The sequence below is a fragment of the Oncorhynchus kisutch genome, linkage group LG11, assembly GCF_002021735.2.
Source record: "Oncorhynchus kisutch isolate 150728-3 linkage group LG11, Okis_V2, whole genome shotgun sequence".
In the NCBI taxonomy this organism is placed as follows: domain Eukaryota; kingdom Metazoa; phylum Chordata; class Actinopteri; order Salmoniformes; family Salmonidae; genus Oncorhynchus; species Oncorhynchus kisutch.
In genome coordinates this window covers 75,164,316-75,307,220 of record NC_034184.2, presented here as the reverse complement: position 1 = coordinate 75,307,220, position 142,905 = coordinate 75,164,316, and the positions used below count along the sequence as shown (strand labels likewise).

The 142,905-nt window shown below is 43.5% G+C and overlaps 7 protein-coding genes and 1 long non-coding RNA gene across 32 annotated transcripts in view; 3 read left to right on the top strand and 5 right to left on the bottom strand.

The window, feature by feature from the left end:
• Positions 1–25,895, top strand: part of LOC109899230 (diamine acetyltransferase 1-like) — a 48,574-nt gene extending 22,679 nt beyond the window's left edge. For both annotated transcript variants that reach the window (XM_031835143.1, XM_020494285.2), the window contains exons 2-6: positions 17,584–17,635; positions 17,732–17,815; positions 23,659–23,760; positions 23,862–23,902; positions 25,141–25,895. In XM_031835143.1, the coding sequence (XP_031691003.1) occupies positions 17,605–17,635; positions 17,732–17,815; positions 23,659–23,760; positions 23,862–23,902; positions 25,141–25,317 (435 nt within the window). In that variant the 5' untranslated portion in view covers positions 17,584–17,604 and the 3' untranslated portion in view covers positions 25,318–25,895. The remainder of the gene's footprint in view (positions 1–17,583; positions 17,636–17,731; positions 17,816–23,658; positions 23,761–23,861; positions 23,903–25,140) is intronic.
• Positions 25,896–30,683: 4,788 nt separating this feature from the next.
• LOC109899231 (uncharacterized) lies at positions 30,684–36,879 on the bottom strand. Of its 2 annotated transcripts, none has more exons than XR_002256461.2 (7): positions 36,446–36,879; positions 36,004–36,150; positions 35,684–35,862; positions 33,285–33,637; positions 33,004–33,177; positions 32,479–32,528; positions 30,684–32,315 (listed from the first exon to the last, which is right to left on the bottom strand). It is a non-coding gene; the product is annotated as an uncharacterized LOC109899231 (long non-coding RNA). The 2 variants fall into 2 exon arrangements; XR_004211511.1 differs by having other exon boundaries at positions 33,285–33,556; positions 36,446–36,878.
• Positions 36,880–38,298: 1,419 nt separating this feature from the next.
• Positions 38,299–49,007, bottom strand: LOC109899233 (acyl-coenzyme A thioesterase 9, mitochondrial). Of its 3 annotated transcripts, none has more exons than XM_031835113.1 (16): positions 48,828–48,993; positions 47,744–47,838; positions 47,538–47,576; positions 46,359–46,404; positions 46,033–46,203; positions 45,920–45,957; positions 45,763–45,846; positions 45,502–45,605; positions 45,298–45,371; positions 45,069–45,136; positions 44,871–44,982; positions 41,884–41,974; positions 41,720–41,805; positions 41,088–41,175; positions 40,855–41,005; positions 38,299–40,754 (listed from the first exon to the last, which is right to left on the bottom strand). In XM_031835113.1, exons 1-16 carry the CDS (start codon positions 48,839–48,841, stop codon positions 40,696–40,698), a joined length of 1,320 nt encoding a protein of 439 aa, XP_031690973.1. In that variant the 5' UTR covers positions 48,842–48,993; the 3' UTR covers positions 38,299–40,695. The 3 variants fall into 3 exon arrangements, with proteins under 3 accessions (XP_031690973.1, XP_031690974.1, XP_031690975.1); XM_031835114.1 differs by having other exon boundaries at positions 47,550–47,576; XM_031835115.1 differs by lacking the exon at positions 47,538–47,576 and having other exon boundaries at positions 48,828–49,007.
• A 4,294-nt stretch (positions 49,008–53,301) lies between these two features.
• Positions 53,302–56,063, top strand: LOC109899234 (diamine acetyltransferase 1-like). The gene is made up of 6 exons (XM_031835142.1): positions 53,302–53,643; positions 54,032–54,083; positions 54,177–54,260; positions 55,010–55,111; positions 55,209–55,249; positions 55,596–56,063. The coding sequence occupies exons 1-6, from the start codon at positions 53,578–53,580 to the stop codon at positions 55,770–55,772; spliced, it is 522 nt and encodes a 173-aa protein (XP_031691002.1). The 5' UTR covers positions 53,302–53,577; the 3' UTR covers positions 55,773–56,063.
• Positions 56,064–58,978: 2,915 nt separating this feature from the next.
• LOC109899236 (MICOS complex subunit MIC26) lies at positions 58,979–80,411 on the bottom strand. 9 transcript variants are annotated; one of them, XM_031835133.1, is made up of 10 exons: positions 70,281–70,734; positions 66,841–66,944; positions 66,468–66,584; positions 66,134–66,256; positions 65,953–65,985; positions 65,666–65,720; positions 65,486–65,581; positions 61,065–61,156; positions 60,392–60,481; positions 58,979–60,290 (listed from the first exon to the last, which is right to left on the bottom strand). In XM_031835133.1, the coding sequence occupies exons 1-10, from the start codon at positions 70,297–70,299 to the stop codon at positions 60,282–60,284; spliced, it is 738 nt and encodes a 245-aa protein (XP_031690993.1). In that variant the 5' UTR covers positions 70,300–70,734; the 3' UTR covers positions 58,979–60,281. The 9 variants fall into 9 exon arrangements, with proteins under 9 accessions (XP_031690993.1, XP_031690992.1, XP_031690998.1 ...); XM_031835132.1 differs by having other exon boundaries at positions 58,979–60,286; positions 70,281–70,719; XM_031835138.1 differs by lacking the exon at positions 66,841–66,944 and having other exon boundaries at positions 70,281–70,725.
• On the bottom strand, positions 77,748–102,450 carry LOC109899237 (kelch-like protein 15). 7 transcript variants are annotated; one of them, XM_031835074.1, is made up of 10 exons: positions 102,195–102,218; positions 101,633–101,720; positions 94,657–94,759; positions 93,845–93,983; positions 93,544–93,732; positions 91,851–92,075; positions 91,573–91,734; positions 83,734–83,943; positions 81,292–81,482; positions 77,748–81,185 (listed from the first exon to the last, which is right to left on the bottom strand). In XM_031835074.1, the coding sequence occupies exons 3-10, from the start codon at positions 94,674–94,676 to the stop codon at positions 80,345–80,347; spliced, it is 1,977 nt and encodes a 658-aa protein (XP_031690934.1). In that variant the 5' UTR covers positions 94,677–94,759; positions 101,633–101,720; positions 102,195–102,218; the 3' UTR covers positions 77,748–80,344. The 7 variants fall into 7 exon arrangements, with proteins under 7 accessions (XP_031690934.1, XP_031690935.1, XP_031690932.1 ...); XM_031835075.1 differs by lacking the exon at positions 102,195–102,218 and adding an exon at positions 101,878–102,180; XM_031835072.1 differs by lacking the exon at positions 94,657–94,759 and having other exon boundaries at positions 102,195–102,450.
• On the top strand, positions 101,138–118,315 carry LOC109899235 (eukaryotic translation initiation factor 2 subunit 3-like). Its single transcript, XM_020494287.2, has 13 exons — positions 101,138–101,297; positions 104,278–104,423; positions 104,816–104,884; positions 105,566–105,629; positions 110,468–110,595; positions 110,768–110,984; positions 111,113–111,271; positions 114,430–114,564; positions 114,656–114,750; positions 114,946–115,090; positions 115,209–115,378; positions 117,349–117,521; positions 117,611–118,315. Exons 2-13 carry the CDS (start codon positions 104,391–104,393, stop codon positions 117,672–117,674), a joined length of 1,452 nt encoding a protein of 483 aa, XP_020349876.1. The 5' UTR covers positions 101,138–101,297; positions 104,278–104,390; the 3' UTR covers positions 117,675–118,315.
• Positions 118,316–133,063: 14,748 nt separating this feature from the next.
• Positions 133,064–142,905, bottom strand: part of LOC109899238 (myoneurin) — an 11,677-nt gene continuing 1,835 nt past the window's right edge. For 4 of the 7 annotated variants that reach the window (XM_020494295.2, XM_020494294.2, XM_031835097.1 and 1 more), the window contains exons 3-9: positions 141,737–142,026; positions 140,620–141,521; positions 140,099–140,258; positions 136,258–136,436; positions 136,085–136,168; positions 135,330–135,431; positions 133,064–133,909 (exon numbers count right to left, since the gene is read on the bottom strand). In XM_020494295.2, coding sequence (XP_020349884.1) covers positions 133,620–133,909; positions 135,330–135,431; positions 136,085–136,168; positions 136,258–136,436; positions 140,099–140,258; positions 140,620–141,521; positions 141,737–141,999 — 1,980 coding nt within the window. In that variant the 5' untranslated portion in view covers positions 142,000–142,026 and the 3' untranslated portion in view covers positions 133,064–133,619. The remainder of the gene's footprint in view (positions 133,910–135,329; positions 135,432–136,084; positions 136,169–136,257; positions 136,437–140,098; positions 140,259–140,619; positions 141,522–141,736; positions 142,027–142,905) is intronic. The other 3 variants (XM_031835100.1, XM_020494296.2, XM_031835099.1) reach the window with 1 other exon arrangement.

Sequence of the window (142,905 nt, the reverse complement as noted above, 5' to 3'; positions counted from 1 at the left end):
ATACTTTATGGCAGCAGCATAAGTGGTAGGTGGGTGTGTATGTGTGCAAAGTCAGATATACAGTGCCTTCAGAAATGAGTCATACCCCTTGACTTATTCCACACGTTGTTGCGCTACAGCCAGTGGTGTAGTGGTGCCTGGAGAAGTGGGTATACTCCATTCTTTAAAAAAATGTCCCAACCTGGCCCCCGGGCTTTTTCACCCTGTGTGAAAAATTAGATGACAAACAGTGACATGTACTCTGAATGACCTAAATTGATAAATCCCATTTTGCGCCTTCACCGTCAGGCCAAGGCCAACCTAAGATGGAGTTCATTCGGAAAGTATTCAGACCCCTTTTTCCACATTGTTACGTTACAGCCTTGTTCTAAAATGGATTAAATAAAATAAATCTTCAAATCTTCCCACAATACCCCATAATGATGACGTCCTCTGGCAGTCTCTATGGGGGTGCCACAGGGTTCAATTCTCGGGCCGACTCTTTTCTCTGTATATATCAATGATGTTGCTCTTGCTGCGAGCGATTCCCTGATCCACCTCTACGCAGACGACACCATTCTATATACTTTCGGCCCGTCATTGGACACTGTGCTATCTAACCTCCAAACGAGCTTCAATGCCATACAACACTCCTTCCGTGGCCTCCAACTGCTCTTAAACGCTAGTAAAACCAAATGCATGCTTTTCAACCAATCGCTGCCTGCACCCGCATGCCCGACTAGCATCACCACCCTGGATGGTTCCGACCTTGAATATGTGGACATCTATAAGTACCTAGGTGTCTGGCTAGACTGCAAACTCTCCTTCCAGACTCATATCAAACATCTCCAATCGAAAATCAAATCAAGAGTCGGCTTTCTATTCCGCAACAAAGCCTCCTTCACTCACGCCGCCAAGCTTACCCTAGTAAAACTGACTATCCTACCGATCCTAGACTTCGGCGATGTCATCTACAAAATGGCTTCCAACACTCTACTCAGCAAACTGGATGCAGTCTATCACAGTGCCATCCATTTTGTCACTAAAGCACCTTATACCACCCACCACTGCGACTTGTATGCTCTAGTCGGCTGGCCCTCGCTACATATTCGTCGCCAGACCCACTGGCTCCAGGTCATCTACAAGTCCATGCTAGGTAAAGCTCCGCCTTATCTCAGTTCACTGGTCACGATGGCAACACCCATCCGTAGCACGCGCTCCAGCAGGTGTATCTCACTGATCATCCCTAAAGCCAACACCTCATTTGGCCGCCTTTTGTTCCAGTACTCTGCTGCCTGTGACTGAAACGAATTGCAAAAATCGCTGAAGTTGGAGACTTATCTCCCTCACCAACTTCAAACATCAGCTATCTGAGCAGCTAACCGATCGCTGCAGCTGTACATAGTCTATCGGTAAATAGCCCACCCATTTTCACCTACCTCATCCCCATACTGTTTTTATTTATTTACTTTTCTGCTCTTTTGCACACCAATATCTCTACCTGTACATGACCATCTGATCATTTATCACTCCAGTGTTAATCTGCAAAATTGTAATTATTCGCCTACCTCCTCATACCTTTTGCACACATTGTATATAGACTCCCCCTTTTTTTTCTACTGTGTTATTGACTTGTTAATTGTTTACTCCATGTGTAACTCTGTGTTGTCTGCTCACACTGCTATGCTTTATCTTGGCCAGGTCGCAGTTATAAATGAGAACTTGTTCTCAACTAGCCTACCTGGTTAAATAAAGGTGAAATAAAAAAAATAAAAAAACGTGAAAAAAGGTTTTTAGACATTGTTGCACATTTTATAAAAACAGATGCCTTATGTAAATAAGTATTCAGACCCTTTACTATGAGACTCTAAATTGAGCTCCGGTGCATCCTGTTTCCATTGATCATCCTTGAGATGTTTCTACAACTTGATTGGAGTCCACCTGTGGTAAATTCAATTGATTGGACATGATTTGGAAAGGCACACCTGTCTATATAAGGTCCCACAGTTAACAGTGCATGTCAGAACAAAAACCAAGCGATGATGTTGAAGGAATTGTCCGTAGAGCTCCGAGACGGGATTTTGTCGAGGCACAGATCTGGGGAAAGATACCAAAACAATTTTGCAGCATAGAAGGTTCCCAAGAACACAGTGGCCTCCATTTCTTAAATGGAAGAAGTTTAAAACCACGAAGACTCTTCCTAGAGCTAATCGCCTGGCCAAACTGAGCAATTGGGGGAGAAGGGCCTTGGTTACTCTGACAGAGCTCCGGAGTTCCTCTGTGGAAATGGGACAACCATCTCTGCAGCACTCCACCAATCAGGCCTTTATGGTAGAGTGGCCAGATGGAAGCCATTCCTCAGTAAAAGACACATGACCGCATGCTTGGAGTTTGCCAAAAGGCTCCTAAAGGACTCTGACCATGAGAAACCAGATGCTCTGGTCTGATGAAACCGAGATTGAACTCTGGCCTGAATGCCAAGCGTCATGTCTGGAGGAAACCTGGCACCATCCCTACGGTGAAGCATGGCAGTGGCAGCATCATGCTGTGGGGATATTTTTTAGGGACTTGGAAGCTAGTCACGATCGAGGAAAAGATGAACGGATAAAAGTGAAGAGATATTCTTGATGATAACCTGCTCCAGAGCACTTAGGACCTCAGACTGGGGCGAAGGTTCACCTTTCAACCAGACAACGACCCTAAGCACATAGCCAAGACATCGCAGGAGTGGCTTTGAGACAAGTCTCTGAATGTCCTTTTTTTGGCCCAGACAAAGCCCAGAATTTAACCCGATTTGGAATTCTGGAGTGACCTGAAAATAGATGTGCAGCGACGCTCCCCATCCAATCTGACAGAGCTTGAGATGATCTACAGAGATTAATGGGAGAAACTGCCCAAATACAGGGGTGCCAAGCTTGTAGCATCATACTCAAGGTTGTAATAGCTGCCAAAGGTGCTTCAACAAAGTACTGAGTAAAGGGTCTCAAGACTTATGTGATTATTAATTTTTATATTTAATGCATTTGTATAACCTTTTCTAAAAACCTGTTTTTGCTTTGTCATTATAGGGTATTGTGTGTAGATTGATGGAAAAAAATATTTATTCCATTTTAGAATAAGGCTGTAATGTAACCTGTCTCAAAAGTCAAGGGGTCTAAATACTTTCAGAACGCATTATATATGAATTCATTAGGCCCTAATCTATGGATGTTCTTGACTGGGAATACAGATGCATCTGTCACAGATACCTTTAAAAAAATGTAGGGGTGTGGATCATAAAACCAGTCAATATCTGGTGTGACCACCATTTGTCTCAAGTACCGCAACATCTTCTTCGCATAGAGTTCATCAGGCTGTTGATCGTGGCATGTGGAATGTTGTACCACTCCTCTTCAATGGCTGTGTGAAGTGGCTGGATATTGGCGGCAACTGGAGCACACTGTCGTACACGTTGATCCAGAGCATCCCAAACCTGCTCAATAGATGTCTGGTATGCAGGCCATGGCAGAATTGGGACATGTTCAGAATCCAGGAATTCTGTACAGATCCTTGCGACTTTTGTTTCTCCATAAGAATGACCATTCAGTTTCTGAGGTGAGCCATCCTTTTGACGCAACGACAAATCAGACTTACAGATGCTGTCCATGTTCACTTCATGGATCTCTTTTCTTGCCGCAGTCATTGAATTTTTTTTATAAAGGAGTTATTATACGCCCAGTGGATTATGTTTGTGTATGCTTGTGTACTATTTAGGTTGAGTGTGCTTTTTCAGTGTAGGCCTGTTATGAGAGTTAGTGATAAAGGTTGTTGAGCCTACAGAGTATGTTTCCTTCAGTATTATGCCCCACCCATTCCGGTGTCTCAGTTATGTAGTGATGCACTAGTCATTGTGTTACTACTCCCACCTAGTGGTGCTTTAGATTAGGCCCTTTATCTTTTTACCTGTTACAGTGATGACACCACTAACAATAAAGGCAAGTAACGTCATTGTATAATTGCTGTATATTTTTCCTGGTTATTGTTAATGGCAGTCTGCATTCTGCTTCCTCCTATAGGACAACCACACAAATAACTATCCCCTTTCCACAGTTATGGATCAGTGGTACAAGCAGTAGCTTTTCTAGGGTTCAAGCCATAGCCCTGCACATATTGTGGTGTTATTTACTCTGTTCCTTCAGTAAACTACAAGCCAACGGTTCACTGTGTCTTTCCATCATTGCGTTATGACCAACGCCCCGAGGGGAACGCACCCAAACCAGAAACATAAGAATATTACAGTCCTTTAGCCCTCCATTTTACACATCTGTAAACTGACCATCATTTCCTTAACTATACGGCACAAAATGCTTACAATTTGGAGTCTGAAAATGACCTCCCTCAACATTGGTCCTTCTTGACTGTCAGGTACTCATCGCAGCTGGTGATATCACCTAGATAGAAAAAAATAAAGGGAAAGTCAATAAGAACATAGGACCCAATGCCAAGAACACAGAACATTGAGACAGATTTCACCGGATGTATAAATGTGAAGCATCTGTTTCGCGTTTTCCTCTCACTACCAAATATGGTGACGAGAGGAAGCCCTTTGGGCGGGAGTGGGAGAAGATGGCGCGAGATGGATTTTGACATTCTGAACATTCTCATCAATGAAACATTTGATCTCCCTACAGTTTTATGTTTCCAAAACTAGAATCATTCCACTCTGTTTCAAAGTTTGGTAGACTTGACTTACCTAATTGTTTATAGAGAAGACTTTGCTTAGGACAAGTGCACTAGATAGTGGGTGTTTTCCAATGAACGTCATGCATATTCAAATGGTCCTCATCCTCTTCTTGACGATAGCTAGCTAGCTTGCTTCTCCCAAGTAGATATCTAGCTAAATCACAACTCCCAAAGAACAGAAAAAATACGTACTTGGCTTATATAGCTAGAAATCGATGTCTTTGCATGTTTTGCCACTATTAGTACTGCGTCTGTGAATCAACTTTTTATAACGATAAGAAACATGTCATCAATAAATACCTTGTTTAGTGTAAAATGTTATCAGTGATTTTGTTTAGGGCGAGGAGAAGCAATAAATAAAAAATACCTGCCTCCTCTACACTCTAACCACTAGGCTACCTACCTCCTCTACACTCTAACCACTAGAGTTAGATCATTATGCAGGGCTAATTTCCAACTTGATTATTAAATTGTAGAGCTGGAATCTCGTGTTTCTTGTCAAAGATACTGATAACTACTGCAATTTTATGAATATGAGGCTATGTGTAGCAATCGGCTGCAATGCAGTCAAGAAAAAGGGAGAAATCCTTTTTCCAGTTTCCAACAGGTGTTGAAAGGTATGTAATGTTTTTATAATTTACATTTTTTACTTAACCTTTATTAAATGGCCAAACCCGGACGACGCTGGGCCAGTTGTGCGCCTCCTTATAGGACTCCCAATCACGGCCGAATGGGATTCAGCCTGGATTCAAACCAGGGACTGTCGTGTCACCTCTTGCACTGAGATGCTGTGCCTTAGACTGCAATGCCAATTGGGAAGGTAATGTATAGGTGTGTAATAAATAATGAGACAATGTATTTTGAAGTAACTATTGCATGGTGAGGCACACGTCATTGATTGTGCAATCAGTAGTGTGCTGTATCCATGACTACCCATCGAATCAATCACCAAAGCAATTAAAACATCTTTGCCAAGAAGGGTTATGGTTGATTTACCTTAATGTTTCACAAGAGTCAGACGGAGAAACAAAGAGTGAGACAGAGAGAAAGATGAGCAGACAAAGAGCGTGCATGCAAGAAAGAGGCAGGCAAAGAGAAAGACACAAAGCGAGATGGAGAGACAGCCAGAGAGAGACTGAGAAAGAAAAACAGAGAGAGAGCTACAGATCCAGAGAGCCAAAGCAAGAGATTCAGAGAGCGAGAGCCAAAGAGAGAGCTTGACACATTGGAAAGAATACAAAAACCAAGTAAACTAGAATGCTATTTGGCCCTAAAGAGAAAGTACAGTGGCAGAATACCTGACCACTGTGACTGACCCAAAATGAAGGAAAGCTTTGACTATGTACAGACTCAGTGAGCATAGCCTTTCTATTGATAGGCAGACCTGGCTCTCAAGAAAATACACTGTGCACACTGCCCACAAATGAGGTGGAAACTGAGCTTTTATTTTACCAGGTAAGTTAACTGCGAATACATTCTCATTTACAGCAATGACCTGGGGAATAGTTATATGGAGGGGGGATGAATGAGGCAATTTATACATTTGGTGATGATTAGGTGTGAAGGCCAGATTGGGAATTTAGTCAGGACACTGGGGATAACACCCCTACTCTTACGATAAGTGCCATGGGATATTTAGTGACCACAGAGAGTCGGGACACCCGTTTAACATCCCATCCATACACAGGGCAATGTCTCCAATAACTTTCCTGGCAACCAGTGAACCATAATGAGATTTGAAATGTATTTTATTATTTTGCAACTTTTGTGAGTAACGTTTACTGTTCATTTTTATTTCACTTTCATTTTCTGTTTGCCAAAGCAAGTGAATGTAAACATGTTTCCCATGCATATAAATCCATTTGAAATTGAGAGCCAGAGAGAGCAAGCCAGAGAGAGAACTACAGAGCCAGAGAGAACTACAGAGCGAGCAAGCCAGAGAGAGAACTACAGAGCCAGAGAGAGAACTACAGAGCCAGAGAGAGAACAACAGAGCCAGAGAGAGAACAACAGAGCCAGAGAGAGAACAACAGAGCCAGAGAGAGAACAACAGAGCCAGAGAGAGAACAACAGAGCCAGAGAGAGAACAACAGAGCCAGAGAGAGAACAACAGAGCCAGAGAGCGAAAGCCGTAGAGACAGGCAGCCAGCGAGAGAAAGCCCAAGAGGGACAGACAGGAGAGAGAAAGAGACAGACCGACAATGCAGAGCCTCACCTGTTTTGAGCCCCACATTTTTAGCAAAATAATAATAAATAAATAACAGGTTTTGCATGGCAGTAATACGTGTCACATCAGTTTGCAAACAATGTACAAAAACATATATATATAATTGAGTTAATTAAGCCGCATACAAACATGGCCTCTTTTTATTAGATTTTTTTTCTTAAGGCAGCTCAAAAATGCCGGCGTTTCAGCCTTGCTCAGTGCTTTCTGTGGCGGTGGGTCAAGCCAGCAGAAAATACAGAGCTTTGCGCTGTGATTGGCTCTGTGTTCTGTCACTCATGGGGAAGCTACGTCACCGCAAAGCGTAAGGTGATATACCTCGGAAATTCTAGCCCTTTGGCTACTGACATAGCGTTACATTAAAGTGCCCATCCAAGAAGGCTCAAGGTCATTGGCCACAGATAAAATGACGTCAAATCACGTTATATGTACAGTAGCTTTGATTGGACTGATCATGTCAAAATCATACTTTCAAAATCATAGCTAGCAGTCCTCATCATGTATCAAGTCGACAATCTACTGGCAAATCCTTTTCAATCCTTGTCATATGAAGAGAAATTATAGATAAAACGTATTGGTGCTCATCGGTTTAAGGGTCTCTTTTCATAGTTTAAAATGAGAAACATTGGCCATGCTGTCAAAGCACAATTTGTACTGAGCTCAAAACAACTTTAACTATGAACTGCAAAATCTGACTTTAGTGAGTTCAAGACAACTGGGAACTCGGGGAGGAAAAACTAGCTACGACTGGGAAAATATGTTTTGAACTTTCATCCAACTCAGAATTGTAAATGGGGAATCGGGCCTCTTTCCTGAAGATCACTGACGTCGTCATGAGTCTAGATTTTTTTTCTCCCCCTGAGTTCCCAGTTGTCATGAAAGCACCATAAATCCAGAGAATGCCAGACTTTGATAAAGTTTGATAACAAAATCTGCCCACGAAGGACCGCCACACCACCTTCCTGTTCAAGTGAACACAGCACAACAAGGTGAGTCCAAACATGTATTGTATGCTGCTGCATAAATTATGTAATATGCCAGGGAGATATTTATACTGTAGCTAAGAAATTAATACTAAGTGTATGTTGTGTAGTAAGCTGTTAGTAGCCCATGTGCCTCACCCTAACCATTTGGTCTATTTTTCACCTCTTAATTTCGCCTACTGTTCTGATTTGGTGCACAAGTAGCCTATAACCTGTTTTTGAAAAATGTAATCATCGACTATTGTAAGCTTTCATTGTCTGCTTATATGCCCCCTTTATTTATTCCACGGTTCTGACTTGGTGTACAGGAAGAACACTAAGAACGGTCCATGTTCTGAATTCTGTCGCTGTAAATTTCAAAATTGCTGAACAAATTGTCCTATTGACTACGTCCGTCCTAGCTTGATCATTGTCTTAATTGAAATTACAGATTGCCTTTTATCCACTTGTCGTCCCTTTATAACAGTTTGTACATCTCAATTGTCAGTAGAAACCACATTTGTTTAAGCAAGTCAGTCATGTCAGCTTTTTTTTTTTAAAGCCGTAAATGAGGCTGAACTGTTTCGCTGCCAGACAAGGCTCCGCTGATAGCCAGGTGTAGCAGTGGTATAGTGCAATTCATGTGTTGTTGTGCAGTGGCTTTGCTGGCATGCATCCTACTTCATATATTTTTTTTTGTCCCACCAAGATTTGCATGCTAAAATCGCAACTGGTTAAGACTACTGTATCATTGTAGATTTATCTGATGAGCAAGGTGTCTGTGGCAATGAGTCAGATGTCTACAGAACAGTTAGAACAGATCTATACTAATACACACTTTTCTATCTTATATGATTTAGTTTCTTTAACAATCTCAAGCCCAATGCCTAGGCTTAAAGAGGATATTTTAGTACACAAGCATTAGTAAGGTTTACTAAAAAATGCCCTCACACTCTGCAGCAGCACGTCAGCCACACCTGTGTGTTCGTTCTCACAGACATACGTCAGCTCTGTCTCCCGTCGGCTTGGACATTGAGCAAACAGTTCGATGTCGGCCCGGCCTTGATGAGGAAGTCGACCACCTTCAGGGTACCCCATCAGCAGGCCAGTCAGGGCGGTCTCCTGGGCCTCACCTGTCTGACCATTGATGTTGGCACCTGCAGACAACAGAGGGAGGATATAAGAGGGTTCTGCTTGGAACACACTTTAAAGTACCAATCTATTCCCACCGTTGGCTATTTCAATTTGTTTTGGAAAAGCCAAAAAGCCATCAACTCAATAAGTTTGAAACTGTATCTGAATATAACTTTATTTTGTTTCCAAAAGAGGGGTTTGATATTTTGCCTCAACACTGAGCTTTGATAGTAAATATGGTAGGTAAAGTCGTTCAACAAAAGCACTGGTTTATTTCAAACCCACACAGAGAAGCCCATACCTCTTGCCAAAAGCAGGGGGCTACCTAGGATAGGAGTGGGTGACTGGCAGGAGGCTACCTAGGATAGGAGTGGGTGACTGGCAGGAGGCTACCTAGGATAGGAGTGGCAGGAGGCTACCTAGGATAGGAGTGCGTGACTGGCAGGAGGCTACCTAGGATAGGAGTGGGTGACTGGCAGGAGGCTACCTAGGATAGGAGTGGGTGACTGGCAGGAGGCTACCTAGGATAGGAGTGGGTGACTGGCAGGAGGCTACCTAGGATAGGAGTGGGTGACTGGCAGGAGGCTACCTAGGATAGGAGTGGGTGACTGGCAGGAGGCTACCTAGGATAGGAGTGGGTGACTGGCAGGAGGCTACCTAGGATAGGAGTGGGTGACTGGCAGGAGGCTACCTAGGATAGGAGTGGGTGACTGGCAGGAGGCTACCTAGGATAGGAGTGGGTGACTGGCAGGAGGCTACCTAGGATAGGAGTGCGTGACTGGCAGGAGGCTACCTAGGATAGGGGTGGGTGACTGGCAGGAGGCTACCTAGAATAGGAGTGGGTGACTGGCAGGAGGCTACCTAGGATAGGAGTGGGTGACTGGCAGGAGGCTACCTAGGATAGGAGTGGGTGACTGGCAGGAGGCAACCTAGGATAGGAGTGGGTGAGTGCCTGGCAGGAGGCTACCTAGGATAGGAGTGGGTGAGTGCCTGGCAGGAGGCTACCTAGGATAGGAGTGGGTGAGTGCCTGGCAGGAGGCTACCTAGGATAGGAGTGGGTGAGTGCCTGGCAGGGGGCTAGCTAGGATAGGAGTTGGCAACTGCCTGGCAGGGGGCTACCATCTCCTCTTGGCCCTCTCATGCAGCCTCCATGAGTAGAGTGTGTCCCTCATCATTGATCTCCAGGTTTGCGTACCTCTCAATCAGCAGGGCAGCCAGCTATACGCGCGTGTGTGTGTCCCACACAGGCCGCCAAAAGATTCAGCAGGCATGTTGACCTGTGCCCCTTCTGTCCAACAGCAGCCAGTATCTGTGTGTGTACTCAACATACAATCTTCCATGAGTGCTGTGTGCATCTCATCAGCCCCTGCCTCTAACAGGAAACGCCATGTCCAGGTACGTCTGGACAAGAGGAACAATGATAAACAATGCTCTGGGTGCTTCTTCCTTACATTTCCTGTTTTAACATTCCCTCTTTGTCAACAGAAGTGACAATATTAGATCACTAATGCAATGTGTCAGATGTCTCCTGTGTGGATTTGTACAGTGTTACACAGGGAGTGGTGGACACCTTTGCTGATGAGGAACTGAACACACGTGTCCCCCTCTGCAGTCATCAGAGGGATTCTGATTATAAGACAAACAGCAGTGAGTGAAGTGGACACACGGAAACTCATGAGCAGCAATGTATTCAGAGAGAGAGACATGGTAGACAGCATGTGCATGACTGAATAGGTTAAAGTGGCAATATGTAACTTATTGGGAGACACAACCAAATGTTAGTTATAGATCTGTCATTCTCATTGAAAGCAAGTCTAAGACGCGGTAGATCTGTTGTATGCTATTTCTATGCTTCCCGTATTTGCATATTTTACTTTCGGTTTGTACACCAGATTCAAAAAGCTGAAAATACAATATTTTGGAAATATATTTCACAGTGGTTTAAATGGTACAATGCTTCTCTACACTAGATTATTGTCGCAAACTGTAATTAGGCAAACTTTTAGAATTTTAGCAACCAGAAAATGGACAAGCAACTAGCTACAGTTGAAGTCGGAAGTTTACATACACTTAGGTTGGAGTCATTAAACCTCGTTTTTCAACCACTCCACAAATGTCTTGTTAACAAACTATAGTTTTGGAAAGTTGGTTAGGGCATCTACTTTGTGCATGACACAAGTCATTTTTCCAACAATTGTTTACAGACCGATTATTTCACTTTATCACAATTCCAGTGGGTCAGAAGTTTACATGCACTAAGTTGACTGTGCCTTTAAACAGCTTGGAAAATTCCAGAAAATGTCATGGCTTTAGAAGCTTCTGATAAGCTAATTGAGATCATTTGAGTCAATTGGAGGTGTACATGTGGATGTATTTCAAGGCCTACCTTCAAACTCAGTGCCTCTTTACTTGACATCATGGGAAAATCAACATAAATCAGCCAACACCTCAAAAAAATGGCAGACTTCCACAAGTCTGGTTCATCCTTGGGAGCAAATTCCAAACACCTGAAAGTACCACGTTCATCTGTACAAACAATAGTACGCAAGTATAAACACCATGGGACCACACAGCCGTCATACCGCTCAGGAAAGAGACGCGTTATGTCTCCTAGAGATGAACGTACTTTAGTGTGAAAAGTGCAAATCAATCCCAGAATAACAGCAAAGGACCTTGTGAAGTTGCTGGAGGAACCAGGTACAAAAGTATCTATATCCACAGTAAAACGAGTCCTATATCGACATAACCTGAAAGGCCACTCAGCAAGGAAGAAGCCACTACTCCCAAACCACCATTAAAAAAACCAGACTATGGTTTGCAACTGCACATTGGGACAAAGATCGTACTTTTTGGAGAAATGTCCTCTGGTCTGATGAAGAAAAAAAAATAGAACTGTTTGGCTGTAATGACCATCGTTATGTTAGGAGGAAAAAGGGGGAGGCTTGCAAGCCGAAGAACACCATCCCAACCATGAAGCACGGGGGTGGCAGCATCATGTTGTGGGGGTGCTTTGCTGCAGGAGGGACTGGTGCACTTCACGAAATACATGGCATCATGAGGGAGGAGAATTATGTGGATATATTGAAGCAACATCTCAAGACATCAGTCAGGAAGTTAAAGCTTGGTCGCAAATGGGTCTTCCAAATGGATAATGACCCCAAGCATACTTCCAAAGTTGTTGCAAAGTGACTTAAGGACAACAAAGTCAAGGTATTGGAGTGGCCATCGCAAAGCCCTGACCTAAATCCCAGAGAACATTTGTGGGCAGAACTGAAAAAGCAATTGTAAGGAGCCTTACAAGCCTGACTCAGTTACACCAGCTCTGTCAGGAAGAATGGGCCACAATTCACCCAACTTATTGTGGGGAGCTTGTGGAAGGCTACCTGAAACGTTTGACCCAAGTTAAACAATTTAAAGGCAATGCTACCAAATACTAATTGAGTGTATGTGAACTTCTGACCCACTGGGAATGTGATGAAAGAAATAAAAGCTGAAATATATAATCCTCTCATATTATTCGGACATTTCACATTCTTAAAATAAAGTGGTGATCGTGACTGACCTAAGACGGGGCATTTTTACTAGGATAACATCAGCTTTCTTTAGCTTTCTCTTGAAGTCAGACTAGGGTCGCTAATGTTAGCTAGCTAGCTCTGGATGAGGGAAATTGGAGTCGTTGTCCACAAAGCAGCACTACAGCTGTCTAGCTCCCGCCTATCCTTTTTTTTGATTGGTGGATACATCTCATTATTTTAATACTTATTTTGAATATTCAATGAGGGTTGTTGACGTCAACGGCCTATATTCAGTGGAGAGGGATGCTATGCTTCTAGTCTCATGTCATGAATATGCATAGCCATCTCAGGACCACTCCGATGTAAAGTGTCCTACTAAAATCAGTACACTCGTAACAACTTAAGCATTACAAAACTTATATTGGCTCAAATAAACCTAACATATCAAATAAGCAAGTTTTGGGGTGACCAAATTCAACACTCTTAACTCTTCCGCAGTAATCTCGTACACCCAGGTACTTCTCTGCAGCTACCACCTACACTCATTAAAAACTCACATCGCCATTCCACTGGTTGGAATGGCGGTTGGAAGTACTGCCAAATCACCGGTTGGAAGTACATCACCGGTTGGAAGTACTGCCAAATTCTCTAAAATGAAATTGGTAGTGGCTTATGGTGGACATTCCTACGGTCAGCATGCCAATTGCACGCTCCTTCAACTTGAAACATCTGTGGTGTTGTGTGACACAACTGCACATTTTAGAGTGGCCTTTTATTGTCCCCAGCACAATTATTTTTTTTTGTTTTTTTGTTTGTTTTTGTGTATACACACACACTTGATTTTATATATATTTTTTCCCCCCTAACCCTACCACCCCTCCCCTGATTAGAGTAAAATAATGGACACCACTTAGGCTTCTATTTCCAGCTTATACATACTACATACATTTTACAATAGTTATATTTTGTTTGTTTATAGTCCCATCTTTTAGCTACCCTTAACTGGATGGTCTTCAGAAGTTTTGATTTAATATTTGCCGTATAAACTCAGCAGAAAAAGAAATCTTTCAAAGATCATTCGTAAAATTCAAATACCTTCACAGATCTTCATTGTAAAGGATTTAAACACTGTTTCCCATGCTTGTTCAATTAACCATGAACAATTAATGAACATGCACCTGTGGAACGGTCGTTAAGACACTAACAGCTTACAGACAATAGGTAATTAATGTCACGTATGAAAACTTAGGACACTAAAGAGGTCTTTCTGCTGACTCTGAAAAACACCAAAAGAAAGATGCCCAGGGCCCCTGCTCATCTGCGTGAACGTGCCTTAGGCATGCTGCAAGGAGGCTGCAGATGTGGCCAGGGCAATAAATTGCAATGTCCGTACTGTGAGACGCCTAAGACAGTGCTACAGGGAGACAGGATGGACAGCTCATTGTCCTCGCAGTGACAGACCACGTGTAACACCTGCACCGGATCGGTACATCCGAACATCACACCTGCGGGACAGGTACAGGATGGCAACAACAACTGCCCAAGTTACACCAGGAACGCACAATCCCTCCATCGGTGCTCAGACTGTCCGCAATAGGCTGAGAGAGGCTGGACTGAGGGCTTGTAAGGCTGGTCCTCACCAGACATCACCAGAAACAACATCGCTTATAGGTCCGTCGCTAGACTGGACTGGCAAAACGTGCTTTTCACTGACGAGTTGCGGTTTTGTCTCACCAGGGGTGATGGTCGGATTTGCATTTATTGTTGAAGGAATGAGCGTTACGCCGAGGCCTGTGCTCTGGAGTGGGATCGATTTTAGCGGTGGAGGGTCCGTCATGGTCTGGGGCAGCATCATCGGACTGCGCTTGTCATTGCCTGCAATTTCAATGCTGTGCGTTACAGGGAAGACATCCTCCTTCCTCGTGTGGTACCCTTCCTGCAGGCTCCTCCTGACATGACCCTCCAGCATGACAATGCCACCAGCCATACTGCTCGTTCTGTGCATTATTTCCTGCAAGACAGGAATGTCAGCGACGAGCCCGGATTTCAATCCCATTGAGCACGTCTGGGACCTGTTGGATCGGAGGGTGAGGGCTAGGGCCATTCCCCCAGAAATGTCTGGGAACTTGCAGGTGCCTTGGTGGAAGAGTGGGGTAACATCTCACAGCAAGAACTGGCAAATCTGGTGCAGTCCAGGAGGAAATGCACTGCAGTACTTAATGCAGCTTGGTGTCCACACCAGAGATACTGACTGTTTGATTTTGACCGCCCCTTTGTTTCAGGGTCACATTATTACATTTCTGTTAGTCACATGTCTGTGGAACTTGTTCATTTTATGTATCAGTTGTTGAATCTTGTTATGTTCATACAAATATTTACACATGTTAAGTTTGCTGAAAATAAATGCAGTTGACAGTGAGAGAACGTTACTTTTTTTGCTGTGTTTACACTACCGGTCAAAAGTTTTAGAACACCTACTCATTCAAGGGTTTCTTTTATTTTTACTATTTTCTACATTGTAGAATATTAGTGAAGGCAACAAAACTATGAAATAACACATGGAATCATGTAGTAACCAAGAAAAGTGTTAAACAAATCCAAATATATTTGATATTCTTCAAATAGCCACCCTTTGCCTTGATGACAGCTTTGCGCACACTTTGCATTCTCTCAACCAGCTTCATGAAGTAGTCACCTGGAATGTATTTCAATTATCAGGTGTGGCTTCTTAAAAGTTACTGTGTTTGAGCCAATCGGTTGTGTTGTGACAAGGTAAGGGGGGTATACCGATGATAGCCCTATTTGGTAAAAGACCAGGTCCATATTGTGGCAAGAACAGCTCAAATAAGCAAAGAGAAACAAAGTAATGATGGACTGTCAAGACATGAAGGTCAGTCAATAAGGAACATTTCAAGAACTTTTAAAGTTTCTTCATGTGCAATCGCAAAAACCATCAAGTACTATGAAAACTGTCTCTCATGAGGACCTCCACAGGAAAGGAAAACCCAGAGTTACCTCTGCTGCAGAGGATATGTTCATTAGTTACCAGCTTCAGAAATTGCAAACCAAATGATTGCTTCAGAGTTCAGACACATCTCAACATCAACTGTTCAGAGTAGACTGTGAATTAGTGCTTCATGGTCGAATTGCTGCAAAAAAACTAAAGGACACCAATAAGAAGAAGAGACTTGCTTGGGCCAAGAAACACCAGAAATGGACATTAGACCGGTGAAAATGTGTCCGTTGGTCTGTAGTCCAAATTGGAGATTTTTGTTCCAATCGCCGTGTCTTTGTGAGACGCGGTGTGGGTGAACGGATGATCTCTCTGAATGTGTATTTCCCCATTGTAAAGCATGGAGGAGGGGGTGTTATGGTGCTTTGCTGGTGACACTGTCTGATTTATTTAGAATTCAAGGCACACTTAACCAGCAGCATTCTGCAGCAATACACCATCTGGTTTGGGCTTTTTATTTTTTAACTAGGCAAGTCCGTTAAGAACAAATTCTTATTTACAATGACAGCCTACCGGGAACAGTGGGTTAACTGCCTTGTTCAGGGGCAGAACAACAGATATTTACCTTGTCAGCTCGGGGATACAATCCAGCAACCTTTTGGTTACTGGCCCAACGCTCTTCCTACCACCCCAGCACAAAAGTTCTGAACCTTTCCAATGTCATAGTTTCTAAAGATTGTAAAATAAAGAAACATTTTTGCTTAAGTTTTATATTATTGATCGATTGACTAGTACTTCAAATCACCCAATAGTGCTATTTGCAGAGTTAGCTCCAGGTAAATGTTGCAATTCTTCAGCCATTCCTGAACCTGCGACCAAAAACAAGCTAAGCAAATGATCTAATGATTCTCTTCGCAGAAAAATCTGCGGCGCTGGGATTGCTGTGTCCTCCATATACAGAATATAACATTCTATTGTTTGCAAGAATTTTATATAATAGCTTACACTGAAACTGTTTTGAATCTGGTGTCGTTTTGTGTATCAGTTCATAAACCATGTGCTATAGAATCAGTATATCAAAAATCTCTTCAACGATTTTGCAATCTATATGGCACAGCTGTCAATTTTTAGGTCTTTTAAATAAAGAAGTATACCAGTTTAATTTATCACAATTTTCTTAAACCAATTTTGGTCTTTAATGCAGGGCCGACAGACAAGTTCCTTACTTTCCCCCTTCCACTTGCCTCGTCCATTTTTGCGGTTATGCTGCAATTAGTTAGTTGTAAATTTGGGTAGAGCAGACGTTTCCATATATTGTCGTTATAAGCTTTTTGTGCGTATGGAACATTTCTGAATCATGGAACCAACACGTTTTATATTTTTGTTCTGTGTAGTTTAACACCATCTACTCTAATTTGCTCATGAAACATCAATTCAAGAAAATCTAAATGCATATTCCAATTTAAAGTGATTGAGACCAAATGATTGGCATGCAGACGCAGTTTGAATATTTCACTGGTGAAACCTGAATAATTATCATTCACGATTGACAGTGATGATGCCCTGGACTATTTTGAAGTTGGGTAAGCCTAACTTAGTGTTTGCAGATATTAAAAAATATAACGTTTCGAGACAAAAGGCAGATGTTGCAATTGGAGGATGAATTTTATGCATATTCTATAATGATATTCAATATGTCGGTACAAATGGAGAAATGTAATTTATTTGCATTGCCCTACGGGTGGTGGTTACAATGACCAGGGAAAATCCAGCCTGTTGTCCCCCATTTCGGTATTTTAAATGTGCTCGTCCTAACTGCATTCAGAGATCAACTCTGCAAACTTGTCTGTCTTGAAGGTGATAAAAACAGACAATTTTCGCTGGATATCCGTCTGTATCACAGTTAGCTCTGTAATTTTGTACCTTTTTTGTGTTTATTACGTTGGCAACAGGCCCGGTTTCCTCCATTTGATTGTGTTTTATAAAGCTAAATGCTGTTCTCTTCGTTGACTGTCACTTATCTCAGTGAATGATAAACTTTCCCTATTGACTCGCTGTTCTTGGTTTTGAATCTGAAATGTTTCTTCTGGCCAGGAACTGGCTAAATATGAAGAAATGGAAGGCCAAGTGAAACTGACTGAGGAAAGTGAGTCTGAATGAAACTAAAGCATTTCTGTCTTGGTCACCGTGTGATTGACTGCTGTGCATAGATTATAAGGCATTTCTAACGTTGTAAAAACAGATCTGCTCGAGGACGGATTCGGTGACAACCCATTATACCACTGCGTCATGGCAGAAATCCCCAGTGAGCCGCAGAGCAACAACGGTAAGAGATTCTGTATATCAAATGATCTTGTCTATTCCCTGGATCACACCTGTCCATCACAGGATTGGATGGATGTGTTGAGTGTGACAGACCGGTATTGTATTATAGCAAACTATATCTGATGGGCTTGACTGAAACGGTGCCTCTCCTAAGCATAGAAGAACATGTGGTGTGTAGCTACTGACCCTATGCCAAACATAAATCAAACCTGTAATTAGGGCTGTTACGGTGACCATATTACCGCCACACCTGCAGCCATGAGTCATGATGGCAGTCAAATCCATGTGACGATATTTAGGCTTCTCAAAGCTCTGATTCTGCTGATGGTCATTAGAAGCCTACCAAACTTGCTAATTGCCTGGTACTCGGCAGTCTATTGTCACTCTAACCATTCTGACATCAATGCAAATGTGGTGTGGAAAATCTAATCAAAAACTTCATGAGAGCTCATGAGTTCATGTTGCGCAACATTTCTATTGGCTATGCACTTGAGTGAGAAAACAGAGTGATGGCCTCTACTGAAAAGAGGAAGATCAGCTTTCTATTGGCTAGGCCTACTATATTTATTTCTCAACATTCCTAATATCAAGCGCATTGCTTCTCTGTACAACAGGAGTATAGCCTACCTGGCTAGCATGAAAATGAACCATGGGAAAAGCGTCCTCCATTCTCTATTTAAGTGCATAGATGACATGCATCCCCCTGCCCCCGTTTTGAGACAGGTGCATCATAATGGTCCATTCTAAATCAAAACAAATTTCACACATACATTATTTAGTGTATGTAAAGACTAAATTAAATCAAGAACAGTCTGATAGGTGACACTATTAGCCTACCACTTGTGAATGATGCCCAGCTTGTGTGCAGTAAGGCAATAAACTGTGCATCCCTTTTTTTGGGGGCAACTTTTTCAAATCCTACTGTAGTTGCACACCTCATGTAGCCTAGCTCATAGGCCCATATGTTTAAGGTTTGTATCACAACTAATGTGGCCAAATAATAACTTCTTTACAACGGGTGTAGAGCCTAACTGGCATGCATACGCAGCGCTTGAGGAAGAATTTTCACCATAAAAATGCACCTTTTATAATAAAATAAATACATGCATAATTGCATTTTGCGGTTACTTTTGAGAATTGAATTTTGGCACATTTGTGCTTATAGCCTACTGCCATCTGCACATCGCTGCACTTATAATGTAACTAAATAAACTATTAGGTGATGGCATTTTAAGCTAAACATTTTTGATCTGTTGCATCCGCCTCATTGCTTAAAGCTTTTTTGATGCTAGTGGTTGTCTTCATTTGGGATCTATTGCATCACACAACTGTCCCAGGCTATGTTTGGAATATTTTTTTCTCACACAGAATAGGTCAACGTTTGTACTATGGGGGATAGTAGATTGACATAGGCTAGTGCTTTTGTGGATAGTTCTTCCTATATCTTCAATGTGCGCCTCGGAATTGGATAAGGATGCATGTAGTTGTGTGCCTGATGTGTGTCTTCACTTGTAGCCTCTGAGAAAGACCCGATCACGTGATAGGCCGAGAGAGCCATGTAAGTGAGAGGTGCTTCGGAGCACGCAGCCGGGAGAAGGGAATTATAATGATTATATTCAGCCCAAGGGCACAACGGCCTCAGGCCGCAAAAGGCATGGATGTATTTAGGGGGTATTATGGCCACAGAATGTGGAAGCAGCCGGGAAATTCGAGGTATTATCAAGTGTTTGTCAAATTGTCAATGAGAGGCTGATGAAATGTGTGCAGCCTGCACAAATAACAAAGCAGAACTCATGCCTTTTAATGGCACTTTTTTCAAATCATCATTAGTTGCTTCATGCAACCTTGGAATATATCAAAATACAAACGTTGAGTTATATGTTTTCATCACAACTAAAGTTTAATTAAAAAAATATAAATTAAGCATATAGGAATACCTGTTTTTGTTAACAACTCAACACAGAATAGCCGCATGTACGCACTCCCCCAGAAATCTTTTTAATTTTTTTAATTGTACCTTTTATTTTACTAGGCAAGTCAGTTAAGAACAAATTCTTATTTTCAATGACAGCCTAGGAACAGTGGGTTAACTGCCTGTTCAGGGGCAGAATGACAGATTTGTACCTTGTCAGCTCGGGGATTTGAACTTGCAACCTTTCGGTTACTAGTCCAACGCTCTAACCACTAGGCTACCCTGCCTTTGAGAAAACATTTTATATTTTATTCAGCTATGTTCAATTGAATTCTTCAAATTATAAAATAATGCCATGGAATTCTAAGCAAATCTTGTCTGCTAAATGAACTAGTGTAGCCCACAGCCATATGACATACCCAGGTCAGGACCTAACATAAGGACAAGGTGTATGCTAATCTGTTCTTTTGAAATGGACTACATTTTCTTCATATCATGTTTCTTTAGACCAGTCTAAAATACATAGATGTATTGTGATGATGTACACTATATTACATGGATTTGTTAGACTTTTTCAAATGTAGATGTTCTTAAGGTCAGCATCAGTGGCTTGTAGGCTATGTGTGGAAGCCTGGAGATGCTAAATGCGTTTGTTAAATAACGGTCAAGTACCAGTTATTTGCTTGACAATCACCAGCTGACAAGATTTAATGACAGCCACAGTCCTCACTGTTAACCCAGTTTGTACTGCCCTTACTGTTAGCCCAGTGTGTACTTCCCTCACTGTTAGCCCAGTTTGTACTGCCCTTACTGTTAGCCCAGTGTGTACTTCCCTCACTGTTAGCCCAGTTTGTACTGCCCTTACTGTTAGCCCAGTTTGTACTGCCCTCACTGTTAGCCCAGTTTGTACTGCCCTCACTGTTAGCCCAGTTTGTACTTCCCCCACTGTTAGCCCAGTTTGTACAGTCATTACTGTTAGCCCAGTTTGTACAGTCCTTACTGTTAGCCCAGTTTGTACTTCCCTCACTGTTAGCCCAGTTTGTACTTCCCTCACTGTTAGCCCAGTTTGTACTTCCCTCACTGTTAGCCCAGTGTGTACTTCCCTCACTGTTAGCCCAGTGTGTACTTCCCTTACTGTTAGCCCAGTGTGTACTGCCCTTACTGTTAGCCCAGTGTGTACTGCCCTCACTGTTAGCCCAGTGTGTACTGCCCTTACTGTTAGCTTAGTGTCTACTGCCCTTACTGTTAGCCCAGTGTCTACTGTCCTTACTGTTAGCCCAGTTTGTACTGTCCTTACTGTTAGCCCAGTTTGTACTGTCCTTACTGTTAGCCCAGTGTGTACTGCCCTCACTGTTAGCCCAGTGTGTACTGTCCTTACTGTTAGCCCAGTTTGTACTGTCCTTACTGTTAGCCCAGTTTGTACTGTCCTTACTGTTAGCCCAGTTTATACTTCCCTCACTGTTAGCCCAGTGTGTACTGTCCTTACTGTTAGCCCAGTGTGTACTGTCCTTACTGTTAGCCCAGTGTGTACTGTCCTTACTGTTAGCCCAGTGTGTACTGTCCTTACTGTTAGCCCAGTGTGTACTGTCCTTACTGTTAGCCCAGTGTGTACTGTCCTTACTGTTAGCCCAGTGTGTACTGTCCTTACTGTTAGCCCAGTTTATACTTCCCTCACTGTTAGCCCAGTGTGTACTGTCCTTACTGTTAGCCCAGTGTGTACTGTCCTTACTGTTAGCCCAGTGTGTACTGTCCTTACTGTTAGCCCAGTGTGTACTGCCCTCACTGTTAGCCCAGTGTGTACTGCCCTCACTGTTAGCCCAGTGTGTACTGCCCTCACTGTTAGCCCAGTGTGTACTGCCCTCACTGTTAGCCCAGTGTGTACTGCCCTTACTGTTAGCCCAGGGTGTACTGCCCTTACTGTTAGCCCAGGTTGTACAGTCCTTACTGTTAGCCCAGGTTGTACAGTCCTTACTGTTAGCCCAGGTTGTACTGTCCTTACTGTTAGCCCAGGTTGTACTGTCCTTACTGTTAGCCCAGGTTGTACAGTCCTTACTGTTAGCCCAGGTTGTACAGTCCTTACTCGATACAGAGACACCTTTTTCCTTACAACAGTTACAGTGCATTCGGAAAGGACTTTTTCCACTTATTCTAAAATGGATTCAACTATTAAACTAACTTTTTCCCCTCACCAATCTGCACACAATACCCCATAATGACAGTTTCTTGGCAATTTCTCACATGGAATAGCCTTCATTTCTCAGAACAAGAATAGACTGACGAGTTTCAGAAGAAAGTTCTTTGTTTCTGGCCATTTTGAGCCTGCAATCAAACCCACAAATGTTGACGCTCCAGATACTCAACTAGTCTAAAGAAGACCAGTTTTAGTGCTTCTTTAATTAGCACAACAATTTTCAGCTGTGCTAACATAATTGCAAAAGGGTTTTCTAATGATCAATTAGCCTTTTAAAATTATAAACTTGGATTGGCGAACACAACGTGCCATTGGAACACGGAGTGATGGTTGCTGATGATGGGCCTCTGTTCGCCTATGTAGATATTCCATTAAAAATCTGCCATTTCCAGCTACAATCCTCTTTTACAACATTTCTGATCAATTTGATGTTATTATAATGGGCAAAAAATGTGCATTTCTTTCAAAAACAAGGACATTTCTAAGTGACCCTAAACTTTTGAACGGTAGTGTGTATATGTATTTATTTATATAAATGTGCAAAGATGTATATCTTGGTTTTGCTTAGTCATTATGTGTGTGTGTGTGTGTGTGTGTGTGTGTGTGTGTGTGTGTGTGTGTGTGTGTGTGTGTGTGTGTGTGTGTGGATTGAGGAAATTGATTTATTTAATCCATTTTAGAATAAGGCCGTAACGTAACAAAATGTGGAAAAAGGGAAGGGGTCTGAATACATTCCGAATGCACTGTATATTGATGTGATGCACAATGACATGACAGGGTGTCTGGGAGGAGACAAACATTTCAGTTACACTTTGGCACATTCTCTGAGAAGTAACTAGGTGTCTTGTTTGAAATGTTGTTGCTGTACACACAGAAACACATACAAACGCACGTCTCTCTGATCGAAAGGCCAGTGTGTGTATAGTTTCTAGGCCTACTCCTGTTGTGGATGTCACGCCGATGTAGGCCAGAAACACTTGTATGACACACAGTTGGAGGCTTCTCTGAGCCAGAGCAGGAGTATATCCCTGGAGCACCTGTATATCTGAGGATTGGCTGGATATGCTGAGTGTGACATACGAGTATTATAGCAAACTATCAGATGGGTGTGACTGACATGGTGCCTCTCATATACATATGTTTCTGCGCCATGAGAATCCCTAGTATGTACCTTCCCCTATGCCATACATACATCAAACCTGTTAACCCAGTTTGTAGAGGACATACAGTAATGTTCTGTCCTTACTCTATACAGACACACCCATTTCCTTACAATAGTTATGCTGTGATACATAATGATATGACAGTTGTCGTCTTTGAAACATTGTTGCTGTACGCTCACACATTTCTCTCAGCGAAGGCTGGTTTGTGTGTCTAGGCCTACTTCCTGTTATGGTGTGGATGTGACGCCGATGTAGGCCAGACTCGCACCCGCTAACCAACTTCCGTTGGAAGCTTCTCTGAGCCAGAGCAGCCTGTCTCCACGTGTCAGTTCTCACAACACAACCAACATCTCCTCTTTACACAGTCCCCTGGCAACCAGAATGAGTTAACCGCTGAAAGTATAATTGATCTTAACCATGGATTTATGCGCAGCTCTGCCCCCAAGTCCTAACCACCCGTAAACATTTCGGGAAATGCTCAACTGACCATAGATTAGCTACCTGGGTAACTCCGGTACGAGCTCTGTTACATTACATCGGGCTTGTTTTTATGTGTGTGGGTTTACTTCTGTGTCCAGCTCCTGTGGTGATTGGGTTTGCCATGTACTACTTCACCTATGACCCCTGGATCGGCAAGCTGCTTTACCTGGAAGACTTCTTTGTCATGGAAGAGTACAGGGGTAAGCAAAGTAACTATTTTCCTCTCCTACTCTGTCGCTCTCTTTCCTCCCTGACCTGACCAGTAACCATAATCTCTCCTTCTCTGTCATCCTTCCACCAGAGATCGGCATCGGCTCAGAGATCCTCAAGCTCCTCAGTGACGTGAGTAATTTAGGAGTTATGACCCTGTAAACATAGTAAAAACTAGATGGTAGCTGTCAGTCAGTTGTTACATGGCTCTGGCCAGAATCCTGTTGTAGGTCAATGCCTCTAACAGAATCCCATTTTGAGCCCATTTCAGTGAGTTATGATTTTTTTGTTGATTCTGTTCCTCTGTATGTTTTGTTTGGTTATTGCTGTTGAAATAATCAATGAATGTGCGTTGGGAAAAGAGAACATGTACACTATATATAGAAAAGGTATGTGTAAACCCCCTTCAAATTAGTTGATTCGGCTATTTCAGCCACACCTGTTGCTGACAGGTGTTTAAAATCGAGCACACAGCCATGCAATCTCCACAGACAAACATTGGCAGTAGAATGGCCTTACTGAAGAGCTGTGTGACTTTCAATGTGGCAGAGTCATAGGATGCCACCTTTCCAAATGTCTACCCTGCTAGAGCTGCCCTGGTCAACTGTAAGTGCTGTTATTGTAATGTGGAAAGGTCTAGGAGCAACAACGGCTCAACTGCGAAGTGGTAGGCCACAAGCTCACAGAACGGGACTGCCGAATACTGAAATCGTCTGTCCTTGGTTGCAACATTCACTACTGAGTTCCAAACTGCTTCTGGAAGCAACATCCGCACAAGATCTGTTCGTCAGGAGCTTCATGAAATAGATGTCCATGGCCGAGCAGCCGCACACAAGCCTAAGATCACCATGCCCAATGCCAAGCGTCAGCTGGAATGGTGTAAACCTCACCACCATTGGACTCTGGAGCAATGGAATCGTGTTCTCTGGAGTGATGAATCACACTTCACCATCTGCCAGTCCTATGGACAAATTTGGCTTAGACGGATGCCAAGAGGACGCTACCTGCCCCAATGCATAGTGCCAACTGTAAAGTTTGGTGGAGGAGGAATAAGGGTCTGGGGCTGTTTTTCATGGTTCAGGCTAGGCCCCTTAGTTCCAGTGATGGGAAATCAACAACACAGCATACAATGACATTCTAGACGATTCTGTGCTTCCAACTTTGTGGCAACAGTTTGGGGAAGGCCTTCTCTTGTTTAAGCAAGACAATGCCCCCGTGCACAATGCGAGATCCATACAGAAATGGTTGGTCAAGATCGGTGTGGAAGAACTTGACTGGCCTGCACAGAGCCCTGACCTCAACCCCATCAAACACTTGTGGGTTTAATTATGTGTGCTAACACCTGCTCTCCCTTCCTCTCTCCCCCTCAGATGGCATTCGAGACTCGCTGCAACAGCATGCACTTCGTCGTCGCCAAGGACAACCAGGAGTCAATAGAGTTCTACAAGCGTCGTGGGGCGGCCGACATCACTCTGGATGAGGGATGGAGACTCTTCAAGATCAACAAGAGCTCCCTCTTCAAGATGTCCTCCGGCTCCAAAGAGTGAGCTGGCCTCAAGACACATAGAAAGATGGACAAGAGTGACAGACTTGGTCAATTTATATTACTTAATTATTTGCCTGTCTTTCACTTCAGCGGTGGGGGGTGTGACTTCTGACAGTAGATTATTATTAAAAGGGGCATTAAACATGTGTGTGCACCAACTTTCTCAATCTAGTCACTCATTTAGGTCACGTATTTTATCTGAAGCCATCGTTTTAGTAGTTGTAGTTTATAATCAACACACCTTAGGATTCCTAGTGTTCTCTCAGTTCTGCTAATCAACACACCTTAGGATTCCTAGCGTTCTCTCAGTTCTGCTAATCAACACACCTTAGGATTCCTAGTGTTCTCTCAGTTCTGCTAATCAACACACCTTAGGATTCCTAGCGTTCTCTCAGTTCTGCTAATCAACACACCTTAGGATTCCTAGCGTTCTCTCAGTTCTGCTAATCAACACACCTTAGGATTCCTAGCGTTCGCTCAGTTCTGCTAATCAACACACCTGAGGATTCCTAGCATTCTCTGTTTCATTTATTGACCAATATATTTGACTATTCTATAATACAGTGATTTTTAAAATTATTTTTCTCTGTAGTTTGATTGTGTTTATGTTGGTGGTTATTATGTTCTATGGTGACTGATTTCTGTGGGGCTAGGAGGGAAGGGGGGTGAGTTCATTGCTTTACAATGAAATCCCTCCCCGTCATCCTCCGTCTCTCGTGGGAGTAATTTCAGAATGGTGACGTCATCAAGAAACTTAAATAACAGCCTTGTCCTCTTTCTCCTCCATCTCTCTTGTCCCCTCTGTCATACCTTCTCTTTGTGGAAGGGGGATGTGTGGTCTGTTATAACAGTCTATGGAGAGCAGAGGAGTGGAACACTGTTAGTTACTGCACTGACCTTGGAAAGGCGCCAAACTGTCACAGTATCTAATGCTCAGACACACACACATATCTTAGTCAGATCTAGCAGAAACCAGGGACGTAGAAATGCATATCAGTGGGATGTCTGGTGTTCACTGACTGTATTTTGAACATTCACTGCAGCAATGCCTAAACAACAAACACATCCAGAACCCAACCCTGTAGTGGCCCAGTAGAGTTTAGAGAATATTAAAAACACTGTCTCCTGTCCTGTCCTGTCCTCTCCTGCCCTTGCCCAGGCAGAGACAGATCCTCTGTGTGCTAGGAAGTGCGGAGAGTATAGGGGAGAAGAGACAGCATCCTTTATCCCCAGAGCTCTAAACGGTGCCCCGTTACTGACTAACCATTGGCATTTATTTAAAGACACACCAAGGAGATTAACTTTTTTATTTACAGAAGAACCTTGGTAACCTTCTATTCTAGCACACACAGGTGTTCATCACTCTGTTGTACAAATAGACACATAATCATGACCCCAGTGAGTCACAACCCCCACCGCATAAAGGTCAAGGGTCAAGTTACACCCAGAGACACTCCCACCCCCACCTCTGTACCAACTTGCCTATCCCACAGTAAGTGTTGGTCGAGGAGTTGGCTAAAGCACGTCAAGATGTGGGACCAGGCCAAATAGTAACTTTCCATATGTTTTTCTATGGTTAAATGTATTTTTTAAATATATATATATATACACACACACTACCAGTCAAGTTTGGACACACCTACTCATTCTAGGGTTTCTTTATTTTTACTATTTTCTACAATAGTGAAGACATCAAAACTATGAAATAACACATGGAATCATGTCCAACCAAAATATTTTATTTTTGAGATTCTTCAAAGTAGCCCCTTTGCCTTGACAGCTTTGCACGCTATTGGAATTCTCTCAACCAGCTCCGAGGTAGTCACCTGTAATGTATTTCAATTAACAGGTGTGCCTGGTTAAAAGTTAATTTGTGGAATTTCTTTACTTCTTAATGTGTTTGAGCCAATCAGTTGTGTTGTGTCAAGGTAGGGGTGGTATACAGAAGATGGTCTTTTACCAAATAGGACTAAGTCCATATTATGGCAAGAACAGCTCAAATAAGGACAGAGAAATGACAGTCCGTCATTACTTTAAGACATGAAGGTCAGTCAATCTGGAAAATTTCAAGAACTTAATGTTTTTCTTTGAGTAGGTGTGTCAATTTTTGACTGGTACTGTATGTTTCCAATATGTAATTTATAAATAATACAAAACATATGACTACATCATACAAACATTACTCCTGCCCACTAGCCCCCACCCCTATCACCCTTATCATGTTCTGCCACATGGCCTCAAACTACATGATTTTGTTTCTTTGTCGCCTACAAACTTTCAAATTGGAGGTAATAAAGCATTTGAACTTTCCATTGGGTGAACGACAAGAGGATTGGCTGATTTTCAGTTTGAGTATTGGGACCCCTTTTCCCACATTTTGTTACATTACAGCTTTATTCTAAAATCAATTCAATAGTTTTTTCCCCCTCGTCAATCTATACAGAACACCCTATAATAAAAAAGCAAAAACTGGTTTTTAGACATTTTTAAAATAAGAAAGATTGCATTTACAAGTATTCAGACCCTTTACTCAGTACTTTGTTGAAGCAGTGATTACAGCTGAGTATTCTTGTATGATGCTACAAGCTTGGCACACCTGTATTTGGGGAGTTTCTCCCATTTCTTCTCTGCAGATCCACTCGAGCTCTGTCAGGTTGGATGGGGCACGTTGCTGCACAGCTATATTAAGGCCTCTTCAGAGATGTTCAAGTCCGGGCTCTGGCTGGGCCACTCAAGGACACTCCGAGACTTGTCCTGAAGCCACTCCTGCATTGTCTTGGTGGTGTGCTTTGGGTTGTTGTCCTGTTGGAAGGTGTACCTTCGCCCCAGTCTGAGGTCCTGAGCACTCTGGAGGAGGCTTTCATCAAGGATCTCTGTACTTGGCTCTGTTCTTTTTCCCTCGATCCTGACTAGTGTCCCAGTTCCTGCCGCTGAAAAACATCCCCTCAGCATGATGCTGCTACCACCATGCTTCACTATAGGGAGGGTTCTAGGTTTCTTCCAGACGTGATGCTTGGCATTCAACCCATTCAACGAGTTCAAACTTGGTTTCATCACACCATAGATTCTTGTTTCTCATGGTCTGAGTCCTTTAGGTGCCTTTTGACAAACTCCAAGTGGGCTGTCATGAGCATTTTACTGAGAAGTGGCTTCCGTCTGGCCACTCTACCAGAGATGGTTGTCCTTCTGGAAGGTTCTCCCATCTCCACAGAGGAACTCTGTTGGTCTGTCAGTGACCATCGGGTTCTTTGTCACCTCCCTGAGTAAGAGCATTGAGCATCAGTAAGAGCATTGAAGATGGGTCGTGGCTGGGTCTTCCAGCATGACAACGACCCAAAACACACAGCCAGGGCAACTAAGGAGTGGCTCCATAAGAAGCATCTCAAGGTCCTGGAGTGGCCTAGCCAGTCTCCAGACCTGAACCCAATAGAAAATCTTTGGAGGGAGCTGAAAGTCCGTATTGCCCAGCGACAGCCCCGAAACCTGAAGGATCTAGAGATGGTCTGTATGGAGGAGTGTGCCAAAATCCCTGCTGCAGTGTGTGCAAACCTGGTCAAGAACTACAGGAAACATATGATCTCTGTAATTGCAAACAAAGGTTTCTGTACCAAATATTAAGTTCTGCTTTTCTGATGTATCAAATACTTATGTCATGCAATAAAATGCTAATAAATTACTTAAAAATCATACAATGTGATTTTCTGGATTTTTGTTTTAGATTCCGTCTCTCACAGTTGAAGTGTACCTATGATAAAAGATTACAGACCTCTACATGCTTTGTAAGTAGGAAACACGGCCGATTTTGCAGGTTATCAAATACTTGTTCTCCCCACTGTATGTGGTGCCAAACTGGATCAGAACATGTACTGCTTTCTCAGTCAGGCAGGAGGCCACTTCCTGCTGTTGATGATCAACCCAGAACTGTGTGAGTGTTTTCCTCAAAAAGCATCTTGCTTCAATCAGCTTATTCCAGAATAAAATAATTACTTCCATTTTAACAGCAACAGTTCCAACCTTGACTTGTTTTCAACAATAACTTCTACAGTAAGATGTACAGTAGGCCAGATCATTTTTAATCTTCATCTGTACTGTTAGGGTTGCACTAAGTACAGTAGCTCACTTACTCGCTTTGGCTAACGTTAGCTAGCTATTAGCGATAGTACTGTACTCCCTTATTTCTGCTTATCATCACCTGTTAGACAATTACAACAATGCTAGCTGACTTACTTTTCCACTGTCGAAGCACTGTTTCCTGAAGCATTGTGCCCAGACAAAGAAAGTGGAGTGGTATACACATTCAGCGATTGTAAATGGAGCTTTGTAGTATTCTATACCCTGAAGAAAGGTGAAGTATGAACCCACCCACACCCGTGAACACCTACTTATAACCTTGAACCTTATTCCCATCATTCTCCTGATCCTTAAATCAGAGCTCATATGAGGCTGATGTTTCTGTAGATATAGTTGAACTAAAACATTAGATTGTGATTATAAAGACAGGTTAGAGTAGTCTAACAGGCTGACTACAACGCTTGCGTCACGTGCACTGCAAAATAAATGTAGAAATCTATTTTATTCAATTGTTGCACACACAGTGGTCGCTCGCACCAACTAGTGTCTGCGTTGCCAAGGGCTAAAATAGAAGTCAGTTCTATTTGTGACGCAGATCGCGCTGCAAGTCCTGCTTCTCCAATCTCCTCATTGGTTTATGGAAGCAGGTACCCAAGTACCATCTCCTCTGCATATAATTTATGAAAGTTGCCAATCGCAATATAAAGTCATGAGAAGAAAAATCCTGGAAGGAGGAGATGACTAGACACGATTCGTTTGACCGTTTTATGTGTGGATTAATTGGTGGAGTAGAAGACCTTGTGCATTTCAGGTCAAATAACAACTCAATGTTTATATCCCTGGACAAATTAGCTATTTATCCTTTGCTGGCAGTAATTAAAACTTTGGGCAATTTATGTTGTTCCTACCCAGTGTGTAGGTGTTCTGATTTAACTCCCTGGGTTTACCGTCATGCTGTGGAGGTTTGGTCAGGACGTGTCGTTTTAATTTGTTCGTTTTGAGAGAATAATTACTAAGCACATCCCCGCACAAAACACATTGTGGTCGCTCCTCGTTATCTCTCAAAGTTTATATGAAACCAAGAGACCACGATGAGTTTATGAGCTGAATCAGAACTTGTGGTTAGCTTGAGTCCATGTGCTGACAGCGGTGAGTTATGGCGAGTGAGAATGACACGTCAGTGGCTGACAGCGCATCATCTGCTGCTGGCTGCTGAACGACAGCGCTGCAGCGTGTGGGTGTTGATGAATAGGTATATGAGAAACGAGACCAAGTCGAGACGCTGGACAAGGCGGATACGGTATAGTAAAGGCCGTTTATTCAGGAGTAATGATATCTGGCAATTCGTGCGGCACGGCTCCGTTTCGTCAAGTTCTCATGCGAACCATTGGAAAAAAGAGACCGGACACATATCGTACAGTTCATTTTATACATTGAAATGACGTAGGTAGATTCTGGTAGTCCTGGCTTCTGGTAGGTTGTTTGTAGATGATAGACAGTCTCCTCCAGCCTGGTGTCAGTATCCCATTGGTTCTCGACAGAGTTCTTTGTCTTTGGAGCCCATCCAGAAGGGGAGGGGCTGCGTGTGTGTAAGTGTGCGTTCCTGTCTTGGCAAGTCTGTGTGTCTTTTCAGTGAGTGTGTGTGTGAGAGATATCCTGTATGGGCCCTACCATGTTTTACTGTGAAAATACGTTGCTATGTGTTGTCTCAGTTATAGCAATGCAATAGCAGTAAGCTGGTCATTTGCATAGGAAATAGCACTTCATTACAGTGGGTCGCGAGTGATCTTCAATAAAACTGCAGAAAAACGATCCGGTAAACCACGAAGCACACGGGCATCTCTCTCCCACTCACGCAGCTACCATATTGAGCAGTGACACTGCTATGGGGAATGATAAGTGCCATAAAATACCGCCATGAATTAACGTGAACGGTCAATGGAAACAAGTTTTTTTTTCTTTTTTCTAAGGCATCAAACTGCCGACGTGTACACGTCATGTAATGTGGCATCGACCACCTCACGTCAGTTTGCTTCTTATGAAAGATCTTACCATGGATGCCCTTAAAAACGACCACATGTGTTATGAGTCACGTGCTAGTTTGTGTCTGTTTAGTTTATTATTAAATATCTCACCATGAACACCTTACAAACATCTACATGATTTTGTCAAAAATATTTTTAATTGCCAGAGTAATCTAGTCAATTTCATTTGTCGATTTAGCTAAAATAGGCCTATTACCTCGTACAAAAAATATTAGCCTAGTTGATATCGCAGCCATTCACCTTTACTGTGTAGATATGACTATTTCTCACATCAATACAGCCACAAGGACTTCTTTGTAGGAGCTAGCCATATTTGGAGATAAGAAGTACACTCGGTCTCTAGGGGCGCAATCAAAACAACTCGGAACTTGGCAATCTCTGACTTCAGTGCTTTCATGACAACTGGGAACTCAGAACAAAATAAACTCAGACTGGGATTTTTGGTTCTTTAACAGTCGTCCAACTTGGCATTCCAATTCAGAAACTCTGGCATCTTTCTCTGACCTTAAAATCACTGATGCAATGATTTGACTTCATTTACCCCCCCTGAATTCTGGTGTGTGGAATAGACAGGATGTGGGTGCTGTGTGGATGGGAGGTTCTGCCTGTCACTTGTTTTCAACAGGCAGTCCGTCTCGGAAGGGAGACTGCAAAGTCAAGGTGCTGCTGCTCTCTTTGTTCTGAGTGTTTGCAGTGCGAGTGTTTTTAGTTAATCTGTGCATCTCACATTATGTGCCCAGTATGATAGTTTTCTTGCTCTTTCTTAGCAGATAATGACAACATGACAATAACAGTAGCTGATGTAATGAAAAGTTGGAGGGTGGTGGGTAATGGAGGACATCAGGTGGCTCCATGTCTGGGTGTTGGGCAGAACCCCTAGGTCCTGGAGAACAGGAGCAGAGTAAAGGGAACAGGGTAGTAGACAGATGTAAACAAGCAAACACACAGGTTACAGGTATGTCAATACAGTTACCGAATTATTATTTAATTTAAATGTTTGATTAGACATGCAATATTGTTAATGGCAGACAGAAAATAAAGAATACCTGTCTAATTGTTTGTCAGTGGGGTTGATGAGGGAGGTAAGGGATGGTCCCTGGAAAAGAGAGATTAGTTGTGAGAAACTCCAGGTTGGTGTCGTGACCACTGGAGTCATACACCTTAACAGTACCTACCTGGAAGCGTCCATTACTTAACATGACGCAGTGCTTAGCCTTGAGATTGACTATTTGGAGAAACCCCTGGGCCAGTATTGGTACTGCTGACAGCATGTGTAACGGATGTGAAATGGCTAGCTAGTTAGCGGTGCGCGCTAGTGGCGTTTCAATCAGTGATGTCACTTGCTCAGACCTTGAAGTAGTGGTTCCCCTTGCTCTACAAGGGCCGCGGCTTTTATGGAGCGATGGGTAACGATGCTTCGTGGGTGACTTGTTGATGTGTGCAGAGGGTCCCTGGTTCGCGCCCGGGTATGGGCGAGGGGACGTTCTAAAGTTATACTGTTACACATGACGATGCTGCCCACCACAAGGAGGCAAATGCAAATAGTTATCATCTGAGATGTTTATATTCACCTTAACAGATGGTGAGCCCAGCTTGGAGCAAAATAGCAGCAAGGTTTCCCAGGTCTTGCCTTCCTTTCATCCTTCTTCCAAGCCATTCACCCAGATTTTGAAACACTTGGTACCCTTGATTCTCCTCCAATGGCAATCCTGTTTCTCCTGCGCTATGTCCATGTTCAGTCTCACCTTGATTGGTAATAGAAATCAATTATATTTCATATTATTACAAATACATATCTTATATATCGCTTGGAAGACCAGTATATAAATTAACAGCGGAAAATAATTTCTACCTGATCCACATCCTTCTCAGCCCATGCCTGAAGGTGGTCCTCGAGGCCTTCTGATCTGGTTTGACAACTTCCACCACATCAGGTGGAGTTTCGGTGATCTCAAAGTATGTTATACAAAAATAGCAATAGACAAAACTCACTAAACACACTTTTTTATACTACAGTATATGCAATAATTGTATATACAATTGCATTGTTTACCTCCGTAAACAGCTGCAGCTCCCGTCCGTACAGCAGGCGATAGGGTGAGTACTCTGGAGGCCTGGACGCTGCTGTTGTGTGCGAAGATAATTACCTTCAGATTGGCCTCCCACCATTCCTGGTACACGTCAAGAGACTTGCCCATGGCAGTCCTGTTGGTCCGTTTATACAAACCTGGAGTCACCATACATCTACACATTATATATAAACTCACTGTACTATCAGTGTCGGGAAAAAATGAAATTATTGGAGGCCTATGTGAAACAATTCTACAACCATTACATGTTAGCTAACATTGACTCAAACCAACTAGTCTAGCGCTAACGCTTAAGTCAAGCTAAATTTGGTTAGCATCAAGCTAGTGAACTGTTAAACGCTATTTTCATACAAATATTAACACTAACACATTGTGACATCACATTACCTAAACTGAGCCTTTGTTCATAGGAAATAAAACAAATTGGATCTAAAATATTGTTGAAAAAAAGTACAGAAAGTTCGGATGCCATGTAAACCATTAGCAACCCAGCCAAACTCAATTACTTACAATGGGGAAAAAACCAACCAGTTTTTCACTCGGTTAAAAATCCCTTCAATTGCCTTCAAACATCAAACTCATGGACTAGGTAATTAACCATGCTACCTCAATATTTTGACTCATATTACACAACTGAATTAATAGGGTAAAATGATGAGACGCAGAAACGTTTGTTTCAGTAGTATTCATTCTCCGAGATTGAAGAAATCTCCAAGGCAGTGTTGCCAACTCCTTAGGAAAGGAAAGTAGCTATCCTAAAAGTCGCTAAATGACATAATCGCCTAATTTGCATAATTGGCTATGTGCATGTAATTGTGATGGATGCTGTAGGAGAGAGGAATAACGTCGTGGGAGAGACAAAGGGAGCAAAAACACCCTGAATATGTTTAGAACTACAAATGAACTTTCTTCTGTCGATTCTTTGTATATATTAATTATTTAATAAAGTAAAACATTGAAAATATGACCATACATATCTGTGTGTGTGTCACATATACACATGGCATATGCTTGGGTACCACCTTAACATCTCTGATCTGCTTGCCTCAATAAATTAATGCTAGAAAACGTTACCTTTTGTTTGCATGTGAGCATGTCTTTTATTTGTCGGTCCTGTCAATGTTGAGTGATCACACATGCCTCAGCACACATAGAAGGTTTCTTTGCCTGCTTGCAAATGTGTGCTAAAAGTGGAGATGTTTCATAGTATTTCTGATTATCTTAACTCCCCACCATCAATGACATGTATGATTTATTTATTTTTACAGAAAAACACAGAACCACCACTGCAATATAGGCCTACACTCAGATAAAAAGATGCTATCTACAAACTAAAAGGATTCTTCCACTGTCCCCATAGGAGAACCTTAACCTTTTTGGTTCCAGGTAGAACCCCTTCTGTGTTTATGTAGAACCCTTTTGTGCTCCATTCCACAGAGGGTTCTACAAGGAACCAAAAATACTTCTACTTGGACCTAAAAAAAATTATCCTTTGGTGACAGCCAAAGAACCCTGTTGGAACCCCTTTCTCAAAGAGTGTACTCAACAGGTTTAGCCTGTTAAAAGTTTACACCATTTCATTCTGTACTCAAACATCTGCCTGGTACTCAAGATAACACACAACATAGCACCAGCACCTTTGAAGGTTTTCGTCAACCTCTGCTCAGAATTAAATAGCAGTGTTCCAATAATCTCCACCAGAGGTGCCTGTAGTATCCTCAAACGGACAAAAATGGGACACGAGGGCACCCCACACTCATTTTAGATCCCATGGGGTCTTTATTTTAAAACTGTATGCTCTCACTCATCTCCTTTGCCATCTTATGTCTTTTCTTGGAACTCCATCCACACACACATACTACTGTAGCATCTTGTTTACATTTCTCACATTTTATGCATCCAGCTGAGGCCTTGGATGGATCACGTTGCAATAAGATGGGCACATGTACAGTCCTTTTCAGTGTGGCGGCAAATTAGTTGAACAGGAGAAGAGGATGTGGTTGCTTGTGGAGGGAGAGCACCACTGCGAAATGTATGCTCTCGTTGGCTGGCCCTCGCTTCATATTCATCACCAAACCCACTGGCTCCAGGTTATCTATAAGTCTTTGCTAGGTAAAGCCCTGCCTTATCTCAGCTCACTGGTCACCATAGCAGTACCCACCTGTAGCATGCGCTCCAGCAGGTATATTTCACTGGTCAACCCCAAAGCCAAAGGGATGTGTTGCAGATGACTCCTTTGTAGAAGTCCATAGCATGCCTTTCTGTGATGTAGACGGTTAGCTGAGCTGCCGACCGGTGCTGGCGTTGCATTATGGGAGATGTAGTTTGGCCCTCTACGGTCTGAATGGAATAGAGGCGATTTCACGTTGTAACTTGTTTATGTTGCAGTGTTTTTGTACATGAGTTGTTGTATTTTGCTACTGTCAACACTGAAAGCACCTAGCAATGTATTGGGGATGTGAGACAGGATATGTGTTTTACCTTTCTTCATGCTCCTGTGTAGAACAACTGGTCAGATGGTGCATTGGAGACTGATGTGTTCCTGTCCTGTCTTTTCACAATACTATTGCAGATCAACATAAAAGCCTAAAAGACAGCCGTGGTGTCGCTCTTCATTTCTTGGTTCTCCTGTGGTACATAAGAAACCCGCTACATGTATATATACCTATAGCACCACGTGTGTATATTTTCATTTATAATTTAATGAATCCATTAAATAAATAATACTAGCACATCAAATTACGTTATTGTACACTAGCCTACTCCCCTATCAACACAGTATGTAAATAATATTGCCTACGTGCTTTCGACAATACGTTATCAACTCGTTATAAACATTAACCAATTAACCAAATGTTCCTTTTCAATACAGTTGGCTTAAAAAATTCCTAACGATATCACAACATAAATATAGCCTACTTACTACTCAATCGGATCAATGACATCTTGGTAATTATTTTCATCGTCTCTAGGAAACTATCTCGAAAATTGCGTCTGGCGCTTGCACATATATATTTTATGAATTTCATATGAATTTCGTGTCGTGGCTGAGCTCTCAAATACCGTGTCCGTCTCTAACTCTATGAACGGTCACTGCTATCCGGATTCCTTGGGACATCTTTACCCTAAACTAACACTAAACTTAACCATTTTACATTTCTACTTGATTGAGGAAGACCCTCACGGAAAGCTTATGAACTCCTCTATTCGACAGAAAGCCATGGACACAACTGTTATTGGTTGTCCGATGTAGGTTACTGGGAACTGGTAACACAGTCCATGTTTGGCTAACAACATTTAGATCTGTATACAGCGAGATAAGATAGCATACCATGCCATGGGGTGTTGAGGGAAAGACGCATTACCTATAGATTGGAGATTGGCGATAACAGGAAATACAGAAGCCGTACGGCCATACTATAGCTCAAGGCGGCTACTTCGGAATGTCTGCATGGTAAAAACTGTCAATTTCTAACATTTATGGTTGAAATGTAATTTATATTTAATTAAACCTATGCACCTTATGACTTTCATTAACACGCAGGCGTTGGTATGACAACATGTTAATTACACGCAGGCGTAATGCAGACGTTAGTAAGGCGTTGGCGTTATGTCAGACGTTCAATGGTAAACGACAGCCACACGGTGGTACGGTCGCCTAGGCTTAATTCTGGCCCATATCAATGTTTATTGCATATTTATTTGCTTTTATTGTATTTCTAAGTAGCAGCCATATAACAAACAGCCAAGGAAACGAATTGTTTTCACTTTATGACAGACCATTCATAATCTGCCAGACTGTGGCATTCTACCTGATTTGTTAGGATTTTCTTGTGATCCCAACAAAACTAGATATTTTACTCAACTAGAGGTTGAAATAAATGGCGTTTGCTTGAAAACTGACATCTGGACATGCCTGGCCCAACCCACCTAGCTGGCCTCCCTCCACTAGCGGTTCTGGGGGGGGGGGGGGGGGCAGTGCCCCTGTCACAATTTTGGACCCCCTAAATGTGGAGTATGAAATCATTTTAACAAAACAATTTTTTTGCTATCGTTCCGTTATTAGACAATGGCAGCAATGATTATGAACATGTTTTTTTGCCTGCAATGCAGTGAAGAAAACGATATGACAACAATAACGTCTAATGTAACTGGCCCCTCTAACAGTACATCTGGCCCCAGCTTGGCCCCCCCCCCCCCAGTTGAAATGGTCTAGAACCGCCACTGTCTCCCTCTACCTACCTGTTTCTGCTGCAACTGGTTTTTCACCTACTCCCCACACACCCAGAAACTTGAATATCATTAATTACCATTTCGTCTTTATGAAAAGCCCTCTGACCAGTGTTTTTTACTTTCTCTATAGTCATTATGGATATTGTCGGAGCCTGCTGGCCATTAATACTGGTATTGCGCTTTCTTTATTGAAATGGGAATTAAGGAAGACTGCTTTAATTTTCAATTAAGATACATTGTTAGATTTAATGTCTTAATTGTATGCTTTTATAGGGTCTGTATTACAAGTTAAATAAAGATTTGTGCAAACTGGAAGTGTGACTTCTTTCCCCAAGGATTTCCTCAGGCTGAGGTACTTGTCAGTTATGAGTTATTCCATACCAAGGCTAGATGGGGCTGAATGGAAACAACACCACACAACTGCAATGCAACTAATTCATCTCATTGGAACATGACTGTACAGTCTGAATATTCCATCAATTAAAATATGGATTTCTTGGCTGAATTAAAGTTGAATTAAACCTTCAAAAAGGGACACACACCTACACAATGAAAGTTTTATCAAATAAAGTAATTGACAGAAAGTAATTTACTGCATCAATTATAGTCACAGCCTCTCCCCTTCATTTGATTAACTAAAGGGATGGATATTTGATTTATTAGAATCCCCATTAACCGACAAAAGACAACATACATTAACATGTAGTGTGTGTGCATCTATCAGTTCCACATACATGTCAGTACATGCACACAACAAGGTTACATGGGGGGGTGCGTTGTCCCATCAGGGGTTGTTTTGTTTTTTGAAAACATCTTTGCTGTTCACTTGCACTATATAAGATGGAAGGGAGTTCCATGCACTCATGTCTCTGTATAATGATGTATGTTTACTTGAATTTGTTCTGGACCTGGGCACTGTGAAAACACCCCTGGTGGCATATCTGGTGGGGTAAATATGTGTAAGTTGACTACGCAAACTATTTGGAATTTCCAACAAATTAATGTTTCTCAAACTATCTTCAACTCTCAGCCAAGAAAGACTGGCATGCATAATATGAATCTTTGCCCTCGGATTACAATGAAGCAAGACGTGCCGCTTTGTTCTGGGCCAGCTGCATCTGAACTAGGTCTTTCTTTGCAGCACTTGATCATATAAATGGACAATAATGACAATAAGATTAAACTAGGGCCTGCAGGACTTGCTTTGTGGATTGCGGTTTCAAAAAAGCAGTTATCTTTATTACGGACAGACCTCCCTTTATCTTTACAACCATTGAATATATCTTTTGACCACGACGGTTTACAATCTATGGTAACACCAAGTCATTTAGTCTCCTCAACTTGTTCCAACAGCCACACCATTCATTACCAGATTCAGCTGAGGTCTAGAACTTATGGAATGATTTGTAACAAATACAATGCTCTTAGTTTTAGAGATGTTCAGGACCAGTTTATAACTGGCCACCCATTCCAAAACAGACTGCAACTCTTTGTTAAGGGTTTCAGTGACTTCATTAGCTGTGGTTGCTGATGCGTACATATATGATTGAATCATCAGTATACATGGACATCCATGCTTTGTTTTAATGCCATTGGCAGTAAAAATAGTAGAGCAAATTGGGCCAAACAGCGCAACACTCCAGGCAGAAAACAGAATGTTCTATTCTCAACCAAACCCATCTTTTCAAAGAAAACGTCATTTAATTATCCTGTATCTGTATTTCTAATGTATTCCAAACGCAGATGGTAACCAGATGATCCCAATAATTTAGGCAGTAAATGATGCCCCCCCCTGGTATGTTCTATTGTGAATTGTCTGGGACTCATTGTTTTCCTGTTCACTACTCAAATATATTTGACTTAATGTTAAAGACGAAATTAACTGCTACACAGAACCACAGCGGACCCATAGTAAAGTGAGTCTTTTTTTATCATATTCCTTTTTATAATAACCGTGTCCCTGTGCAACATGCTGAGCTCTGCCCACTGGGGGCGTGGCTTAAGGAGCGCTATTTGAAGTAAGCGTTTGTATCGTGTGAGGCTTGCTATATAAAGCAGGCAAACAGGCATCCCGCTACTGTTTCGATTGAACATTAGAATGGGCAAAACGAGTGACCTAAGCAACTTTGAGTGTGGTTTAATTGTCAGTGCCAGGCGCTCCGGTTCCAGTATCTCAGAAACTGCGGCCTCCTGGGCTTTTCATGCATGACATTGCCTAGGGTTTCCTGAGAATGGTGCAACAAACAAAAAAACATCCAGTCAGCAGCAGTCCTGTGGGTGAAAACACCTCGTTGAGAGGTCAAAGGAGAATGGCAAGACTCTAACAAGCGGGCCACAAACAGGAAAATAATAACGCAGTACAACATTGGTCTGCAGAACGGCATCTTGGAACGCACAACTTGGCGGTCCTTGTCACAGGTGGGCTACTACAGCAGTCGACCACACCGGGTTCCACTCCTATCAACTAAAAACAAGAAGAAGCGGCTCCAATGGGCACAAGATCAATAACACTGGACAATTGAGGAATTGACTGGTCCGACGAATCATGCTGATGGTAGAGTCAAAATTTGGCGTGAGCAGCATCATTCCATGGACCCATCCGGCCTGATGTCAACAGTACAGGCTGGTTGCGAAGTGTAATGGTGTGTGGAATGTTTTCCTGGCACACGTTAGTTTCCTTGATACCAATTGAGAAACGTTTCCATGCCCTGAAGAACTCAGGCTGTTCTGGAGGCAGAGGGGGGTCCGACCCAGTACTAGATGGGTGTACGTAATAAACTGTCACTAAGTGTATATAGTACATAGTGAGAAACAAATGAAGACATATTGTTCATGCAAATACACACACACACACAGCGTACAGTAAGGATGGCGGTTGGGGTGGCTGGACACTAGGGCTTTGGCAGGCAGTTGTTGTGTTGGGTCAGGGTTCATCTTGTCTCACTGAGACTCCAGGGTCTGGTTAAAGTGTCTCTTCCCATCCAGGTACAACATGGACTCTATAGAGACAGACAGACACACATGAGACCAATGTTAGACTGTGTGGAATCAATAGACGTTAACTTTAACCTCTTTGTGTTGTCACAAACGTAAGAGTACCTCCGTAGCTCTGCGGTACTATGTTGGGGACGTCTTTGTCTGTGACGAAGGTGAAGTGGAAGACGTTAGTGGTGTTGTGATGCCGGGTCAGGGGGTCAAGAACCTCTGTATGAACTCTGACCTGGATGTAGTTCCCCTCTGTGTAACACACCTGGAGACACAGAGAAGGACATGTCAACACTGAAACTGGAGCAGATCAAACAACACACCAATGCATATGCACACACACACACCTGTGATGAGAGCAGTAACAAGGAGCCAATCTCTACAGGCTTCTGGAAGAGGATATCGTCCACGGCAACCAGGTTAGGCCGACACCCCCTGGAGGGAGGGAGGAATACACACACAATGAGGATGCACAGGTGTATGTGGTGCACCGGGACAAATGTATATCTTCTCTAACAAACACACACAATCTAGCAAATCAAAATTGGTTCTGTGAATGTTATTGGATAAATGTACATTTACATTTGAGTCATTTAGTAGACGCTCTTATCCAGAGTGACTTACAGTAGTGAGTGCATACATTTTCATTTGTGCTGTTCCCCAGTGTGAAACGAACTTGGCGTTGCAAGTGCCATACTCTACCATCTGAGCCACCCGGGACCAATTATGTATGTTACAACATCACACTATAACTTTATGAGTCTTGTTGGAACGCTCCTTGCTTGTTGTTATGGGAATTTTAAATAACATAACCATCAACATTAATAGGACATTCCTGTAATATTTTCTCATAACCAATTTCATTAAATACAGACATAATTTCTGAGGTGTGTTTATGGTAAATGTTTCATGTTACAACATCGCACTGTAACTGAGAATGGTCTTGGTTTGCTGGGAACAGACTTGCTCACTCACTTACCCGTAGGCACATGCGTTAGCCCAGCCCAACTCGTAAGCTTTCCTCATCAGAAACCCTCCAAAGATCCTGTTAAAGATATTCCTCTCCTGAAAACACACATCTTAGTCAGCACAAATTAGAAAAGTTTCAGGTTGTAAATCTCGCTCCCTCCCTCTCTCTCTAACCTGTGGATGGCAGATCTCCAATCCTTTGACTTTGGCGTCCTCCATCCATACGGAGTTAGGAGGCAGAACTCTGCTACGGAAACTCACTGTCCTACCAAACACACACACACACACACACCATCACTCACAAAAAGTGTTTTCCTGGATTGTATGTGTCATAATTAATTATTTGTCATAATTAAGATGTAACATTCATATTCGGACAGTGAAGCTAAAAAATGCTGAATATTTTAACAGCTTATGTTTCAGTGAGGTAGAGTTTGCTATTGTAAATGGTCTTTCTTCCTCTCCTGTGGCGGTCCTCATGAGAGACAGTTTCATCATAGCGCTTGATGGTTTTTGCAAATGCAGTTGAAGAAACTTTAAAAGTTCTTGAAATTTCCCGGATCGACTGACTTTCATGTCTTAAAGTAATGACGGTCATTTCTCTTTGCTTTCAATAACTTTTAAAGTTTCTTCAAGTGCAGTCGCAAACACCATCCATCACTATGATGAAACTGGCTCTCATGAGGACCGCCACTGGAAAGGAAGACCCAGAGTTACTGCATAAGATGACCTGGCCTATACAATTACCCAACCTTAACCCAATTGAGATGTTTTGGGATGAGTTGGACCGCAGAGTGAAGGAAAAGCAGCCAACAAGTGCAGAGCATATGTGAGAACTCCTTCAAGACTGTTGGAAAAGCATTCCAGGTGAAGCTGGTTGAGAAAATGCCAAGAGTGTGCAAAGCTGTCATCAAGGCAAAGGGTGGCTACTTCGAAGAATCTCAAATATAAATATTTTTTTATTTGTTTAACACTTTTTGGTTACTACCTGATTCCATATGTTATTTCATAGTTTTGATGTCTTCACTATTATTATACAATGTAGAAAATAGTAAAAATAAAGAAGAACGCTGGAATGAGTGTGTGTGTGTGTGTGTGTGTGTGTGTGTGTGTGTGTGTGTGTGTGTGTGTGTGTGTGTGTGTGTGTGTGTGTGTGTGTGTATATATATTTATATATATATAGTGGAGCAAAAAAGTATTTAGTCACCAATTGTGCAAGTTCTCCCACTTAAAAAGATGAGCAAGGCCTGTAATTTTCATCATAGGTACACTAGCTATGACAGACAAAATGAGAAAAAAAATCCAGAAAATCTCATTGTAGGATTTTTTATGAATTTATTTGCAAATTATGGTGGAAAATAAGTATTTGGTCAATAACAAAAGTTTATCTCAATACTTTGTTATATACCCTTTGTTGGCAATTACAGAGGTCAAACGTTTTCTGTAAGTCTTCACAAGGTTTTCACACACTGTTGCTGGTATTTTGGCCCATTCCTCCATGCAAATCTCCTATAGAGCAGTGAGGTTTTGGGGCTGTTGCTGGGCAACACAGACTTTCAACTCCCTCCAAAGATTTTCTATGGGGTTGAGATCTGGAGACTGGCTAGGCCACTCCAGGACCTTGAAATGCTTCTTACGAAGCCACTCCTTCGTTGCCCGGGCGGTGTGTTTGGGATCATTGTCATGCTGAAAGACCCAGCCACGTTTCATCTTCAATGCCCTTGCTGATGGAAGGAGGTTTTCACTCAAAATCTCACGATACATGGCCCCATTCATTCTTTCCTTTACACGGATCAGTCGTCCGGGTCCCTTTGCAGAAAAATAGCCCCAAAGCATGATGTTTCCACCCCCGTGCTTCACAGTAGGTATGGTGTTCTTTGGATGCAACTCAATATTCTTTGTCCTCCAAACACGACGAGTTGAGTTCTTACCAAAAAGTTATATTTTGGTTTCATCTGACCATATGACATTCTCCCAATCTTCTTCTGGATCATCCAAATGCTCTCTAGCAAACTTCAGACGGGCCTGGACATGTACTGGCTTAAGCAGGGGGACACGTCTGGCACCGCAGTCCCTGGCGGCGTAGTGTGTTACTGATGGTAGGCTTTGTTACTTTGGTCCCAGCTCTCTGCAGGTCATTCACTAGGTCCCCCCGTGTGGTTCTGGGATTTTTGCTCACCGTACTTGTGATCATTTTGACCCCACGGGGTGAGATCTTGCGTGGAGCCCCAGATCGAGGGAGATTATCAGTGGTCTTGTATGTCTTCCATTTCCTAATAATTGCTCCCACAGTTGATTTCTTCAAACCAAGCTGCTTACCTATTGCAGATTCAGTCTTCCCAGCCTGGTGCAGGTCTACAATTTTGTTTCTGGTGTCCTTTGACAGCACTTTGGTCTTGGCCATAGTGGAGTTTGGAGTGTGACTGTTTGAGGTTGTGGACAGGTGTCTTTTATACTGATAACAAGTTCAAACAGGTGCCATTAATACAGGTAACGAGTAGAGGACAGAGGAGCGTCTTAAAGAAGAAGTTACAGGTCTATGAGAGCCAGAAATCTTGCTTGTTTGTAGGTGACCAAATACTTATTTTCCACCATAATTTGCAAATAAATTCATTAAAAATCCTACAATGCGATTTTCTGGATTTTTTTCTCTCCTTTTGTCTGTCATAGTTGAAGTGTACATATGATGAAAATTACAGGCCTCTCATCTTTTTAAGTGGGAGAACTTGCACAATTGGTGGCTGGCACAATTGGTGGCTGGCTAAATACTTTTTTGCCCTACTGTATGTATGTATATATATATATATATATATATATATCATTTTTTGTGACACTCTTGAAAACAAGATGGTGCATCGAGATAAATAATTGTGTTCGTTCAAGGGGTGCACCTCTCTCAAGTGTCTTGTTTCATATCGTCTCAACATTATGAATAGTCAATTAAGATCGACACCTTCAGTGAACTTCTCTCATTTTACAGGGAACATCAATGTGACAACAATTTGATATGACAGGATATGACTCCCAATAAGTCCTTTATGGTGATATTTGTTCTAAAAATGATAATTGTGATTTAAAAATACTTTATGGAAGTAAAGTTGCTAATTGTTCACGTCATCATTTTACTGACGCGTGTGTGTGTGTGCATTTGTGTGTCATACTTGGTGTCCAGGGTGTTGAGGAACAGGCTGTGTACGATCTTCCTCTCCTCAGCAGTAGGGGCCACCTTCAGTAGAGACGCTGTACTCAGCTCTATACGACGCGTCTTATTGACTGGCAGGACACACACACAGTCAATAATAGAAACAAACACAGTAATATATATATATATATATATAAACACATGTAATGTGTCTTACTCTCTCCCTGCTGAAACAGTTCCTCCTCTTCAGGCCCCTCTGGTTTCAGAGGATTAACAAACGCTGCCCTGACAGACAAACAGAGAGAGCCAGACAGATAGATAAACAGACAGAGAGAAAGACAGACAGAGAAACAGAGAGACAGAGTAATGGTTGGATACTATAGATGGATGGATGGCTGGAATGACGGATGGATGGTTGGGGTGACGGATGGATAGTTGTTGTGTACCTCTTGTTCTCAGGGTCTCTGGCCACCATAACAAACGTAGCATCCAGAACTGGAGTGTAGGCCCCATCATGGTACTATACATACACAGAGACATAACATCACCATTGTGGACATTAGTGTGTGTGTGTGTGTGTGTGTGTGTGTGTGTGTGTGTGTGTGTGTGTGTGTGTGTGTGTGTGTGTGTGTGTGTGTGTGTGTGTGTACCTGAGACATGTGCATCTTGGCTTCGATGGAGGTCTTCCCCACCCAGGTCACGTGACCAGTGAACTTGATGTCACAGTCAGGGTGTATGACTTGTTTCCTCATGTCTGTGACATCACATACAGGGAAAATAAGCCACACCTACCAGAATGCAACAGCAACAAACTATTCAATGATACTGGGAAAAGTGTCCCAGGATTAGACTTGAGAAACCCTGGTCTACGCAGTACATCCTGGTGTTGTATCAGCATTGTTGTGTCATACCTATCTTGTCCACCAGGGCAGTGACGATGGACAGAGGAGATCTCTGAAGTGCCTTGTTATGGGTGTGAGAGTAACAGATCAACACTGAGGAGAGAGATAAATAATACTATAATAACATGTACCAGTGTGCATTGTGGTTGAGGTGATGATGTCATACCTGCTAGACTGTCCAGATCCTCCAGGATACGGCCAAACCTGGAATAGAGAAACCGGACTGAGAGGGGGGAAAGGGTGTGTGTGTGTGAGCATGTGTTTGTGAGCATGTGTTACCTGACACCTTTGTGGTAGTTAAGGTATTTCTCTCTAAGGGTAGGGTCTGTGCCCAGGGGAAGGTGGACCTCTATGTAGCTGTCCTTCATCCTGCGGACAGGAAGCTCATCTTGAGAACCAGCAAGCTGATTGGACAACGACAAACGGTCAGCTAACGCCTGCTGGTGGTCCCTACAGGATGGGAGGAGAGATAGGGAAAGAGGTTCATCAGGAATGAGCTGTGAGTTTAACAAAGTCATGAACATATATAACAGTCAACACAGGTCTTCCTTGTCGTGGTATCAGTATCTCAATACAAAATAGTTATACTGGTTCTGTTATTGTACCTCCAGTTAGTGGATGCTCCCACAATCTCCCTCAGCCGGTTGCGCACTGAAAAACAATCCACACAGTTGATCAGCTCTCAGTGTTTGTGTGTACTGACACTGATCTCAGAACAGAACATTCTGGTTAAATGACGAGCACAGGAATGAATTATTTTGCAGATGAGAAGGCTTGGTTGAGTGCGCTGTGGTGGAAGAGTTTAGAGCAGTGCTACGGTATTTAATATTGCTCAATTTATTTTTAAATCCTGGGGGAAAAGGAGAAATGTGTTTATATAATGTGACAAAATGGTAAATTGCGAAATTTAATTGTGTGTTTTTTTGCACATATTACTTCAAGAAATAATACTGTCTTAGCCAATGTGGGCTGGGCACCAATAGGTGTAGGACACTAAAATAAAATGAATCCTAATCAATCAAAATACAACGGGAAACATATGATCTCAGACAGAATGACAGCAGCAAGCTCCAGAGAGTAGAGAGGTCTGGATGGGATACTTTACATCACTTCTACTGTTGTTCCAGCTGGCACATGGAACCACAGTGGCTCTGCACTGCAGCCTGAGGGTGTGTGTGCAATGGGGAGAAATCAGTACTGACAAGTTAATACAGTGTAATTTGAGATTTGCCCATTAGTTTGTGGCCCACCTGACTGGAGTCGCTGTGTTGTCATAATGTTGAGACGATATGTACCAATATGAAACAAGACGCTTGAGAGAGGGATAGCCCTAAAATCACCAAGACAGAAGCCACCTCAAAACATGGGTCCATCTCTGAGGAACATACAGTAGTGTAGATACAGTACATAATGCAAGTTTGTATAGAGAACATTAAAGGTCTGTCTACTAAAATATACTACAGGAGGGTTGCAGCATCTGTAAGAAGAGCTAGCCACTGCCACAGGCCAGGGATGCATTCACAGTTCAGTCTGTAGAAAATGGAAGCGGGTAACAAGCCCGTACAACCAGGCCAGCTCAACACAGAACACAGAAGGCTGCTGGATTAACAACAGAAATTGACAGGGTGCTGGATATCACAAGAGAGATTGACGGTGTGTGAGAGTTTGTGCGCAAGACAGTGTGCTTGAGAGACAGTTAGCTAAGCTACATGCAGGCAGATTTATGTAGAATTAAAACAGAATTAAGAAAGTGCTTTATACAGTTAGGATTCAGGTTTGTTTACCAACACACACACCATTTGACACTAGCAAGTGAGCATTCCCTGTGGAGACAAGACAAGTCATGGGTCAGAGGTAACAAAAGGAGACTGGATTGAGACTCAATGTAGTTCACGTTAGGTTCATAACACTGAGTGAGGCAGCTAATCAATCAACCAACCAATATATCAAACACATAATCAGTCAGTCAGTAAGGTGGGTATGGCCTTACCCTCAGACATGTCCGGGGCCTTCCCCTGCAGAGATACAGGGCCCAGGGAGAACGCCCTCGTTGTCAGAGAAGCCACCGATCTTAGAAAACGGAACCTGTGGAATGGAATGAACAATGAAATGTCAACACAACAAGGCGACAACATTCTAACTCAGAGTTCCAATTGCAACACCCCTGTCCCGTAAACCCATTAATAGACGTGTATGGGAATCCCAGATGTCTGTCAAGTCCCTGGCACATAGCCCACTGATACTGCCAGTTACAGCTGCTCAATGGGATATCTGGTCAGTCAGAGGGTGCATCTCAATACTCTGGGTGTTGCCATCAACAAACATAATTTTACAGTAACGTTAGGTTACAGTCGTAGCTATTAACTAGACAGACTTAACAGTCTATAGCAGCCTAGTGGTTAGATCGTTAGGCCAGTAACTTAACAGAGCTGACAAGGTAAAAATCTGTCAGTCTGAGCAAGGACGTTAACCCACTGTTCCCCGGGCGCCGAAGACATGGATGTCAATTAAGGCAGCCTCTGTGATTCAGAGGGGTTGCGGAAGAAACATTTCAGTTAAACTTTCAGTTGGACAGTTGACTAGGTATCCCCCTTTCCCTTTATATAGCTAAGTATTTAGCCAGGGGGGTGGAACGAAGCCTCTAATATATTTATGACAGTAAAACACACGTCTTTTGTTAAACACGTGAGCTGGCTCACCCAGAACTAGGATGAAAAAGCGCCTCAGCAATGTATCTAACAATATATTTAGGTTAGGACTTGATTGAAATAGAACCAGCAGGTAGCTAACGTTAGCTACGTAGCCAGGCTAACTAGCTAAATGTTCTGTCAAATCGTCTGTTTGACTCTTATTAACCTAAAAGAAAATGGCACATTTTTAAACACGGAAAGCAGAACCCAAAGATGTGATTGACATACTGCGAGTGGTAAAGGTAGGCCGCAAACTAAAATCACTGCTTGCTTAGCTAGAAACCAACGTCGGCCAATAGCCTTAGCTAGCTAACGTTACTACACAAAATACCATAGTTAGCTTTTCTGACAAATCGACTGGTTTAACTCTTCTCCACCCCATACCTCTGCAACAACATGTCCGTGTGTATCGTTTATTTGCTATTAAAAGACGCTTGAGAAGTTAGCTAGCTAAATACCAAAATACAACTCTGAAACGAGAGGACAGATGAAGCAAATTTTGAAAAAAGTGGCAGCACTGAAAAGTGTACTTCCTTGGACATTTGGCCTGCCGGTGCATACCGTAATGTTATAAATAAGTGCGCAATTATTTGGGGAATATAATGCACGGTTTATAAGCAATCTCAAATTCGTGTATTGGGATAGGGTACCACTGTTGAATTTAAAGCTCATGAGGCATTTCTAGGTTATATAACATTCACATATTAGCCATCATTGAGACTCACTTAGATAATTCCATTCATTATAGAACAGTAGCAATAAAATGATATAACATCTATATTGAATCTTTATTCAACTAGGCAAGTCAGATAAAAACAAATTATTATTCATAATGACGCCTACACCGGCCAAACCCGGACGCTGGGCCAATTGTGCGCCGCCATATAGGACCCCCAATCACGGCCCGTTGTGATACAGCCTGGATTTGAACCAGGGTGTCTGTAGTTACGCTTCTAGCACTGAGACCGCTGCTCCACTCGGGAGCATATAGAAGAGACAGGAATGCTTATGGGGAAAGTGTTGCTATATTTATTCAGAACCATATCCCAGTAATGCTTAGAGATCTCATGTCAAGTGTTATTGAAGTGCTGTGGCTGAAGGTTCACCTGCTTCATCTAAAGCCTATAATTTTGGGGCGTTGCTATAGGCTAGCAGTCAGTATCTGCAGTACCAGTCAAAAGTTTTGACACACGTACTCATTCAAGGGTTTTTCTTTATTTTTACTATTTTATACATTGTAGAATAATAGTGAAGACATCCAAACAATGAAATAACACATATGGAATCATGTAGTAACCAAAAGTGTTAAACAAATCAAAATATTTTATTTTTGAGATTCTTCAAAGTAGCCACCCTTTGCCTTGATGACAGCTTTGCACACTTTTGGAATTCTCTAAACCAGCTCCATGAGGTAGTCACCTGGAATGCATTTAAATTAACAGGTGTACCTTGCTAAAAGTTAATTTGTGGAACTTCTTAATGCGTTTGAGCCGATCAGTTGTTTTGTGACAAGGTAGGGGTGGTATACAGAAGATATTTGGTAAAAGACCAAGTCCATATGAGGGCAAGAACAGCTCAAACAAGCAAAGAGAAACAACTGTCCATCACTACGTTAAGACATGAAGGTCAGTCAATCCGGAAAATTTCAAGAACTTTTAACGTTTTTCTTTGAGTACGCGTGTCCAAACTTTTGACTGGTACTGTATGTTTCCAAGATGTATTTTTAGAAACAATACAAAACATACAAATGACTACATCATACAAACATCACTACACCCCTCCTGCCCACTAGCCCCACCCCTATCTCTAGCACATGGCCTCAAACTGCATTTAAAAAAAATCTTTGTTGATATTATGGCAAGAACAGCTCAAATAAGCAAAGAAAAACAACACTCCATCATTACTTTAAGACATGAAGGTCAGTCAATCCGGAAAATTTCAAGAGCTCTGAAAGTTTCTTCAAGTGCAGTCACAAAAAACATCAAGTGCTATGATGAAACTGGCTCTCATGAGGACCACCACAGGAAAGGAAGCCCCAGAGTTACCGCTGCTGCAGAGGATCAGTTCATTAGACTTACCAGCGACAGAAATTGCAGCCCAAATAAATGCTTCACAGAGTTGAAGCAATAGATACAGCTCAACATTAGCTGTTCAGAAGAGACTGCGTGAATCAGGCCTTCATGGTCAAATTGCTGCAAAGAAACCACTACTAAAGGACACCAATAAGAAGAAGAGACTTGCTTGGGCCAAGAAACATGAGCAATGGACATTAGACCGGTGGAAATCTGTCTTTCTTGGGGACCTGAATATTGACTGGTTTTCATCAAGCTGTCTGCTCAAGAGGAAGCTTCTCAATGTAACTAGTGCCTGTAATCTGGTTCAGGTTATTAAGCCTGAATGCCAAGCGTCAAATCTGGAGGAAACCTGGCACCATCCCTACGGTGAAGCATGGTGGTGGCAGCATCATGCTGTGGGGATATTTTTCTGAGGCAGGGACTGGGAAACTAGTCAGGATCGAGGGAAAGATGAACGGAGCAAAGTACAGAGAGATCCTTGATGAAAACCTGCTCCAGAGTGCTCAGGACGATCAGACTGGGGCGAAGGTTCACCTTCCAACAGGACAACAACCTTAAGTGTAACAGGGTTGGTTATGTTTCCACTTGCCTCTAAAGAAATGTGTATTTAATGTTCAAGCATTCTTATTGGTTAGTTCAACTCTGATGACAATAAGGTGTTTTGTGATTGGCCCCGCTTGCAGATAGCGGGAGATCGCGAACGTCAGGTCTTCCCAGTATGAAAATGTGATGCAAGGGGTAGGTCACGTTCTGAATACTGTTTTCTATTTTCTATTTTACAATGTGTACAGGTTTGCTGTACGTTACTGATTTATACATGTGTGGGTAGTTGGTACCTGTTAGGGATTGAGGGGCTTTCTTGGATGTGCTTTGGCATATGATTGCTGTAAATAAGTGTGTTAGCTAGCATACACCTATGTAAGGGTCACATAAGCCACTACTAACACAGTTGTCTTCATGCTACAGATTTTGCCATCAACAGCCATCAATACCGTTAAGCCCTGCACAACTAACCTGCTGTTTCCCATTTAACAACGGGTATTTACACATGTTATATTTTGTATTATATTTTTGTATTTTGTTCACCCAGTATGAAAATGTGATGCAAGGGATTTTGCCATCGACAGCCATCAATACCGTTAAGCCCTGCACAACTAACGTGCTGTTTCCCATTTAACAACAGAAATAAATTATGCTCAACTGGGACCACTGGCCGAAGTGATTTATTTTGAGAAAACACAACGCATGGAGAGTACATATACATCTGTTACATAAGCACACAGCCAAGACAATGAAGGAGTGGCTTCGGGACAAGTTTCTGAATGTCCTGGAGTGGCCCAGCCAGAGCCCAAACTTGATCCCATTCTAACATCTCTGGAGAGACCTGAAAATAGTTGTGCAGCGAAGCTCCCCATCCAACCTGGCAGAGCTTGAGAGGATCTGCAGAGAAGAATGGGAGAAACTCCCCATAGACAGGTGTGCTAAGCTTGTAGCATCATACCCAAGAAGACTCAAGGCTGTACTCGCTGCCAAAGATGCTTCAACAAAGTACTGAGAAAAGGGTCTGAATACTTATGTAAATGGTATTTACTTTTTAAAAATGTTTTAAAATAAATTTGCTAACATTTCTAAAAACCTGTTTTTGTGTTGTCATTATGGGGTATTGTGTGTAGATTGATGGGGGGAACAATTTAATCAATTTTATAATAAGGCTGTAACATACATTTTTTGGGGAAAAAGTCAAGGGGTCTGATTACTTTCTGAATGCACTGTACATAAATACATGTAAAAAGGAGTAATATTGGCCAGTAGCAGGATAAATAGATTAATGGTAATGGCAATCAATCATCAATAATTTAGAGAGTTACATCAGAAATATATTGTCTCCATCGCATAGATCATTTGTAATTACCATCTAAATCTCCTCATTATGCCTGGGTCACGAGGCCTTTGTCATAAATAGTAGTTATCCACATTCAATGAGCTATTCCGGGCTGGGCTCATTATCATTCTATGATTCCTCACTTGCTACCAGAGGTGTAACATAGTTAATTACAACTACTCTAGTTACCATAAAGGGTTTACTTTTCTGAGTACTTATATTACTTATATTTTTCAGTAACTTTTTATCTACTTGAGTAGGATTTTTCAGTACTCTCCAACTCTGGTAAGTGAGTGAGTGAGTCAGTAAGTGAATAGTTAATAGTATATTTAATTTTTAAATGAGCTACTATTAATTGTTACTTTAGTCGTTTTTTAAACCAGAAATTGTACTTCTACTTGAGTCAAATGTAATTAAAGTAACATTACTTCTACTTGAGTATATTTTCGTACTCTTTCCACCCCCTTATTTACAAACACTTGAGAGTAAAGTCTGAACTGCATTGGCTACAATCCAGTAACAACATCCGGTCCTTCATTTCATATGTACATTTCACATTTTATGTCATGTAGCAGACGCTCTTATCCAGAGCGACTTACAATTAGTACATTAGTCTTAAGATAGCAAGGTAAGACAACAACACATCACACAATCTTATCAAGTACCTTTTCCCTCAACAAAGGGAAACAATGTGCAGGCCGTGACTACATTCCACTGTAGTCAAGGCCTTTGCGAAATTTAACACATTTATTTAAAATATTACAGTAATTACATTTAAAAACGTGCTCAAATACAGAGTAGGCTAGATACAGTTAGTAAACTATAATTTGTTGTCAATATCTCGTGACCGGAGAAAGCATCCAATGAAAACAACAGCGAAACTCGTGACGTCTCCTAGATCCCTCGTTCCAATTGGCCAAAAATGACCGAGTTCCGGTTAACCGCCCCAACCCCCACGAGCCCCTACAAAACCCTTGTGAGAGACAAAGAACGATCTAGTCCAGCTGATCCGACCCAGACAGGTCCCTGCTGCATGAAAACTCTCCCGACATAGGCGTCAGGATCCCAGACTGACTGCGGAGGTTTAAACTCCTGGGACGCGAATGAAGAAACTTCTCCTGCTTCACTTCACATACAGAGGTTTAGTGAGAAAAGGGAAAAAGAGTAAAAGAAGAAAATGGATCGTTTTAAATTGCGAAAAGCTGAACCCAAAGATGTGCCTGACATACTGCGACTCATAAAGGTAGGCCTAACCCCCCCCCCCCCCCCCCCAAAAAAAAACCATTGACAAGGAGTTGACCCGTACTTTGTTGTTGTTTTTGTAGCCCTGGTTAGGCTAAGCCCAGTCGAAATCGTTTTGTTTGACTGCATTGAGAGACTCCGCAAATGTGTGTCTGTCTTGAAGGTGACATAAATACCTGCTATTTCTGCTGCATATCAGTAGGTATCACAGTTCGCGCTTTAGTTTTGTACCTTTGCCTTTATTACATTGGCAACGAGCCAGTTTCTCTGATGTGGTTATAATGTTAAACGCTGTTCTCTTCGTTGCGGGTCAGTTATCTCGGTGACTTTTAAACTCTCCTTATTGCCCCGCTCTTTGGTTTTGATTTTGATATGTTTCTTCTGTTCAGGAACTGGCTAAATATGAAGACATGGAAGATCAAGTGATACTGACTGAGAAAGGTGAGCGTGAATTATAGCTAAACACTTCTGTCTCGAGCACGGTGTGACTGCAGAGTTTATAAGGCGTTTTTTGTTTTACGTTTGTGTTAACAGATCTGCTCGAGGACGGATTCGGTGACCATCCATTTTACCACTGCATCGTGGCGGAAGTACCCAGTGAGAAGCAGAGCAACAACGGTGAGATTCTATATCTCCAATAATCCCATCTATTCCCTGGAGCACCTGTATATCTGAGGATTGGCTGGATATGCTGAGTGTGACATACGAGTATTATAGCAAACTATCAGATGGGTGTGACTGATATGGTGCCTCTCATATACATATGTTTCTGCGCCATGAGAATCCCTAGTATGTACCTTCCCCTATGCCATACATACATCAAACCTGTTAACCCAGTTTGTACAGGACATGCAGTAATGTTCTGTCCTTACTCTATACAGACACACCCATTTCCTTACAATAGTTATGATGTGATACATAATGATATGACAGTTGTCGTCTTTGAAACATTGTTGCTGTACGCTAACACATTTCCAGCGAAGGCTGGTTTGTGTGTCTAGGCCTACTTCCTGTTATGGTGTGGATGTCATGCCGATGTAGGCCAGACTCACACCCGCTAACCAACTTCCGTTGGAAGCTTCTCTGAGCCAGAGCAGCCTGTCTCCACGCGTCAGTTCTCACAACACAACCAACATCTCCTCTTTACACAGTCCCCTGGCAACCAGACTGAGTTAACCGCTGAAAGTACAAGTTAATCTTAACCATGGATATATGCGCAACTCTGCCCCTCCAAGTCCTAAACACCCTTAAACATTTCGGGAAATGCTCAACTGACCATAGATTAGCTACCTGGGTAACTCCGGTACGAGCTCTGTTACATTACATCGGGCTTGTTTTTATGTGTGTGGGTTTACTTCTGTGTCCAGCTCCTGTGGTGATTGGGTTTGCCATGTACTACTTCACCTATGACCCCTGGATCGGCAAGCTGCTTTACCTGGAAGACTTCTTTGTCATGGAAGAGTACAGGGGTAAGCAAAGTAACTATTTTCTTCATCTACTCTGTCGCTCTCTTTCCTCTCTGACCTGACCAGTAACCATAATCTCATTCTGTCATCCATCCACCAGGGTTTGGCATCGGCTCAGAGATCCTCAAGCTCCTCAGTCATGTGAGTAACTTTGGAGTTATGACCCTGTACAAACATGGTAACAACTAGATGGGAGCTGTCAAGTCAGTTACATGGCTCTGGCCAGAAATCCTGTTGTATAATTGGGTCAATGACTCAAACAGAATCCCATATTGAGCCCATTCCAGTGTTATTCTTTGTAAAGACTGATTCTGTTCTTCTGTGCGTTTTTGGTTATTGCTGTTGAAATGATTAATGAGTGTTGGGGAAAAGAGCTGTAGGTATAAGATGGTGTATGCAGGAAATGCTGATTTAGATGTGGGGGGGGGGCTCGCTGTCAGATGCATGTGTGCTAACACCTGCCCCCCCCTCCCCTCTCCCCCCTCAGACAGCAGTCAAGACTCGCTGCAGCAGCATGCACTTCATTGTCGCCGAGGGCAACCAGGCGTCGATAGAATTCTACAAGCGTCGTGGCGCAGCTGACCTCTCTCTGGAGGAGGGATGGAGACTCTTCAAGATCGACAAGAGCTCCCTCCTCAAGATGTCCTCCGGCCCCGAAGAGTGAGCTGGCCCCAAGACACATAGAAAGATGGGAGTGAGAGACTTAGGCTAATTAAATTGACCCGTCTCTCACTTCAGCAGTTGGGTGGGGGGGGGGTGACTACTGACAGATTACTATTAAAAGGGGCATTAAACATTACTAATCATATGTGTACTAACTTAATTTAGGGTTCCGTTTAGATTTTATCTGAAGCCATCGTTGTAGTAGTATGTATTTTTCTGCTAATCAACCTTAGGATTCCTAGCGTTCTCTATTTTGAATGTTTGTTGGTGTAATTAAAAGTTTGAGAGCACATTTGTGTGGCGACTGATTTCTCTAGAGCTAAGAGGGGAAATTAAATCCCTGGCCCCCAATGCAGGTGAGGTTGGGATTCATGATGGTAGGGGATGGCTTTACGCAACATGCAGCACTTCATATGCCCTACCTCCCTTCATCCTCCGGCTCTCGTGGGAGTCGATTCAGAATGCCATCAAGACACTTGTATGCAGCCTTGTCTTTCTCTTCCACCTCTCTCTTCCTGTCATACATCCCTTTCACAGAGAAGGTATGGTCTGTTAGTCTACGGCAAGGAACACGTAGTTACTGCACTGACCTTGGAAAGACACTAAACTGTCAGTGTCTAATGCTCACACACATCCTAGTCAGATCTAGCAGAAACCAGGGGTGTAAAAATGCGTATCAGTGGGATGTCTATTGTTCAGGCATTGCTGCAGTGACTTTTCAAACGGTCCGAAGCCAACCCTGTAGTGGCCCAGTGGAGTTTGTAATATCCTCTAAACACTGTCTCTAACCCCTTGCCCAGGCAGAGATGGATCCTCTTTACTGTAACCCTGTCAAGCATCTAGACACTTGTACTCCACTCTAAACCTTCCTAAGAACTCAGACAGCTCCTGGAAATGTTTCTTTGGCGTCACTCCATTTAAATACAACGAAGGATATCAATGGGGCAGGACCAAGTGTGTGTGACTTAGTTTCCCACATTTTGTTACATTACAGCCTTACTCAAGTTGTGTAAATTCAATTTTCTTCAGTCTACACACTACCCCATAATGACAAAGTGAAAACGGGTCTTCAGAAAATGTGGCGAACAAAATTTTAACAAACCTTACTTGCACTAGTGTTCAGAGCTTTTACTATGAGACTCAAAATTGAGCTGAGGTGCATCCTTTTTCCATTGATCATCGATGTTTCTACAACTGGGATTGGAGTCCACCTGTGGTAAATTCAATTGATTGGACATGATTTCGAGAAGCATACAGTTGTCAGTGCCGAGACAAGGGAAGGATATCAAAACATTTCTGCAGCATTGAAGGACCCCAAGAACCCAGTGGCCTCCATTCTTTTAAATGCAAGTTTGGAACCACCAAGACTGTTCCTAGAGCTGGCCAAACGAGACAATCGGGAGAATGGCCTTTGTCACGGAGGTGAGAAAGAACCTGATGGTCACTCTGACAGCGCTCCAGAGTTCCTTTGTGATGGTTGTTCTTCTGGAAGGTTCTCTCATCTCTGCAGTACTCCGCCAATCAGGCCTTTTTGGAAGAGTGGCCAGACAGAAGCCACCCCAGCCCGCTTGGAGTTTGCCAAAAGGCACCTAAAGGACTCTGACCATGAGAAACAAGATTCTTTTTGGCCTGAATGCCAAGCTTCAATTCTTGTGGAAACCTGGAACCATCCCTAAGTTGAAGCATGGTGGTGGATTGAGGGAAAGTCAGGATTCAGGATTGAGAGAAAGATGAACAGATCAAAGTACAGAGAGATCCTTGAAAACCTGCTCAATATCTGACTGGGGCAAAGGTCTGTTGTCCTTCCAACAGGACAACACAGCAGTGGCTTTGAGACAAGTCTTGAGTGGCCCAGCCAGAGCCCAGACTTGAACCCGATCTAACATCTCTAGAGACCTGAAAATAGCTGTGCAGCGACGTTCCCCATCCAACCTGACATAGCTTGAGGATCGATCTGCAGAGAACAACTCTGAGAAACTCCCCAAATACAGGTGTGCCAAGCTTGTAGCATCATACCCAAGAAGACTTGAGACTAATCGCTGCCAAAGGTGCTTCAACAAAGTACTGAGTAAAGGGTCTGAATACTTATGTAAATGTGATATTTCAGTTTATTAAAAAAAATATCTAAAAAACGGTTTTTCCTTTGTCATTATGGGCTATTGTGTGTAGGTTGATGAGGGGAAAAACAATCAATTTAATCAACCTTAGAATAAGGCTGTAATGTAGCAAATTGTGGAAAAAGTCAATGGGTCTGAATATTTTCCGAATGCACTGAACATCTGAGACGGCAGAGAAGAGAAGAGGGAAAAAGAGACAGCATCCTTTATCTCCAGACAGGGAATAATATTTTCATCCTAGATTCCCCATGAGCCTCGCTGACCTTTGAACCTGACTTGTTTATGTCCAGAGTTCTAAACGGTGCCCCGTTACTGATTAACCATTGGCTGAGGCTGAGAGAGAGGCCTGTGATGTTTCCATCTATTTAAAGACACACCAGGGAGATTAAACACTAACTCCCCATGAGGCCTTGAGAGCTTTTCTAACCCTTTTCAAACTAAACACAATGTTCTATTCTAGCACAGGTGTTCATCACTCTGTTGCACATAGACACACAAATGATTATACACAGGCATTCACAGCCACGCAAACATGACCCCAGTGAGTGACACATGCCAAGGCATGATGGATAAGGTTGAGGGTCAAGTCATACCAACCAACACTCCCACCCCCAACTCACCTATCACTCACTCGCTCACCATCACTGCAGAGTTAAACTGGACTGTCTATGTCAAAACAACTAGTGAACATTGTGTAACTCCCACCACAGGGTTACAGCAGATTCAGTACGTTCAGTAGTGTTAACCTGGTCCCATCAGGTAGTGTTGGAAGAGGAGTTGGCTAAAGTACATCAAAATGTGGGACAGGCTAGAACTGCTGTAGTTCCTCGCCGTATCTTTTTCTCCGGATGAACGTTTTATGGTTAATTGGTTTTACAGGCAGGGAAGATAAATCCCTGTTTGAATAACCAATAACACACATCTGGAAAAATAGCCTTTGGACATGACCCACTTATCTCATAGCATGGACAACTACCCTCCCTGTTTCTGTCTTTGTGAGAACACCAGAGGCATACACAGACCATGACTTTCCATGTATCCAGCAGCAGTAAATATATGCTGAAGTTTAACTGTAATAACACAATCACAATCATATAGGAGTTTGGTTTATTAGGGCCATATCTCTGTTTATAGACAGTTGTTTTCTGGGAACAGACAATCAATACAAAAATCAACCAATTCAAAATGAAAATCATCACCTGAAACACAAAATACTTCAAATATACACCACATTTAAATATTCTTCAGTAGAAGTACATCTTTAACTTTTTTAATAATTTATGCAACATTATCGTAGTGCACTCTGTGGTGGATCAATGATGGGGGAATGTCTTTAGAAATAAATACATAAACATAACCAAAACAAGCATGAGCAACAAGATTTAGACATAAACACAGAAACGAGGTCAGAGGACAGCTGACAGGAGTCTCCTGTGTCCATTGGCATGGTTACAACAGGTTGGCATGGTTAGTTGGCAAGGTAACTGAGCAAGAGGGAATGTGATGTATCATGTTACAGGAGAGACAGCGGTATGTTAAGGTGCTCTGTCTAGGGTGTGTGTACACCATGGAGGCGCGGTGCATATAGGAGTGTTGAATGTGATTTCGATCCACACTGGTGCAGCACACCCAGAACTACAGAGTTTATATCACCTCTAGTAAGCCAGGTTATATCACTGAAAACAAATTGTATTTTTACGACAAGAGCCTGGTTCCAACCAATTTAGACATACAGTAGATTATGGTAATAACAGGCTCTCACCACTGGTGGGTGTGATGACATGATGTAACGTCCTTCAAAATTCAAATACTTTTCTGTTTTGTGTGCCAACACTACGTGCACCGTGAGGAGCTTTGTGTCACACCGTTGCCACCTAGGGAAACACTCTCGGGAAAAGAGGGCTGTTGTTAATATAGGTGATTCTGTCAGAAGTTGCAGTCCAACTCCTCTGACAACCGTTGTTATCATGCCAAGAATCCTAATCCCCTATATTCACATCAGTCATTGAGGATTTCACAATTTCATGAAACAAATCAGGTGCCAAAGGCATAGGAGAACAAGGGCCTGAGGGCCAGCAACAATCCACACCTAGGAACACCACACGATTGAACATGCACACCCAAACACACTCTCAACATTAGGCCCACAACATGAACACACACAGTCAAATAAAACACCCTGGGTTTTACAGCCAATATAGATGGATAATATCGGTGAAACAATATACCGGCCGGGCTCCAATTATAACCTATTCTCTACGTTTGAACCAAATGTTCCATGACACAACAAAATGTGATTGTTTTGGGACCTTTGATGCCATTAACTTTCAAAATCTCATGCGATGTGTCCAGGCTTTCTGTGTCAGCTAGCAGTGCTCTTGTCCTCGGCCTTCTCAGCCTGCCTGAGGGGAAACAGGAAGCAGGAATACACATCATTATTACTGAACACACCTCAGCTGAATCTCAAACATCTTTTTTTCGATTCTTTGTCATGATGACTAACCTTGCCCTTGCCAAATGGCAGGTCCTTCCAGAGCATCTGCAGAGCATCCCGACCCTGCTGACTCCAGCTGTACACAGAGTCCCTGCTCACCTGAGATAGAGACAACCACACACACACAAAATTGAAACACCTTCTATGAAGTCTGACCTCAATCAGATAAACCATGTGACAGATTTAGTGCACAAAATGTCATTTAAAAACACCCAACACACACTAATCACTCATTAAGTGTCTAAACTATTCATAACTCACAGAAATACAGCCATTAACCCCCCCCAGTCAGCAGTCAGAGGTCCCAGCTTTCCTCCCTCCCTCTGAACGGCTGTCTCCTCATCACTTTCCTATCCTGCTGCTGTATCATATATCCTGTCTGTCTGATCTGGCTGTGTTGTGGCACACAGAAACACACACCTGTATCCTCTCTATCTCTGGGTGTGCCTCTCTCAGACAACAACATTAAACAGGCCTAAAATATACCAGGAATCCACACCAGAATAGGGCACCCCGCTTTGAAACCAAAGGGCAGACTATCAATCACATACCCTCCCCACACACAATCGCTCTTATTTCACAGCCAGAACTTCCTACAGGAAACCACAGCCTTTCCCGTTAGAGAGAGGGGAAAAAGGGATGGAAGACACACACTAACATTGCACCCCACACCCACACCCACCTTGGTTAAGGAGGCAGCTTGCTGGGGGTAGAACATGGAAGCACTAAGAGCCATCAGCCCGACAGGAAACACCAGCCTCTTCACCCTGGAACCTAGAGACACAGAGTAGTGCTGAGCGAGGTCAGTTCCAGTTCCAGTTCGGAAAAATAGTCCCGGTTTTAGATGATTTATTATTACATTAAATGCACTGTGGGTTGAATGCTATAACACAGAAATAAACAATTAATAAAAGTCCCATGATGGTTGTGACTGCCCATTACTGCTTATCACTTAATAACAATAATTTGTTCACCTTAGTTTAAAGCTAGAATCCTTAATTGAAACATTAAAGTGGACATCCTGCCTCATCTGTGGTAAAAAGCTGAGGGATGGGCCTGGATTTTTATTTATTTTATTTATTTATTTTACCTTTATTTAACCAGGTAGGCAAGTTGAGAACAAGTTCTCATTTACAATTGCGACCTGGCCAAGATAAAGCAAAGCAGTTCGACAGATAAAACGACACAGAGTTACACATGGAGTAAAAACAAACATACAGTCAATAATGCAGTATAAACAAGTCTATATACAATGTGAGCAAATGAGGTGAGAAGGGAGGTAAAGGCAAAAAAGGCCAAGATGGCAAAGTAAATACAATATAGCAAGTAAAATACTGGAATGGTAGTTTTGCAATGGAAGAATGTGCAAAGTAGAAATAAAAAAATAATGGGGTGCAAAGGAGCAAAATAAATAAATAAATAAAAATTAAATACAGTTGGGAAAGAGGTAGTTGTTTGGGCTAAATTATAGGTGGGCTATGTACAGGTGCAGTAATCTGTGAGCTGCTCTGACAGTTGGTGCTTAAAGCTAGTGAGGGAGATAAGTGTTTCCAGTTTCAGAGATTTTTGTAGTTCGTTCCAGTCATTGGCAGCAGAGAACTGGAAGGAGAGGCGGCCAAAGAAAGAATTGGTTTTGGGGGTGACTAGAGAGATATACCTGCTGGAGCGTGTGCTACAGGTGGGAGATGCTATGGTGACCAGCGAGCTGAGATAAGGGGGGACTTTACCTAGCAGTGTCTTGTAGATGACATGGAGCCAGTGGGTTTTGCAACGAGTATGAAGCGAGGGCCAGCCAACGAGAGCGTACAGGTCGCAATGGTGGGTAGTATATGGGGCTTTGGTGATAAAACGGATTGCACTGTGATAGACTGCATCCAATTTGTTGAGTAGGGTATTGGAGGCTATTTTGTAAATGACATCGCCAAAGTCGAGGATTGGTAGGATGGTCAGTTTTACAAGGGTATGTTTGGCAGCATGAGTGAAGGATGCTTTGTTGCGAAATAGGAAGCCAATTCTAGATTTAACTTTGGATTGGAGATGTTTGATATGGGTCTGGAAGGAGAGTTTACAATCTAACCAGACACCTAAGTATTTGTAGTTGTCCACGTATTCTAAGTCAGAGCCGTCCAGAGTAGTGATGTTGGACAGGCAGGTAGGTGCAGGCAGCGATCGGTTGAAGAGCATGCATTTAGTTTTACTTGCATTCAAGAGCAATTGGAGGCCACGGAAGGAGAGTTGTATGGCATTGAAGCTTGCCTGGAGGGTTGTTAACACAGTGTCCAGAGAAGGGCCGGAAGTATACAGAATGGTGTCGTCTGCGTAGAGGTGGATCAGGGACTCACCAGCAGCAAGAGCGACCTCATTGATGTATACAGAGAAGAGAGTCGGTCCAAGAATTGAACCCTGTGGCACCCCCATAGAGACTGCCAGAGGTCCGGACAGCAGACCCTCCGATTTGACACACTGAACTCTATCAGAGAAGTAGTTGGTGAACCAGGCGAGGCAATCATTTGAGAAACCAAGGCTGTCGAGTCTGCCGATGAGGATATGGTGATTGACAGAGTCGAAAGCCTTGGCCAGATCAATGAATACGGCTGCACAGTAATGTTTCTTATCGATGGCGGTTAAGATATCGTTTAGGACCTTGAGCGTGGCTGAGGTGCACCCATGACCAGCTCTGAAACCAGATTGCATAGCAGAGAAGGTATGGTGAGATTCGAAATGGTCGGTAATCTGTTTGTTGACTTGGCTTTCGAAGACCTTAGAAAGGCACGGTAGGATAGATATAAGTCTGTAGCAGTTTGGGTCAAGAGTGTCCCCCCCTTTGAAGAGGGGGATGACCGCAGCTGCTTTCCAATCTTTGGGAATCTCAGACGACACGAAAGAGAGGTTGAACAGGCTAGTAATAGGGGTGGCAACAATTTCGGCAGATAATTTTAGAAAGAAAGGGTCCAGATTGTCTAGCCCGGCTGATTTGTAGGGGTCCAGATTTTGCAGCTCTTTCAGAACATCAGCTGAATGGATTTGTGAGAAGGAGAAATGGGGAAGGCTTGGGCGAGTTGCTGTTGGGGGTGCAGTGCTGTTGTCCGGGGTAGGAGTAGCCAGGTGGAAAGCATGGCCAGCCGTAGAAAAATGCTTATTGAAATTCTCAATTATGGTGGATTTATCAGTGGTGACAGTGTTTCCTATCTTCAGTGCAGTGGGCAGCTGGGAGGAGGTGTTCTTATTCTCCATGGACTTTACAGTGTCCCAGAACTTTTTTGAGTTAGTGTTGCAGGAAGCAAATTTCTGCTTGAAAAAGCTAGCCTTGGCTTTTCTAACTGCCTGTGTATAATGATTTCTAGCTTCCCTGAACAGCTGCATATCACGGGGGCTGTTCGATGCTAATGCAGAACGCCATAGGATGTTTTTGTGTTGGTTAAGGGCAGTCAGGTCTGGGGAGAACCAAGGGCTATATCTGTTCCTGGTTCTAAATTTCTTGAATGGGGCATGTTTATTTAGGATGGTTAGGAAGGCATTTTAAAAAAATATCCAGGCATCCTCTACTGACGGGATGAGATCAATATCCTTCCAGGATACCCCGGCCAGGTCGATTAGAAAGGCCTGCTCGCAGAAGTGTTTCAGGGAGCGTTTTACAGTGATGAGTGGCGGTCGTTTGACCGCTGACCCATTACGGATGCAGGCAATGAGGCAGTGATCGCTGAGATCTTGGTTGAAGACAGCAGAGGTGTATTTAGAGGGGAAGTTGGTTAGGATGATATCTATGAGGGTGCCCGTGTTTAAGGTTTTGGGGAGGTACCTGGTAGGTTCATTGATAATTTGTGTGAGATTGAGGGCATCAAGTTTAGATTGTAGGATGGCTGGGGTGTTAAGCATGTTCCAGTTTAGGTCGCCTAGCAGCACGAACTCTGAAGATAGATGGGGGGCAATCAGTTCACATATGGTGTCCAGAGCACAGCTGGGGGCAGAGGGTGGTCTATAGGGGGCAGAGGGTGGATGTGGACACCTGCTCTTCGAACATCTCATTACAAAGTCATGGGTGATAATATGGAGTTGTTCCCTTTTGCTGCTATAACAGCCTCCACTCTTCTGGGAAGGCTTTCCATTAGATGTTGGAACATTGCTGCGGGGACTTGCTTCCATTCAGCCACAAGAGCATTACTGATGTTGGGCGATTAGGTCTAGCTCACAGTCGGCGTTCCAATTCATCCCAAAGGTGTTCAATAGGGTTGAGGTCAGGGCTCTGTGCAGGACAGTCAAGTTCTTCCACACCAATCTCAACAAAGCATTTCTGTATGGACCTTGCATGCGCAAGGGGGCATTGTCATGCTGAAACAGTAAAGGGCCTTCCCCAAATTGTTGCCACAAAGTTGGAAGCACAGAATAGTCTAGAATGTCATTGTATGCTGTAGCGTTAAGATTTTCCTTCACTGGAACTAAAGGGCCCGAACCATGAAAAACAACCCCATGACCATTATTTCTCCTCCACCAAACTGTAGTTGTCACTATGCGTTCGGGCAGGTAGCGTTCTCTTGGCATCCGCCAAACCCAGATTTGTCAGTTGGACTGCTGAATGGTGAAGCGAGATTCATCACTCTAGAGAACGCATTTCCACTGCTCCCACGTTGAAAGTAACTGACCTCTTCAGTAAGGCCATTCCACTGCCAATGTTTGTCTATGGAGATTGCATGGCAGTGTGCTCGATTTCATACACCTGTCAGCAATGGGTGTGGCTGAAATAGCCAAATCGACTAATGTGAAGGGGTCTTCACATACCCGTGTATATCAATGGATGTGGCAACTAAGGATTCTAAGTCATCATCACATCTCTGCTCAGGCTGTAGCAGCCAGCCAGCCATCTACAGACTTGCCAGGACAAGTGGCAGCAGTTCGCAATGAATTCTGGTCATTGTAGTTAGTGACTATGTTGAATATTGGCCTGCTGAAAACTACAACTTCCTACTACATGGCAGAGTTCTTCCTTGATCTGATCTCTCTCTAGAGTAATGGCATATCGAGCTCACAGAAGAAGAAAAAATGACATGGATTTCAAATAATTGAACCGACGTCGATAAATTAGTTGTGTGTGCGTGTACACATTACCTTTGGCCAGGTACAATCCTAAGAAGCCAGAGAAGCCAACCACCCCGACGCTGGGATAGAGGTCCGGAGGAGGATCATTGAGGAACTCATATGTCTCTGAGAAAGAGAGAGACAGAGAACACAGTTTTGTGTATGTGTGTGTATATAAAAGGTATCTGCATGATATGAGTGTCTTCTCACCTCTCACTGTCCTGGTAGAGGCGCTCACAGTGGGCTCTACAGTCCTGTAGACCTCCTGTTTCACAAGATATGACATCACAAAGAGGAGATAGAGAACTTTAATCTATGCTTCAATCATAAGAAGCTGCTGAGCGGAGGACAGCTCATAATAATGGCAGGAATGGAATAGTCTGGATCAATGTGTTTGATACCATTCCATGTATTCCGTTCCAGCCATTACTATGAGGCATAACTCATTGTGTGTATGTTAGTGTGTCAAGTCTTGGTAGACAGTGTCTGTCACCTACCTCAGCTTTCTCCAGGGCAACCAGACCCGTTACCTACAGGAAAACAAGAACCACAAACCTTAAATCTGAGAATTCCAAAAGAAAATTAGAGAGGTGCCAAATGAGATTGCCTAGATTCACCCATTGTGTTCCAGTTGACAGGTAAGTAAGAGGCATACACCTCTGAGGAAGAGGGGTGTACCTGACACTGGTTGGTGTAAGGCTCGGCCCATTTCCTCAGCTTGGCCACGCCCTGTTCCACTGGCCCCACCTCTGGCTCCACATACCGGAGCTGCGGCTCTGGAGTAACATAGAGGGACGGGAGCTGCAATACACACACACACTTTTCAATCAAGCAGCCTACAGCAACGTTGTCCTGTCTAAGTCATTTTATCTGCAAAGTGCCTTGTGGGAGCCTGCACCCACCCAAACAGCTCTTATTAGCAGATGAGCTTGGACACGCATGTCACCTGTCCCTTCATATAACTGCCAAATAATTGTTCTCGGAGAGGAGACAGAACAGCCATACTAGCTACCTCTTCAATACTGAGACTCAGAGCTGCAGGTTTCTTCTTCACCTCGCTGGTGGCCAGGACAGTCGCAGTGCCCGTCATCAGACCCAGGACCCCTGACACAGCGGCAAACTGCGGCACCTGGCATTGGTTACACATCATGATGCAGGATCATTACTTTATGGTAAATGGGTAAATGTATGGCAAGAGTCAGGACATTCATGGCAGGTATTCAGACCCCTTGACTTTTTCCACATTTTGTTACATTTACAGCCTTATTCTAAAATGGATTAAATAAAAAAAATGTCCTCAATCTACACACAATACCTCATAATGACAAAGCAAAAACAGTTTTAAAAAGGTTTGCAAAAGTATTACAAATAAAAAACAGAAATACCTTATTTACATAAGTATTTAGACCCTTGCTATGGAACTCGAAATTGAGCTCAGGTGCATCCTGTTTCCATTGATCATCCTTGAGATGACTTGATTCGAGTCCACCTGTGGTAAATTCAATTGATTAGACATGATTTGGAAAGGCACACACCTGTCTATATAAGGTCACACAGTTGACGGTGCATGTCAGAGCAAAAACCAAGCCATGAGGTCGAGGAATTGGACGTAGATCTCAGAGACGGAATTGTGTCGATGCACAGATCTGGGGAAGGGTACCAAAAATTGTCTGCAGCATCGAAGGTCCCCAAGAACACAGTGGCCTCCATCATTCTTAAATGGAAGAAGTTTGGAACCACCAAGACTCATCCTAGAGCTGGCCACCTGGCCAAACTGAGAAATCAGGGGAGAAGGGCCTTCGTCAGGGAGGTGACCAAGAACCCGATGGTCACTCTGACAAAGCTCCAGAGTTCCTCTGTGGAGATGGGAGAACCTTCCAGAAGGACAACCCTCCCTGCAACACTCCACCAATCAAGCCTTTATGGTAGTGGCCAAATGGAAGCCACTCCTAGTAGGAGTCACATGACAGCCGCTTGGAGTTTGCCAAAAAAGGACTCAGACCATGAGAAACAAGATTCTCTGGTCTGATGAAACCAAGATTGAACTCTTTGGCCTGAATGCCAAGCGTCATACCGGGAGGAAACCTGCCACCTTTCAGTGGCAGGGACTGGGATACTAGTCAGGATCGAGGGAAATATAAACGGTTCCAGACTGACAGAGCTTGAGAGGATCTGCAGAGAAAAATGGGACAAACTCCCCAAATACAGGTGTGCCAAGCTTGTAGTTTGTAGCGTGCATCTACACCTGCATTGCTTGCTGTTTGGGGTTTTAGGCTGGGTTTCTGTACAGCACTTTGAGATATCAGCTGATGTACGAAGGGCTATATAAATACATTTGATTTGATTTAGCATCATACCCAAGAAGACTCGAGTCTGTAATCGCTGCCGAAGGTGCTTTAAAGTACTGAGTAAAGGGTCTGAATACTTATGTAAGCCTTATATTTTTTTATTTCTACTAAATTTGCAAAAATGTCAACCTGTTTTTGCTTTGTCATTATAGGGTATTGTGTTGAAATTGAGGGGGGGAAACATTGAATAAGGCTGTAACAAAATGTGGAAAGACAAGGTCTGAATAATTCCCGAGTGCACAAAATAAAGAATAAGGCTAATATATTAAGTATATTTACAAACCCGGACATACCCGGTTTGTCCAGTAATGCCATGGCCAGATTTATGAATAAAAATACGTTTTACGAGATTAACTATATTTTTGATCGCGAATTCAGCTCGTAAAACGTCTTCTCTTTTAGCTCGTCATACATATGGCTAGCTAGCTAGCTAATGTCGAATATTGAAAACTAACCCCTTCTGTCTATGTTAACTTCATTGACCCTGGCCACACTTGTTGTAGTGGTTTGGTTTGCTGACGTTAGCTAGCTAGCTAGCTAGCTAGCCTATGCTCAGCCCAACCAACATCACTCTTTTAAACAGTATTTTACGGTTGTCATTTTGTAGTCTGTACTATTCTAAGAACCTGAATGTATCATACAAGATACAAAAAAAACAACAGTTTAACCGTTACCAGTTTCCAAACGTTTGACATTTCTCTTCCTGGTGACTTTGCTTTTGGACGGCAAGTCGGACGGCAATAAAAACACTATTTCGGTATTGTGGAACAATATTTATCTCAACAGCGACATCTGGTGGTGGCACACTATAGTGAGCATCACAGGTGAGAGCATACGACACACTTTCCCCAACACAGTGGTGGAAAAAGTACACCTTGGTCATACTTGAGTAAAAGTATAGATACCTGAATAGAAAGTTACTCAAGTAAAAGTGAACGTCACCTAGTAAAATACTACTTAAGTAAAAGTCTAAAAGTATTTGGTTATAAATATACTTAAGTATCAAAAGTATTAATAATAATAATAATAATAATGTATTGTATTAAGCAAAGGGCTTGTCTGTCTGTCATAGCTCAGCATTTATAATCAGCCCTCAGTCTCAGTAGGATAAAATTATAGAATATTGTGGATAAAAACACCCTGCACGATGACTATTTCTAAAAGAAAAAATAAATCAGATAAACAATGTATTTACTATAATCTGAGTAGACACTGCTATTTAAAACACTTTAATTTATATCCAGAAATAAATGTTCATACTGTTAAGCTTTTCTGCTTTACTTGAGTGTTTTATTGAGTGTGTTGGCAGTGGTGTAAAGTACTAAATATACTTTAAAGTACAACTAGGTCGTTTTGGGGGGTATCTGTACTTTACTATTTATATTTTTTATGACGTTTACTTCACTACATTCCTAAAGATAACACATGGTCATCCCTTCTGCCTCTGATCTGGCTGACTCACTAAACGCATGCAACTTTTGTAAATTATGTTGGAGTGTGCCCCTGTCTATCCGTACAATTTAAAAACAAGAAAATGGTGCCATCTGCTTTGCTTAATATAAGGCATTTGAAATTATGAATACTTGTACTTTGATACTTAAGTAGATTTTGGACCAAATACTTTTAGACTTTACTCAAGTAAGTATTTTACTGGGTGACTAACTTTAACTTGAGTAATTTTATATAAAAGGTAGCTATAATTTTACTCAAGTATGACAATGAGTACTTTTTCCACCACTGTGTTGGGGAAAGTGTGTCTGTCGTGTGCTCTCACCTGTGATGCGTACTATAGTTTGCCACCACCAAATGTCGCTGTTCCACAATACCGAAATCTGGTGTTTTTATCCCCGTTCGACCTGCCGTACAAAATAGTGATGTTGGTTGAACTGAGCATTGGCTAGCTAGCTAACGTCAGCCTCAGCAAACCAAACCCCTACTACAGTAGTGTGGCCAGGGTCAATGATATTAACATAGACCGAAGGGGTTAGTTATAAATAGTCAGCAAACCAAACCCCTACTACAGTAGTGTGGCCAGGGTCAATGATATTAACATGGACCGAAGGGGTTAGTTATAAATAGTCAGCAAACCAAACCCCTACTACAGTAGTGTGGCCAGGGTCAATGATATTAACATGGACCGAAGGGGTTAGTTATAAATAGTCAGCAAACCAAACCCCTACTACAGTAGTGTGGCCAGGGTCAATGATATTAACATAGACCGAAGGGGTTAGTTATAAATAGTCACTACAGTCCCTGGTTTGAATCCAGGCTGCATCACATCTGGGCGTGATTGGGAGTCCCATAGTGAGGCACACAATTGGCCAAGCGTCATCCGGGGTTGGCTGGCGTAGGCTGTCATTGTAAATAAGAATTTGTTTACACACACACACCACACTGACCAAAAAGTTATTTTGTTGGCATTTACGTATGTCCCCATTACCAGTAAAATGTCATCAAAACCTATTTCTTTCACTTACTTGCTGTTTCGTTGTTCATTTGTTCTGTCGTTTCATTCTCAACCAGGATTTCTATGGAATGCCATTTTGATCTTTGCTATGGAACGCCTTTCGGGTCTTTGCGTGTAAAAGAAATATACAATTTAACACTATTAGACGTGTCATACATTTTTTTAACGTAGTTAATACACATTGATTACACTATCACTCGTACTGTATATGTCACAACGACTCATCGATACGTATGCTATGATGCTGGTAAAGTTGTCTCGCACACCTACAGTGCTGGTCATAAAAAAAGTTAACTAGCTCATGGATGCAAACAATGTTCTTCCCCCAAAACATAGCAAAACGACATCTGTTTCAGTAGCTATAGTTAGCTAGCTAACTATATAGCTAGGTTTCATCATCTAAAATATCCCTAATTTATGAGACAGTTCTTGTTTGATTAATGGTGGTCTATGTGAAGCTAGCCACAATAAGGATTAGCCACAATAGTGGACTTTGGGTTTAGCCTTCAAAATAAAAGAATGGCATAGTTCTACTATTTGTATTAATTTGCATCACTGTCAATGACATACTTTTATTTTGAAGGCAAACTGCAAATTCCACTATTGTGCCTAATCCTTATTGTGGCTAGCTTCACAACGCATAACCCGATCCGGTCGAGCATCACTAGCCAGATGACGCTAGCTTTGGGGAATAGAGTTAAGTAGCTGGATAGCTATTTATTTTCATGACCTGAAGTTCAATTTAAATAGGCGAACAACAAGTGGCAACCTAGCTAATACTTACTCACAAGGATTCCTAAATCATTGCTAAGAATAATGAAAATGACTGCAGCTTCTACTGGTCATTGTTTTCAGGCTGGTTGTATTGGTGCTAGCTAGGTACCCCAGAAGTCGAACTAATTATACTTTATTACCAAAGCGGTATTGTAAATACATCGTTTGTGGCCGGTGTTTGCTTGTTTGCAGACTTTTTTGTACAGCTTTGACAGTGCTACTGTATATTTTTTTGATATGCAAAGACCCAAATGGTGTTCCATAGTATTGTAATGAAACCGCAGGGAACAGGTCTCAAACCCTCGACCTTCTGGTCCAAAGTCCAGCGCACTATCGACTGCCGCAAAAGAATGCTCGAGTGGCAGTGTCGATATCCGCACTTATAAACCCAGGGTCATTACACTACTCCTAACTTTCAAAGAGTGCGTCCTCGCGCTAGCTTGCGACTCTACGTCTTACAGGAACGCGCTCACAGGCCAAGCCTCGCACTGTCGTGGATGCAAGGTCCGATCTCTTCTGACACCAATGTAATGAAACCGTGCTCGACCAGTCGGGGAAAAAGACAACATCACCCACGACAGAGAACGGTTGATTGTCAAGGGCAATGAATTCCATTATCTTGGCTTTAATGAATTTCGCCCTTGAGTTGTCTCGCTGAAAAATTCATACTCTTGACTGCTTGACTTGTTGACTGCCCGAACCACACAACAGACGTGGGCTAGGTTAGGAATGCTGTGTTGCACGTGCAGTGCAACATTTTACGCGGCGTCATTATGTCATGTTATATAAATAATAATATCAAGCATTACTAGCAGACCAAAGCTCTGGTTAAACCGGATGCCCTCAGATAACTGGGCCCAGTGTCCTCAGTCAAGTTTAGAGCCTACGTGCAATAACATGATTATCCGAAGGACACACAGCTGCCATCACACAAATCTACTCCCCTGTAAACTACAAAGATCATCCTGCAACACTAACGAGCTTAGAGTGCCAAGCTATCTCACTGACATTGACCCTACATGCACTCCTGCAAAGACAGGAAACACCTGAGCCTAAAGCAGACATTACCAATATCCACGCTTCCTTGACACACATAGATTTCATGAGCACTGTACACTCACACTCTACACACTAATTATTCTCACAAAACATTTTAATTCATAAATATGGCCATGGCATTAACGTTACTGGACAAAACGGGTGTCACATTATTTAAAAAAAATACTTGTAGCTAATGTTAGCGTTATTCTTTTTTGTGCTAAACTTTGCCCTTGTTATGTAAGCTAACGTTAGTGTAACTTACTTTCAATACCTGTAAATAACATGAGCAAGTCTACTTCTGATAAGCTTCCCAGTAAAGCATTAAAAACAAACCCAAAAAAATAGTTAAAAATAGCCCATAATAATATATGCAGCCTGAGAAACAAGGTCCATGAAGTCAAAAACTAGCTTGTAACAGATGACACTCATATTCTGAGTATCTCTCAAACTCACTTAGATAATACCTTTGATAGTGGGAGCAGTACATGTTTATTTATTTATTTTTTTAACCTTCAGTTAACTAGGCAAATCAGTTAAGAACAAATTATTATTTACAATGACGGCCTAGGCAGTGTGTTAACTACCTTGTTCAGGGGCAGAACGACAGATTTTTACCTTGTCAGCTTGGGGATTCGATCTTGCAACCTTTCGTTACTGGCCCAACGCTCTAACCACTAGGCTACCTGCATGTAGCGAAAAGACAGAAATGCCAACAGAGGTGTTCCGGTCTATATTTCCCGAACCACATTCCTGTAAAGCTTAGAGACGATGTTATGTTAAATACTGTTGAAGTAATGTGGCTACAGGTTCGTCTGCCTCACCTTAAGCCCATTCTTGTGGGAAGCAGCTATAGACCAAGTGCTAACAGTCAGTATCTGGATAATACGTCACATAATCATTTAAAGCATTCATTAATTTTTTACGTCGTTTATTACACTATCACTCGTATTGCATATGTCACAACGATTCAACAGTATCTGGATAATATGTGTGAAATGCTTGATAATGTATGTGATATCAACAGAGAAGCATCATTTCTGGGTGATTTAAATATTGACTGGCTCTCATCAAGCTGCCCACTCAAGAAAAAAATTCAAACTGTAACCAGTGCCTGCAACCTGATTTAGGTTGTCAGTCAACCTACCAGGGTATTTAAAAAAAGCACAGGAATGAAATAAACATGTATTGATCACATCTTTACTAATGCTGCAGAAATTTGCTTTAAAGCTCTATCTAAATCCATAGGATGTAGTGATCATAATATAACACACTCAAGTGTTGTATTAGCAGTATGCTTAGGGTCATTGTCCTGCTGGAAGGTGAACCTCCGTTCCAGTCTCAAATCTCTGGAAGAATGAAATGGGTTTCCCTCAAGAATTTCAATGTATTTAGCGCCATCCATCATTCCTTCAATTCTGACCTGTTTCCCAGTCCCTGCCGAGGAAAAACATCCCCACAGCTGCTGCCAGATGCTGCCACCACCATGCTTCACTGTGGGGATGTTATTCTCGGGGTAATGAGAGGTGTTGGGTTTGTGCCAGACATAGTGTTTTCCTTGATGGCCAAAAAGCTCAATTTTATTCTCATCTAACCAGAGTACCTTCTTCCATATGTTTGGGGAGTCTCCCACATGCCTGTTGGCGAACACCAAATGGGTTTGCTTATTTTTTTCTTTTAAACAAGTGCTTTTTTTCTGGCCACGGTGGGATGTTCAAAGTTTCTGATATTTTATAACCCAACCTTGATCTGTACTTCTCCACAACTTTGTCCCGGACCTGTTTGGAGAGCTCCTTGATCTTCATGGTGCCACTTGCTTGGTGGTGCCTCTTGCGTAGTGGTGTTGCAGACTCTGGGGCCTTCAGAACAGGTGTATATATACTGAGATCATGTGACAGATCATGTAACACTTAGATTGCACACAGGTGGACTTTATTTAACTAATTATGTGACTTCTGAAGGTAATTGGTTGCACCAGATCTTATTTAGGGGCTTCACAGCAAACATGGTCAATACATATGCACACACCACGTTTCTGTTTTTATTTTTTTTAACCAAGTTTTTTTTCTTCACTTCACCAATTTTGACTATTTTGTGTATGTCCATTACATGAACTCCAAATAAAATCCATTCAAATTACAGGTTGTAATGCAACAAAATAGGAAAAACACCAAGGGGGATGAATACTTTTGCAAGGCCCTGTATGTTCGTCAAAAAGTGTTGACATGCTTGTCAAATCTTATCTACTATTAAGAGCTGTTTGGGTGGGTGCAGGCTCCCACAAGGCACTTTGCAGATAAAATTACTTACGTGACAAAGTTGCTGTAGCCTGATCTCAGTATTTAAGAGTTAGCTAGTATGGCTGTCTGGTCTCCTTTCCAGGAACAATTATTTTGCAGTTAAATGAAGGGACAGATAACATGTGTGTCCAATCTTATCTGCTAATAAGAGCTGTTTGGGTGGGTGCAGGCACTTTGCAGATAAAATTACTAACAGGACAAAGTTGCTGTAGGCTGCTCGATTGAAATATGTGTGCGTGTTGCAGCTCCCATCCCTCTATGTTACTCCAGAGCCGCAGCTCAGTTACAGTTGAAGTTGGAAGTTTACATACACCTTAGCCAAATACATTTAAACTCAATTTTTCACAATTCCTGGCATTTAATCCTAGTAAAAGTTCCCTGTCTGGTCAGTTAGGATCACCACTTTATTTTAAGAATGTGAAATGTCAGAATAATAGTAGAGTGATTTATTTCAGCTTTTATTTCTTTCATCACATTCACAGTGGGTCAGAAGTATACATACACTCAATTAGTATTTGGTAGCATTGCCTTTAAATTGTTTAACTTGGGTCAAACGTTTTGGGAAGCCTTCCACAAGCTTCCCACAATAAGTTTGGTGAATTTTATCCCATTCCTCCTGACAGAGCTGGTGTAACTGGTTTGTAGGCCTCCTTGCTCGCACACACGCTTTTTCAGTTCTGCCCACAAATGTTCTATGGGATTGAGGTCAGGGCTTTGTGATGGCCATTCCAATACCTTGACTTTGTTGTCCTTAAGCCATTTTGCAACAACTTTGGAAGTATGCTTGGGGTCATTGCCCATTTGGAAGACCCATTTGCGACCAAGCTTCCTGACTGATGTCTTGAGATGTTGCCTAAATATATCCAGATCATTTTCCTCCCTCATGATGTGATCTATTTTGTGAAGCGCACCAGTCCCTCCTGCAGCAAAGCACCCCCACAACATGATGCTGCCACCCCCGTGCTTCACGGTTGGGTTGGTGTTCTTCAGCTTACAAGCATCCCCCTTTTTCCTCCAAACATAACGATGGTCATTATGGCCAAACGGTTCTATTTTTGTTTCATCAGACCAGAGGACATTTCTCTAAAAAGTACAATCTTTGTCCCCATGTGCAGTTGCAAACCGTAGTTTGGCTTTTTTATGGCAATTTTGGAGCAGTAGCTTCTTCCTTGCTGAACAGCCTTTCAGGTTGTCTATATAGGACTCATTTTACTGTGGATATAGATACTTTTGTACCTGTTTCCTCCAGCATCTTCACAAGGTCCTTTGCTGTTCTGGGATTGATATGCACTTTTCGCACCAAAGTACGTTCATCTCTAGGAGGCAGAACACGTATCCTTCCTGAGCAGTATGACGTCAGCGTGGTCCCATGGTGTTTATGCTTGCATACTATTGTTTCTACAGATGAACGTTGTACCTTCAGGCATTTGGAAATTGCTCCCAAGGATGTGGAGGTCTAAATTTTTCTGTCTGAGTTCTTGGCTGATTTATGTTGATTTTCCCATGATGTCAAGCAAAGAGGCACTGAGTTTGAAGGTAGGCCTTGAAATACATCCACAAGTTCACCTCCAATTGACTCAAATGATGTCAATTAGCCTACCAGAAGCTCCTAAAGCTGGAATTTTCCAAGCTATTTAAAGGCAAAGTAAATTTAGTGTATGTAAACTTCTGACCCACTGGAATAAAGCAAATTATAAGTGAAATAATTTGCCTGTTAACAATTGTTGGAAAAATTACATGTCATGCACAGAGTAGATGTCCTAACCGACTTGAATTTGTTCTTAAGCATCTCCAATCCAAAATTAAATCTAGAATCGGCTTCCTATTTCGCAACAAAGCATTCGTCACTCATGCTGCCAAACATACCCTTGTAAAACTGACTATCCTACCGATCCTTGACTTTCGATGTAATTTACAAAATAGCCAACACTCTACTTAGCAAATTGGATGCAGTCTATCACAGTGCCATCCGTTTTGTCACCAAAGCCCCATATACTACCCACCACTGCGACCTGTACGCTGTCGTTGGCTGGCCCTCGCTTCATATTCATATTGGGGCGGCAGGGTAGCCTAGTGGTTAGAGCGTTGGACGAGTAACCGAAAGGTTGCAAGTTAAAATCCCCAAGCTGTCGTTCGGCCCCTGTTCCTAGGCCGACATTGAAAATAAGAATGTTCTTAACCTAGTTAAATAAAGGTAAAATAAAAATAAAATATTTGTCTTCAAACCCACTGGCTCCAGATCATCTATAAGTCTTTGCTAGGTAAAGCCCCGCCTTATCTCAGCTCACTGGTCACCATAGCAGCACCCATCTGTAGCACGCGCTCCAGCAGATATATTTCACTGGTCATCCCCAAAGCCAATTCCTCCTTTGGCCGCCTTCCTTCTAGTTCTCTGCTGCCAATGACTGGAACGAACTGCAAAAATCACTGAAGATAGAGTCTCATATCCACCTCACTAATTTTAAGCACCAGCTGTCAGAGCAGCTCACAGATCACTGCACCTGTACGTAGCCCATCCAACTACCTCATCCCCATACTGTTATTTATTTTGCTCCTTTGCACCCCAGTATCTCTACTTACGCACTCATCTTCTGCATATCTATCACTCATGTTTAATTTCTGTATTGTAATTATTTCGCCACTATGGCCTATTTGCCTTACCTCCCTTATCCTACCTCATTTGCACACACTGTATATATAGACTATTGTATTATTGACTGTATATTTGTTTATTCCATGTGTAACTCTGTTGTTGGTGTCGCACTGCTTTGCTTGATCTTGGCCAGGTCGCAGTTGTAAATGAGAACTTGTTCTCAACCCGTCTACCTGGTTAAATAAAGGTGAAAAAAAGACAAAATAAAATAAACAGCCAACATTGTGGGCTAAGTTAGGAATGCTGTGTAGCGCAACATTCATGTGGCTTCATTACATCATGTACCTATGTTATACACGTCAGCGTTAAACTAGACATCGGCCAATTCCGATGTTGGCATTTTTAGCTAATATCGGCCGATTCCAATATGTACACCGATGAGTAAAAGTATAAGGTTGTAAATATACTTAAGTATAAATCATTTCATATTTCTTGTATTATGGCACCATTTTCTTGTTTTTAAATTGTACGGATAGACAGGGGCACACTCCAACATAATTTACAAAAGTTGCATGCGTTTAGTGAGTCAGCCAGATCAGAGGCAGAAGGGATGACCATGTGTTATCTTTAGGAATGTAGTGAAGTAAACGTCATAAAAAATATAAATAGTAAAGTACAGATACCCCCCAAAACGACCTAGTTGTACTTTAAAGTATATTTAGTACTTTACACCACTGCCAACACACTCAATAAAACACTCAAGTAAAGCAGAAAAGCTTAACAGTATGAACATTTATTTCTGGATATAAATTAAAGTGTTTTAAATAGCAGTGTCTACTCAGATTATAGTAAATACATTGTTTATCTGATTTATTTTTTCTTTTAGAAATAGTCATCGTACAGGGTGTTTTTAATCCACAATATTCTATAATTTCATCCTACTGAGACTGAGGGCTGATTATAAATGCTGAGCTATGACAGACAGACAAGCCCTGTCCCAAATAAAAACAGCAGGACTAATACACATGTTGACCAGCAGAGGGAAACCGCTGTTTAAAGACTGAAGTTTGGCATAATATTGGCCCGTTTGCCAGACGCATACTATTCCTGGACTAAAAAAAAACCACTTTCAGTGGAGATTCTCTATTGCGCATTGCTTTTTAGTCCAGAAGTAGATTTACCGTCTGGAAAACCAACTGGGCCTAAGTGTTCATGATATCGATAGTAATTTTTACATGTAAAAAATAGACAAAGATGGGAGATGACAGAATACCTTATTACATCTAAGCTGCCTTAGTGATGTTAACAGTCCCTGTTTATACACTACTGCACACATCTTATTCTGTCAAATGGAGCCACTGCCTGTGAGGGGGGTCTGCCTGGTATTTATACAGTACCACAAACCGCTCTGTGACTTTTTGACTGGGGGAAAAGGCATGGTTGTATGCTACTGCATAAATACTGCACTGCAGTTTTGATTGAATAGAGCCGTGAGTGCAGGCAAGAGGACGCTGGGTAGAGGAAAGGAGGGAAAGAAGAGGGAGATGTGGAATCAGAAAGAGTGACAATCTCTCAAAGTATCAAAGACTATGCTCTATTGAAAGGCAAATCACATCAACCCAACATCCCGACCACAATCACACAGAGCTAGCTGGTGGTGGATGGATCTCCATAAACACACATACAAAAATGGCTGACAAACAAAACTGCAGAAGAACGTGCTTTAGCCCTTTTCATTGTTGTTCATTAAAAGAAGAACGAGAGAGATGAGCAGGTTCATATGCTGCAGCTGGCTCCGACAGACAGACAGAGACAGGACTCAGCCAGGGTAGGGCTTTACAAAGTAGGATCCATAAGTTAGCCAGATCACCTTTGACACTCAAAATATGATCAAGCAAAAATAGTTAATGTGTTACTGGGAGTTTTGAGCCTATTTCAAATGGATCTTTAATATTAACTCCTTTTCTGTATCAACTTATTTTGTTTTTTGAATCAAAAGTTGTTTCTGGTTAATTTCTGTGGCCAACTCCTACCATCTAACACACCCTCCAGCCTCCAGTCGTCTGCCACAGCAACACTCAGAGCAGATGGTTAACATCAATAAATAAAGTGAAATCTTACATACAGTACTGCCAGAGAGACGGGGACCTTCACACTGCAGTCATCCCTGACCTCTGAACTGTTACATGGCTCTCTGTCAGCAGGACAGTGTTATTGCAGTGTAGTCATGACAACGCTAAATCATCACCATGATCATCTTTCTCACAATCCCAATAGTATGATGAGTGCATATTTTTATTTTGCTCATTCATGTATCACACACACACACTCCAGCTCCACAGACTAATGGTGCTTTCAAGAGAACTGGGAAGGTCAAATCATGACGTCAGTGACCTTCAGATCGGAAAGTAAGAGCTTTAAGATGATCCCAGAGTTTCCAACTTTCGAATTAGATGACCGTTCAAAACTATTTTTCCCCAGTCGGAGGTCGCCCCCCCCGATTTCCCAGTTGTCTTGAACGCACGTCTTGAAGTCAGAGGTAGGAGATTTCCGAGTTCCCAGTTGTCTTGAAAGCAGCATCAGAGAAAGGGTTACAGAGAGACTAGATGACATCACATGAACATGACACAGCATGGTTGAGACATACAGACAGACATGGTTCAGACCAATGATGTGAATAAACCCTGGATTGCTGATGCTATCAATTAGCCAATAAAATTTACAAAATCACATGTATTTAAGTACTTCCTTGTTGTAGTGGGGACAGTAACATTAGTACTCTCTAAAGTACTTACTGTAAGGAATATGTTTTTATCAAACTTTTTTTTGTATTTTTAGTTCACATAATTAACATATATTATAATATACCAGTAAAAAACGTGTAGACATTGAAACATTTATTTCTATAGCTTCCCACCCAAAATGGCTTCAATACAGCGCCCCACTGTCAGTCATCCAGGGTTTATACATTATTAGTTCAGTCAGACAGGGCTTGTAGGACTGTAGGCTGAAACGGAATCATAATAACAATATGAAACTGACCTCAGTCCAAAATAAACCAGCTGAATCATGAAAAATCTTCTAAACTTTTCCCTTTTTCTGAAAAGCTTATTTTGAAACAGATCAGCTTGAGTTGCCCACCACCACTGATCACTAGCAAAGCTACATTTTCTGCCCGTGTGGACAGATTACTATGGCATGTTTAGTTCAGTCTGTGTCTAGTTGAAAAGCTTCTGTGTTAGAGAGTGTTAGTGTCACACCTGTAAACACCAATCCTCCACCTCCACGCCTGGGGCCTGTAGGAGGAGTTGGTCTTAAAAGGGGGGCATTCCCAAACCTTAAAGGGGTGTGTCTGAACTGAACCAGACCTCAGCTGCAGCGCCGGACGTGCTCCAGGACGTACTCGGGGAAGTGCAGAGTGCAGACCTGCAGCCCATCCAGTTTGCAAGGCATCCTGGGATACTCGTCCTCCTTCCACTTGTTGTCATCGGGGTCAAAGGTCAGGATGGAGTCAGAGTAATGTCCGTTATAGCAGAGGCCCCCCAGTACCATGATCTGTCTGTCCAGCACCGCAACGCCATGCCCACTGCGCCCAATGGGCATCGACGCCAGGATGGTCCACTCGTCTGTCTCAGGGTCGTAAACCTCCGTGGACGGGCAGCCCTGCGACTCGAATGACGCCCGGAGGATCACACACACCCCCCCGAACACGTACAGCTTCCCGTTATGGGAGATCATCTTGTGGAAGCAGCGAGCGTAATTCATCTTCGACTTGTTTTCCCAGCAGCTGGTGTGTGTGTTGGGGAGGAGGGGGGTGCGGGCTGAACGCGTCCTGTGTGTGTCCGTTGTTCCCGCAGAGCCTGCTACACACACCCCTCCCCCTGCATCCCGTCCAGGGTCAAACACACACACCCCTCCCCCCGCGTCCCGCCCTGGGTCGAAAAGACACACCCCTCCCCCCTCATCCCGCCCCGGGTCGAACACACACACCTGTTTGGAGGTGGATGAGGAGGTGATTCCTCCGGTGATATAGAGTTTACCATTCAGGACCGTGCCCTCGTGACCGTACTTGTTGACCGGGTACGGGTCCACAAACTCCCAGCGGTCCGCCGTGATGTCATAGCGTTCCGTGGAGTAAAATGTCTCATCCCGCGTCCGCCCAGCCACCGCGTAGATGAACTTACCGATGACCCCCACTGCAAACTCTGACCTTGAAGTGAAGACACAAAAAAACACTGTTTTTCTTCCCCTTTACACCTAATAGATCTTGTAGAAACATGAAACCATGTCACACCTGGGAAGTGACAAGTACAGACCTGGGCACAGACATGTCGGCCATGCGTAGCCAGGAGTTCTGGCGGGGGTCGTAGCGGTAGACTTTAGAGGAGGCGTGGAACTCCCCATCAGGCCCTAGCTCCTCCCCCCCCAGCAGGAAGGCAAAGTTGTTGACGATGGCCAAGCAGTCTGGTCGGAGAGGAACCTGGGGACCTTCCAACTCCCACCACACCTACGGACAGGTCATACACACATTAGAAATATACATTATAGACACATTATAAACTGACATATATACATTAGACAGACATTAGGCACATTATCGACATATTATACACATTATAGCCATTAGACACATTATAGACATAGACACAAGCCGTTTTCGAATACTCATACTAACCGCACTATTTGTGACGTAAAATTAGTATGTAGTTAGTATGTTTATTGGTCATAGTATGGATGTAGTTAGTATGCTTATTGGTCATAGTATGGATGTAGTTAGTATGCTTATTGGTCATAGTATGGATGTAGTTAGTATGCTTATTGGTCATAGTATGGATGTAGTTAGTATGCTTATAGTTAGTATGCTTATTGGTCATAGTATGGATATAGTTAGTATGCTTATTGGTCATAGTATGGATATAGTTAGTATGCTTATTGGTCATAGTATGGATATAGTCAGTATGCCAAAAATTCCCGGATGTCGTACTACATTTGCCAAAATATGCAGTATACAAACTGTGGACACTATTTCCGTGCTTTTAGGGCCCATAATTCAATTCTTCAGAAAATGGGAAAGGCTTCACAACATTCAGATTTGAAGAAAATGTCTGAAAATATACAGCCGTAGTACGACGAGAGCGAATACAAATTCATTGCTTTAACTAATGACAATTGTTAAGAATTGAGCAATATAAGAAAGTAAGGACTTTTCAAATATGTTACGTTATGCTGGGTGACAATTTGTTAGCTATGCTAGCCTTACGGACCACATATCATTACAGCAGTTACTTGTATGTACCGGTACGTTAGCTAGCTACCTCGTTAGTTGGCTACTAATACACCAAACTTGGATATAAATTAACTATATGCTATCTAGCATTTATTGACTTTACTATTCACGTCATTCTTATCTTAGCTAAGTGGTGTAATCGTTGTGCGTTCTCAATGGACATTGTTAATGAAGTTGTAAGATGTCCATCTAGTAATTTGTTAGACATGCTAACAAGCTAGAAAGAAGTTGCATAACAGCATCAACTTCCAGTAGACAGGCGAAAAGCTAGTACACTCAACTGAAAAGACACTGTTTGTTTACAGTAAACTAAAATAGTATGTATTCATTAAGTATGTAGTATACAGTATGTTAGTATGGGTATTACCACCCTGCATCCCACTGCTGGTTTGCTTCTGAAGCTAAGCAGGATTGATCCTGGATGGGAGACCAGATGCTGCTGGAAGTGGTGTTGGAGGGCCAGTAGGAGGCACCTTTTCCTCTGGTCTAAAAAAAAAAAGACACTGCCCTATGTAGGGTGCTGTCTTTCGGATGGGAACGTTAAACGGGTGTCTTGACATTCTGTGGTCACTAAAGATCCCATGGCACTTATTGTAGGGGTGTAGGAGAGTAGGGGTGTTAACCCTGGTGTCCTGGCTAAATTCCCAATCTGGCCTTCATACCATCATGGTCACCTAATCATCCCCAGCTTACAATTGGCTCATTCATCTCCTGTAACTATTCCCCAGGTCGTTGCTGTAAATGAGAATGTGTTCTCAGTCAACTTACCTGGTTAAATATTTCTTTTTTTTAACACAGCTATATACATATTATACAAATCATAGACAGATATTGTAGGCACATTAGATATTGTAGATATTATAGAAACATTAAAAACACTGACACATTATAGATCTAGATACATTATAGACAGACACACATTATAGACACACAGACACATTATAAAGACGTGTATAATGAGTGTGTAATGTTACATTATAGACATTAAACCTGACATATTAGAGCATGGCTGTAACAAGTTTCAACACCCAGTGGCTCTTCAGTAGGAGCCTTGGTACTCCTCTGGTACCAACACAGAACCAAGCGGCTGTATCCTTGTCTCTGTGCGGCAGTAGGATCGTACCTTGGGTCTGTGCGGCAGTAGGATCGTACCTTGGGTCTGTGCGGCAGTAGGATCGTACCTTGGGTCTGTGCGGCAGTAGGATCGTACCTTGGGACTGTGCGGCAGTAGGATCGTACCTTGGGTCTGTGCGGCAGTAGGATCGTACCTTGGGTCTGTGCGGCAGTAGGATCGTACCTTGGGTCTGTGCGGCAGTAGGATCGTACCTTGGGTCTGTGCGGCAGTAGGATCGTACCTTGGGTCTGTGCGGCAGTAGGATCGTACCTTGGGTCTGTGCGGCAGTAGGATCGTACCTTGGGTCTGTGCGGCAGTAGGATCGTACCTTGGGTTTGTGCGGCAGTAGGATCGTACCTTGGGTTTGTGCAGCAGTAGGATCTTGCTGTTGACCATGCTGTGTCCGATCATGCCCCTGAACACGGCAGTCTGCGGTCGGGCCGAGCGGATGCGGTTGGACCGCGTCTCGACCAGTGGCTGCTCGTTGACGTCGTGGAAGTAGCTGAGAGCCTGGTCCACCTCCTGACGCAGCTGTCGAGAGTAACGATAAAACTCTGACGTCTTCACCTGAGGGAGAGGACGAATTAGTCAGAGGTGATGTCATAGAGGAAGGCAGAATGCTTCATCGTGCAACAGTATCAGTGTGTGTGTGTGTGTGTGTGATATATATAACTCAGCAAAAAAATAAACGTCCTCTCACTGTCAACTGCGTTTATTTTTGGCAAACTTAACATATGTAAATATTTGTATGAACATAACAAGATTCAACAACTGAGACAAACTGAACACATTCCACAGACATGTGACTAACAGAACTGGAATAATGTGTCCCTGAACAAAGAGGGGGTCAAAATCAAAAGAAACATTCAGTATCTGGTGTGGCCACCAGCTGCATTAAGTACTGCAGTGCATCTCCTCCTCATGGACTGCACAAGATTTGCCAGTTCTTGCTGTGAGATGTTACCCCACTCTTCCACCAAGGCACCTGCAAGTTCCCAGACATTTCTGGGGAGGAATGGCCCTCAACCCCCCGATCCAACATGTCCCAGACGTGCTCAATGGGATTGAGATCCGGGCTCTTCGCTGGCCATGGCAGAACACTGACATTCCTGTCTTGCAGGAAATCTCACACAGAACGAGCAGTATGGCTGGTGGCATTGTATGCTGGAGGGTCATGTCAGGATGAGCCTGCAGGAAGGGTACCACATGAGGGAGGAGGATGTCTTTCCTGTAAAGCACAGCATTACGATTGAGCTTGTTGTCATTGCAAGCAGTCCGATGATGCTGTGACACACCGCCCCAGACCATGACGGACCCTCCACCTCCAAATCGATCCCGCGCCAGAGTCCAGGCCTCGGTGTAACGCTCATTCCTTCGACGATAAACGCAAATCCGACCATCACCAATGGTGAGACAAAAACGCAACTTGTTAGTGAAGAGCACTTTTTGCCAGCCCGGTCTGGTCCAGCGACGGGCCCATAGGCGACGTTGTTGCCGGTGATGTCTGGCGAGGACCTACCTTACAACAGGCCTACAAGCCCCCAGTCCAGCCTCTCTCAGCCCATTACGGACAGTCTGAGCACTGATGGAGGGATTGTGCATTCCTGGAGTAACTCGGGCAGTTGTTGTTGCCATCCTGTACCTGTCCCGCAGGTATGATGTTCGGATGTACAGATCCTGTGCAGGTGTTGTTACACGTGGTCTGCCACTGCGAGGACGATCAGCTGTCCGTCCTGTCTCCCTGTAGCGCTGTCTTAGGCGTCTCACAGTATGGACATTGCAATTTATTGCCCTGGCCACATCTGCAGTCCTCATGCCTCCTTGCAGCATGCCTAAGGCACATTCATGCAGATGAGCAGGGACCCTAGGCATCTTTCTTTTGGTGTTTTCCATAGTCAGTAGAAAGGCCTCTTTAGTGTCCTAAGTTTTCATAACTGTGACCTTAATTGCCTACCGTCTGTAAGCTATTAGTGTCTTAATGACCGTTCCACAGGTGCATGTTCATTAATTGTTTATGGTTCATTGAACAAGCATGGGAAACAGTGTTAAAAACCTTTACAATGAACATCTGTGAAGTTATTTGGATTTTACGAATGATCTTTGAAAGACAGGGTCCTGAAAAAGGGACATGTGTGTGTAATATATATATATATATATATATGTGTGTGTGTGTGGGCTTGCCACGATACCAACATTTTACCAATGATACAATGGCAGGCCAAGTATCATGATACCGAGTAGTATCGTGATACCACGGTGGTAGAAAATCACTGACCCATCATGCTGTTCGTCCCGTCCCCCGGACGCTTATTCCTGTTGTCTAAACCTTCTCCAAAAACCTGTCACTGAAATTCACACTCCTACTCAATACAACACATTCAATTTAACTTCACACTGTTCAGTGTATAATACTGTATAGATTGACTGATTTGCTCGTATTTGCAAAGGCTCACCTGTGATTTGGAGGAATGGGAGGAAGGAGTATACATCAGTGGTGAAGGGAGAATGGATCATAACAATGGCTGGAACGTCACAAATGGAATTGTATCAAACACATAAGCCATTTGTTTGATACCATTCCACTCCAGCCATTACCACGAGCCTGTCCTCCCCAATGAAGGTGCCACCAACCTCCTGTGATATATATGCATAATGATCTGCATGTCTATCAGAACGATCTTCGTGAAGTTAACCACTTCAAGACGGGTCACTCAACCAAGACTGCTCTCTGTGTCACGGAGGCACTCCACTCCGCCAAAGCTGACTCTCTCGCCTTTGTTCTCATCCTCCTAGATCTATCTGCTGCCTTCAACACCGTGAACCATCCGATCCTCCTCTCTACCCTCAGGGCTGGGCGTCTCAGGCTCTGCACACTCTTGGATTGCATCCTACCTGGCAGGCCGCTCCCCCCAGGTGACGTGGAGAGGATCTGTGTCTGCATCACGTACTCTCATTACTGGTGTCCCCCAGGGCTCGGTTCTAGGTCCTCTCCTTTTCGCTCTATACACCAAGTCACTAGGCTCTAGAGGTCGACCGATTATGATTTTTCAACGCCGATACCGATTATTGGGGGGGACCCCCCCCCCCCCCCCCCCCCCCCCCCCCCCCAAAAAGCCGATGCCGATTAATCGGACGATTTTTACATTTATTTATTTGTAATGACAATTACAACAATACTGAATGAACACTTATTTTAACTTAATATAATACATCAATAAAAATCTATTTAGCCTCAAATAAATAATGAAACATGTTCAATTTGGTTTAAATAATGCAAAATCAAAGTGTTGGAGAAGTAAAAGTGCAATATGTGCCATGTAAAAACATTTGAGTTTCTTGCCCAGAACATGAGAACATATGAAAGTTGGTGGTTCCTTTTAACATGAGACTTCAATATTCCAAGGGAAGAGGTTTTAGGTTGTAGTTAATATAGTATTTATAGGACTATTTCTCTCTATACCATTTGTATTTCATATACCTTTGACTATTGGATGTTCTTTATAGGCACTATAGTATTGCCAGTGTAACAGTATAGCTTCCGTCCCTCTCCTCGCCCCTACCTGGGCTCGAACCAGGAACACATCGACAACAGCCACACTCAAAGCAGCGTTACCCATCGCTCCACAAAAGCCGCAGCCCATGCAGAGCAAGGGGAACAACTACTCCAAGTCTCAGAGCGTGGAGTAGTTGATAGCGTTTGAAACGCTATTAGCGCGCACCCCGCTAACTAGCTAGCCATTTCACATCGGTTACACCAGCCATTAGGCTGATAGGCTTGAAGTCATAAACAGCGCGGTGCTTGCGAAGAGTTGCTGGCAAAAAATTAATGCTTACGAGCCTGCTGCTGCCTACCTTCGCTCAGTCAGACTGCTCTATCAAATCATAGAGTTAATTATAACATAACACACAGAAATACGAGCCTTAGGTCATTAATATGGTCGAATCCGGAAACTATAATTTCGAAAAAACAAAACATGTATTATTTCAGTGAAATACGGAACCGTTCGGTATTTTATCTAACTGGTGGCATCCCTAAGTCTAAATATTCTTGTTACATTGCACAACCTTCAATGTCATAATTACGTAAAATTCGTACGCAATGAGCCAGGCTGCCCAAACTGTTTGCTATACCCTGACTCTGCGTGCAATGAATGCAAGAGAAGTGACAATTTCACCTGGTTAATAAAGCCTGCTAACATGGATTTCTTTTAGCTAAATATGCAGGTTTAAAAATACATACTTCTGTGTATTGATTTTAAGAAAGGCATTGGTGTTTATGGTTAGGTACAGTCGTCCAACGATTGTGCTTTTTTCGCAAATGCGCTTTTGTTAAATCATCGTTGCATCGATTATATGCAACGCAGTACACGCCAGATAAACTAGTAATATCATCAACCATGTGTAGTTAGCTAGTGATTATGATTGATTGGTTGTTTTTTTATAAAATAAGTTTAATGCTAGCTAGCAACTTACCTTGGCTTATTGCATTTGCGTAACAGGCAGGTTCCTCGTGGAGTGCAATGTAATCAGGTGGTTAGAGCGTTGGACTAGTTAACTGTAAGGTTGCAAGATTGGATCCTCCGAGCTGACAAGGTGAAAATCTGTCATTCTGCCCCTGAACAAGGCAGTTAACCCACCGTTCCTAGGCCGTCATTGAAAATAAGAATGTGTTCTTAACTGACTTGCCTAGTTAAATAAAGGTTTGCCCGCTCAAAGACCTCTCAATCATGGTTGACAACTCCAGTGTCCCCCTCCCAGAGTGCAATGAAACTTGGCGTGACCCTGGACAACACCCTGTCGTTCTGTGCAAACATCAAAGCAGTGACTCGCTCCTGCAGGTTCATGTACTACAACATCTGTAGAGTACGACCCTACCTCACACAGGAAGCGGCGCAGGTCCTAATCCAGGCACTTGTCATCTCCCATCTGGACTACTGCAACTCTGTGTAGGCTGGGCTCCCCGCTTGTGCCATCAAACCCCTGCAACTTATCCAGAACGCAACTGCCCATCTGGTTTTCAACCTTCTCAAGTTCTCTCATCTCAGCCTGCTCCTCCACACACTCCACTGGCTTCCAGTTGAAGCTCGCATCCACTACAAGACCATGGTGCCTACCTACTGAACAGCAAGAGAACCTGCACCCCCCCTAACTTCAGGCTATGCTCAAACCCTACACCACAACCCGAGTACTCCGTTCTGTCACCTCTGGTCTCTTGGCTCCTTCTCAGCGCAGTCCAAGCTCTTCTTTCTCCTGGTACCCCATTGGTAGAACCAGCTTCCCCCTGAAGTTAGGACAGCAGAGTCCCTGCCCATCTTCCAAAAACATCTGAAAGACTACATCTTCAAACATGATAACAAATGACAAAAATACACTTAACCAGCACACTCGCACTTGACCACGCCCCCCCCCCCCCCCCCTTCTAGCTCTTACTCCACTGACAGCTGCGTTATTGAGGAACATTATACTTTCTATGACTGTGATATGTGGTTGTCCCTCCTAGCTATCTTAACATTTTACTTTCTATGACTGATATTTGGTTGACCCTCCTAGCCATCTTAAGATGAAGGCGCTAACTGTAGGGCACTCTGGATAAGAGCTTCTGCTAAATAACCAACATTTAAAAATGTAAATACAATTGTGTCAGTAAGGGGAAATTAAACCTTCTTTACTCTTTAGTTAAGACACACACTCTCCCTCCCTTCCTCACACACTCTGTCTCCACCTCTCCCTCATAAACACCCCCCCTCTCCGTCTCCCTCATAAACACCCCCCCTATCTCCGTCTCCCTCATAAACACCCCCCCTATCTCCGTCTCCCTCATAAACACCCCCCCTATCTCCGTCTCCCTCTTGCTCATAAACACACACCCCTCTCGGTCTCTCTCCCACAAACACACACTGCTCCCAACTTTGGCACCAAATAGAATTGAAGGAGCACCAGAAATAAATAGATTTGATATAGTTCAGGCTTCCATTAGGCCAATATGAATCCTACCTTTTGAAGCACATCTCATGAGTAGCAGACCCCTTTCCTTTCTTCCTGTGTCAGATGTGCCTAAACCTACTGTCAAGTTACCAGTTGTTTGTTATCAAACCAATAATTAGTCAACCCGGATTAGTTTAAAATGGCCTGTAACATTTGTGAAATTATATCAAATGTGTGTGAATTCTGATACAAAGAAAGAAAGGCATCTCCTGTAATATGGGTCATATGTTTTTAACCGTTTAGAAGCCGTTTTCTTTGCTGTACAGCATGCCTGTCGCCAAGCGGTGCTCCTCTCTGACACGCAGAGGCTGAATCACAGTGAACTTTCAAAGTCTATTCAGACTGGTCTGTGCTCTTGGTTAGAACAGGCAATTAAATTATACAGTGTGTCAACACTGCTCTCTTTGTGCGCTGCTCCAAAATAACAAATGTACAACTCTAACAACAGAGGATTCAGAGTCTTGGTCTGCATCTCCGCTCGCCATCACGGCTAAATTATATTTTTCAAAACTGACGGCGGAATAGGTGAGCTTGAAGAGCGGACGGAGAGAAGCAGGCGAGTGAGGGCAGGTAGGGGATGTGAAGAGGGGACAGAGAGAAGCAGGCGAGTGAGGGCAGGTAGGGGATGTGAAGAGGGGACAGAGAGAAGCAGGCGAGTGAGGGCAGGTAGGGGATGTGAAGAGCGGACGGAGAGAAGCAGGCGAGTGAGGGCAGGTAGGGGATGTGAAGAGCGGACAGAGAGAAGCAGGCGAGTGAGGGCAGGTAGGGGATGTGAAGAGCGGACGGAGAGAAGCAGGCGAGTGAGGGCAGGTAGGGGATGTGAAGAGCGGACGGAGAGAAGCAGGCGAGTGAGGGCAGGTAGGGGATGTGAAGAGCGGACGGAGAGAAGCAGGCGAGTGAGGGCAGGTAGGGGATGTGAAGAGGGGACAGAGAGAAGCAGGCGAGTGAGGGCAGGTAGGGGATGTGAAGAGCGGACAGAGAGAAGCAGGCGAGTGAGGGCAGGTAGGGGATGTGAAGAGCGGACGGAGAGAAGCAGGCGAGTGAGGGCAGGTAGGGGATGTGAAGAGCGGACGGAGAGAAGCAGGCGAGTGAGGGCAGGTAGGGGATGTGAAGAGCGGACGGAGAGAAGCAGGCGAGTGAGGGCAGGTAGGGGATGTGAAGAGCGGACAGAGAGAAGCAGGCGAGTGAGGGCAGGTAGGGGATGTGAAGAGCGGACGGAGAGAAGCAGGCGAGTGAGGGCAGGTAGGGGATGTGAAGAGCGGACGGAGAGAAGCAGGCGAGTGAGGGCAGGTAGGGGATGTGAAGAGCGGACGGAGAGAAGCAGGCGAGTGAGGGCAGGTAGGGGATGTGAAGAGCGGACGGAGAGAAGCAGGTGAGTGAGGGCAGGTAGGGGATGTGAAGAGCGGACAGAGAGAAGCAGGTGAGTGAGGGCAGGTAGGGGATGTGAAGAGCGGACGGAGAGAAGCAGGCGAGTGAGGGCAGGTAGGGGATGTGAAGAGCGGACAGAGAGAAGCAGGCGAGTGAGGGCAGGTAGGGGATGTGAAGAGCGGACGGAGAGAAGCAGGCGAGTGAGGGCAGGTAGGGGATGTGAAGAGCGGACGGAGAGAAGCAGGCGAGTGAGGGCAGGTAGGGGATGTGAAGAGCGGACGGAGAGAAGCAGGCGAGTGAGGGCAGGTAGGGGATGTGAAGAGCGGACGGAGAGAAGCAGGTGAGTGAGGGCAGGTAGGGGATGTGAAGAGCGGACAGAGAGAAGCAGGTGAGTGAGGGCAGGTAGGGGATGTGAAGAGCGGACGGAGAGAAGCAGGTGAGTGAGGGCAGGTAGGGGATGTGAAGAGGGGACGGAGAGAAGCAGGTGAGTGAGGGCAGGTAGGGGATGTGAAGAGCGGACGGAGAGAAGCAGGTGAGTGAGGGCAGGTAGGGGATGGGGCTGGTTCATTACAGCTGCAACACGTGATATACACATGAAAGTGAAGTGGATATCATTGGACCTGTGCATACCAGAGACTCGTCAATGTTGCTTCAATTCAACTGACTTTATAAACATATTATAACAGGCGCCAGCAGGTTCTTTAGATCGGCAGGGCTGAAAAACTTGGTAGTATCATATGAAACATTACTATGGTACTCTAAAATGTTGGTATCATGAGCATCAGTACCGTGATACTACCGTAGTACCGGTGTACCGTGTAACACTATTTGTGTGCGTCCTACCTTCTCGAAGACGTTAGCGGCGGTCATGAGGCAGAAGCGTAGAGACTGGACGACAGTGTCTGTGTGTCTCCAGCGGCGGCGGTCGTGTCGGAGCCAGGCCTGGACAGACTCATACAGCTCTATCTCTGGGAACCGACTCAGGGCATCACTGTCCAGGTACGCCTGACACACACACACAATAATATATCACCTGTTTTAAAGAGCTCAAAGCTGTTCAGGTACACACACACACAGTTAACTAGGGGGTGCCAGTCAGTTGGTCAGTTCGTCCACCACACCTGCAGTCTCTCCAGGCTGAGGTAGAGCAGGAAGTCAGGTTTGCTCATCAGAGGAACAAAGTTCTCCAGCAGGAAGTTGTCGAGCTGCTCCTGCACGCCCTCCACTCCCACGCTGAAGTCCTCCAGAAGTCTCATCACCTCGGCACAGTTCTCCAGACAGATCTTAGACAGCAGGAAGGAACAGCAGAACTCTACCACCTCAGTCAGCTGGACGTACATGGCAGCCTAGAGGGCGAGAAGACAGTGACAGATCTTAGTCAGCTGGACGTACATGGCAGCCTAGAGGGCGAGGAGACAGTGACAGATCTTAGTCAGCTGGACGTACATGGCAGCCTAGAGGGTGAGGAGACAGTGACAGATCTCAGTCAGCTGGACGTACATCGCAGCCTAGAGGGTGAAGAGACAGTGACAGATCTTAGTCAGCTGGACGTACATGGCAGCCTAGAGGGTGAGGAGACAGTGACAGATCTTAGTCAGCTGGGGCCAGTTGCACCAGTTGGTCAGAAGCAGTGGTGGAAAAAGTACCCAATTTTCATAAAGATACCTTCATAGAAAATGACCCAAGTTAAAGTCATCAAGTAAAAGACTACTTGAGTAAAAGTTAAGTATATTTAAAACCAAATACCTTTTAAAGTATCAAAAGTAAATGTAATTGCTAAAATACACTTAAGTATCAAAAGTAAAAGTATAAATAAATTCAAATTCTTATATTAAGCACAAACGGCACAATTTACAAGTTTAAAAAAAAAAATTATGGAGAGCCAGGGGCACACACTACTCTACACTCAACTACCACGTATCCCTCCCTGCACATTGACTCGGTACCGGTACTCTTTGTATATAGCCTCATTATTGTTATGTTGTGTTTCCATTTCCTTTATTATTTGGCAAATGTTTCTTACTTTTAAACACTGGAATGTTGGGAAAGCGCTCATAAGTAAGCATTTCACGGTCTACACCTGTTGTATTCGGCGCAAGTAACGTTTTCAGCGGGGACACCATTTTGTCTGGCTGATTTTCTGGGAACCCCATTTGTTTTGCAAGAAATTCTGGCAACCCCACCCCAAATCGTATGACAACCTTAAAAATCGTCCAATTTAGATGTCCAAATCAGCAAATAACCTTCAAAACGCTTACATTTCCATTCCTCTTTAAAAAAGAAAACCAATTTACATTTACTACATTTTTTAAATATTAAAAAAAAGTCTGTATATTGTCTCATAAAATAAAATGTACTCTTAATGTAACCTCTAACAGTCTATTAGCTAGAAAGGTCACTTCAGACACATTATCTCTAATAGCAGCTGTTTAACTGGTTAAACAAAGGTTAGCCATGTGCTGGAAAAAAATGTAGGTCCAAGAAGTTGCCGCGACTTACTAGCAGGTTCTTTTTCAATGTCACATACTCCAGTGAGTGTAATTAGCTCCAATGAGTAATAAGCTCAATATTAGGGGTTGAGAAATAAAGTTGATGTCATTAGAAGATATTCTTATATTTTTGACTGTATGTACGTAATTCATCATGTATTTATTCTCTTGTTGTTTGCGATATTCATAAAAACAGTGGGGGAATAAAATCACTTTAAGAAATATATTTTTGCGTACCCCCTACAGTACCTCCACGGACACCTAGGGGGCCCCAGTCCCCAGGTTGAATACCCCTGGCTCAGAGGGTTAAAGGTCTGTGTGTTACCTGTAGTATCTCCTGCACAGTGACCATGCTGAGCTCCAGTGAACCGTAGTACATGAACCTCAGGACGTGGCCGAAGCCGGCAGCCGTTAACCCCTTCATGTGGATCTTGTCCTGGTCTCTCTCTCTCATGTCTGCTGTGAACATGACCCGGAAGTAGTCACTCTGGGTCGCCAGCAGGGCCTTGTGTGCCTGGAGGAGGGGATAACATTAAATTACATGTTAGTGAAAGTGTGTGTATGTGTGTGTGTGTGTATGTATGTATGTATGTGTATGTATGTGTGTGTATGCGTGTGTTGCTAACATGGAAGTGGTGTTCCTCTATCAGCAGCGTGACGTCCAATAGGAGCCTCTCCTCGTACAGCGCCCGGAACCCTGAGGACACGCTTCCATCATGAACCTGGGACAGGTACACCTCCACCTCCCCCCCCGACATCACACACCTGGAGGAGGAGGGATGAGCTTAATAATACTTACCTCCAGTAAGGAGAGGGATCAATAACACACTGGTAGTATGACAGTACTAATGCTTTACCGTTCAACCACAGACCGATGAAAGAGTAGAAAAACTATGTCACTCAAAAGGGATCCGTACCACTACAGACCAAACACATTGCTGTTTTTCTCTCTAACACGTGTGTGTAAGACGGTCTCTGGAATGACGTCAAGAACATTCAACATTCACACCTCAGCAGTTCAGCTCTCGCACACACAGGCACTGAAATACACACCCACACAGAAATGGGTGCTGCGTACACACACACACACGCTTACGCTTCAAACACCCCGACAGCGTCTTTGAGCTAAATAGTACGCAACATCACAACATTCACCTTCTGCTACCATTTCTGTCAAGCCGTCTACGCATAGAGTTTGATGCATACGTTCGATAGTATGCACCACACTGGACGCACTGCAACACAATGCTGCAAGGCAAATGCAGTGTTTCATTATAAATTAATGTAATTCTGGTGTACCAAAATGCAATGACTCTGTCGGTGTGTTCGAAGCGTCACACACTAGCAGCAAACCCATCCACAAACAATCAGATACAAATGCATGCACAAACACACTATTCACTCCCGCACACACACACTGCACACATTGCACACTCACCTCTGATTGGCCACGGGCATGTCAGAGGGGGTATTCCGAGCCAATCAGAGGACAGTGGCCCTTGTGTCCGGGGAGAAACTAACAACGCCCTTCTCTGAATCACCTGGACGACAAACCCAAAATTAAATTGTTCATCAAAACTGTATATTGAAAATCAATACAAAAGATTATTCAAACCAAGCCTAGACCTAAAGCTACTGAGAATGTTTGGTCAGATGTGTGAATATAACTTTTTCCTGAAAGAGGAGATTGTATTGCAAGGTATGCGATATGTGTAGGCTGTGTTTACATCCTAGATAGAAGCAGGCCATTGGCTGCTTTCATCATGAGGGGTATGTACGGGAGTTCTGATTTGTTCTAAGCTTAGCAGTTCGGCAAATTTGCCTGAGCAGACAGTGTGAAAATATACTTTGTATGAGGAACATATACACAAATAATCAGCTCCTCCCTCGTTTTTCAGCCCACCACCTAAAGTCATCGATCACATGACACCATTCAACCCTACATGAAGACTCAATAGCACCACAGAGTTTCTAAACCCAGAGCTGCAACATTGGGAGACTTCCGGGAACTCTTGCAAAACAGACCAGGCCAGGGTTTGAGAAGTCAATGAGAGAAGTGAAAAATTATTCCTTAGTTCACTTTTCCAAAATCTAAAGGCACAACCTAAAGGCCAACCTAAAGGCCAACGACTTAAGTATTACTCCAACAGTTTTCATTTTTTGTCAAAAACAACTTTTTATGGAAGGAGTGGCTTTGATGACGCCCTGCACATGCGTAGTTCAGAGCGAACGACTGTTTTTTTTTTTTTTTTTTTTTTTTTTTTTTTTATTAACAACAAATCAATACATAAAGCACATGAGGGAACACAAGCATACATAGATTACAAATAATAGACAATCGAGCTAGGGGGTACAATATCACATTACAATTACACAAGGACCTTAAGGGACATGCATATACTTACAATTCTAACAGCTTTTTTGTTAGTAGAGCATTTAACCGTCTTAAAATACAGTTCAATTTCTTTTTGTAGGGTACGAAAATGTGGTTTTCTGTTTGTAAATTTACATTTGTGTATATGAAATTTGGCCAAAAGAATAATGAAATTAATTACATAAAAATGATTCCGCTTATTTCTATTGTATGTAAAGAATCCAAACAGTACATCTCTCCACAATAGTGTAAAATCTTCATAAATGTGTTCAATTATAAACCTACTGATGTCTTGCCACAGTTTTCTTACATGCATACAATGCCAAAAAAGATGCACAACTGTTTCTGGGTGGTCATTACAAAAGGAGCAATTTGAGTTGATGTTTTCCTTAAACTTCTTCATATAGTGGTTGGCAGGATAATATTTATGAATAATTTTAAAGGAAATGTCCTTAATTTTGTTAACAAGTAGGTATGTTTGTGGCAACATCCAAACTTTTTTCCAACAGATATTATCAATAAATCCATTCCAATAAGGCATGACATAAGGTATAGATACAACATCCTGCTGAAACAAGGATCGTATCGCTCTGTTGTTGAATGGACCAAAAGAGAAACAAATCTTTCCTACTGATGAGTCAACAGGGTCAATAGAAGGTAGGCTCTGAGGGTCAGGTCTTGACATGTTCCTGAATAACATAGCAACACCTGAGGGAATGGCATCTAAAACAATTGCAAAATCTTTAGGTGTTACAGGGACCTTGTAAAGTGATAAGAATTCTTTATAACTGAGTAAAAAACCCTCTGCATTTACCAGTTGGCTCACCAATAGGATATTATTTCTGAACCAATATTCTAAAAACAGAGAGGTATTTTTATACAATATATCCCGATTATTCCATATATAATATCTGTGTGGAGAAAAATTGTGTTTATAAATTAAGGACCATGACAAGAAAACCTGCCGATGAAAAGCAGAAAGTTTCACTGGAACTTTGTCAATATTATAATTGCAAAACAACATGAAGTTAAGGCCACCAAAAGTAGAGAAGACATGATGAGGAATAAAATTCCAGATAGAAGTGGGTCTTCTTAGGAATTGTTTTATCCAAATGATCTTGAAAGTATTATTTAAAGTAGTAAAATCCAGAAAATTCAGTCCACCATTCTCATAAGTGTTCATTACAACAGTTTTCCTAATGTAATGGGTACGGTTTCTCCAAAGAAAGTTGAAAAGCATCTGGTCTATCTCCTTGCTTATTTTACGGTCAAGATATAAAGATAGAGCACCATATGTTAGTCTAGAGATACCTTCAGCCTTGGTTATCAGGACTCTACCTTTTAAAGATAAGTCCCTCTGTAGCCATTGATTTAGTTTCTTCTGGGTTTTTTTAATAAGAGGGTTAAAATTTAGTAAGCCTCTAGACTTCTGATCCTTTGTAATGGTTATGCCTAAATATGTAAGTTCTTCTTTTACTGGAATACCATAATATGAAGGTGTCACACAATCTTTGACAGCCATGAGTTCACATTTCTTAATGTTAAGATATAGACCAGACGCTTTGGAAAAGGATTGTATCACATTGATCGATATGGGAATTTGGTTAGCGTCTTTCAGAAAAAGTGTAGTATCGTCAGCCAGCTGGCTTATAATAATTTCTTTACCAGCTATGGAAATACCTTGTACAGGACTATTATTTAAAGAATTTGCAAGAAGTTGGGTGATTAATAAAAACAGGTATGGAGAGATAGGACAACCTTGCCTAATTCCTCTCTTTAACTCAAATCTAGGTGAGGTGCCATATTTCAATTTGATAGAGCTGTTACCATTTGCATAGAGAGTCTTAATAGCCTTACAGAAAAAATCCCCAAAGCCAAGTCTCTCAAGGGAGTGGAAGAGAAACTGATGCTCTACTGTGTCAAATGCTTTATAAAAATCTAAAAATAATATGAAGCTATCCTCAGTTATTAGGTCTGAGTAGTCAAGTACGTCTAATACTAGTCTGACATTGTTAGAAATATGTCTGTTCCTCATGAAGCCAGACTGTGTTTCATCAATAATTGCATCCAGAACTTCTTTAATTCTTTTTGCAAGTAGTGAGGCTAATATCTTATAGTCATTATTAAGAAGACAAATTGGACGCCAGTTATCGATGAGCAGCACTTCTTTTTTAGGTTTAGGTATCAGTGTTATTAACCCCTGACTCATTGTAGGAGGGAGAACATTGTTTTTAATACTCTCTAAAAAGACTTCAAATAGGAAGGGAGCTACTTGTTCAGAAAATAATTTGTAAAATTCTGATGTAATTCCATCAACACCTGGTGATTTATTGTTCTTTAGATGTTTGATAGACTCTATAATCTCTTCAACGTTGATGGGTTCATCACACTGTTTAGATTCTATATCACTGATAGAGTGAACATTATTCAGTGAGTTAAAAAACATATCTGTGGATTCCTGACAGTACGTAGAGCTATACAATTTTCTGTAAAAATTGCTGCAGTATTTAGCGATTAATTTTTGGTCATCTGTAATAACACCATCAATGTTTAACTTATGGATAGTGTTATTTTTAGAGTGAAATTTCTCAAGTCTAAAGAAATAGGATGAATTCTGTTCTCCCTCCTCAATCCATTTTTTCCTAGATCTAATAAAGGCTCCTTCTGCTTTTAATTTATATATATTATCCAGTTTATTTTGTAACTCAATTAGTTCCATCTTCTCCTCCCCCAAGAGGTCAGCTGGGGACCTCTGAGAAAGGGAAGTTATCTTAATGATCACCTTTTCCTCCTCAGCTCTTCTGGTCTTAGCAAGATTACTACCATATTTTCTAAGATATTTGGACACCTCAAATTTAAAGAGCTCCCAGTTCTTGCAATAAGATTTTTCTTCACAAGCCCTTTTCCAAAAGTGTGAGAGCAGATCTTTAACCTCAAATGTAACGATATCATTATTTAATAATGAGCCATTTAGCTTCCAGTAGGATGTTCTACCAAGGTTCGTATCAGGGGTAAATATTTTGATATCAATGTAAATAGCCCTATGGTCTGTGAGGGGAGTAGTACAAATATTTGTAGTAACACACTCACCATCAATACATTTGGATATAAGCCAAAAATCTATTCTGGATTGTCTGGAGCCTGTTTTGTTACTCCAAGTGAAAGATCTTTCGGCCGGAAACCTCTCTCTCCATATATCAGTAAGATCAAACTTTTCCATAAAAAGTATTAAACCCAAATTCTGATTGGTTGGCCTACCTGGGGGCCATCTATCAGTTGAATTATCTATTGTAATGTTAAAGTCCCCTCCTATCAATAATAACGAATTGGGAAATTTAGATAACCAATGAAGTATATGTTTCTCTATAGATTCAAGCAACTCATCATTCTCATGTTTGGTGTTGTACCCGTAGAAGTTTACAGTAATGAGTGTAATGTCATTGTAACTGATCACAAGACAAATAAAGTGACCAAAGGGGTCACATTCCGAGTGTAGAATATTACCACCAAAGGTATTTTTCATTGTAGTGACACCAGCAGAGCGTTCAGATCCATGGGAAAGCCAAATATCGTTGCCCCACTGTGACCTCCAGAAGTTGGCATCAGCAGAAATTGAGTGAGACTCTTGAAAAAAGCTAAAATCTGTTCGAAATTGTTTAGCAAATAGAAATAAGGCCTTGCGCTTCACACTGTTTCGTAACCCCCTAGCATTAAGAGATAATATAGACAAAGACAAAACAACAAAGATTATATAAAAGTATAAACTGTAGTAGGATGAGTCAAAGACGTAGGAGCAGTGAACGTAAACGATAAGGAACCGAGATCTGCACCATTTACGTCAATTTAAAGTGAAAATAGCTTATTCCATAACCTTTGAAATTCAACTCAACTGGAAATTATGTTCAAGACCAAACCAAGGGTTCTTGTAGTAAGAGAGACTAAAAATCCTCTTTAGTGTAATCAGGAACTATTTTGAGAAATAAAATAAATAATAATTTAAATAAAAGGGTACCTACTATTTTAAGTACATATGAAAACTGATCATAAGATAATTGTATAACAAAATGTTTTACATATAAACGTTCCTAAGACCTTTTTTGGAAATAAGTATTAATAACTAAATAGAACAATAACCGTGTAAAGTCAGAGCAGACATGTATGCCATTTAGGACAGTATCTTAGTTACTGTATACATAAAACATAAATTCAGCTTTCAATCTTCTTCGTAAGTTTATAAACAAAATAGGACTTCTGGTCATACAAGAACAAATTAATGAATTGAAATACCTGAGTATTCCTTTAAAATAGTCACCTGATGCTTGTTAGGTAAACCACATAAGGAAAATGAGAATACCATGGCTGAAACCATCAACCTGTTCCTTCTGGTGAGATTTTAGGGAGGAATATGGATTTCTGAACCGTTGATGAAACCTCGTCCTCCGACGAAGTAAGCAGCCTTCCCCTCACTTCGTGCTATCTTGATCGTTGGCCACAACTTGTTCCTTCTTTCTATGTCTTCCGGGCTGAGATGCTCGGCGAAACGCATACCATGGCTCTGAAGGAAGGCGTTCTTCCTAGCAGCTTTCCAGACAGCATCCCTGTAGAATCTGGTAGTGAATAGGATGATGATACCCCTGGGTCTTGAATCGCTTTGCTGTTGCTTCTTGCCGAGGCGATGTACAACGTCGATGGTATCACCAACTTTGTTCTTCTCTGCAGGCAAAACTTCTTGGCAGATACGGATAGCCTCTCCTCGCACATCTTCATTCTCCACCTCTGGCAAGCCGTAGAGTCTCAGGTTCCATTTTCTTGTGTATTGTTCCAGATCAGTGAGACGTCTATGGTAGACATTGTTATTCTTTTCCACCCTTTCCACATTTTTTTCAACTTTTGCCACTCTCGTTTTCACATCATTAATTTCACCACATGCAAACTCCACAGTCTTTTTCAAGCCTTCGATAACCATGGTGTTCGCGCCTACCATTTTCTCAATGGCGTCACACCTGGAGTTGATGAGTAAGGAGAGGGTAGCCACGATGTCAGAGTTCATGTTGGTTTTTTTGGAGGGTGGAGGTTTGCACGGAGTAACCGGTAAAGAGGGGAATTCGTCATCTTCAGCATTCGAAAGCATGATATTATCCATAGGCCAAGTGTAGTTATGGCAGTTGTCTATAAGCACGTTTCTCTCTTGTTGATTAGCAATAGAACGGCTAACTTTTTCCTTTCTTTTTTTGTCACGACTTTGCATGGACATGCTGAAATAAATTATCCAATTATCATTCCAGTCACAGGAAAGGTCTTATATCTTGAACAAATAAAAATAATGACTAAACTTTAAAGAAAAAAAAACAATTTTCACAATCTTTCTGAAGTTTGGTACGGAGCTCGGTAAAAAAGCGTCTGTTCAAGCAGCCATCTTGGCAGTTCTTCCGAGCGAACGACTGTTTCTATGCATGAGTTTAGCTAGCCAACGTCACCATGACGTCGCCTACACGTGTGATCAGGGATTTTTATTGGAGAAGCAGTTTCTGCCTATCTTCATACTGTACTGTCTTTGATAGCGCATTGAAGCCACATTAAATCAGTTAAGACGGTGTCTCGTGGAGACTTAACATTCGCAGTTTGAGCTACTCCAGGAAGTGACGTTGCAGGCTAGCTCAGTACTGCCCCTCTCATTGAGAAACTCCAGTTGAGGGCCGAAAGGGGTACGTTTTTTTAAATTTAACTAGTCAGTTAATAAGAACAAATTCTTATTTACAATGATGGCCTACCATTAGCAACTCAATTATCTTTAACTTTTTCTGAGTGCGATTTTAAAAAAATCAGAACATGTATTAGAAGCAATTATTGGTACCATGATTATCTTCTAAACATTTTTTTTTTACAAGATGATTGCCATTTTTCCATTCACTAAAATTGAGGGTTCCCGTTTTTTGCTAACAATGCATGCAGTATCGCAGTCGGAACTTCCGTGGCTTTAATGAAAGGGGACATTCGTTTTCCCCTGGAATGGATGTTATGGTTGTCATGGAGATGGTACCTTTTGGGGGCCTCGAGGCCAGTCTCGAGTTTAGCTGACAGCATGCTGAGGGGACGCTCACATTTCCTTTGTTTATGTTTGCCCTGATCTAAAAGACAGACACACACAGAGAGAGAGACAGAGAGAGAGAGAAAAACTGATGTTCTTCAAACCTAGCTAGAAATTTTTACAATTATATGAATTAAATCATGATTGTAATTTAGCTAGTGCATTTAATTGACTCAAAAACACGTCTATAGACTCACCATGTAATCTTTGATCTAATCGTGTTGGCTAGCAAACTAACGTTAGCTAAACCAGTCATTTATTTTGTAAACTCTTGAGTTTAACCAGTGAGCTCGCGCAGTCGAGGGAATCACAGCTTGATTATTTTCCACGCAAGGCCATGACAGGAGTGTCAAATTGATAGTCAATGTAGCTATCCAACTTGCTAACGGCAATACACACTGAATTGCAATCTAAACTCTTCAAATATAACGGTCACGAATAACAGTGACTGGTAGCTCACGACATCCCGTGGAATGACCTAGCAGCTAGTTTAGCAGACTAAAATGTCTCTCACCTCGGCGCTGCGAGTCCCCACAACCCCTCTTCGACCAGACAGACCTGGCTCCTTCTGACATGGGCTGCGGGTTTATAGCCGAGATCAAGAAAAAGGACAATAAAAAAGCATCGCCGAAGATTCCTTATCGTCCATTTAGAATCCCCCTGCGGCTTCAATTTTTCGTTCTTTTAACTGGATATAAAAATACTGTTTGTCCATGAAGTCCATAGCCATTGCAGACGCCATATTATTCTCTGCACTGACGTAATTTCCTGAGGTATAGCCCATTCGAACGGAACTGTAGTGGCGTCGTTGTGCGTTGAAGTGAGCCTGTCAATCAAAATCACCAAGCAGGTGTACTATACTGAGCCAACCTGGGATTATAGACCTGCAGTGCAGAATAATTGAGGAGCGATTATAGAGCTGCAGTACAGAATAATTAAGGCCTCTCTTCCTCATACTGACCTTGTAATGAACTATTCTCTCTCTCACTCTCTCGCTCTCTTTTTGTGTTGACCCTTGTATTTTATTTGTATTTCTTTCTATGCACACTCACTTGTCCTTACACACTCACACACAGTGACAATACCAAAACACACACACAAACACTCACTATATAATTTGCTCATGCACACATAATATGCAGATAAATTTATACTGACTCTACACAAACGCACACCCACTCACATACAATCATCTTATACGCTGCTGCTACTTTGTTTATCATATATCCTGATGCCCTAGTCACCTTACATATCTACCTCTATCACTCCAGTATCCCTGCACATTGTAAATATGGTACTAGAACTGACTGACCCTGTATAGAGTATGCTTACTTACTCTATTCTTCTTATTTCTTGTGTTTTTGTTCTACCTTGTTATTTTTTGTATTACATAATTATTTATAACTGCATTGTTGGGTTTAGAGCTTGCAAGAAAGGCATTTCACTGTACGTGTGCACATGAGATTAAACAAACATGAAACTTGGAAAGAGTGCAGTCATTGATCTAGGTTCAGAGGCCTCTTGGCAGAGGCAATAGCAAGTAGCATGCTCACACCCCATCTTCCATAATAATGTAGCGACCCACACAGACAGCTATGTGTTATATGTTAGACTATTAGTTGGTTGTGTTGTACTTACCAGTACCCAGTGTTCACGGGGTCGCTATCTGCCAATCACGGGAATGCCTGGAATGTTCTGATGCCAGGCATCCTGATGGTTGGCAGTGTGGCGTGGGGGGGGGGGGGGGGGGGGGGGTTAGCCATTGTTCTCTCCCTTACGTCTGGCCACGGTTGTTTTATAGGGTATCCTTCATTTATATGGCGTGGGCTACGGTCGAACAGTAGCCTGTGTGAAGTTGGGTTAATAAACCGTAAACTCAACCCTCTGTCTGGACAATTTTTCACTTATGATCTAGTCAGGTCATTAAAATAACAATAAAGGCAATTGAATCCCTGCATGGTAGACATTCTTGTCTACAATAGGACAGTGTTTATGAATCTGTCCCCAGATACATTTACAGGTGGGGAACAAAATTGAAAACTGTACACTACTGAGCAGAGCTGTAACCTACTGTTCTGGTCTGGTCATACATATGCATCGATCACAGATTATGGAAACAAGGATATACTGTATATTAGTTTGTTACGGATATATGGTGGAAAGGAAAATGTAAAAATACAAAATAAACCTAGCCAGTATAGTTCAGATCAGCATGATTGTGTGAAAAGGGTCATATCTATCTACCTTTTATATAACACCCCTTCCGTGGCCTCCAACTGCTCTTAAACGCTAGTAAAACTAAATGCATGCTCTTCAACCAATCGCTGCCCGCACCCGCCCGCCCGTCTAGCATCACTAATCTGGACGGTTCTGATTTAGAATATCGTTGTTTGTGCAGCACTGCTTTGCTTTATCTTGGCCAGGTCGCAGTTGTAAATGGGAACTTGTTCTCAACTGGCCTACCTGGTTAAATAAAGGTGGACAGAAGAAAAAAAATCACATACTCATTAGTACAGCCCCATTGACAGCTAGATCAAAACATAATGGCCTACGGGGGATGAAGATGTAAAAAATATTTTGCCTTTCCCTATATGCAGGTGAAGGATTGAAGGGATACGGAGAATGAGAAACTATGGATTGGCAAAGCGAGCGAGAGAATTTATAATTGTACCAGGGCGGACCCTATGAAAAAACTACAAATGGACACATTATGAATGACGTCGTCAAGAAAAGACGGACCCAGGTATCTGAAGTTCTTTCTATTTTATTTTGTGATGGAGGAATAAATCAAACAAAAGCACAATGAAGAAACGGAATGAATTGTATACAGTTATTCACAGTAGCTGTCAACCGCAACAGTGGATATTGTGTAAAGAGGGACATTGAATTGCGTGTGAATTCGAATATTGCATCATCCCTTGTAGGACCCTTTTCTTTTTATTCATTCATCAAAGAAAAACGAAATAATACATATCTATAGTAAAATTCAAGAGGACACATGATAAAACAGCTGATTGTTGATAACTGCAAAGTTTTACTAGTGATCATACAATAAGAAACTCTTACTGCGTATAATTCAGTGTTAAATCATTCAGGCAATCTCCACAGCATACTGAAATTCCTTTTATGTTCAAGATGGCGGGTGACGAGTCTGGAATAACGCTGGGTCAGCCTCATCTTTCCAAACAAGATTTAAATTCGCTGGTGAGTGTTTATCTTTTCAACAGTGATGATAGTGATGGTTTGGTTCCCTAAAAGTCATCAGAAAAAAATGTGAATCATGATGTTGTTGCGGGCACCGGGAACGTGGCTGTTCTACCGGCACATGCTAACAGTAACTACCTAACGTTAGCTTGGTTGTCAGCGTGGGGATTGTCCATTTTCAGCCCCGCCTAATGAGTAAAGGCAGTTTCCTCTTTCAAATACAGAAACATTAGCTTTCTAGACCTACAGATCTATTTGTCGTTGTTTATGTGCACATCATCTTCCCTGACTGCACAGGAAATGTCGCAGCAGCACATCTGAACAACAGCCCATTCATTTGTATGAACGACCTATAATCAACACTAAAAAAAACAACTAAGATACGCGGGAATTCAAATATCTTTAGCTGTAAATTTTGTCGATATTATTGCTGTGTTATCATTGTACCATCTGCACCTGATGGTCACATCAACAGAGTACGTCGTCAAGTAGGCTAAACTCGCAGCCTTTGCCAGGTCCCGTTTACTAATGCAGAATTGATTACCCTTTCAGGTTATTAGCTCACAAAATGAATCATCCATTCCTTATTTCTCATGGCTACATCTCTCATTGTTATTTAGCCCACTCCAGATTAAGTACCATGCCTTAATTAATTGACCTGTGTGTGTGTTTTCTCAACAGGATGTGTCCATCCTGACCCCTCTCTCCCAAGAGATCATCAGCAGACAGGCCACCATCAACATTGGTGAGTGAACCAGTCCCCTATGGCAGCTAGTGTTGTCATGATACCAGTATCGTGATACCAGAATTTCCTTGGCAAAAAAGTCAACACTAAGCAGACTCCACTCTATGGTCATTTAAATCAAATCAAATGTTATTTGTCACATGTGCTGAATGCAACGGGTCTAGTAGATCTTACCGTGAAATGCTTACTTACAAGCTCTTAACCAACAATGCACTTTTAAGAAAATAGAGTTAAGAAAATATTTACAAAATAAACTAAAGTGTAAAAAAATAACACAATAGAATAAAAATCCAGTGATGTACTGGGCCATACGCACTACCCTCTGTAGCGCCTTACGGTCGGATGCCAAGCAGTGGCCATACCAGGTGGTGATGCAACCGGTCAGGATGCTCTCCATGCTGCAGCTGTAGAACTTTTTGAGGATCCGAGAGACTCCTGCCAAATATTTTCAGTCTCCTGAGGGGAAATGGGGCATTGTCGTGATACTTTTGTAAAGTATTGTGTGCTATAGCTTGGAAAATAAACATGTGACAAGGCTGTTTTTACCAACTTTAGGATTGTTTTCCTCAAGAAATTAAGTCTGCTTCATGTTTTGTTTTTCTTTGCTTCCTTACTTTCCAGTATTGTGACGCTGGTATGGTGACAACACTAATAGCAGCAGTGGTATTTTATTTTGTATTTATTTCACCAGGTAGGCCAGCTGACAACAAGTTCTCATTTACAACTGCGACCTGGCCAAGATAAAGCAAAGCAGTGCGACACAAACACGGAGTTACACATGGGATAAACAAACAAACACAGTCAATAACACACTGGAGTGATAGATGTGCAAGTAGAGATTCAAAGGAACAACAAAAAAAATAACAGGATGAGGTAGTTTGATGGGCTATTTACATGTGCAATGATCAGTAAGCTGCTCTGACAGTTGATGCTTAAAGTTAGTGAGGGAGATATAAGTCTCCAGCTTCAGTGATTTTTTTTTTTGCAATTTGTTCCAGTCATTGGCAGCAGAGAACTGGAAGGAAAGGCAGCCAAAGGAGGAGTTGGCTTTGGGTGTGACCAGTGAAATATACCTGCTGGAGCATGTGCTGCTATGGTGACCAGTGAGCTGAGATAAGGAGGGGCTTTACCTAGCAAAGACTTATAGATGACCTGGAGCCATTGGGTTTGACGGCGAATATGAAGCGAGGGGCTTTGGTTACAAAACAGAAGGCTCTGTGATAGACTACATCCAATTTGCTGAGTAGTGTTAAAGGCTATTTTGTAAATGACATCGCTGAAGTCAAGGATCGGTAGGATAGTCAGTTTTACGAGGGTATGTTTGGCAGCATGAGTGAAGGATGCTTTGTTGCGAAATTTGAAGCCGATACTAGATTTAATTTTGGATTGGATTCGCTTAATGCGAGTCTGGAAGGAGAGTTTACAGTCTAACCAGACACCTAGAATATGTGGACAACTACAAATACCTAAGTCAGAACCATCCAGAGTAGAGGTTGGCTGATTATTATTTTTTTCAACGCCGATACCGATTAATCTGCCTATTTTTAAAGTGTGTGTGTACACATTTTTGTAATAATGACAATTGCAGCAATATTTAATGAACAATGAACATTTTATTTGAACTTAATATAATACATATGGGCTTTTGGATGGGTGTTCTTAAGGTGATTCCACAGGTTGGTGGTATTTTTTGATTTAGCCGTTGCTGACCCCATGCTTACATCTTTATCACAAATAAGACCTTGCTTTCCCTGGTGCCAATTCCATGTAATAGTCCCACACTGGTGCTCTGCTTTTCTCTGTCATCTGTAAAACACACACACAGCTCTGAAGTGACAATGATACTGAAGAGTCTGCTTGGGAGACAAATACTCAACTGTTTGAATAAAAATAGTTTAAGTTACCTGTGATGAATGTTGAAAACAAAAACTAATTTCTATATGCAGGAAATACTATTTTACAAATGGACATGGTAAGAAATGACTACCAAAGTGCGAGTCATAATTCCCATGACACCTTCTAGCAAAATCTGAAAAGCGGTTCCTTCATTCATTTTTTCCATAGGATATTTTCAGATTCACTTAAAATAAGGTCTGTGTTTCCTGTAGGCTTACACCACCTTGCCAATTTTATAATTGTGTAGATATCCATAGGACAAGGTAACTCTGATCAATATTGGCTCAAATAAGCGAAGAATTTTTTTGGTAGAGTGGATTTATGAAAATGTGTTGACGAACGTTACCTTATCCTAGTGAGATTTACGAGGCGGTTTAAGCCTGCACGAAACACAGACCTTATTGGAAGTAGATCAAGACATTCTCTATGGAAGACATGAACAGAGGCTGTTTAAACCTGCACGAAACACAGACCTTATTTGAAGTAGATCAAGACGTTCTCTATGGAAGACATGATCAGTAAAATAACGAAGGAACCCCTTTCAAGTTCAGCCGCAAGTTATTACAGGAATTATAACGCGTAGACTATTTCTCTCTAAACCATATACCTTTGACTATTACGAGCCTGCTGCTGCCTACCACCCCTCAGTCAGACTGCTCTATCAAATATCAAATCATAGACTTAACTACAATAAAAACACAGAAATACGAGCCTTAGTTTCCGGATTTGACCTAGCACCTCAAAAACAAAACGTTTATTCCGTTTCGTATTTTATCTAACGGGTGGCATCCAAGAGTCTAAATATTCCTGTTACATTGCACAACCTTCAATGTTCTGTCATAATTACGTAAAATTCTGGCAAATTAGTTCGCAACGAGCCAGGCGGCCCAAACTGTTGCATATACCCTGACTCTGCGTGCAATGAACGCAAGAGAAGTGACACAATTTCACCTGGTTAATATTGCCTGCTAACCTGGATATATTTTAGCTCAATATGCAGGTTTAAAAATATATACTTGTGTATTCATTTTTTAAAAGGCTTCGATGTTTATGGTTAAGTACACATTGGAGCAACGACAGTCGATTGATTGTTTTTTATAAGATGAGTTTAATGCTAGCTAGCAACTTACCTTGGCTTACTGCATTCACGTAACAGGCAGGCTCCTCGTGAGGCAGGTGGTTAGAGCGTTGGACTAGTTAACTGTAAGGTTGCAAGATTGGTTCCCCGAGCTGACAAGGTAAAAATCTGTCGTTCTGCCTCGTTCCTAGGCCGTCGTTGAAAATAAGAATGTGTTCTTAACCGACTTGCCTAGTTAAATAAAGATTAAATAAAGGTGTGTACATTTTCTTTTTTGCAAAATCGGTGCCCAAAAATACCGATTTCCGATTTGTTATGAAACCTTGAAATCGGCCCTGGTTAATCGGTCGACCTCTAGTCTGGAGGTTTGTTAACAGTGTCCAAATAAGGGCCAGACGTATACAGAATGGTAGAGGTGGGTCAGATAATCACCAGCAGCAAGAACGACATCATTGATGTATACAGAGAAAAGAGTTGGCCCGAGAATGGAACCCTGTGGCACCCCCATAGACTGCCAGAGCTCCAGACAACAGGCCCTCTGATTTGACACACTGAACTCGATCAGAGAAGTAGTTGGTGAACCAGGCGAGGCAGTCATTTTGAGAAACCGAGGCAGTCATTTTGAGAAACCGAGGCAGTCATTTTGAGAAACCGAGGCAGTCATTTTGAGAAACCGAGGCAGTCATTTTGAGAAACCGAGGCAGTCATTTTGAGAAACCGAGGCAGTCATTTTGAGAAACCGAGGCAGTCATTTTGAGAAACCGAGGCAGTCATTTTGAGAAACCGAGGCAGTCATTTTGAGAAACCGAGGCAGTGATTGACAGTCGAAAGCCTTGGCCAGGTTGATGAATACGGCTGCACAGTATTGTCTTTTATTGATGGCGGTAATGATATCGTTTAGGACCTTGAGCGTGGCTGGGGTGCACCCATGACCAGCTCTGAAACCTGATTGCATAGCGGAGAAGGTACGGTGGGATTCGAAATGGTCGGTGATCTGTTTGTTAACTTGGCTTTCGAAGACTTTAGAAAGGCAGGGTAGGATAGATATAGGTCTGTAACAGTTTGGGTCTTGAGTGTCTCCCCCTTTGAACAGGGGGATGACCGCGGCAGCTTTCCAATCTTTAGGGATCTCAGACGATACGAACGAGAGGTTGAACAGGCTATTAATAGGGGTTGCAACAATTGTGTCGGATAATTTTAGAGGGTCCAGATTGTCTAGCCCAGCTGATTTGTAGGGGTCCAGATTTTGCAGCTCTTTCAGAACATCAGCTATCTGGATTTGGGTGAAGGAGAAGTGGGGGAGGCTTGGGCAAGTTGCTGTTGGGGGTGCAGAGCTGTTTGCCGGGGTAGCCAGGTGGAAAGCATGGCCAGCTGTAGAAAAAATGCTTTTTGAAATTATCGTAGATGTATTGGTGGTGACAGTGTTTCCTAGCCTCAGTGCAGTGGGCAGCTGGGAGGAGGTGCTCTTATTCTCCATGGACTTTAGTGTCGCAGAACTTTTTTGAGTTTGTTCTACAGGATGCAAATAGCTTTTTCAAACTGCCTGTGTGTATTGGTTCCTAACTTCACTGAAAAGTTGCATATTGCGGGGGCTGTTCGATGCTAATGCCTTACGCCACAGGATGTTTTTGTCTAACTGGTGTCTTGTCGAACATGAGATCTGGGGACCTCAGCCTTATATAGTCTGCCCCTTACCTGATCTCCCAATTTTAGCCTGTGATTAAATGTGCAAATTTGACATTGGGAAAATAAGGATTCAAATGCTAATTATTGACAATGTTATACTGTGAGTGTTGATTCCTAACACCCATCTCTACTGCCTGAGCACCTCCAGTAACACCCTCTGTTCTTTCCTGGCCTGTAGGCACCATTGGTCATGTGGCCCACGGAAAGTCTACGGTGGTCAAGGCCATCTCAGGGGTTCACACTGTCCGCTTCAAGAACGAGCTGGAGAGGAACATCACCATTAAGCTAGGTTACGCTAACGCCAAGGTAAGTAAACAACGCACTGTTTAGGTCCAATGCATGAAGGTTGAGTACCCATAACGTAGGAGCACCCGTAACTGTTGGCAACACACGAGGATGGGGCGTGACATGGGTAGAAGGAGTGAATGGAAATGGTACAGTACCAAAAGCATAATGTGGTTCCCCTTTACTGCCCTAGGTGTATAAGCTGGATGACCCCAGCTGTCCCAGGCCAGAGTGCTACAGGTCGTGTGGCTCCAGTACTCCTGATGAGTTCCCTACAGACATCCCTGGAACCAAGGGCAACTTCAAACTGGTCAGACACGTGTCCTTCGTGGACTGTCCCGGTCACGATATTCTGATGGCCACCATGCTGAACGGAGCAGCTGTCATGGACGCTGCCCTCCTGCTCATTGGTAAGACACACTTCTGCTGATCAATACTGTATAATAATCCTACTCCTGACATTACTGATTGAACAATAATCACACTCCCCATCACCTGATCAGCTCTCGGTAACTTAACCCACATCCCTCTCTCCCAGCGGGTAACGAGTCATGTCCCCAGCCCCAGACCTCTGAGCACCTGGCTGCCATAGAGATCATGAAGCTCAAACACATCCTGATCCTCCAAAACAAGATTGATCTGGTCAAGGAGAGCCAGGCCAAGGAGCAGTACGAACAGATCCTAGCCTTCGTACAGGGTCAGTGGCTGGAATAGCTCACTCTTGTAAAGCTTTGTGTGTGTTTGTTTGAGGGAAGTATGTCTGTTTGTGTTTAACCCCTCTGCCTTCTTAAAAGTGTGTTAGCTCCGTGTGTGTCTGTGTGTATCCTCTCTCCTCGTGTGTCTGTGTGTATCCTCTCTCCTCGTGTGTCTGTGTGTATCCTCTCTCCTCGTGTGTCTGTGTGTATCCTCTCTCCTCGTGTGTCTGTGGGTATCCTCTCTCCTCGTGTGTCTGTGGGTATCCTCTCTCCTCGTGTGTCTGTGGGTATCCTCTCTCCTCGTGTGTCTGTGGGTATCCTCTCTCCTCGTGTGTCTGTGGGTATCCTCTCTCCTCGTGTGTCTGTGGGTATCCTCTCTCCTCGTGTGTCTGTGGGTATCCTCTCTCCTCGTGTGTCTGTGGGTATCCTCTCTCCTCGTGTGTCTGTGGGTAACCCCTCTCCTCGTGTGTATCCCCGGGTAACCCCTCTCCTCGTGTGTATCCCCGGGTAACCTCTCTCCTCGTGTGTATCCCCGGGTAACCTCTCTCCTCGTGTGTCTGTGGGTATCCTCTCTCCTCGTGTGTCTGTGGGTATCCTCTCTCCTCGTGTGTCTGTGGGTAACCTCTCTCCTCGTGTCTGTGGGTAACCTCTCTCCTCGGGTGTCTGTGGGTAACCTCTCTCCTCGGGTGTCTGTGGGTAACCTCTCTCCTCGGGTGTCTGTGGGTAACCTCTCTCCTCGGGTGTCTGTGGGTAACCTCTCTCCTCGGGTGTCTGTGGGTGACCCCTCTCCTCGTGTGTATCCCCTCTCCTCGTGTGTCTGTGGGTAACCTCTCTCCTCGTGGGTATCCTCTCTCCTCGTGTGTCTGTGGGTAACCCCTCTCCTCGTGTCTGTGTGTATCCCCTCTCCTCGTGTGTCTGTGGGTAACCTCTCTCCTCGTGTGTCTGTGGGTAACCTCTCTCCTCGTGTGTCTGTGGGTAACCTCTCTCCTCGTGTGTCTGTGGGTAACCTCTCTCCTCGTGTGTCTGTGGGTATCCTCTCTCCTCGTGTGTCTGTGGGTAACCCCTCTCCTCGTGTGTCTGTGTGTATCCCCTCTCCTCGTGTGTATCCCCTCTCCTCGTGTGTCTGTGGGTAACCTCTCTCCTCGTGTGTCTGTGGGTATCCTCTCTCCTCGTGTGTCTGTGGGTAACCCCTCTCCTCGTGTGTCTGTGTGTATCCCCTCTCCCCGTGTGTATCCCCTCTCCTCGTGTGTCTGTGGGTAACCTCTCTCCTCGTGTGTCTGTGGGTAACCTCTCTCCTCGTGTGTCTGTGGGTAACCTCTCTCCTCGTGTGTATCCTCTCTCCTCGTGTGTCTGTGTGTATCCTCTCTCCTCGTGTGTCTGTGTGTATCCTCTCTCCTCGTGTGTCTGTGGGTAACCTCTCTCCTCGTGTGTCTGTGGGTATCCTCTCTCCTCGTGTGTCTGTGGGTAACCCCTCTCCTCGTGTGTCTGTGTGTATCCCCTCTCCTCGTGTGTATCCCCTCTCCTCGTGTGTATCCCCTCTCCTCGTGTGTCTGTGGGTAACCTCTCTCCTCGTGTGTCTGTGGGTAACCTCTCTCCTCGTGTGTCTGTGGGTAACCTCTCTCCTCGTGTGTATCCTCTCTCCTCGTGTGTCTGTGTGTATCCTCTCTCTCCTCGTGTGTCTGTGTGTATCCTCTCTCCTCGTGTGTCTGTGTGTATCCTCTCTCCTCGTGTGTCTGTGGGTATCCTCTCTCCTCGTGTGTCTGTGGGTATCCTCTCTCCTCGTGTGTCTGTGGGTATCCTCTCTCCTCGTGTGTCTGTGGGTATCCTCTCTCCTCGTGTGTCTGTGGGTAACCTCTCTCCTCGTGTGTCTGTGGGTAACCCCTCTCCTCGTGTGTATCCCCGGGTAACCTCTCTCCTCGTGTGTATCCCCGGGTAACCTCTCTCCTCGTGTGTATCCCCGGGTAACCTCTCTCCTCGTGTGTATCCCCGGGTAACCTCTCTCCTCGTGTGTCTGTGGGTAACCTCTCTCCTCGTGTGTCTGTGGGTAACCTCTCTCCTCGGGTGTCTGTGGGTAACCTCTCTCCTCGGGTGTCTGTGGGTAACCTCTCTCCTCGGGTGTCTGTGGGTAACCTCTCTCCTCGGGTGTCTGTGGGTAACCTCTCTCCTCGGGTGTCTGTGGGTAACCTCTCTCCTCGGGTGTCTGTGGGTAACCTCTCTCCTCGGGTGTCTGTGGGTAACCTCTCTCCTCGGGTGTCTGTGGGTAACCTCTCTCCTCGGGTGTCTGTGGGTAACCTCTCTCCTCGTGTGTCTGTGGGTAACCTCTCTCCTCGTGTGTCTGTGGGTAACCTCTCTCCTCGTGTGTCTGTGGGTAACCTCTCTCCTCGTGTCTGTGTGTATCCCCTCTCCTCGTGTGTCTGTGGGTAACCTCTCTCCTCGTGTGTCTGTGGGTAACCTCTCTCCTCGTGTGTCTGTGGGTATCCTCTCTCCTCGTGTGTCTGTGGGTATCCTCTCTCCTCGTGTGTCTGTGGGTATCCTCTCTCCTCGTGTGTCTGTGGGTAACCCCTCTCCTCGTGTGTCTGTGTGTATCCCCTCTCCTCGTGTGTCTGTGGGTAACCTCTCTCCTCGTGTGTCTGTGGGTAACCTCTCTCCTCGTGTGTCTGTGGGTAACCTCTCTCCTCGTGTGTCTGTGGGTAACCCCTCTCCTCGTGTGTCTGTGTGTATCCCCTCTCCTCGTGTGTATCCCCTCTCCTCGTGTGTCTGTGGGTAACCTCTCTCCTCGTGTGTCTGTGGGTAACCTCTCTCCTCGTGTGTCTGTGGGTAACCTCTCTCCTCGTGTGTCTGTGGGTAACCTCTCTCCTCGTGTGTCTGTGGGTAACCTCTCTCCTCGTGTGTCTGTGGGTAACCTCTCTCCTCGTGTGTCTGTGGGTAACCTCTCTCCTCGTGTGTCTGTGGGTAACCTCTCTCCTCGTGTGTCTGTGGGTAACCCCTCTCCTCGTGTGTATCCCCTCTCCTCGTGTGTCTGTGGGTAACCTCTCTCCTCGTGTGTCTGTGGGTAACCTCTCTCCCCGTGTGTCTGTGGGTAACCTCTCTCCTCGTGTGTCTGTGGGTAACCTCTCTCCCCGTGTGTCTGTGGGTAACCTCTCTCCTCGTGTGGGTGTAGGTACTGTGGCAGAGGGAGCACCTATCATTCCTATCTCAGCACAGTTGAAGTACAACATAGAGGTGGTGTGTGAATACATTGTCAAGAAGATCCCTGTCCCCATCAGAGACTTCACCTCAGAACCCAGACTCATCGGTAAGAACAGACACACGTGATGACTTGAACCCAGCTGTCTCTGTTATGCTTATAATAATGTGTTGATGTGGCGTGCGTTTACGTGTTTCAGTGATCCGGTCATTTGACGTCAACAAGCCGGGTTGTGAGGTAGATGACCTGAAAGGAGGTGTGGCTGGAGGCAGTATACTAAAAGGCGTGCTCAAGGTAGGACACCTGCTTCTTCCCTTTGCCTCAAAGCATCATGGGCAAGTGGTTCAATGGTGCAAAGTTCTTATGAAGCTCTCAGCTGTTCATTAACCTCTGCCATTCATTCATCCTCTCTGCTTTTCTCTCTCCTGTCTCTTCCTCTCCGTTCTCTCCCTCTGTTCTTCCCTCCCTCTTTTATATCTGTCTCTCCAGGTGGGACAGGAGTTGGAGGTGCGTCCAGGCATTGTGTCTAAGGACCATGAGGGGAAGCTAATGTGTAAACCCATCTTTTCCAAGATCGTCTCTCTGTTCGCTGAACACAACGACCTGCAATATGCGGCACCCGGGGGACTCATTGGTATGAACCTGTGTGTGTGTGTGTGTGTGTGTGTGTGTTGTGACGGTATGGTGGGTCAGGTGTGTGTTTCTAATATGAGTATAAACACTCAGGTGTGTGTGTTCTCTTTCCTATCCAGGTGTTGGCACTAAGATTGACCCGACCCTGTGCAGAGCTGATCGTATGGTTGGTCAGGTGCTGGGAGCGGTCGGAGCGCTACCAGAGATCTTCACAGAGCTGGAAATCTCCTACTTCCTGTTGAGGAGGCTTCTGGGAGTCCGCACTGAAGGAGACAAGAAGGCTGCCAAGGTCAGCACTGCACCCTGGGCTTGGTGTTGAACTGGTGTAGATGGAAATGGACAGAATTGTTTTTATACTGATTTTTGTATTAAATTTAGAGGAGGAAGCATCTTTAGATTACTGAGACGCAGTGCGAGGCGGCAGGCAGGCGGTGCGAGGCGGCAGCAGGCGGTGCGAGGCGGCAGGCAGGCGGTGCGAGGCGGCAGGCAGGCGGTGCGAGGCGGCAGGCAGGCGGTGCGAGGCGGCAGGCAGGCGGTGCGAGGCGGCAGGCAGGCGGTGCGAGGCGGCAGGCAGGCGGTGCGAGGCGGCAGGCAGGCGGTGCGAGGCGGCAGGCAGGCGGTGCGAGGCGGCAGGCAGGCGGTGCGAGGCGGCAGGCAGGCGGTGCGAGGCGGCAGGCAGGCGGTGCGAGGCGGCAGGCAGGCGGTGCGAGGCGGCAGGCAGGCGGTGCGAGGCGGCAGGCAGGCGGTGCGAGGCGGCAGGCAGGCGGTGCGAGGCGGCAGGCAGGCGGTGCGAGGCGGCAGGCAGGCGGTGCGAGGCGGCAGGCAGGCGGTGCGAGGCGGCAGGCAGGCGGTGCGAGGCGGCAGGCAGGCGGTGCGAGGCGGCAGGCAGGCGGTGCGAGGCGGCAGGCAGGCGGTGCGAGGCGGCAGGCAGGCGGTGCGAGGCGGCAGGCAGGCGGTGCGAGGCGGCAGGCAGGCGGTGCGAGGCGGCAGGCAGGCGGTGCGAGGCGGCAGGCAGGCGGTGCGAGGCGGCAGGCAGGCGGTGCGAGGCGGCAGGCAGGCGGTGCGAGGCGGCAGGCAGGCGGTGCGAGGCGGCAGGCAGGCGGTGCGAGGCGGCAGGCAGGCGGTGCGAGGCGGCAGGCAGGCGGTGCGAGGCGGCAGGCAGGCGGTGCGAGGCGGCAGGCAGGCGGTGCGAGGCGGCAGGCAGGCGGTGCGAGGCGGCAGGCAGGCGGTGCGAGGCGGCAGGCAGGCGGTGCGAGGCGGCAGCGGCAGGCAGCGTGCGAGGCGAGGCAGGCGTTGCGAGCGGCAGGCAGGCGGTGCGAGGCGGCAGGCAGGCGGTGCGAGGCGGCAGCAGGCGGTGCGAGGCGGCAGGCAGCGGTGCGAGGCGGCAGGCAGGCGGTGCGAGGCGGCAAGGCAGGCGGTGCAGCGCAGGCAGATCGGTGCGAGGCGGCAGGGCAGGCGGTGCGAGGCGGCAGGCAGGCGGGCAGGGCAGGCAGTGCGAGGCGGCAGGCAGGCGGTGCGAGGCGGCAGGCAGGCGGGCGGGCAGGCAGTGCGAGGCGGCAGGCAGGCGGGCAGGCAGTGCGAGGCGGCAGGCGGGCAGGCAGTGCGAGGCGGCAGGCAGGCGGGCAGGCAGTGCGAGGCGGCAGGCAGTGCGAGGCGGCAGGCGGGCAGGCAGTGCGAGGCGGCAGGCGGGCAGGCAGTGCGAGGCGGCAGGCGGGCAGGCAGTGCGAGGCGGCAGGCAGGCGGGCAGGCAGTGCGAGGCGGCAGGCAGGCGGGCAGGCAGTGCGAGGCGGCAGGCAGGCGGGCAGGCAGTGCGAGGCGGCAGGCAGTGCGAGGCGGCAGGCGGGCAGGCAGTGCGAGGCGGCAGGCGGGCAGGCAGTGCGAGGCGGCAGGCGGGCAGGCAGTGCGAGGCGGCAGGCGGGCAGGCAGTGCGAGGCGGCAGGCGGGCAGGCAGTGCGAGGCGGCAGGCGGGCAGGCAGTGCGAGGCGGCAGGCGGGCAGGCAGTGCGAGGCGGCAGGCGGGCAGGCAGGCAGTGCGAGGCGGCAGGCAGTGCGAGGCGGCAGGCAGTGCGAGGCGGCAGGCAGTGCGAGGCGGCAGGCAGTGCGAGGCGGCAGGCAGGCAGGCAGGCAGTGCGAGGCGGCAGGCAGGCAGGCAGTGCGAGGTGGCAGGCAGGCAGGCAGTGCGAGGCGGCAGGCAGGCAGTGCGTCTTTTCTGTTTTTACTCAAGCTGTCTTTCCTGTGTTTGTCTTGTTCCTCCCCTCAGGTCCAGAAGCTGTCTAAGAACGAGGTGTTGATGGTGAACATCGGCAGTCTGTCTACAGGCGGCAGAGTGAGTGCAGTGAAGGCTGATTTGGCCAAGATCGTCCTGACCAACCCTGTCTGCACTGAGGTCGGAGAGAAGATTGCGCTCAGTCGTCGTGTGGAGAAACATTGGCGGTAAGATGGAAGAGGGGTTTTCACTGGATTTTGTGTTCGGCTGTTTATCCTTACTTTTGTGTCTCATTGGTTCTCTTCCCTCTCTGCAGTCTGATTGGCTGGGGCCAGATCAGGAGGGGGGTGACCATCACCCCCACGGTGGACGACGACTGAGGAACCAGACAGGAAGTGTCTTCATGGCAACACCCTCTCAACCAGACGACATGCCCAACATACTCTTTTTCATACACCAACACCTGTTCAAGTTGAAAAAGAGGAATACCTGCCCCAGGAGGGGGAAGGGAGGAGGCTGCATCGCAATAGTCTAAACTGGCTTCATCACCCTGTCTTCTCTCATCTGCACTGATAAATAAACAACTGGGGCAGGTGGAAGCAGATTACTCATATTAGAAATCTACTACTTACCTGTCTTTTTTTTCAGATCAGTGCAGACGAAGGAGAATAGACGAGGAGAGGAAGCCACAGTAGAGTATTGAGATACGTCCAGGGAGGGTTAAGGGAAGGTAGCTGGTCAGTGGTTTTAAGATGAGTCTCCCAAAACAGGGCTGTGACTGAATGAACAGGGGGCAACACTCACAATGCTACAGATAGAAATGTAATGGATAGAGCTGAGATGATACGAGTACCTATTCATTCCGGTCTTGCTATATTTCTATCTGACTGTACAGTAAGCGTTGCTCCCTCCTGAATAAGCCCTGCCACAGACGGTAGAGGAACAGAGGCTTGATAGTGCTGTGTGTTCTGCTGTCAACTGCTTTCAGTAGAATCTAATAAAATGGACATTTGGAACAAAAGCCTGTTAGTGTGTTTTAATATGCTATAGAATGTGATTGGCCCCTTTTTTATTATTCAATGTTCTATTTAGGTATGTTTCTGTCCAATCGAAGCAGTCTTGTGGCAAGAATAAAAAGGGTTGTGAAATGGCTTCCATCTTTGAAGATCCTGTCCTATTGTGGATTAGTCACAGCTTCTGTAAAGCCTAAATACAGCTACAGTATAAACACACTAAGGATTTACCTGTAATCTTTCCTGCTAACTCTACTAAGGGTGAAATTCAGCTCCGTCTGACCCAATGGAGAGCTTAGATTAACAATTGCCCAGCAGGAGGACAAAACAGTAAGGAGATTTCAATAGTACCTGAAAAATGGGTGTGCTGGATGATTTTTGTCCCCACAGCTAGAGAATGCAGGGAGGGAGTATACAATGGGGAGGCCCATGGACTGGAGGGGGCTGTGGATATGATGAGGGAGGCCTAGGGACTGGAGGGGGCTGTGAGGATTTCACTAGAGATCCTGAGGAATATGAAGTTCAACAGTTGCTGAAATACTACAAATCGAAAGCCAAACGGGTAATGACTCGCATTATGTTAGTAATTCCATTTATTTCTACTCATTGTTAACATTGTGATACACAGGTGTGACAAAGTGAAATGTTGGGGTTCATATTACCAATATTAAAACTGAAACCTTTTATTTCAGCCATAACAGAGGTGGTAACGAGTGATCAGATAAACAAACCTCAACCTCAGGAGGAAACTGCTTCTGAACCTCTTCCACCGGAGGAGTAAAAACCCTCCCAAACTGACTCTCCCAAAGGAGGAGTGCTCCTGTCCTGTGTGCCGTGACATCTTCAGGGATCCTGTCATCCTGCCATGTGGTCACAGCCTCCTGTCTGCAGGAACATTGGAGAGAGAAGGAAAGAATGTCCTGTTAGTAGGAGATCCAAAAAAGTCCTACGGGATTGGAGTAGCTCTGCAGTCTGCACAGTGAGAAACTCTTCTGTCTGGAGGATGAACAGCTAGCGTGTGGTGTGTCGGAGTTTAAAAAAACACAAGTTCAGACCAATAGAAGAAGCTGCACAGGACCATAAGCTACAATTGGTTAAATATGTTCAATTTAACACTAAAGTTGTTCATATAGATGAACAAAAATACAGTGGTGTAAAGTACTTGAGCAAAAATACTTTAAAGTACAACTTAAGTCATTCTTTGGGGTCTCTGTACTTTACTATTTACATTTTGGATTATTTTCACTAGATTCCTGAGTAAAATAATGTACGTTTTTTACTCCATACATTTTCCCTGACACCCAAAAGTACTAGTTACATTTGGAATACTTAGCAGGCCAGGAAGATGGTCATTCCTTGTCATCCCTACTGCCTTTGATCTGGCGGACTCACTAAACACAAATGCTTAGTTTGTAAATTATGTAGTGTGCCCCTGGCTATCTGTAAATTATTTAAAAAATGTAAAAATAAAAAACAAGAAAATGGTGCTGTCTGATTTGCTGAATATAAAGAATTTGAAATGATTTATACTTTTGATACTTAAGTATATTTTAGCAATTAAATGTATATTTTGATACTTAAGTATATTGAAAACCAAATACTTTTACTCAAGTAAAATTTTACTGGGTGTCTTTCACTTTTCACATCAATGTAAGGATATTGAGTGAGGAGAGAATTCTGTGATCTCTACATACTGTAGATGCATGGGATTACCTGATAATAACTACCATTCCTTTCACTGTCTCCAGAGCACAGGCCCAGCAAACAAAGAGACTAGATTAGGGAGGAGTTTGATAATCTTCACCAGTTTCGACGAGATGAAGAGGAGGCCAGGATAAAAAATAATAATAATCAGGAAGCCAGTGTAGAGAGGCTAGCACTGAAGTAATATGTTCTAATTTTGGGGTTCTAGTCATGATTCCAGCAACTGTATTTATCACTAGCTGAAATGCATTGTGCTTTATCCAGGTAGACGGAGAGTAGAGCATTGCAGTAGTCTAATCTCGAAGTGACAAAAGCATAGATTAGTTTTTCTGCAACATTTTTAGACAAAAAGGTTCAGATTTTTTGCAATGTTATGACAATGGAATGAAGGTGCTCTTGAAATATTTTTTACATTAGTCAAAAGAGAGATCAGGCTAGGCTCCAGAGTAACACCGAGGTCCTTCATTGTTTTATTTGAGTCGACTGTAAAACCATTGAGATACATTTTCAGATCAAACAGAAGATCTCTTTGTTTCTTGGGACCTAGAACTAGCATCTCTGTTTTGTCTGAGTTTAAAAGTACAACATTTGCCACCATCCACTTCCTTATGTCAGAAACACAGCCTTTCAGGGTAGGCAATTTTGGGACTTCATCATGTTTAATCTAAATGTACAGCTGTGTGTCATCTGCATAGCCATCGCTAAGACATAGCATATATACTGAACACAAATGTGGTCCTAAAACAGAACCTTGAGGAACACAAACTTACCATTGATTTTTCAGAGGACAAACCATCCACAGAGGCGAACTGATATCTTTCCGACAGATAAGATCTAAACCAGGCAAGAACTTGTCCGCATAGACAAATTCGGGTTTCCAACCTCTCCAAAAGAATGTGGTGATCAATGGTGTCAAAAACAGGTCTAGGAGCACAAGGAGAGACACAGAGCCTTGGTCTGACACCATTAAAAGGTACTTTACCACCTTCAGCAGTGCGGTCTCAGTACTATGATGGGGTCTAAAGCCAGACTGGAGCGTTTTGTATACATTATTTGTCTTCAGGAAGGCAGTTGCTGAGCAACAGCTTTTCCCAAACATTATCTGACACTGATTTTTTACCTTTATTTTACTAGGCAAGTCAGTTAAGAACAAATTCTTATTTTCAATGACGGCCTAGGAACAGTGGGTTAACTGCCTGTTCAGGGGCAGAACGACAGATTTGTACCTTGTCAGCTCGGGTATTCGAACTTGCAACCTTTCGGTTACTAGTCCAACGCTCTAACCACTAGGCTACCCTGCCGCCCCGATAACTACACACATTCACATACACTTTCACTGAGAGAGTATTTCCATTTATTGGTAATGGTTGTAGTCTCCATCCTCCTTACCAATGTAGGCCTCTGTGCAAAAGTACAGCACCGTTTGTCTCTGGAACCACATTCAAATTATATATCAATTCTCCTGGTCACAAGTATAGATTCTGGCCTTTTAATGCAGAGATAGATTTTTGAATGTACCTTTATTGTACATTAGAAAGCCAGGACCATGTGTGATGCATTGAATGAAAATGAAATGTTTAATGTATAGAACAAAAAAACTAAAACAAGAAAAAAAAGATACATTTGGTCAATAAGACCAATAAAAAATTGAAATATTTACCTAAAGTAAATATGTGGCCTTTATGTACAAATGTAGGCTACATAAATTCTTCATAGGTTACCTTTGAGTAGTCTAATTGCCTAGTCTTTGAGTAATAAGTAATATAATAATAATAAAGTTGTAATATGAATGTTAATAAAATATTCATTGATCAATCCAAACATCTCAGCCTTATTCAACCCTCTCTGTTTGACCTTTTGACCTAGATGAGAGAATATATTTGAGTATTGCCTTTATTATGTTGCTAGCTGTCTTATTTAATAAAGCAGTTGCATTAGTACACTTCCAGGATGGATGGCACACTGAGCGAATATCCGAAGAAGTCGCACCTAGATGCTAAACTAAGGTCAGTTTGGAGATTGTTTGAGACAATGGTTAAAGGTAGCGTTTGGTGAGAGCAAGCTGATCCTAGATCTGAACAGGACAGCCTCTATGCTACTTAAAACTGAGATAGGCTACACCTGCCACAGATGCTGTTCCACGGTTAGTTGAGTACATGGATAAACTGGGTTTCAAAAGAAGGTTATGTATTGTAAACTTTAAATGCCAAAGAAAGTTCTGTTTGTCACGATAAAAGAGACAAGACGCCCGCAACTTGTGTTTCTTTGGGGAAGCGCCACTGCGTTTTTAAGATTTCACTGTTAAATTCGGCACACAGATTGATAAAGAATTGTTGCTCCTCTTCTAGTCAGAAAGCGTATTTGATAATGGTATCTGTGTGTATGATCTGTGCTGTCTGTGTACCCGTCTTACTACAGGCAGCTGCTGAGCTACTGATCCAGGGTCAGATATTGATCTCCTAGCCTACTGATGATATCCTACTGATCCAGGGTCAGATATTGATCTCCTAGCCTACTGATGATATCCTACTGATCCAGGGTCAGATATTGATCTCATAGCCTACTGATGATGTCCTACTGATCCAGGGACAGATATTGATCTCCTAGCCTACTGATGATGTCCTACTGATGGTTAAGTTATAATAATATTTTTGAATGAGATTAGAACATCTGAATAATCAGTGGTTACAGCCATACATCACTTCTGGACTCAATTGCTCGCTTGACTGGATAGTATGTGTGCTAGAGCCCGGCTGGAACAAAATCCTGCACACCTTGTAGCTCTCCAGGGCTGGGTGGGGGGAGGAGGGTAAGGGACAGGGGTAAGTTTTTAAACATAGCCCTAATCTTAACCTTAAACACACTGCAAACCTTATGCCTAACCCGAAGCTTAAATTAAGACCAAAAAGCATATTTTTGTAGCCAATTTTGATTTTGTGGCTGTGGAATCGTATTTTGTGGATATAGAAGCTAGTGGAAACCGTCAATGTGGGATTGATAAAATGCCTGCTCATGTCTGTTTGTGATTGGCCAGATGTCCAGAGGGGGCGGGCTGGTTCACCATCATGAACCAGATCCGCAGGAAACGCACAACCTCAGACAGGAAGTCAACGTCCGTCCACGAAGAGAACAGGATGAGAGAATAAGAGCAGGTGAGAAGAGGACAGGATGAGAGAATAAGAGCAGGTAGATGGGGACAGGATGAGAGAATAAGAGCAGGTGAGAAGAGGACAGGATGAGAGAATAAGAGCAGGTGAGAAGAGGACAGGATGACAGAATAAGAGCAGGTGAGAAGAGGACAGGATGAGAGAATAAGAGCAGGTGAGAAGAGGACAGGATGAGAGAATAAGAGCAGGTGAGAAGTGGACAGGATGAGAGAATAAGAGCAGGTTGAGAAGAGGACAAGATGAGAGAATAAGAGCAGGTGAGAAGTGGACAGGATGAGAGAATAAGAGCAGGTGAGAAGTGGACAGGATGAGAGAATAAGAGCAGGTGAGAAGTGGACAGGATGAGAGAATAAGAGCAGGTGAGAAGTGGACAGGATGAGAGAATAAGAGCAGGTGAGAAGTGGACAGGATGAGAGAATAAGAGCAGGTGAGAAGTGGACAGGATGAGAGAATAAGAGCAGGTGAGAAGTGGACAGGATGAGAGAATAAGAGCAGGTGAGAAGTGGACAGGATGACAGAATAAGAGCAGGTGAGAAGTGGACAGGATGAGAGAATAAGAGCAGGTTGAGAAGAGGACAAGATGAGAGAATAAGAGCAGGTGAGAAGTGGACAGGATGAGAGAATAAGAGCAGGTGAGAAGAGTGTGAGGACCTTGATAAGCAGAATGGGTACTTAGTGCCTATAGTCAAAACTATTTCACTGGAGCTGTAGTGTATCTTAGGATGACTTAATGTGTGATCATTTTTTTTAAATATATTTGTAGTTTTTTAACCTTTATTTTGACAGGGAGATGATGCTGAGAACAAGGTAATATTTCGAGATGAGCCCTGTTTAGCACAACAATACACATCAAAAGAACATATACGCATTAAACTACACATCCATATAGACTCCTTTCTGTGTTGGCAAACATTGCCACAACGAGGCCGATGCCTCAACTGCATTATACTTTCTTTTTTTTTAAACACTAACTTCAACCAGTAAAATGGCTCAGGCTATCTTTTGCTACAGCCTGTCAATGACATATCATTCTAGCTAACATCTGCTGCATCCAAAATAGTTATTTTCAAAGATCACAACCAAATATAATCTTAGCGACTGTTCAAGCAATAATCAAAACATAATTGTAAGCGCATGAGAACCCCAAAAGTTATTTTGTTTAGAAGTAATAAGAACGTAAATCTAGGCTATGTTGAATGGGCGCAGATGGCGATGGCTTCCTTACTGTAGCCAAGAGTTGCGCGCATCTGTGCGCGACGTCAGTGTGTCGTGTACTGGAAAGGGGTCTATACACATTAAAATACACAATACATGAAAAGCAAAAGTATCTGTGGTGTTTGTGTCGTGTCCCAGGTGTTTATACTGACCCAGCAGAGTGTATGTGACATGGGATGGGGTAGTGTTTTTCCAGAGGCTGGGGAGAAGCAGCCAGGTCACACGTGATTCAAGTCAGTATTCGATGTCTGAAGACATCAGGAGGTGACATGGAAACTGGCCACTAGGGGCAACAGGAAGGGCAAGTAGGTTTCGGTTGGCAGATGGCCTTAAGCATCTGCCTCTGGTGCCAAAGGTTGCATCGATATAAAGTTGTTTTAAAGATTTTTGTTTTAAGCCTCATCCCAAACTTTAATACCTAACATTAAGAGTTCTGAGGTAATGCCTGAACTTAAACCTAACCTTAAAAATTAAACACTTTGAAATTTGAGAAACATGGATGAACGTCTAATTTCGATGTGAGACTGTGAGAGCTAGTTGTGGAATCGAGCAGACAGCAGGACTGAGTCTGGCTCACTGTGACCTCACTGCTACTGATGTAATGGAACTGGGTTAGAACACGAAGACACACACACCGTTGTACAAGGCTAAAGGAAAACTCCACCCAAAAGCTATATTTTGGTATTTGTTTCATTAGTCCATTGTGATATAGTCCCAAAACGTTTTGCATGTTGTATGTCAGCAATCAAGTTTTCAAGATATTTAAAAATACAAAAATACAGCCGGTATGATGCGTTTTGCATCCTATGATGCGTTTTGCATCATACCGGCGGTATTTCTGTATTTTTAAAGATATATATCTTGAAAACTTGAATGCTGACATAATGCTCCAACACATTTAAGGGCTTTGCTATAGACATTTTATTTTTAGATCAGGCACACAATAATCTTGTGATATTAAAGCACCTTCACTATACCTTCTGCACATGATCCCCCTGGAATGACTTTGATTAAAAAGTAAGAACATTCCATCTGTCAAACTACTAACAGTGTGAGTCTACTGATCTGACCTGTTGGCTTTGACTTCACTCTGACATGCTGATGATTGTTTGAATACATGATGTGCCGGTACTTGAATAACAAGTTTGGCTCCTTTATATGTGTCTGTAATACGTCTGCAAGCTGAAAGTAGAGAAAAAACAACAACATGCTCCTCTCGTTTATCTGTCTTGCTGGCGGGTACATTTTTCTCCTTCACTGCAAGTTTCTTCTCCCTCTCTCCTCCAGTCCCTTGCTCTTCTGTTCTCCTCAAGTTCTCTGAACATTCCAAGGCCCCTCCGCACCTTTAGCCCCCACCATCACGCCTGGATCCAACCACAGAGAAACAGAATGTACAGTATGTATGTGTGTGACAAACGTTGTACTCCTGTGCGTCACAACATTGTGTTAGTTATAGTTAGTACGTTACAGCCTGATCTTCAGGTCTAGGGCAGTGGTTCTCAAACTGTGGGGGGCGCGAGGTTCGCCCGGCGGGGGCGTGAGGTTCGGCAGGGGATGTGTGGGGGTCCCCCCCCTCAAAAAAATGGTAGAATTGCAGGAAATAACCTTTAAACCTCAACATTCTCTCCACCAATAAGAGGGGTGTGAACAGTTTGTGTCATGAACAGTGCTTGTGCCCACAGAAATAGACGTGGCACGTGCACGCAGGGGGGGCACGTGATGTTCCCCAATGCTGGAAGGGTGGCCCTGAGTGAAAAAGTTTGGGAACCTCTGGTCTAGGGCAAGGGTACTACTCATCATATGAGGGGAGTGACAAAACTCCATTATTTGCATGTAAGACGTGTAAGTGTGTTTGTGTATTAGCTGTATGGCGTTGCGGAGCTCGAGGCCAGTCTCCTTTAGGTAGAGCATTACAGCCTTGAGGCCTAACTGACAGACGTGGTAGGGAGGGTCTACCAGAGGGTTGTCGTTCAACTATAGAACCACCAGGTGGCGCAGGAGAGGAAGCGATCTGGGCAGAGCAGGTACATGGTTATCCTGCATATACAACTCCCTTAAAGCTGGGGGAGAGGAGACAGTTAGGTGTGAATGTGTATATGTGTGCTTGAAAAATGATGTTTAATTTCGATTGGAATCCAGCCAGAGTGGGGATATCTAACATATTTTATTTACTCACAATCTGCATTCAGAATGACTGCCAGGGTTGGAATGATGAGTGAACGAGACCACCTAAACTGGAACAACCATATCAACAACAGGTGCATTAGTTTAGAAACATTTAAGTTATTTGTCTTAGTGTAACATAATATAAATTAATTGATAAAATAAACAATCAATGTACATGCAAAAATACAGATATTGAAAAAAAACGATTAAAACAAATCTAACTGCAATAAAGAATGCTGGGAAATATGATAATGTTGGGCCTGTTTTTACAGACCAGCTTGACCAGCTAGTCGGCCAGCCTAACCAGTTAGACCATGTTGGTCAGACCAGAATTGACCAGCAATTGACCAGCATGAACCAGCTTGAAATCTGGGCTGGCCTATGCAGTTGTTTTCAGCAGGGTAGCTGACTGAGGTCCATCCAGTGGGTTGTGGCTGAGGACAAGGGAGCGTAGCTGACTGAGGTCCAGTGGGTTGTGGCTGAGGACAAGGGAGCATAGCTGACTGAGGTCCAGTGGGTCGTGGCTGAGGACAAGGGAGCGTAGCTGACTGAGGTCCAGTGGGTTGTGGCTGAGGACAAGGGATTGTAGCTGACTGAGGTCCAGTGGGTTGCGGCTGAGGACAAGGGATTGTAGCTGACTGAGGTCCAGTGGGATGTGGCTGAGGACAAGAGAGCGTAGCTGACTGAGGTCCAGTGGGTTGTGGCTGAGGACAAGGGAGCGTAGCTGACTGAGGTCCAGTGGGTTGTGGCTGAGGACAAGAGAGCGTAGCTGACTGAGGTCCAGTGGGTTGTGGCTGAGGACAAGGGAGCGTAGCTGACTGAGGTCCAGTGGGTTGTGGCTGAGGACAAGGGAGCATAGCTGCGCCGTAGTAGGCATCCCAGTTCCTGGCACACGGTGCCCAGCCGCTTGTGGTTAAAGTGGAGAACAGGCTGGCGTGGTCGGAGATGTCAGGCAGGATATGTTGGAGCTGGATCCTGTCCAAGTGGACCAGGTGGGCAGGGCGATAGCCTGGCTGAGGACACCGTCGTCTACGATGTGATTGGACACCAGGTCCAGAATCTCCAAGGTTCCATTGTTCTTCAGAACCTCAGCGAGACACTACGCCCCACCACGAGTCACACGGTTACTGAGCAGAGGAGATGAATAGAGGAGGGGTGTATGGTGTGAGTAATTATGAGTGCACTTATGGGGGAGGGGGAACCATACCTGACATCTGGCCTGCTGCCTCCTCCTAAGACAGAGAGATGAAAAGAGAGAGACAGATGAAACCCTTGTTGTGGAAAATTCAATCTAAAGATTAGGCAGAGACTAATTTAATTGCATAATAGTGATTCATTTTTAAAGGGAAAATGAACCCCAAAATGTCATGGATAAGGAGGACAGGAGATCTTTTACCACTAAGGCTCAGCTGGAAAACAGACAGTACTTCACAGAGATTTTTAAATAAGGTCTCTTATCTTATTAATTGTGGCCAGAGGGATGTCTGGGTTCAAGCCGAGCAAAACGGGTCAAAAAGTCAGGTCGCTCTCATCCGGGTCACGACACCAAATGTTGTGGAAAAATAAATTAAAATAAATGTCATTGAGTTAATAAATCTGCATACAAACATGGTCTCTTTTTTGCTTTCTTGAGTCATGCAGCTCCTAAATGCAGGTGTTTCAGCCTAGCTCAGTGCTTTCTGTGGTGGTGGGGCTAGCCAGCAGAAAATACAGTGTTGCGCCTGATTGGCTCATTTTTCTGTCATGATTGTCTTAGTTTTCTGTCACTCATGGGACAGTACGTCATCCGCAATTCTAAAGTTAGAGCTCGAAAATGTTGCCCCTTTGGTTCTGCCATAGAGTTATATTAGAAGTGCCCATCCAAGAAGGCTCAAGGTCATTGGCCACAGATAGAATGACATTAAATCACGTTATCAACATTTGCTTTGATTGGACTGATCAATATCTTACTTTCAAAGTCTTAGCTAGCACTGATCATCAGTTGTCATCAAGACAATCGACTGGGAAATCCTTTTTAATCCTTAAATAATTATGAGAAATTACAGATAAAATGTATCGGTGCTCATCGGCCATTGTACATAAAGATTACACAAAAAGTTGGAAATCGCAAATTCAACAATGAGTGGTTTGGAAGGAATCAGTGGCTTACTGCAAGCGTTGCAAAGAAACCACTAACATTAGCCTGCTATTCAATGGATAAGAAACCACTAACATTAGCCTGCTATTCAATAGATAAGAAACCACTAACATTAGCCTGCTATTCAATAGATAAGAAACCACTAACATTAGCCTGCTATTCAATAGATAAGAAACCACTAACATTAGCCTGCTATTCATGGATAAGAAACCACTAACATTAGCCTGCTATTCATGGATAAGAAACCACTAACCTTAGCCTGCTATTCAATAGATAAGAAACCACTAACATTAGCCTGCTATTCAATAGATAAGAAACCACTAACATTAGCCTGCTATTCAATGGATGAGAAACCACTAACCTTAGCCTGCTATTCAATAGATAAGAAACCACTAACATTAGCCTGCTATTCAATAGATAAGAAACCACTAACATTAGCCTGCTATTCAATGGATAAGAAACCACTAACCTTAGCCTGCTATTCAATAGATAAGAAACCACTAACATTAGGCTGCTATTCAATAGATAAGAAACCACTAACATTAGCCTGCTATTCAATAGATAAGAAACCACTAACATTACCCTGCTATTCAATGGATAAGAAACCACTAACATTAGCCTGCTATTCATGGATAAGAAACCACTAACATTAGCCTGCTATTCAATAGATAAGAAACCACTAACATTAGCCTGCTATTCAATAGATAAGAAACCACTAACATTAGCCTGCTATTCAATGGATAAGAAACCACTAACATTAGCCTGCTATTCATGGATAAGAAACCACTAACATTAGCCTGCTATTCAATAGATAAGAAACCACTAACATTAGCCTGCTATTCAATAGATAAGAAACCACTAATATTACCCTGCTATTCATGGATAAGAAACCACTAACCTTAGCCTGCTATTCAATAGATAAGAAACCACTAACATTAGCCTGCTATTCATGGATAAGAAACCACTAACATTAGCCTGCTATTCAATAGATAAGAAACCACTAACATTAGCCTGCTATTCAATAGATAAGAAACCACTAACATTAGCCTGCTATTCATGGATAAGAAACCACTAACATTACCCTGCTATTCAATGGATAAGAAACCACTAACATTAGCCTGCTATTCATGGATAAGAAACCACTAACATTAGCCTGCTATTCAATAGATAAGAAACCACTAACATTAGCCTGCTATTCAATAGATAAGAAACCACTAACATTAGCCTGCTATTCAATAGATAAGAAACCACTAACATTAGCCTGCTATTCAATAGATAAGAAACCACTAACATTAGCCTGCTATTCAATAGATAAGAAACCACTAACATTACCCTGCTATTCATGGATAAGAAACCACTAACATTAGCCTGCTATTCAATAGATAAGAAACCACTAACATTACCCTGCTATTCATGGATAAGAAACCACTAACATTACCCTGCTATTCATGGATAAGAAACCACTAACATTAGCCTGCTATTCATGGATAAGAAACCACTAACATTAGCCTGCTATTCAATAGATAAGAAACCACTAACATTAGCCTGCTATTCATGGATAAGAAACCACTAACATTAGCCTGCTATTCAATAGAGTGGCTGTGTTTTTTTCCTGAGTTACCAAAATAAATCCAGAGAATGCCAGACTTTGATGACAAAGTTTGATGGCAAAATTTGCCCACGAAGGACCGCTGCACCACCTTCACAAGATGAGTCCAAAAATGTCTTGTATGCTGCTGCATAAATGATGAAATATGCAAGGGAGATATGTATACTGTAGCTAAGAAGGTAATACTAAGTGTATGTTGTGTAGTAAGCCGTTAGTAGCCCATGTGCCTCACCCTAATAATTTGGTCTATTTTCACCAATGCGGTATTGTAAACACACGTTAGTAGTTGTGGTGCTTGGCTTGCACGTACGAATTCAGCACACACAACATTCTATAATAGAATTGTGTTATTTGATGTGTCAAATTAAAAGCTTATTTATAGTGTTATATTGACGTTTATCTTTTTTTGCTGGCATGCATCCCACATTTTTTTGTTTTTTTGCCCCAACAAGATTTACATGCTAACATCGCCACTGGGTGGGCCTATGCCCTCCCATGGCTTCGCCCCTGCCCAGTCATGTGAAATTCATTGATGAGGGCCTAATGATGAGGGCCTAATGATGAGGGCCTAATGACGAGGGCCTAATGATCAGGGCCTAATGAATGTATTTTAATTGACTGATGTCCTTCTATGAACTGTAACTCAGTGAAATCTTAGAAATGGTTGCATGTTGCGTTTATATTTTGTTCCAGTTACGATCCAGGTGTGCAAAGCCCTTAGATACTTACCCAGTGTTACGTTCCCCAGATTATGTGTTGTAGTTTGTGTATTTACATGTGTTTATTTTAGGAAATGGCTTCCTGAAATCCCTCAAGCAGCTGATTGGTCGACTCCAGGGCTAATTGGAGAGCTGACCCCGCCCCCTCGTCAAGACGCAGCTGTCTACAATTACCATTCCTTCTGAAGCTATATAAAAGCCAGTGTTCTGTTCAGGAGGGAGATCTTTTTGGAGAGAGATTTTGCTAGAGAGATTTTGCTAGAGAGATTTTGCTAGAGAGATTTTGCTAGAGAGATTTTGCTAGAGAGATTTTGCTAGAGAGATTTTGCTAGAGAGATTTTGCTGGAGGTAGGGATTGCTGAGATTGATTGTGATAGAGGTTGATTTTTGCTGGGAGTGCATTGCTGGAAAGTGGTATGTTCTGTGAGTTTGTTGCTCAGAAAGAGCTTATTTGATGTCCTTTGTTAGCTTAGTTTGTTTGTGAAATTGTTTTATATTCTGTTTCATTTGTTCCCAGGGGGGAAGGGGAAGGCACCTTGGGAGTGTTTAGGCAAGAGGCCCGCGGGCATACATATACCCGTAGCATATTCGCTGTCTAGGCACACTAGGTAAGACCTGGGCGGACCACCCCTTGTATTTTGGTTAGGGCACCAGGTGGTGCTAAATTAGGTAAGTAGTGGGTAGGCAGGTAAGATAGAGGGGGCTTTGAGATTTACTTTCTTTGCTTTGGTTCCGTCCAGCCCCTTTTCCCCATATTACCGTGTAAAGGAATAAAGTCCTTGTAAACGGTACCACATTCTGCCTGTTGTCATCCTTACTTGCACCTACAGTCCATACCTTTTTCGCTTCACGGAGAGTTTAGTTGTAGCAGGGTGTTGCGTTCCCTCTTCATAGAGGCGTGCGTAACACCCAGAAACACTCAGAGCTTTAATCACTGCCAAAGGAGCCTCTACAAAGTATTGACTCAGGGGTGTGAATGCTTTATGAAAATCAGATCTTTCTGTAAATAAATCTTTCAATAAATTTACAACAATTTCTAAAAACATGTTTTCACTTTGGGGCATTGTGTGTAGATGGGTGAGATTTTTGAATTTATTTAATCCATTTTGAATTCAGGCTGTAACACAAGAAAATGTGGCATAAATCAAGGGGTATGAATACTTTCTGAAGGCACTTTAGCTACTCCAGTGTTTATAATGTATGTATAAATACATACAGTCAAACTCTTGTGTGATGACATTCAGACAGAGATGAATACATCACCATATCAGGTCCAGAGAGCGCAGACGCACATTCTCCTGACACAAATAGCACACATGTTAATACACACCCACCTGTGTTCTCATCAACCTCCAATATATGTGAACAGTACCTCGAGGTCAGCGAGGTGTCTCGCCCCCTCGTCCGTGATGCAGTTGTACCTCAAGTCCAGACCTGTCAATCAACAACACACGTGTGCATCTCAATATCTCGACTTCCTCTACCTGCAATGATCAGAAAACGAGACAGGTGAAAACATGATACAGTGCCTTGCGAAAGTATTCGGCCCCCTTGAACTTTGCGACCTTTTGCCACATTTCAGGCTTCAAACAAAGATATAAAACTGTATTTTTTTGTGAAGAATCAACGAGTGGGACACAATCATGAAGTGGAACGACATTTATTGGATATTTCAAAGTTTTTTAACAAATCAAAAACGGAAAAATTGGGCGTGCAAAATTATTCAGACCCCTTAAATTAATACTTTGTAGCGCCACCTTTTGCTGCGATTACAGCTGTAAGTCGCTTGGGGTATGTCTATCAGTTTTGCACATCGAGAGACTGAATTTTTTTCCCATTCCTCCTTGCAAAACAGCTCGAGCTCAGTGAGGTTGGATGGAGAGCATTTGTGAACAGCAGTTTTCAGTTCTTTCCACAGATTCTCGATTGGATTCAGGTCTGGACTTTGACTTGGCCATTCTAACACCTGGATGTTTATTTTTGAACCATTCCATTGTAGATTTTGCTTTATGTTTTGGATCATTGTCTTGTTGGAAGACAAATCAACACAATCAAAAACATTAACTCGCTTTAATCCACAATGATGTAAAATGTTCAAAGGTGAAATTACATCCTAGTAGTGCATCTTTAAAGATACTGAAATGTTGTGGAAAGGATGAGAAAGCCCAGAGATTTCAGATATTTATTCCTCAGAATAAAAAATAAAGCTGTTTATTTGAAGAAGGAAAAAAATGTAGACTTTTCATAAATATCCATCCTATCTCAACATAACCTCTAGCTTATACATAAGCCCCATGTTACTGAGACGTGGGTTTAAAACCAGAACAATGAACAGAGAACCATCAGAAAAATGCAAGCCAGCATACAGTGAGCCTGGCTCTTCTGTGGGGTAGGTCCTCAGTGACTATCTCACTTAACTATATACAGCAATTAAAAACACACCTTACTTTTAGATTGGAGATGGAGAGAATTACATGACATATCAACATCGCCACTATTCACACAGTTCTATATCTGACTACAGCTGAATCATATGTGATCCAGTTGAATCGGCGGGCTGACTCCAGGCCTGAAAGAGTAACGTTAGGGTCTGGGTTAGGGGTCAGGGCAGAGGTCGTTGTCCAATGTTCTAATGATGATGATCTGCTCTATATTTTCGGCGGGGGAGACTGGGGAAGAGAAGGAGAGGGAAGATGTATGCAGCTGCTCCACTAGAACACAGAGAGGGTTAGGGCTCAAGTTAGGTGTCGCGGGCTCAAGGTTGTCTGGCTCCTCGGGGTCTGTGTTGTCTGGTTCCTCAGGCACAGGGCTGGGCGCATCGCGGGAGATCATTCCCTGGTGATCAATAGGAATGTTGTGGTGGAGAGCACCTTCTGGAACATCCACTGGAGAACACACACACACACACACGTTAAAGAGATTGAACGAGATCTTAAGCACTTACAAACTTGTAACATATTGTACGCGTTGGAATCTGTAACATATCATGCGAATTGCAGAACGTAACATATCATACAAAATGGATGACGTACACAATAGTAAACCTTTTTCAGGGGCCTGTTTTGGCTCGTGAGCACTACTTTCAAAACTACTAGCTGAAATGACACAAAACCTTTATAACATAGATACAGTGCATTTGGAAAGTATTCAGACACCTCCACCTTTTCTACACACAACACCCCATAATGACGTATTATTTAAAATGTACATAAAAAAACGGATATTTTACATTTACTTAAGTATTCACACCCTTTACTCAGTACTTTGTTAAAACACCTTTGGCAGCGATTACAGCCTTGAGTCTTCTTGGGTATGACGCTACAAGCTTAGCACACCTGTATTTGGGGAGTTTCTCCCATTCTTCTCTGCAGATCCTCTCAAGCGCTGTCAGGTTGGATGAGGAGTGTCGCTGTACAGCTATTTTCAGGTCTCTCCAGAGATGATCAATCGGGTTCAAGTCCGGGCTCTGGCTGGGCCACTCAAGGACATTCAGAGACTTGTCCCAAAGCCACTCCTGTGTTGTCTTGGCTGTGAGCTTAGGGTCATTTTCCTGTTGGAATGTGAACCGTCGCCCCCAGTCTGAGGTCCTGAACGCTCTGGAGCAGGTTTTCATCAAGGATCTCTCTCTTTCCCTCGATCCTGACTAGTCTCCCATTCCCTGCCGCTGAAAATCATCCACACAGCATGATGCTGCCACCGCCATGCCGTAGGGATGGTGCCATGTTTTCTCCAGACGTGACGCTTGGCATTCAGGCGAAAGAGTTCAATCTTTGTTTCATCAGACCAGAGTATCTTGTTTCTCATGGTCTGAGAGTCCTTCAGGTGCCTTTTGGCAAACTCAAAGTGGGCTGTCATTTGACTTTTACTGAAGAATGGCTTCCTTCTGGCCACTACCATTAAGGCCTGATTGGTGGAGTTCTGCAGAGATGGTTGTCCTTCAATTTTAGAATAAGGCTGTAACGTAACAACATGTGGAAAAGGTCTGAATACTTTCCGAATGCACTGTATAGTGCCTTGCAAAAGTATTCAGAACCCTTGGATTTCTTCACATTTGAGGCAATATCTCTCGCTGCCAAATGTGCTTCTAACATGTACGTATTCAGCTCCTTCAGTCAAGAAGCGAATACTATATTTTAGCAATTACATTTTTAGAATTTTTTTTTTAAACCCCAAAGTATTGTGTAGATTTTGGACAATGTATTTATTGTTTAATCCCACTTTGTAACACAATAAAATCAAGAATAATTTTACAAGGCAGTGTAGATGGTAAAAAAAGATAGAAGACACAGACAGACAGAATCTCACCTAAGTGTTGCCTCTCTTGGTGTTTCTTCAGGCTGCTCATGCCAGCGTAGGTGTTTCCACACAGCTCACATGTCACACGCTGCTTAACAGCTGGATCTCCACCTATACACACCGCACATATCCCCTCATTCTCTACAACTAGGGCCAGGAGTCTTTCCAGGTCAAGTCACATAGTCATGAAAAGCAAAGGGCCATATCTATAATCTCCAAATAAGCTATCCCTCCTTCTTCTTCATCCTGTTAAATACCTACACCCCTCTCTCCTCTTCCCTCTCTCTCCAACCTGTTTCCTCCTCACTCTCTCCAACCTGTGTTTCCTCCTCACTCTCTCCAACCTGTGTTTCCTCCTCACTCTCTCCACTCCAGGGCAGAAACCCTTCTAGAACACAGTAGATATACTAATAACTAACAGACAGTGATGGATTTGACAGCTGGACACTTCACACTTGTCACTCACTCACTCCGTTGCTGTTACAATTTATTTACCTAAGCTGCTCAACCATGTCACTCCCCACTTTAGCACATTCCATAGTCTATACTGTATACTCTTACTGTGATATATTGCAAACATGACTATTTTCTTCTTTTACTACTTTTTATAACTTGTATTTGTTTTATAAATGTGTATTGCACGGTTGAGGAGAGCTTGTAACTAAGCATTTCACTGTGCCATTTACACCCTGTATCCAGTGCACGTGACCAAAAACTTTGAGTCAACGTTGTCGGTTCTCACGTGTGCGAACCGGTAGACTCACCGGTGTGGATGCGAGAGTGTTTGTTGAGTTCTCGTTTGGTAATGAAGGCCCTCTGACACACCAGACATTCATGTGGCGCTTCACCTGGAAAACACACAGACAACCACAGGTCAGAGAAGACAGGGACCCCTGCTCGCTCACACACTTACACTCTCCTTGCCTCAGTGGGTTACCTGTGTGTTTGCGTTTGTGTGTGATGAGAGAAGAAGAGACGGAGAAGGCCACCCCACAGGTGTCACATTGGTAAGGTTTCTCTCCTGTGTGGACCCTAATGTGATAGGTCAGAGTGCTGGCCTGGGCAAAACCCTTCCCACACCGTTCACACACATACGGCTTCTCTCCACTGTGCTTCCTATATGGACACACACACACACACACAGTTAGATAGATGAACTCACATTCGGCTTCTCTCCACTGTGCTTCCTATATACACACACACACAGTTAGATAAGTCTCTCAGTGTTGCTGCTTGTTATAGACCCCCCTCAGCCCCCAGCTGTATCCTGGACACCATGTGTGAATTAATTGCCCCCCATTTATCTTCAGAGTTCATACTGTTAGGTGACCTAAACTGGAATATGCTGAACATATTATGCCGTCCTACAATCTAAGCTAGATGCCCTCAATCTCACACAAATTATCAAGGAACCTACCAGGTACAACCCTAAATTTGTAAACACGGACATAGATATCATCCTGACCAACCTGCCCTCTAAATACACCTCTGCTGTCTTCAACCAGGATCTCAGCGATCACTGCCTGCATCCGTAATGGGTCTGCGGTCAAACGACCACCCCTCATCATTGTGAAACGCTCCCTAAAACACTTCAGCGAGCAGGCCTTTCCAATCGACCTGGCCCGTGTATCCTGGAAGGATATTGATCTCATTCTGTCAGTAGAGGATGCCTGGTTATTCTTTAAAAAGTGCTTTCCTCACCATCTTCAATAAGCATGAAAAATGTTGAACTAAGAACATATAAAGCCCTTGGTTCACTCCAGACTTGACTGCCCTTGACCAGCACAAAAACATCCTGTGGCGTACTGCATTAGCATCGAATAGCCCCCACGATATGCAACTTTTCAGGGAAGTTAGGAACCAATATACACAGGCAGTTAGGAAAGCAAAGGCTAGCTTTTTCAAACAGAAATTTGCATCCTGTAGCACAAACTCCCAAAAGTTCTGGGACACTAAAGTCCATGGCGAATAAAAGCACCCCCATCCAGCTGCCCACTGCACTGAGGCTAGGAAAGACTGTCACCACCGATAAATCTACGATAATCGAGAATTTTCAATTAGCATTTTTCTACGGCTGGCCATGCTTTCCACCTGGCTACCCCTACCCAGGCCAACAGCTCTGCACCCCCCACAGCAACTTGCCCAAGCCTCCCCCACTTCTCCTTCACCCAAATCCAGATTGCTGATGTTCTGAAAGATGGACCCCTACAAATCAGCTGTGCTAGACAATCTGGACCCTCTCTTTCTAAAATTATCCGCCGCAATTGTTGCAACCCCAATTACTAGCCTGTTCAACCTCTCATTCGTATCGTCTGGAATCCCTAAAGATTGGAAAGCTGCCGCGGTCATCCCCCTCTTAAAAGGGGGAGACTCCAGACCCAGACTGTTACAGACCTATATCTATCCTACCCTGCCTTTCTAAAGTCTTCGAAAGCCAAGTTGACAAACAGACCATTTCGAATCCCAATTCTCTGCTATGCAATCAGGTTTCTGAGCTAGTCATGGGTGCACCTCAGCCACGCTCAAGGTCCTAAACGATATCATAACCGCCATCAATAAAAGACAATACTGTGCAGCTGTATTCAAAGACCTGGCCAAGGCTTTCGACTCTGTCAATCACTGCATTCTTATCAGCAGACTCAACAGCCTTGGTTTCTCAAATGACTGCCTCGTCTGGTTCATCAACTACTTCTCAGATAGAGTTCAGTGCGTCAAATCGGAGGGCCTGTTGTCCGGACCTCTGGCAGTCTCTATGGGGGTGCCACAGGGTTCAATTCTCGGGCCGACTCTTTTCTCTGTATACATCAATGATGTCGCTCTTGCCGCTGGTGATTCTCTGATCCGCTTCTACGCAGACGACACCATTCTGTTGGAGGTCGGCCGATTAATTAGGAGTGATTTCAAGTTTTCATAACAAATCGGTAATCAACATTTTTGGACGCCGATTACATTGCACTCCCCAAGGAGACTGCGTGGTAGGCTGATCATCTGTTACGCGAGTGCAGCAAGGAGCCAGGGTAAGTTGCTAGCTAGCATTAAACTTATCTTATAAAAAACAATCAATCAATCTTAACATAATCACTAGTTAACTACACATGGTTGATGATATTACTAGTTTATCTAGCTTGTCCTGCGTTGCATATAATCAATGCGGTGCCTGTTAATTTATCATTGAATCACAGCCTACTTCGCCAAACGGGTGATGATTTTACAAGAGCATTTGCCAAAAAAGCACTGTCATTGCACCAATGTACCGAACCATAAACATCAATGCCTTTCTTAAAAATCAATACGCAAGTATATATTTTTTTAAACCTGTATATTTAGTTAGAAGAAATTCATGTTAGCAGTCAATATTAACTAAGGAAATTATGTCACTTCTCTTGCGTTCTGTGCAAGCAGAGTCAGGGTATATGCAGCAGTTTGGGCTGCCATAATGTTGTAATTGTCATTATTACAAATACCGATTAATCGGTATCAGCTTTTTTTGCTCCTCCAATAATCAGTTTCGGCATTGAAAAATCACAATAGGTCGACTTCTACATTCTGTATACTTCTGGTCCTTCTTTGGACACTGTGTTAGCAAACCTCCTGACGAGCTTCAATGCCATACAACACTCCTTCCGTGGCCTCCAACTGCTCTTAAATGCAAGTAAAACTAAATGCATGCTCTTCAACCGATCGCTGCCCGCACCCGCCTGCCCGTCTAGCATCACTACTCTGGACGGTTCTGACTTAGAATATGTGGACAACTACAAATACCTAGGTGTCTGGTTAGACTGTAAACTCTCCTTCCAGACTCACATTAAGCATCTCCAATCCAAAATTGAATCTAGAATCGGCTTCCTATTTCGCAACAAAGCCTCCTTAACTTATGCTGCTAAACATACCCTCGTAAAATTGACTATCCTACCGATCATTGACTTCGGCGATGTCACTTAAAAAAAAAGACTTCAACACTCTACTCAGTAAATTGGATGTAGTCTATCACAGTGCCATCTGTTTTGTCACCAAAGCCCCATATACTACCCACCACTGTGACCTATATGCTCTCGTTAGCTGGCCCTCGCATCATATTCGTCGCCAAACCCACTGGCTCCAGGTCATCTATAAAAGTCTGTGCTAGGTAAAGCTCTGCCTCAGCTCACTGGTCACCATAGCAACACCCACCTGTAGCACGCGCTCGAGCAGGTATATTTCACTGTTCATCCCCAAAGCATACTCCTCCTTTGGCCGCCTTTCCTTCCAGTTCTCTGCTGCCAATGACTGGAATGAATTGCAAAAAACACTGAAGCTGGAGACTTATATCTCCCTCACTAACTTTAAGCATCAGCTGTCAGAGCAGCTTACCAATCATTGCACCTGTACACAGCCCATCTGTAAATAGCCACCCCAACTACCTCCTCCCCATATTGTTCTTTTTTTCTTTCTCCTTTGCACCCCAGTATCTCTATTTGCACATCATCTTCTGCACATCCATCACTCCACTGCTAATGCTAAATTATAATTATTTCACCACAATGGCCTATTTATTGCCTTACCTCCCTAATCTTACTACATTTGCACACACTGTATATAGATTTTTATATTGTGTTATTGACTGTACGTTTGTTTATCCAATGTGTAACTCTGTGTTTGTGTCGGACTGCTTTACTTTATCTTGGCCAAGTCGCAGTTGTAAATGACAACTTGTTCTCAACTGGCCTACCTGGTTAAATAAAAGGTGAAAAAAGAAAAGATAAACACAAATAGGCCATCTTTCCACACAGTCCTCCTACCTGCTGTGGATCTTGTAGTTAGATGAGGTAGTGAACTGCAGCCCACATTGTTCACAGGTGTAAGGCTTCTCTTCTCCATGGTACATTCTACAGTGAGCCACCAACTGACACTTCTGGGTAAAACCCTTGTCACACTGAGAACATGCAAAAGGCTTCTCTCCTAGAAAGGCAGAGAGACAGTTAGGGTCCCACCTGTGTGTATTTGTGTGTCTCACCTGTGTGTATGTGTATGTGTGTGTGTGTGTGTGTGTGTATCTCACCTGTGTGTATGTGTATGTGTGTGTGTGTGTGTGTGTGTGTATCTCACCTGTTTGTATGTGTATGTGTGTGTGTATCTCACCTGTTTGTATGTGTATGTGTTAGTGTATCTCACCTGTGTGTATGTGTATGTGTGTGTGTGTATCTCACCTGTGTGTATGTGTGTGTGTGTGTGTGTGTGTGTGTATCTCACCTGTGTGTATGTGTGTGTGTGTATCTCACCTGTGTGTATGTGTATGTGTGTGTGTGTGTGTGTATCTCACCTGTGTGTATGCGGAGGTGAATCTTGAGCTGGTTTCCCTGTGTGAAGGCTCGGGAACAGAATAGACACTGGAAAGGTTTCACTCCTTTATGGATCCTCATGTGTCTCCTCAGACTACTGATCTCAGAGAACTCATTGTTACACTCCGCACACACCGGCTTCGCTTTCACTTTCACCTGTTGGTTCTTCAACCCAGCCTTCCCCTTATCATCATTTCGCTCATTCACCTCTCCATCGCTCGATCTGTTCTCCTTCAGTTTCCCTCTTCCTCTGCCCCTCCCTCTCTTTCCTCTCCTCTCTCCACTACTCATCCTCTTCCTCTTGACAAGTTTCAGTGACGATGGGCTGAGGTCTGTCTGGTTCTCCTCGATGATCTGAGGGTCTGATGCTTCTAACGACAGATCCCTTCCCCTTCCTCTCCCCCTGCCTCTCCCCCTGCCTCTCCCCCTCTGGGGCTGGGTGACTTTTGCGTCATCTGGGATGTCGTCATGGCTAGCTGATGTTTGGTTACTTGGCAAGGTTTGGTTTTCAGGTGAGGTCTGGTTTCTAGGTGTGGCCTTGGGCTTTCTTCCCTTCCTCTTCCTGGCTCCTCTCCGGGGGGATGTTGGGGGGCTTGGGGAGGGAGGGGTGTACTCTGGATCTTCCCTCTCTTCCTCCTCCCCCCTCATTCCTTCCCTCTCCTCATCCTTCTCTACAGAGCCCACTCCAGAAAGGCAGGACAGAGGTTTGATTACTTCTGGGCTGGGGGGTAAGAGAGGGGAGGAGGGTGAGGGAGCGGAGGGGGTGTGTGGGGCTGACTCTATCCTCGTCTTCTGTTGGCTGTCTGTTTTGTCTTTCAGGAGACGCTCCGCCTCCCTCATCCCCAGGAACACTGCTGCTCTCAGCACGGCCTCAGACTCCTCACTGTTATGGTCAACCACAGATAAACAAGAGCAATAACAACAGATGAACAACAATGTATTATACATAGTTATTGTGATACTAAAATTGTGGTGTAGTCATATTATTCAGGGAAATTGGTGAATAGGGGAGCTTACACACCTTTTGATTTGGTGAATAGTGTTTCCACACCTATTGCTAAATTAGCCTTGTACACACCAGTGTAGTTATGTACTGACCTGTCAGTGTGTAGTTCTCCAGTATAGATGTATTTCAGCAGGGTGTCCAGGGCCTGCTCACTGACAAACTCAGGGTTAAGGGTCGTGACCCGGTGACCTCTGTCAGGCAGTGCCGAGAAGAACCCGCTGAATGCCGCCAGGACATTACGGTGCGCTCGGAACAGTGTGTCGCCCACAACGACCGTGATGTCACACAGAACGTTGCTTTCCCGCTGCCAACGCAGCTGCTCCAACAGGTGCTCGCTGTGGGCCTGCTGTGACATCACTGCTTCACGCCAGGGTCAAACTGCCTGGAGGATAATTCATTTCAATGGCGTTGTTTAACTATTAGTGCTTTACCTATACTAATAAAACTTCATGGCATAGGAGGTTGTGTGTAATTTTTCACTGACAGTGCAGGCTAGGACAGGGCCAACCTCTGACAGTATTTAAAGCGTTTCTCTTTTATGCTAATTGAATATATTACTACCAGTCTTTTTACAACCTTGTCCCATGTTACTGTTTCACTTCATTTTAAAATGTTTTATTTAACTAGGCAAGTCAGTTAAGAACAAATTCTTATTTAAAATACGGCCTACCAAAATGCCTCCTGCGGGGACAGGGACCAGGGATAAAAAATAAATACAATGAAAATATAGGACAAAACACACATCAAAACAAGAGACAACACAACACTACATAAAGAGAGACCTAAAGCAATAACATAGCAAAGCAGCAACACAACATGGTAGCAGCACAAAACATGGTACAAACATTATTGGGCACAGACAACAGCAAAGGTCAAGAAGGTAGAGACAACAATACATCACACAAAGCAGCCACAACTGTCAGTAAGAGTGTCCATGATTGAGTCTTTGAATGAAGAGATTGAGATAAAACTGTCCAGTTTGAGTGTTTGTTGCAGCTCGTTCCAGTCGCTAACTGCTGCGAACTGAATAGACGAGTGACCCAGGGATGTGTGTGCTTTGGGGACCTTTTAACAGAATGTGACTGGCAGAACGGGCATTGTATGTGGAGGATGAGGGCTGAAGTAGATATCTCAGATAAGGAGGGGGGGGCTTAAGAGGGTTTTATAAATAAGCATCAACCACTGGTTCTTGTGCCTGGTATACAGAGATGACCAGTTTACAGAGGAGTAGAGTGCAGTGATGTGTCCTATAAGGTGGCAA

What these genes read in the sequence shown, in the direction of transcription:
- LOC109899233 (XM_031835113.1), bottom strand. An exon ending in AACTACCACAAAGGTGTCAG is followed by an intron (nt 45,958 to 46,032) that starts GTAACACATGCT and finishes TCTCTATTCCAG; the next exon opens with GTTTGGCCGTATCCTGGAGG. An exon ending in GCTAACGCATGTGCCTACGG is followed by an intron (nt 41,176 to 41,719) that starts GTAAGTGAGTGA and finishes CCCTCCCTCCAG; the next exon opens with GGGGTGTCGGCCTAACCTGG.
- LOC109899234 (XM_031835142.1), top strand. Translation starts at nt 53,578, where the DNA reads ATGGATCGTTTTAAATTGCGAAAAGCTGAACCCAAAGATGTGCCTGAC. An exon ending in TGAGAAGCAGAGCAACAACG is followed by an intron (nt 54,261 to 55,009) that starts GTGAGATTCTAT and finishes TTCTGTGTCCAG; the next exon opens with CTCCTGTGGTGATTGGGTTT. An exon ending in TCCTCAAGCTCCTCAGTCAT is followed by an intron (nt 55,250 to 55,595) that starts GTGAGTAACTTT and finishes CTCCCCCCTCAG; the next exon opens with ACAGCAGTCAAGACTCGCTG.
- LOC109899236 (XM_031835132.1), bottom strand. An exon ending in TAAATACTTATGTAAATAAG is followed by an intron (nt 66,585 to 66,840) that starts GTATTTCTGTTT and finishes AACCAATGCCAG; the next exon opens with GTGCCGCAGTTTGCCGCTGT. An exon ending in TGCCATTTGGCAAGGGCAAG is followed by an intron (nt 60,287 to 60,391) that starts GTTAGTCATCAT and finishes CCCCTCAGGCAG; the next exon opens with GCTGAGAAGGCCGAGGACAA.
- LOC109899237 (XM_031835072.1), bottom strand. Translation starts at nt 102,255, where the DNA reads ATGTCAGAAGGAGCCAGGTCTGTCTGGTCGAAGAGGGGTTGTGGGGAC. An exon ending in CCGCTAACGTCTTCGAGAAG is followed by an intron (nt 83,944 to 91,572) that starts GTAGGACGCACA and finishes CCTCTCCCTCAG; the next exon opens with GTGAAGACGTCAGAGTTTTA. An exon ending in TACTGCTGCACAAACCCAAG is followed by an intron (nt 81,483 to 83,733) that starts GTACGATCCTAC and finishes ACCTGTCCGTAG; the next exon opens with GTGTGGTGGGAGTTGGAAGG.
- LOC109899235 (XM_020494287.2), top strand. Translation starts at nt 104,391, where the DNA reads ATGAATGACGTCGTCAAGAAAAGACGGACCCAG. An exon ending in GATCCTAGCCTTCGTACAGG is followed by an intron (nt 111,272 to 114,429) that starts GTCAGTGGCTGG and finishes GTGTGGGTGTAG; the next exon opens with GTACTGTGGCAGAGGGAGCA. An exon ending in CTCAGAACCCAGACTCATCG is followed by an intron (nt 114,565 to 114,655) that starts GTAAGAACAGAC and finishes TACGTGTTTCAG; the next exon opens with TGATCCGGTCATTTGACGTC.